This window comes from Triturus cristatus, chromosome 2_2, assembly GCF_964204655.1.
Source record: "Triturus cristatus chromosome 2_2, aTriCri1.1, whole genome shotgun sequence".
Classification (NCBI taxonomy): Eukaryota; Metazoa; Chordata; class Amphibia; order Caudata; family Salamandridae; genus Triturus; species Triturus cristatus.
In genome coordinates, this window is record NC_140582.1 from 997,998,841 (window position 1) to 998,143,019 (window position 144,179).

Here is a 144,179-nt window from a genome sequence, read left to right on the forward strand (position 1 = left end):
TGACACACACGTGCAACTTTGAACGGCCCTTTACATTTAGACAGACCTCTTATGATTATGCCCATTTTGATCTTGACCCAATCACCCACAGCAATCACACCTTTAAACTTCAAATCTTTCTTCTTATCACTAGCTTTCCAGTCTCCACCACGTGCCACCCAATCCGTCATCCAAGAAGGCACCAACTTAGTACCCGGAATACATCCCCTCATCAATTCAAAAGGTGCTTTCTGAATGGCCTCCTGCTAGTGGTGCAATTAAGTCACACCATCTCCTCCACTGCTCTTCCTACATACTGTCCTAACACAACAGTCATTTGGATCACACCCTTCATCAATCTGTTAGATCTTTAAACAATGCCATGTCCCTATAGAGAGGTGCAATTGTACGTGACACCTTTTTTCTTGCAGGATCTTCCTCGTTTCATGATAAACCAATTGTGTGCCGTTGTCAGTCAAAAGTATAGACAACACCCCTTCTTCCAAAAACATTTTCCTCAAAATATGAATAGTGACTTAAGTGGTGATCTTGTTCATAAACTCCACACACAACCGGCTAGAGTAAACACCAACACCCACCAAAGAAATCCTACACTCACTGTGTAACTCAGATACAGGGCCTATAAAAATTAATGCACACACTATGCCAAGCTTTCTCAGGATTCATAGTATGTCCCATGACTGATTGTGCACCTTCACCCTCTTTACAAATATCACACTTCTCAACCCATGCAGTTAGTTTCATCCATACCCGGCCACCACCATTGTGCTTTGAGAAGACACTTTGTCAAACTTTGGCCTAAGTGACCCTCATGAGCCATACCTTTAAGTTTAGATCTCAAACCCAATTATGGCACAAATGTATCAACTATATACAACATTTTATCTCCACACAAGGACATCTCCTCCAAAATTGTTAAAAAAGGCCAGACCAACACTGGTACACAACTCTCTCTCCCCTTGCCTGAGACCACCATGCATACAACCTCCTTAAGTGTATCATCTGCATCCATTTCCACATTTCACTCATCCTTTGAGAAAGCACCAGCCCCTTCCAGCACGACATCTTGAAATAAGCAACTGCCCCTTCATCATCAACAAACACCGCACGACTCTCAACCAATTGTCAATCAATTGACATCCTGGACAAACAGTCAGCCTGGATATTTTTTCAGCCCTGAATATGCTCAACATTGAAACGATATTCCTGGAGTCTGGCAGCCAATCTCGCCAACCTTTCTGATCCCTAACCAGCCCCTCCAGGGAGAAGTATTTTGACAAGTGGTTTGTGATCAGATCTCAGGATCAATTGTGTACCCCAGACATACGTCCGGCAATACTCCACACCCCAGGCAGCAGACAATGCTTCTCAATCAATGACAGAGTAATTTCTTTCTGCACTCAATTAAGTCCTTGAGGCAAAAGCTACAGTTTTCTCACTTCAATCATATTTCTGAGAGAGAATGGCACCCACACCCTTTGCACTTGCATCAACAGTTATAATTGACTTGAGCGGATTTCAAAAGGTACTAAGATCCCTTCTTCACAAATCTCTTTATCAAATTAAAACTTCTCTCCTGTTCTCGTGCCCACCAAAACCTCCGCCCCTTTCTCAACAACAATCTCAAATTTGTTGTGTTGTCCGCAAACCTCTGTACAAACTTAGCATAGTACATAAAGGATCTTAACTGTTCCTTGTTGTGGGGTATAGGAGCCAATTCTATTGCCTCCAACAAATACCCTAAGAATTCAATTGTCCTTTCGCAATCTAAGACCCACTTCAGCAAGTCTGTGTGAAGCCTGTTTCAAAACAATACTGTGTTGCTCAACGGTTTTGCCAAAAAACAATGTCGTTTTGAAAATACAAAATATTATCTAGACCTTTAAAAACATCAGAAATCATACTTTGAAAGATGCTCACTGCGGACGACAGTCCGAACGAAATACGAATGAACTGAAATGTACCTTCTGTAGTTATAAATGCTGTCAATGGCTTTGAATCCTTTTGGACCTTGATTTGATGGTATGAGCTTTTTAAGTCCAATTTGGAAAAATATTTCCCCCCTTCAACAGCACAACCAATTTGTCAATATTGGGCAAGAAAAATGTATCGGCCACAATGTTCTGGTTCAGAGATCTCAAGTCCACCAGAACCTTTAACACCCATCAGATTTTTAAATTATCACTAATGGTGACACTCAATTAGATGCTTCAACAGGTTCTATTATTCCTTCTTTCAACATTTCATAAAGAAGTTTCTTGACCTCTTCCCAAACAATAACTGGTTCCCTCCTCAGTCCATGTTGAATTGGAGCAGCTCCCTTTTTTTAGCACAATCTTGTGGACATCACACTTCAACAGACTGAGCTTGTCATCGAACACATGTTTAACAGTACCCAAAATATCACCAACACATTCATCCATTACCTGCAAAGGAGCTCTTGGATTAATAATAATATGGAGGTCGTACTGGTGTACCCACCTCAAAATTTCCCTTATATATCCCTTCCTTCAAATGTAATATGTGCATCTGTAAACCCCAAGATGTCGATGGTTTCCCCTTGATATCCAGCAGGGGAAATGTCCTTGCAGTGTAACACAGTGTCACCCCACTGTTGTCCAAACATCGATCTGGAAATAATGGTGTACATGGATCCTGTGTCCACCATTAACTGTACACTCTGCCCATTTATCCTAAAAGTTGCCTAGAGTCTATTCCTTCTTTTCTCTCCCCCATCCTCACCTCCTACAGTCAAAATCTTTCAGTGACATCTAATACACTAGGAACAGTTTCTTACACTATGGCTACCTTGCCGCGATTGGTGGCTTTGCACATCCTGGCAAAATGGCCTACGCAGCCACACTTCCTACACTCTTTGTTATTTGCAAATCAAAAATGTAGTCAGATGCATGATTCAAACTCCCACAATGTTTGCAGCACCTCGTATTGTGTTTTAGTGGCACAACATTTTTCAGTTTTACCATTGGGTTTCAACACAGCTACAGACTCACATTCAGATTTGCTCAATGCCCCTATCTCAGTAACTTAATTGCCCTGCTTTTTTTTTCCATTTCCTTCATACATGTATCTGACTTCTCAGAGACTTTGGCAAGATCAATTACACCCTTTAACGTGGTATTCTTTGCTACCCACATCCTCTTATGAATATTTTTGTTCCTACACTGTACATTGAGCTGGACCGTTAAGAGCTCATCCACCATATCTTCAAATCAACATTTGGTCAACAGTTCCCTCAACCTGAACACAAACTCAATGGACTCCTCACTTCTCTGATGCTGTGTATAAAACATTTACCTAGTCATAACCAAGTTCTCTTCCTTAACAAATCTAATCTCCAACCTACGCCTGGCCTCCATGAAAACATCTTGAAAAGGTTGCCCATTAGAATAAACAGCTTGCAGCACATATCAGAAAGCTCGCTGACCCTCTTTTCCCAGAGCACTTAATAATGCTTTCTTCCTAGCTGGACAAATGTCTTGAGGACCCAATCTTCCCAAGGAATTGGAGGTGCACCGGCTTGCACAAGAAGATAGAATGGTGAGATAACTGACACATGAGAAGACTGGACTATTAGTGATACTTCACTGTGAGGACTCTCTGAAGCCCCCATTGAAAAGAAAGCACACAACACAAGTAAAATCTGAAACAAACTGTTTGCAACGCAATACTGTAAGTAACTATTAATTTTAAACTATATTTACTTGAGTCTTAATCTGTATGGGCCCACATCACCCACGACAGTTTCAGAAGACTGTCCCAAATTCATATTGATGTGCATATCACCGTACGCAGTAAAGAAATATTAATATTAATACTATGTGGCAACTGAAGCAGAGTTCCGATTTAGGATGGTGTGCGTATCACCGTACTCTGTACCAATTCATAAGCTTATGGACCTTACTTTCAAGATTGACTGTGCCGTGTGCTGCTCTGCTCACAAATGATGTGCATATCATGCTACGCTGGGGCCTGATCGCTCCTACCCAATCCAATATGGCCACCTTGCGTGGTTTCGTGCACATGATAACGTATGCTTGGGCCCTATCACCTCTGCCCAATCTAATATGGCTGCCCTGCGTGGTTGCGTACATGTGATCCGCTTTACGCAGCTGTCTGCCTCAGAACGTTGGGAGAGGTGGGCTTTGCCTAAGCACATGCGCTCTCTCGCGCTCAATCCTTTGCACATCAAATTTTGGGAGAAACCTACCAACACCAACACAATACTTGCAGTTTGATGCAGTGATGACTAGCTGGCGTCACTACTCCTGATCCATCTGGAGGATGGTGTCGCAGAGTTGAGCAACACCTGCTGCGAGTGCGAACAGTTCTGGATTCTTCATGACCCACCCCCACCCTCCCCTCCAGGTACCGTAGCTCTGTACCTGGCTTGCCCGTCGCCAAATGTTGCTAAGCCGATTACAAACACTCTTCTTGAGGTGGTACAGGCAAGTTTTATTGGAGCGGCATTGACAGCGTGGTCGCTCCCTCGTCGGCCAGCAGCAAAAGACCAACAAAGAACATTCCCTCCAACTGCCCCTCTAGAACCCAGTAAGTATTCTAAAACATGCACAAGGGGAAAGGTCTTGTGCTGGAGACCTAGTGCATGAACCTTTCGATCTGGTCATGCGATAGTGACATTGGAGATTTTTCACTATCAGAACATGTAAATCATTAAATATACATTCTCTAGCTTTTAAATGTCATGCCCCTGCCCTATAGGCATTTAGAACTTGCCTTAGGGGCAACTTCCAAGCACTGAAAGGAAGGTTTAGTCTTGGAAAAAGGTTCGTTTTCCCAGGTCAAAATGGCACTTTTAAACTGCACACCCAGGCTAAATGGGCAGGCCTGGAGAAATGTATTAGATGGCCACTTAAGTGGGTGAAACAAAGAGTGCTGCAGTCTACTAGCATCATTTAATTTACAGGCCCTGGGTACATGTAGTACCATATACTAGGGGGCAGATTTACAATAAACTAACGCAGTGCAGTGCAGCAAGTCATTTTGTTGCACCCTGCTGGGTTGGTTTTGAAGCAGAGGGATGCAACATATTTACTACAACATGTCGCTTCTCTGTGCTCTCCCTGCACTGGCGCACAAACTGCTGCCATGTGCCGACACAGGCACTCTTGCACCATGGTGCAAGGATGCCTGTGTCACAGGGATGATTGTTTACGTGCAGGAAGGCTTCTCTTCCTGCACATAAACAATCAGAAATGGCCATTTACAACTTCTATGTGTGCTGCATTAGCACACATGGAACTTGTAAAATGTCTTTATTTAAAGGATTGTTTATGTGCAGGAAGGGACACCTTCCTGTACATAAACAATCATAAGAGGTTATATCCTCGTTCTACGTGTGCTTCAGAATGCAGCAGGAATAGAAAGAGGGAAAAAACAAGGAGAAATGAATACATTTCAACTTGTTGCGCCTCCCTACGCATCTCCTGGGGGGGCATAGCATTCAGACGCATTTCCTGAATTACGATTTCTTGTAAATCTGGAAATGTGTCTGGTTCCATGGGTGCTTCATGTAAACACCCACAGGAACACCCATGGTACGCCCCTTTCACACAAAGTGCTGCATGAAAAGGGGCCGTATTTACAAGGACAGGAAAAGCCATGCAGGGTGGCTTTTCCTGTCCTTGTAAATATGGGGCAGGAAAATGTGCTGCCGGTGCGTTACAAAAAGTGACGCACTCGCAGTGCAAGGGTCTTGTAAATCTGCCCCTAGGGACTTAATTGGAATGTGTGCTACTTAGGTGTATGGCAATTTTACCTTGATTAGGAGGGAGAGCACAAGATCTTTACAACTGATTGGCAGAAGCAAAGTGTGCAGAGTCCTATGGCCAACAAAAACGGGTTCAACAATAGAAGACACAAATCTGGGGGAATGCAAAGCAAAAGATAGCCATTTCCAACTCAGGGGCAAACTTACAAGCTCCTTGCGCCACTTTTCTGTCACTTTTCCCATGTTAAAAGTGACGCAAAAGTGGAGCAAGGGGCTTGTAAATCTGCCCCTCAGTGTTTTACTAAGAGTGCATCGATTCTAACTATTTCCTAATCTGGCCTATTTTTAAGGCATAATTAGGACAGTGCTCAGAGATTTAGAGTAAGCCATATAAGTGTTAACATTCAGTTCTCTTTTTGGAGATGTGGACTCCAAATGGGTAGTAAGGAAACTGCTTGGTACACTGCACTGGTTGGAAAATTGATACCAGCCAAATAACGTCTGCTGAGATGTCCATGGCTTTAAAGCACTTAGCTAGCAGTAAAAAGGACTCAGGTCCGCATTTTTGTTTTCAAGTAACTTTATTGAAGTTTGGAAGCATTAGAAAAAAGAAACCCTCAAACAACGGCACAGTGAAGTGGAAGAGACAGGTAGATATATAAAATATGAAGAGATATTTTATATTAACATACATCACATATCAGACCTTAACATCATTGACCAACCAATTGGTATACCATTTAAAATATGGTGTAGGTCGAATCGCAAGTCTTAAGCACACTACTGATTCGTGTACCATCATCATCATCATCAAATCTTTATTTCGGTCACTAAGGACCATAAAAGATACAGAAAAAAAAATGTAATATCAATTTAACAGTAAGACAAAGACAATAGTAAAATCATGAACCGATCTTAAAACATTTTAAAAGTGTGTTGTTTTCTAGACATAAAACGATTACGAATAAACCATGCTGCCGTTAGAAATTTGGCTACTGCACATTCAGTGGGGGCAGACAGATCAGATTTTAAAACTCTAAATGCAGGACGGTGTTCCCTAAAGCCTAGGTTCCTAAGAAGTGGGACAAGCCAATATTTACGTGGAGTGTTGTATGCAGGGCAGAAAAAAATCATATGTAAATCGTCTTCTCGCATAAGAGGGCATACTTGGCAATTAGGAGTGGTCACCGTTTTATGCCAATGCTTCGTATGGGCCCTCAAAGGGAGTGTTCCATAGCGCCACTGCAGATACAATTTCCGTGTTAGTGGTGGGCTAACATCATCAAGGACCAGTTCCAGATGGTAAAGATCCTTGATAGCAAGGAAGTGTCTAGACAGCGAATCTTGGCAGGGGGATTCGATTGCTGCCTGTAGCTTATACTCGCGGTATGCCTCCGCCAGCGATCTACGAGAGATCCTGGGACAAACACTCCGCGGGTCGTGCCACAGCTCCGGTTTCCCCATCCTTTCAAAAGTGCTCTTAATGTACTTAAACCAGGGTATTTGCAGCACCTTTGGAAGTCGCACGATTTCTTCTAATTCTGCTCTATAGCTAGATAGTTCTACAGAACTCCATATTCTACGCCAGTAGGTCAGGGGCTTGAGTCCCAGCTCTTCAGTGATTGGTCTTAGGCCGAGATCCAGTCTCAGCGGGAGCAGCGGGGTGCTTGATGGTAAAGCGGTCAATTTCCTGATAAAGTTGTTCTCGGTTATCTGCAACTTATGACACGCTGCATGTCCCCATATCTCACCCCCGTAAGTTACTGCACCTCTAGCCTGGGTTTTATAAATATGAAGAGGTGGGCCAAGTGGCTTGTAGGAGGACCTAGATATCATCCTAGATATGCCACCTGTAAGTTGGGCGAGTTTCAAGTTTGCTCTCATAATGTGAGTGTCCCAGGTCAAAGATTGGTTCAGGGTGATTCGTGTACCACCTTTGCACATAATGGAATTGCTGCAACTATCGAGGAGTCCGCACAATTTATTTGGGTAGAAAATAATGAACTGCGACTAAGTGAATAAAAGTTGTATTCCTTTTAATCAAGTCATACTGCTGACTACACATTCCAATGATTATGTGGCATCCATGAGTTGCTTGTAGCGAGTTGCTCGAACTACAACACCATTCAAATGACCTCACTGCTCCATGAAAAGCTAAGCATAAGATGGCACAAGGCTTCAGCGAGCTCAATGTTCCATTTGTTTCCTGAGGTCGAGGCACAAGGGGCAAAAGATGGGGCAACAGGAGTGGACACAACCCTTCTAAACAGATAAGGCTCACCTTGGGCAGAAACACTGTAATCTCCAGTCTTTCAGAGGACAGGAACTGTCTTTTTAAGGATTTTTGGGGGCTCTGGAAAGAAATATTTCAACTGTTAATGTGTGAAACCCATTTCTGACACTTTTTTTGGTATCACGCAGGCTTCAATTTGTAGCAAATTGGTAGTAAAATTACAAACAGGGGGGCCACAATTATGTCTTGCTGTGTCCCAAAAAATCCTTAAGACAACACTGGTGGCATATAGTTTACAGACAGATGTCCTAAGCAGGTGCTTAACTTACTGAGAAGAATGTATATGTGGGTGAATAAGCTAATATGTGAGTTTTGAAGGCATTCTGGAAAGTCCTGCTGTCACTCGGACACCTGCTGTCACTGCTGTAAATCCTAGTATCATATTCTGCACCCTTGCTGCTGTCACTTCCTTTAGATCAAACTGCTGACATTCACTTGCATATTTGTCAACTGACATTAGACTACAACTGTTGAGCCCTTGCTGTACCAATACAGAACGTTCTCTACTCATGGTGCGAAAGTGAATGGAGAAGGCGACTGATGGACTTGACCCATTCTGCAGGGTTATCCCTAAACCTTTTTGCCTTCAACCTCCCCTTTTCTGAGTCCGTTTTTGTGGGTTTTTTGGACTCTGTCCACTTTGCCACTCGTAACCCTTGCCAAAGTGCTTATGCTCTCTCCTTAAAACATGCTAGTAAAGTGGCACTACCTGTGCCCAGTGCCTGTAAATTACATACTACTAGTGGGGCTGCAGCACTGATTGTGTCATCCACTAAAGTAGCCCTTTAAACATGTCAGAGGCCTGCCATTGCAGCCTGTGTGCCCAGTTTTAAACTGCCGTTTTGACCTGCCAAAATAAACCTTTTGCCAGGCTGTTAGAATTAGCCCTTTCTGCAGGGTCACCCCCAAACTTGTTGCCTTCCTCCTTCCATTTTTGCTGAATTTGTTTTTGTTGTCTTTAGGACTCTGTGCACTTTACCTCTGCTAACCAGTGTTAAAGTGCTTGTACTAAGGTGCGCTAGAGAGTGCACGAGCAAGATGGCCGCACTTATGTGAGGCTGTTGCAGCCCAGAGTGAATAAACAGCATTATCCTGTCCCAGGAGAACCGAGTCGGTGCCCAAAGACTGATTCAGTGCTGTAACTTCACTGTTGGAGCGCCGTGGCTGATGAGCGGGCCGCGACGATGTGAATTTGGTACTGTGAACAGAGATTTCTGACTGGCGGTCGGCGAGTGTATCCCAAAATGGCGGATGGCTGGGGAACTGGAAGCCACTGACGAGCTGCAGCTGAGCGAGCTCCCTGCCTCTGAGCAAAGCGGTGGTAGTGGCTGTGACTGATGACGTGGTGGATCCATAGTCGCTCCCCTGCATGCTAGGCCTGTAGGTGGGCGCGTGGGGCCCGAGAGGCGACGGTGTGCGGCCCTACCAGAGGAATCGCCTCTCATTCGGCGCAAGTCAGTGCTCAGACGATACACCATGCTTGCCCTCTACCGAAGCCTCTCCCGGAGGTGAGGAGTGAATACAGAACTTGCCACAAACCAGAAAGAGGTGCCTACCACCTGGGAACTACTGAGTTGAAGGCCTGTGCTGCTCCGTGTGGGCGGTGGTGTGGGTGGCTATACATTAGGGGAGGACCCCGCTGTGAGGGGCGCTGGTCTACAGGCCACACACCGCAAGAAATCTGACATCCCTGCTTACTCACGGCGGACAGGACAGCGTTGCAGGGCTTGTGCGGGGAGCGAGTGGAGATCAGTGGCATCATTAAGACAATAAACTGTAAACAAAAAGTAAATAAATATAAAAAAGAGAACACCATAAAGAGAGAAGACGCACAGGAGTGTGCTGTCCCCCCCTTAAACACTAAGCTGAGGCGGGCCCTGTGCTATTGAATAACCACAGTCTCCCTGTGGTCCCTCTTGGTAGTGAGTAAGGCGGTAAAGAGGGCCAGGGAGAACACGGCGCCCGCCGCCTGAGAGTGCTGCTGACTGGGCTCAGTGCTGCACTGCAATTCTGGCAGTGACGGGGAGGGTACTGTGGCAACGGGCCTCGCAGTGAGGCGAAGACCTTGTGCTGTCCAAAGTGAACAACACACGGTGCGCTGTGACCAGCATGACACCCCCACTTGCTAATGGTAGGTGCATCGTCTACAGGGGACCTGAACGGGGCCCAGTTGGGAATAAGTAAAGGCATCAACGCGCATCATTGTAAAGATTGCTCTGATATCCCTAGTGGCGGCTCGTAAGCAGCGGGGGCTAATAAGAGACAACATACACTGTCGGCTGTAGCACACGGACCAGAAAGCGGAGACTCTTAATTGGGAAGGCGAACATCATCCCTATGAGTGAGAGAGAGGGCGCTGAACCGGCAAATCTACTATAGTAGCCCGATCCCATTGCCTGGAAGACTGGGCTGTAGGAGAGGTACCTCACCTCCACTCCTGATCTCCTTAGACGCTTGCAGAAGAAATGTGTGAATATATCATGCAGGACTGTGCGGAGACAGTCCACATTGTGGCAATACACAGCAATGGGCAAAAGTGACGCCAAGCAAACTAAGCTGCAATTTGAGGCCCGGAGGCGCACTCGAACTCAAAGCGGAGAACCAGGCGAAGATGTGGCGGATAACTAATCTGATGAAGCCCAACCCTCGACAAGCGATTTGAAAGACTTGCTCCTCACTGTGAAAAGCAGCCTTGTCTCTACTGAAACCAAGATGGATAGTATGAACGCACGGATGGACACAATCACTCGTAAAATTGAGCAGCATGATGAGAGATTAAAAGAAATGGAACATCGCATTTCTGCAATCTAAGCTATAGAAAACAGGTGGAAACTGCAACTCTCAGAGATGGACAAACTACTGAGAGTCATAGGAGCCGAAAATGAGGACCTCGAGGCGCTCGCGCAGCAATAACATCAGAATCCTAGGAGTGGCAGAATCTGTTAACACAGGGAAAATGGAGGAATATGTTGAGCGCCTACTAACGGCAGTCTTTAGCAAAACTGCGTTCTCTTCCATGCTCATAGAAGAATGGATGCATTGGTCGCTGGCTGCCCGCCTGCCACCTGGTACCCCACAGAGACCAATAATCGCCAGGATTTTAAATTATCGGGATCGTGACACTGCTTTAAGACTGGCTAGTGAGAAGAAAGAACAGATGTTCGAAGGGTCAACGATCGCAATATATCCTGATTTTACTATAGCCGTGCAAGAAGCCCGCAAGAAATGTTTACAGTTCAAAAAGAAACTGCAACAAGCAAATATAACTTATGCTATGCTGTACCCTGCGCGCCTTCGCATCACGCATCAGGGCAAGCAATTCTTCTGTACCAATGCTCAGCATGCTGCTGACTTCCTCAAGCAGCACGCCGGATGGCCCTCTCAACCTCAGATGCATGGCAGAAGATCACGATCCCCCTCATCTATGTCAGAACAAGATTGAGTAGGAAATATGGGTTGCTGAGGCAAAAAACTCTTAACATAACTGGTTGCATTGGTTTAAATATGTATGAACTCCTGGGACCACAACAGATGACTCTGGGCACCCTCGCTCTGGAGAGGTGGCGCCGATGGGCCCTCTTGCGAGACCCCTTGCAGGACATCCCTCGCTTCATTGGGTATTGTTAATCCAAGATGGTTTGGTTATGAAACAATTTTTGTTTAGTCCTAGTGCTGCTATACCTATTTGATTTGAGTTGCGTAAGAGATCTCGACAAAGCACGTATGGCCATGACAGTTCACCCTGAGCTGGCTACCACATGTATCCTTTCAAGAAACTTGGCCAGCTTATTGGGCCTTCGACTCTATGCCACCGTTATAGCCAGTTTGGTTCATTTTCTAGGGTAGGATGGGTGGGAAAAGGGTTCATGGCAAGTTTGGGATGCTGTTGTGGAAGGGGGAAGAACGGGGGGACTTCAGTTGAGAGCAGATATGTCACGACAGAACATTATAGAAGCACAGTCATTATACATCGAAATAAGTAATGTTAGAGATCCTGTTATCCATACTGAGCACATTGCATGACAATGACAGACAATCCGGGCTCGCCCCGATATAACTTCCTAACATGGAATCTTTGAGGACTGGGCAATCCGCACAAGTGTCGGTACATATTGACCTATTTAGACAGACATCACATACACTGCGCCATGTTGCAAGAGACTCACTTAAACCCCACTACCCCAACAACCTTTGCCTCAAGGTGGGTAGCACATTGAAACTTTGCGTTGTATTCCACATAGGTGTGGGGAACAGCCATCCTTGTTAATAAGGGATTCCCTTATATAGCCATAGGATCTATGCAAGATCCTCCAGGAAGATACTGTTTGATGTGGGGCACATTGGCCTCACAATCCATTACCCTGGCCTGCTGCTAAGGGCCAAACTCAGACGACCCTGAATTTTTCAGAACGCTGATAGGGAAAACCTTAGACTTAGGAACAAACCACATTATATGGGGGGGGAGATTTTAATGTAACATTGGATCCAATGGTGGACAGATCGCACCCTCAAGCACAACATTACACTAACGCCCAGTGACAACTTAACGACATAACGCATAGTCACAAGCTGTTTGATCCTTGGCGAGATCTACACAGGGGTAGAACGGAAGGTACATGTTACTCCTCAGCTAACTTCTCATTGTCCGCATTGATTATTGGCTTATTGCAAAAGGGATACAAGCATGGACATCACTGGCGAGTCACCTACCCCGTACATAATCCAACCACTCCCTGTTGATTATGACAATGGCCCCCCCCCGGTTTTAACCACACTGTATCAGAGTTGGAGGTTGCCCCCTCACGTCCTTCTTTCGGCTGGAACTGCAACAAGAAATTGCAGACTTCTTTGAACGGAATATAAGTACGGCCTATACACTCGCTATGGTGTGGGATGCTTTTAATGTAACTGTTCGAGGAATATGCATCGCAAAAGGTGGTGGAATACTGAGGGATATTAGCACAACACTACAAAAATTAGAAACGGACATCTGTTGCATGGTGGGGCAGGGAGATGCAATCCCGAGCGAGGACATGCGGGCCAAAATAAGAAATGCAGGGTCGGAGTATCAGGAGACAGCCGAGAAGGAGTGCCTGTTTCGCGGAAAATACCATTGGGCTAGACAATTTGGAGAGGGAAAACAACCGGGCAAAGCGCTAGCAGAGCTTCTTTGACTACCACGTTTTTCTAACACAAAACTGAAAGTGGTAGATCCTGATGGAAAAATAAGCAAAGATGCTTCAGATATACTGAAAACATTTCATACTTTTTATAAAACCTTATGTACTACACAACGGACACATCCCATAGAGTTTGAACCGTATTTTGAGGACACTGCACTAGCCTGGCTAGGGAACGGCCAAAGAGAGGTCTCCTCTGCTGAACTTGAGGAAGACGAAATCCGAGCTGCGATTATGCAGCTGAGGTCGGGTCACGAGCCTGTCATAGATGGGCTCACTGCAGAGTTTTATAAGACATACAGTGAAAATCTCATCCCAATTTTAAAGAAGTTATACGAGGAAGCCCTTGAAGTGGGGAGACTTCTAGAGACATTAAGAGAAGCACTTATAATATCTATACCTAAGCCGGGGAAGCCGGCTGAGCAATGTGACTCATACTGGCCTTTGTCGCTCATAAACTGCAACGAGAAAATACAAGCAAAAGTGCTAGCAACCAAATTGACCCTGCTCATGAACGTTTTGGTGCTGGACAATCAGTCGAGGTTCATACCTGGGAGGGCGACGTCCCATAATCTTCGTACATTATTTGCTGTGATGCAGGCCTAAATCCATCGTTTTTTTGCCACCATGCCGTTCCAGTTTGAACCCAGCCATATGCAAATCAGTCTTGACCCTCTGCCTCATGGGAACAGTCCAGCCCCAACTGCCAAGCCAGGTCCTCCCTGGACTGGAAACAAGCATCCTAGGACCGGTTTCAAGGTTTCACCCCTCTTCAGCTAGGATAGCTTGATTCCAGTGGCATGGAGAGCACGGGACCCATGTCTGGGCATACCCTTCCCACTCGGGTGACAAATGCAAAAACAACAGTTGATGGACAGAATGCAGAACAATGTCATACATTCACCCCAGTACAGAGATCTGGGTCTAAATCCATCGTTTTTTTGCTCACCATGCCGTTCCAGTTTGAACCCAGCCATATGCAAATCAGTCTTGACCCTGTGCCTCATGGGAACAGTCCAGCCCCATCTGCCAAGCCAGGTCCTCCCTGGACTGGAAACAAGCATCCTAGGACCGGTTTCGGGGTTTCACCCCTCTTCAGCCAGGATAGCTTGATTCCAGTGGCATGAAGAGCACGGGACCCACGTATGGGCATACCCTTCCCACTCGGGGTGACAAATGCAAAAACAACAGTTGATGGACAGAATGCAGAACAATGTCATACATTCACCCCAGTACAGAGATCTGGGCCTAAATCCATCGTTTTTTTGCTCACCATGCCGTTCCAGTTTGAATCCAGCCATATGCAAATCAGTCTTGACCCTGTGCCTCGTGGGAACAGTCCAGCCCGAACTGCCAAGCCAGGGCCTCCCTGGACTGGAAACAAGCATCCTAGGACTGGTTTCGGGGTTTCACCCCTCTTCAGCCAGGATAGCTTGATTCCAGTGGCATGGAGAGCATGGGACCCACGTCTGGGCATACCCTTCCCACTCGGGGTGACAAATGCAATAACAACAGATTGTGGACAGAATGCAGAACAATGTCATACATTCACCCCAGTACACAGATGTTTGCAGCATATTGGTTGAACCCACCACCTTACATGCCGCACTTGGTGGTGGAACAGGGTTATGTGGCTCATGTCCTGATCACGGCGTGTTGGGCTCCTCTTCCAGGCGTTATGGAGGTGCAAGCCCAACGACAGTAGATTGCACAAATAAAGCATGGCATAATCTCACAAAGCGCATATGGGCGCCAATGCTGTACTCCCCCAAACTATGCATGATACATCATCCAAATCAACCGGTTACACAGAAGGGGGGGTGTAAACAAATGTTTCACAGGGCTGGGAAATTAACATTGGGAGATCTATATGAAAATGGCAACTTCTGCACACAGGAGAAACTCTTTGGAGAACGCCAGCCAAACTCTATGATCTCTTTCAGCATGTTCGCTTGCAACAAGATGTAAGAACTGCCACGCCGGATTTTGCTGCTGAACCCGAAATAATGGCCCGCTCCATTAATTTTTACAAAGCACCACACCCACGCATGATGTATCCATGTTGTATCGCTCCACCCAAGCAAACAGCCCAGATGGGAGTCGGAGCTCGAGAGCTCGTGGGAAGCTGACTTGGGGTTCCCTATAAGTGATGATCAGTGGCTATACTGCTGCCAGCAAACTGGGAGAGTGTCGGCAAGAAGCAGATTACGCATCATCCACTTCAAATATTTGTATAGAATATATTACACCCCAACCACACTGCACCGCTTCCACCTTCGCGACACTGATTGCTGTGATTGATGCGGCAGGGGAGGAGAGGGGTTATTGCATCTGGCGTGGGGGGTGTGAGGCTGTTCAGCAATACTGGAAAGAAGTGCTGGAGGCTTTGTGGCAGATGATAGGTGCCCCTATCTCAGACACACCATTGGTAGAGGTGCTAGGCTACACAGCAGACATCGAGGTAGCCTATAGGAAATATGCGTCATTGGGACTGCTACTGGCCAAGCGTAAAATAGCCTGTAAATGGGGTAGAGGGAGAGCTCCTAAATTTAAGGATTGTTTGCAGGATCTTGTGTATTGTCAGGATCAGTTATCAGCATATGCTGAGTTGATGCCTCTTACTTCCCGGCCAAGAGATAAATGGGATCCCTTGCAAAACTCTTTGACTGCGCAGCGGCCCCACCCAGATACACCCGAGCGGGACAATCCAGAATGACCCTGTCTAGGATCCTTGGAGAACACTGTCACTGTGATCCAAAGCATGGTAATTGTAATTGGGTACAGGTAATGTTGTGCGCACTTATGTGATTGTATAAGATGGGAAAATATACACTGTTTAGAACTTGGCAAATGTACATGACGAACAGTATGGTGCAGACAATATTAGACGTTGATGATGCTCTTTTGTTGTTTGTGTATGTTCTACCTATTACTACTTGCATTAATGTTCTGGAATATTAAAAATCAATAAATAAAAATAAAAATGAAAAAAATGTGCTTGTGCTCTCTCCCTAAAACATGCTTAATTGGTTTGCATATTTGCTTGTAAGTACCTTGTAGAGTGCTATAGAATATACCCAAGGCCTGTAAACTAAATGCTACCAGTGGGCCTGCAGCACTTATTGTGCCTCACACCTTAGTAGTATTCTAAACCTTGTCCCAGGCCTGCCATTGCAGCCTGAATGCAGTGTTACACTGCCATGTTTACTTGGTATTTAAAACCACTTGCCAAGTCTTACATTCCCCTTTTATTACATATAAGACACTCCAAGGTAGGTCTTAGGTAGTCCATAGGGCAGGGTGCTGTATAATAAAAGGGAGGACATGTACTTTTGAGTTTTGCATGTCCTGGTAGTGAGAAAATCTCAAATGTGTTTCTCACTACTGTGAGACATACCCTTCTCATAGGATACCATTTGGGATTCCTTATTGCATTTAACAAACTGTAATTCCTGATGTCATGTTTAATACCCATGGAATTATAATGATAAATTCTCTTTATTGGAAAAGTTGGATTTATTGTTACAGTTTTGGAAATGCCACTTTTAGAAAGCTAGAAAAGAGCGAAGCACCTAGCTAACAAATTCAGACTGTGACCAAACACTGATTGCATTGGTCTTCATGGTTTATTTACTTATTTCTCAATATTTATTTTGAAAATACCATTTAATTTAGTCTTTTGAACCAGACACAAGGTAACACTATTCATTTTGACAATTGCACATGCAAACAAACTACAACAGTATAGCTAACATTACAAAAACACAAGAAATTAAACACAACAATAATTTGACTCCAACATTAATTACAGTTTTCAACCAGTCATTATTTTCGCTGCAACATTAAAGCCCAGTTTTTGTTAGTTTATGAATCCTCTGTACGTTGCTGACAAAAGAGAACAAATGTTCAGGCTCGTAGGGTATATGGACTTTCAATTTAGTTCCTTAAGTGGATCCTGTTTCCATACTAGTGTTTACCAAATGGTGAAAAGTGCCAACGCGTTTCAAATCCCAATATTATTCTTGGGATTTTCCTCAGGGCTATGACTGGATGATGTGACCTATGGATAAAGTAAAATGCAATTTATAGGTAATCTCTACACCTTCTCGAAATGCTTTGACACATATTTCATGTATTTTACAAATCCTATCTGTTGTGCTAAAACACATTAAATGCTATGACCTTCATCTGTATGTCTTTCTCTTATTGAATGAAAGTGCAACGCTCATGTCGTCGACCTTTCGGTCTATAACATAAATATAAAGAGTTCATTTAGCTAATGTTCATGACCTCTCAGTGAAATTTGAGATTTTCTGACAAGTCAATGGTTCTCGACAACTTATTTCCCAGTACGTTTGAAGGGAATTACAAAAGGAGAACTCCTCGTCTTCGTTAATTAACGCGGGTTTTTCCTCAACTCAGATCCACGTGAATGGAAGTTATAGTTGAAAATGGGCAAAAAGGGGGCTGCAGTAATTTCGCACAAAGTTCAAGTGAAGGTGGGATTCATGCAGCCACAGAATTACTCGGAACATGTGAACTTACCTCTTCAGCAGTGCTTCCTTCGGTGTTATTTTCGTGTCTCCTCCAACTGAGTCGATCTTAATGACTTCTGGTTTGACATTATGTAAGCCACACTCTGGGCTGATGCATTGTGGGCTTTTTAGTAAATGAATGATAATTGCAACCCATTGGGAATTGCTAAAATCAAAGGGATGGTGGCCTGCAGGGGCCAGCAGACCATCATATCTGTAATTACTTTTTAAATAAAGCAATCTTTTTTTTTTTTTAAATGCATGGGATGCATTTAAAAAGAAATATGAAAACTTTTCTTTTCATTTTTTAAGAGCAGGAAGTGGTCCTAAACAGTCACAAAGAGGAAGGGGTCCCTGTGGGCCCCTTTCCATTTGCGAATGGGCTACCACCTACTTGAAGTAGGTGGTAAAATGTGAATGTTTTGCGACCGCAAAACATTCACACATACCACTGTGATTAGGTATGTTAGAAATGGGTGGACAGAAACCACCATTCTAGTCAGGGCAAGGGAGTTACATGCCGAAGATAACCCCTGCTCACCCCCTTGGTAGCTTGGCACGAGCAGGCAGGCTTATCCCGGAGGCAATGTGGAAAGCGTTTGTGCAACACACACACAGCAGCAACACACTAGGCACACTACAAAAGAAATTCCATACAAGGTTATATAAAAAATAGCCTTTGTATTATCCAAAACACATTAGAATCATAATCACACAATTTACACTGTGCCAACTGGCACCAGGTAGAAATTCACAGGGGATTATATACATGACCGGGCCAATCGGGCCACGGTCAGAACCATCACAAAACACAAGTAGCAAATATAAAACAACCAGTAACTACTGGTACAATACTGTACTTAGCATTATCACCTGCAACATAAACGCATTATGTCTGCAACACTTTGGGCCAAAAACATCATAACATGACATTTACATTAGGCATCACCACATTAGGCAATGACATTAGGCATAAACACATTATGCAATCTCTGTAGGGCCTTACGCTCTACACACACTGACCCCTGGCCAACTGGCCTTCTGTGGGGCTCAAATGCCCTCTGTCCCCAATGTCAGGGGTCTAATGTATGGCCTTTCACTGGCCCTCTGGCTGCCAATCCAGCGAAAACCATGTGCGCCATGCACGGGGGCGGGGAGTGTATCTCACTCCTTCCTTTGCTTTTACAACAACCATGCCCCCATGTTACAGCTGCCCGCGCTCCTTTGGTGCAGCTGGGGAGAACAAGCACTGGCACCCGCAGTGCTTTCTCAGCTCCCCTCTCCAGGGCTCTATGGGGCCAGAAAGAAATCTGCCCTGGCATCCTCAATGCCCAATACTTCAGCTTCAGCCACACTCACTGGGGTGTCTCGCCGGAGGAACAATTGCCGCAACAGCAGGCACCAACAGTGCCCTGTGGCCCCCACTCACCAGGGCTCTTCTGTGACTCCTCCGGTCTCCTTACTGTGGCCGTTGTTCGTTGCAGGGCAGGCACGATGCTGACCACGTGGAGCACTCAAGGCTCCGTTCTCTTCCCGGGCTGCTAGCTGCACCGGTGAGACACCGTCCTGCTTTGAGACACTAGTCTCACTCTCCGTCGGCATTTACAGGGCTCTCTGCTTCCTCTTGCAGGAGGGGGGGACGCTCCACCCCTAGTCAGGCTGGTTTCACCTGGCTTCCGGCTCTTCGTTCGCCCGTATTGGTCCACGGACCTTGCAGGTGACCCCGCCCACAACCAGGCGGCCTGCCTGGCTTCCTGGCCGGCCGTGCTTCTCTTCTCCGGCTAAAACCTGCGAGTAGGCTCCCACTTCGTTCCACTCCGCTCTCGGACCACCACAATGCGGGGTGGACTCCTGCCTCGGTTCTAGAGGCACCCAAACATGCGGAGTAGGCTCCCACTGGACAAATGAGAGGCACCAGCTTGTGGGGCGAGATTCCGCTTCCTCTACAGCAGCACGGGAGAATCCCTATGCCGGGGATTCCCTCTGAACGATGTGCAGCTCAGTGCTGTGAAGCCCCAGCACTCTCCCTGTCCTGGGAAATAAAATTTAGCGCTTATGAGACGCTGAGTCCAAAATCATATGGGGCAGAGCTCTGCACTAGCAGACCAGCACGTAGGGACCCCCAGGAAGCAGCAGCTGGGTCCCACAGTGGTTCCTCCTGTTGCCCAACAGTCCTTCGCCCCAGAACCGGTACAAGCACCAAAAGCAGCACACAAACCGGGTGTCACGGCCCCAGTACATATAACACATTTCTTCTTTGTTCTGCCCTGGCACAGGGCTTGGGGGGAACCAGTTTTAACTGATTCTGGGGGTATTGGAGCACTTTGTGTACAGGGCTCCTCTTCCCCTTTGTCAGGTGGGGGCTCGGTCATCAGACACACCACAGGGGGGCAGAGCCAGCATTCACCTAGGCAGGCACAGACCTATTCAGGGTCAGGGGACTACACCTCCCACTACTTCAAATGCAGATCTCCTATTCAGCCTAGCGCTGACTCACCCTGCCCTCCCTGGAGCCACACACACCTCACCAGCCCCTGTCACTCCAGAGCCAGACATGCAATCCACATCAGGCAGTCAGACACATAGCACACAGAAATGCCAACTTTGGCATTTCACAAATAGTGATAATAAATCTGCGCACACCTTTGCTCAGCATTTATTATTACTATTCCAACCATACCAAACTTGACCATATCAGAAATTACCACGGAAACACTTATCAGGGAATCACCAATGCATTCCTATGAGAGGGCAGCCTCACAGCAGTGAGAAACAAAAATGGCTGTTTGTCACTACCAGGACGTGTAATTGTAATTGTAACTGTAAGTCGCATTTCTATAGCGCGGCTGCCACCCAACGGGTATCCTGGCGCTAGGAGAACCATTAGGGGACACTGTGTGTAACTGAAGGTTGGGTCAGGGGGATTTAAGAATTAATTATTCGGAAAGAGTCTGGTTTTCAGTTCCTTCCTAAACTGCAACAGAGTATTAATTTGTCTGACCTTGATAGGCAATGTATTCCAGAGTCTGGACGCTACAAGACTGAACGATCTGAACATGTCACACACTTGAGGTACATGTCCTTCCTTTTACCTACAATGCACCCTGCCCATAGGGCTAGCTAGAGCCTTCCTTATGGGTGACTGACATGCAGTAAAAGGGGGGTCACAGACATGGCACACGCTTTAGGTGTCACGTCACTGTGGCAGTACACTGCGTGCACAGGCCCTGAAAGGCTACTTTGGTGGGTGGCACAATCAGCGCTGCAAGCCCACCAGTAGCATTTAATTTACTGGCCCTGGGTATCTAAGATACCACTTTACAAGGGACTGACAGGTATTTTAAATATGTCAAACAGGTGTAGGCCAATCTCACCATGTTTACCACAGAGAGCACACGCACTTTTCACTGAACAGCAGTGCTAAAGTGCCCAGAGTCCTAGAACCACCAACAGCATGCCAGAAAAAAGGCTAGGAGGAAGGCAAAATGTTCAGGGATGACCCTGCAAAAAGGGCCTAGTCCAACAAGGTATTAGGAAGGGATGCCCTAAACACACCCCTTTCTAATACCGAATCGCTATCCCAATTTGGGATTCATTAATACGTTACTGAATTGCAAATAGGACTTTGTGCATGGTTAAAAAGCCTTTTTGTGTTCGTAAATAGGTCAATTCTGTGAATCAGGCCCATTTGCGGTCCTAAAATGCCTTTGTACACGTGGCCCTTATTCTCTTTCCCTACTACACTCCCATGGGCACCTCTGGCTCACATTTCTTCTGAAGAGGTGTGGTGCCGCGGCCAGGTTGACTTACTCCGGAATCTGGGGATCACGGTTCGATCCCTGGTGCCGGCAGCAGATTAGCCCAGCGCCATGTGACTCTGGGCAATAGCTTGCTTAATCATCCCGACGGCCCCCAGCGCCTAGAGACCCTTACGGGTGATTGTTTGCGCTTTACAAATGTGGATTATTATTTTTAGTCTCTTCTCATTTTCTCTCGCTTCACCTTCATTTATCTTTTCACATTTTTCCCTTACCTTCAACACCCTCATGATCTTTTTTTTAAAAACACTTTTTTTTGATAGAGGTTTTTAATAAGTATGGAACAAAGATTAGAAAAACAGGCAGTGCATACAAATTCAAAATTTATATATAGTGGTCCCAGATGTCCCATTCTTTTTGGTCTCATGATGGGTCTAGGGTTTGTGGGTTCAAAGTCCTCATCTAGAAATAGTACAGAAAAACTAGACCGTCAGGTTCTGTGGGGAGAGGGGGGTCGGAGGTGAACCTCTGGCATCAAGGAAATATTTCAGTCTTAGGGGTGGGGGATGGCCAAATTAAAAAGTGCGGCCATTGGTGTTATGTGCTAGTACTCACCTCAAGAGTGCGGGACTGCGGGAGTCCGAGGAAGACTCAGGCGGTAGATCAGTCTCAGAGGGTAGCACTTCCCAGCTTGGGACTAATGGGTGTCGACATAGTCCTCTAGTGTCCTCACCATGCAATGCCACTTCTTATGCATTTGCCTTTCGGGAAAACAGGGTCAATCATTCTTCAGGAGTTGGGATGGGTGATTTCCAGTGATTCATGATAATTTTCTTGGCCAGTATGAGGACCAGGTCAAGGAAACATGCAGCAGCTTTGCATTTACGCGGCCTAGAGTGTATGCCCAGGGTGCCTGCATCCCAGGTAGAGATGTTCGAAATGCCTGTGAGGTGTTCCAGCTGTGGATGAACAATGGACAAGTACGTTGTCAGTTGAATGCAGTCTCATAGGATGTGTTTTAGGTCAGCCCCCGGGGTGCTACTTCTGGCACATGTGTCGGAGATGCCAGGAAAAATATGTGCGATTTGTTTTGGGTGCTTTACAATCCTTCAAGACTAAGCCCGAAGGCTGCTCTCCACAGCTACCACTTGGATAGCTTTCTAAGGTTGTCTGAGACCTCTTAAATCACCATAAGGGTTGTCTGGACTGATGCAAGGTGCCCACTTACATTAGTGAACATCACGTACCAGACCGGCTTCTCACAATTATTATCACACATATTGCTTTCACATATTTTCTAGTCTAACTTTTTCATGCCCTTTTTTCAAATCCCCTCTTTTTCTGACCCACATACTCCTTTTACCAACCCATTTTCACTCAGGCTCTGTCACTCCCTCACCACTCAATGGCATGCTTACTTCTCTCACAAACACATGAACACATGCCATTCCATCTTTCAAATCCTTTCCCTCACAAACTTCACTTACCTGCCCTTCTCACACACACCATCTCCTAAACTGCCTATTCATGCTCATACCATTCTTTCTCAGCTCGTTTTTCACAAGCAATTTCACTTTTTTAATCTCTCTCTCACACAGATGCAGACTCTCAATGGTGTTTGTATTTTTATGTTTCTTACCACCAGCTTGAATGTTTAATGATTATTTTTTTTTTATTATTACAATGGTGAAAACAAAGCTGTGTCCCATAATTTGGTAACCTTGATTTTGAGGCCCTGCCGATCTAAGGACTGAAGAGAAAATCCTCTGCAGGATTATAGACTTCAATCGATACAGTGATGATTTCAAGACGAAACATGGATATTTAGTTGGGAAATTGGCCAACATTGAAACTTTCTTCCCATTTACAAAATGCTGGATTTGTATTGATTATTTGATTCTCCACTCATTGAGAAGTAGTTGTTACCTAGTAGGTCATTGTTGTTTGGAGCAGTGCAGCCGCAGCCTAAGTAACAATGTTCTAGACAGGCACAAAGGTGCTAACCTCTTCAAAAATGGTTTGACTGCAATGGATGGTGTTGGAGAGAGTAGTGGGAGACACGCATAGCGCTGAAGACATACAGATCAGGAAGGAGGCACATTTGATTTTTATGGAAAAGGTGGATCAAATAGGCTTGAACGATTGCATTGAGTGGAATAAGGTGGGCAGATAGGAACCTTTCTTGTTTGGGGCACACCTGAGACACTGGCATGTGACGGGCTAGGATTAGTTTGAATAGCTGTCCGTACCATTTAGGGCGTGCCTGAGAAGGACAGGATGTTGTCCCCATCAAGATTATAACAGAGGCTCTAATACATGGTGGACAGGGTGTGGTTGTACACCAATACAGTCTGCCGGTGTCTGTGTTAGTCTACACTCAGAGCTGAGTATCTAAACTATGACCATGGGGACATCGGCATGGACCTCTGAATTATGAGACACAGCACATTTGTGCATTTATGTCATTGCAGGTACTGCACTGGAGGGAGGATCAGGAAAGGAACCATGTGTGACGTTATACCCGACCACACCTTCTCTCTTGAGTTCTTGTTTGGGGCACACTACAAAGGACACCTAGGGACCTCTATGGGTGTCAGGGGGTGGTGGTCAATCTTATCCTTCTTAGTTATTGTCCGGTATATACAACTCAATAGAGGTATACATATTTCTCTCTTTATTAATATGTACAGGTATTTCAATGCCTGTATATTACATCATGCACTCACATAACTGCCCAAGTCGAGACACCTTATTTACGCAAATGCATCTACTTCCTTGTAAAATATGTAATGTGTACAACAGTCTTTTACAAGTTAAAAAGAGGGCTTTATGAAATATTGAAACCTTGAGAAAAAACGAGAAAGTAATCAAAATGTTACAATCCAGGCACTACCCCTCCAAGATGGCGCCCGTGTGTGAGCAGGATTCGCACCATCGTCCTGTCTTACACTACGGGTTGAATGTGAATGCTGACTGATGTCAGGGAGCGGTTTCCTGCTGTCCTTCTGGGACGCATTTCTCGCTCATTAAGGAGCGCACAAGGACTCTCAGCGTCCTGGATGAGTCTATGGCAGAGACGACCATTTGTGGGGCAGCCCGATAATGGTCACTTAATAGTGATGCTTTTATTGGTTGGCGAATGTATTGCGAGGCTGTGAGGTTTGGAACATTCCCTATCAGTACATGCTTACGGATGTGAGGTGGGCACACACGGATTATAGGGTCTTTACGGGTGACCCTCTGGAGACATTGTCAGCGCACATCAATTAAAATGCGTGTTGATGTATATATATGCATAGGTTGACAATCAGTGTTGGACTTGGCCCTTCTGGCAGGTTCACCTCTAAACTTTTTGCAATTATCCTAGCCTTTCCCTATGTCGTGTAAGTGGTTTTAGGCCTCTAGGCGCTTTAACACTGTGTCCCAGTGTAAAGTGCGTGCGCTCTGTGTTACATTGAATGAGACTGACCTGCCCTCCCATAGGAATGCATGGGGAATGTGTGTGTCCATGGTAGTTCCTGATGCGTGGGGAGTGCAGGGTCGAGTTTGGTATGTGCGAACTCGTGAGAGTGAATGCTGCACGATGATGTGTGCGGCGTTACTGTGTCTGGTGTAGAAGTGCCACTTCTGGATGCTGGCATGTCTGTGTAATAAATGTGAAGTGACTGTCTGGCTTGTGATTGGCTGGTGTGCTTGGCTCCAGGAGTCAGGATGGGTCTGCCCCAGTGGTGAATAGGGAGATTTACACCCAGATGGGTGGGAGGAGTACATCTGGGACCTGACAAGGGCTGGGCTTTCCCCACACAATGCTGGCTCCGCCCCCTGTGGTGCAGCTGATGTCCCTGGCCTGTTCTGTGAATAGGGAGAGGGGCTGAGCAACACAAAGTGATCAGGAACCAGTTGCATCTGGTTCGCCCCTTCCCTGCACCTTGAAACAAAGGAAACATGTGCATAAAAAGGGGATGTGACCCCAAGTAAAATGTTCTTCTTTTGATCCTAATTGGAGGGGGGGGGCCTGCTGCTGCTGCTGGACGCCAGGAGAGACCGCCACTGGGGACTGCCTCCCTGCCTGGAGGGCCCTGTGAGCTGTCCCCTGGGCCCAGCCCTTGCCCCCCTGCCTCCTGAAAGACTTTTCCTGGACTCTGTAACTCCAGCACCTGGGAAGCGATATGGCTTGGTGATCGCTTGACTTTTCAGCCTGGAAAGCGCTTTATTCCTGTCCTAAGGAGCGCCTTCGTGGGGAACAGCAGCGCTGAGCTGCGATAATTTCCGAGGGAATCCTGACGTAGGGATTCCTCCGATTTGTGCCTTTTGAGCCGGAGCCCACCCCGCGCTATTGCCACCTGGAAGATTTACCTATCGTAAAGCGGGTGCCCACCCCGCATTGCGGTGCTCTTGCGGGTGCCTACCCCGCTTATTTCATTATATTTTAATTAAACGAAGGCGGGAGCCCACCCCCGCGCTTCGGTGAAGGGAGAAGAGAGGATCACCGCCGCAGCCCGGACAGGAAGCCAGGCAACCTGTGTGAGGACGTGGGCGGGGCTTAACCAGGAAGCGGACAGGAGCCTACCCCGCTCTCCTGTGATCGCCGCCAAGAAGAAGCGCCGCGTCCAAAGACCCCCGGCGGGAGCCCACCTCACACGGGGACGTGCTGCAGCAGAGGTCTGGAGTTTTGCAGGCTCCACATCCAAGAGTGGCCCAGAAGAATCCAGGCGGGAGCCTACTCCGCCTGCCTGTGGCCTGGACATGCGGGAGGAAACAGCGCGGCGCACGCAGGGCTCCGGGTGGTCAGAGAGCCCTGCATGTTGAGGAGACCGACAGCGCTGAAGACACCAGCGAGAGGAGACCGCCGCAGACGGAGCGGAGTCCGCAGGAGCAAGCCCGGTGAGTCTAGAAGGGCTGGGGGGCTCCGTGGGGACTATTGTTGGCGCCAGATAAAGGCACAGTGTAGTACAGCCTTTAGAGCGGCCCCGGATGGCAGCGGGCCGCTCCAACCCCGGGGGCATGTGTTATTAAAAGCTCCAGTCCGGTCCAGCGGGGGCAGTATTCTTTTAGAGCCAGGGGGGCTCCACCGAAGGGGGCCTTATTCTTTTAGAGTCCAGAGGTGCTCCACCGAAGGGGGCCTTATTCTTTTAGAGTCCAGAGTGGCTCCACCGAAGGGGGCCTTATTCTTTTAGAGTCCAGAGGGGCTCCACCGAAGGGGGCATTTTTAGTCTAGAGCCCAGAGAGGCTCCAACGTTTGGGGGCCATAGCGTTTTCAGAGTGCCAGAGCAGGACTCCAACGTGCACCTGGTTGGTGCTGGCATTTCCCCCAGCTGCCCTGTGTGATAGAGGGCAGCTGCAAAGTGGCGCAGTTCTGTTAGAACGGGCACAGTGAATGCCCGGGCCCATCTTTGAGTCTACAGCTGCCCAGCAAGTAGTGGGCAGCTGCCACATTTAGGTCTGATCTTTTGCCCTGACATTTTGGACAAAGGGCGGTGACAAAGGGGTGAGCCCTGAGAGGTCAAGTTGGCCTGGGGACAGTTTTTCTGTGTTGTGCCCTCAGCTAGGGTACATGGTTATTTTTGCATATGTACTTTTGCACAATGTGCGTTGCCTTTACGCTTATTTCTATTTCTAAATGTGTCTATGCTTAGGAGATTGTTTTCTTAGTATAGGTTATGCTAGTGAGTTCATGGTTCCCTGCGTGATTTGCCTAAGGTGTTTAGGATTGCGTAGGGTGTACTTACCTTTCACCAGTGGTTACTAGTTGCGCGCTACATTTATTATTTGTTCTACATTTCTACATTTACAATTTGGTGATTTGTGATGATTCTGACAGTGGTCCATGTGGCCCTGTCTTGTGTAAATAGTCCCCTGTAAATTCCGCACAGTGCCAGTTGGCACAGTGTAAATTGTGTGAATATTATCTAATGTGTTTGGTATAATACAAAGGCAATTTTTAATATATAACCTTGTGTGGAGTTTCTTTTGTGGTGGGCCTAGGGTGTTGTTGCTGTGTGCGCGCGCAAACGCTTTACACATTGCCTCCGGGATAAGCCTGACTGCTCGTGCCACGCTACCAAGGGGGTGAGCAGGGGTTATCTTTGCCGTGTAACTCCCCAGCCCTGACTTAGAGTGGTGGTTTCTGCCTGGCTTTGGCGCAAGCCCTAGCCAACCAGAAATCCCATTTCTAACAATCAGCGACTGCTATTTGCAACTTTCTGCAGGGGTTGCTTGGTTAAAATTTGTGCTTGCTCCCCTAACTGTATGTTGCTGGTATGAGCTCTGTTAGCAGCCACTGGGTAATTATGGCATTATCTTGTACAGTTGCATGCATTAATGTCTTGGGAATATTGCCAGTAAACCATAATTTTAATATTTGTTTAAATGTTTGGCACCATATTTCTTTTATTTTTTGTCAATCACCACAGATTGTGCTTGAAGTATCGGTGAGGTGGAGACCGGTCCCCAAGCCCTGATGAAATTGGCGAAAATAAGTGGCAATGAAACATGTTGGCTTTCTAACTGAAATGGTCTAACACATGCCGTTCTTTTAACCTGGGTGTGATCACTGCGATCAATAAAGTATGTATAACTGCAAATGAGTCACAACTCATTTTAGCTTGGCGAAGCAATTTTGTTCTTTCACACCAAGGGGTCCGATTGGTTAAGAATGACATAGGCATCAACACTGCATTCTGTTTCCACTTTCCAGCTCCTTTGGTGGTGCTTATGTGAGGTACTTTCTGACCTCTCACACCTTTATCTGGTTTTGCTCCTGAGATAAGACAATATTTGGTGTATTGACAAACTTTTTAAGTTGAACACTGGAAACTGGGCATGACTGGCATTCTGGTGAAGCCAGTTTTCTGGCAGAGATAGTTTCAGACTGCCCCTGGTACTGTAAACAAGTATAGTGTTCCCTCATAATTAGGTCATTTGTTGTATGATTCAGTGAGTGGAGGGCGACCTGGTTATTTTTCCCTCTATTTCTCCCGTTTTGTTGATGAGGAAAAATAAGTACCGGTCCATTAAAATGAGTGCTGGTGTATTCATCCCGGCCCTCCCCCCAGCAAACACCGGCTCAAATTAAGCACCAAATTGCTTGCTATGAGAACTATTCAGTTTTCAAGACATTGTCTGTCCATGGACAACTAGCCAATGTGTTTTTAATGAAAAAGAAGAGAGGCTATTTTACTGTAAGTTAATTAATATTCACAATTTGTAATTGGCAAAGCGTGGTCCTTGGACATGTTACAGCTGATGGAACCATTCTCTTCAGAGGTTGATGGTAAAGCAGATTCGTTGGTCATGTAAATAAATGATAGCATGATGGAGGGCAATGTTCATTAATTCCAAACTGGGGGTGGTATGGGAGATGACGGAGCGACGCTTGTGCGATAAACAACGACTCTTCCGTGTAGATTGATAAAATTGATTTTTCGTCTGGGAGGAAATGGAAATAATCAAGATGTGAAAAAACATTACCAACTAGACTCCCTTAACACGGTATAAGAAACGTGAAATATAAGAGCCCGTAAAAAATTAAATGCTGCAGTAATTGCCTTCTTCCGATGACAGGTGGTGCATGCCACGTACAGGTCCTTCTACACTTGATCGGAACACAAGCACCGTCTACTGTGGAGGGGAGGACGGGGAGGAGGGGAGCTGAGGACAGCGGTGGCGCGCGCGCAGTCCCCGGGGAGCGTCCTTTGTGCTGCTGCTGCACGTGCCCGCGCGTGCCTCCTCCGTCCGTGCTCCCACGCCAGTATCCGAAGGAACTGCGGCTCTACCCAACCAACACCCACCGCTGCCGTACCAAGACAGTACGGCGACACACCACCGGCGGGTCATTTGCCATATCCATCAAAACAAAGCTTTTTCTATCTTCGGCGTATACTACCTGAACCACCCGGGGAAGTGAACCACCTCTTCGACGGGCTGCGGCAGAGCATCTCCCGAAGGGTAAGTGCAGCATCACCCTCCGCTGTAAGCTGCTAGAGAAAGCCCAAAGTCCCGCATCACCCCGCTGTAGGTTGCATGCCTAGTTGTCGGTTGCTACCAGCCGCCGCTCGCATCCGAAGTCACCAGAAGCTCTCACATCGCTACATTGCTCTCTTCATCACAGTGACGTCCTAATTGAAGGTGAGATGGATGGAGTGGGCTTTGTCGCGCCGCCTGTGCCTCTGATTGATGAAACGTGCTTTGACAGAGTTCTTGCTTTTCCAGGGGCTCGGCGTCGGCGCTGGCAGCAGGATGGTGAAGCTGGGTAATAATTTCAGTGAGAAGAGCGTGAAACCGCCGCTCTGTGAGGATGAATTCGACACCATCCCGCTGATGACCCCACTGGATGTCAACCAGCTGCAGTTTCCGCCTCCTGACAAGGTACTGTTTGTTAAGGGTTGTGTACAGTGATACGTTGTGTGTTTGACACATCCCATCCTCACCATGGCTTTAACAGTCTACGTTTATAACACCCCCCCCCCCCCCTTCCCATAACAATCTCCCTGATGCCCACTGTCATCCCCATGACACCCTCCCAGACGCTCAGTGGATATTCACATGGCACCCACCATCCATCTTAGAGGTGGGCGAGCCTAGAAATTAGCATGGAGAGGCGCTTCAGAGCCAGGCCAAGGGTTGGGCTTGGCTCTTAGGAGTGTGTGTCCCAGTAGAGCCATGGAAATGTTTGGCATGCACATCGTGCAACAAACATCATATCACAAGATAATAAAGTCATGAAGGTATATCAGATTATATCACTGCATTGAGAGGCATTTATTAAAAGTGATAGTTTTTAAATATGAACATAAAACCATTCATGCTCCACCCCCTCTGCCCTGACGACAATGGCATTAGTGAGCTAAGAGGCAAGTCAGTTGCCATGTGAGCCCTACAGATGGCCTTGTTTTTTTATTATTGAGCAACATTTTATGGGATAAATCATGTCTTGCAGGACATTATAAGGATACTGCAGGTGATTGAGGAGATCAGTGATGATATAGGTAATTGAACTCCAAGGTGACTTTCATTATCTTTTAATATACCGCAGAGGGTATTTTATTCCTTATAATACTTGGTTACACTATCACCTTTCCCATAACAGCTTAACCCCTTCCCCGCTCATGACGGAACCACTCCGTCATGAGCCACGGTTGCCGTGTGCTCATGACGGAGTGGTTCCGTCATGCCTCGACCGTTGGCGGCCGCTCCTCCCACGCGGCGCTGTTTACCCGCCTGTGCGGGGGGACAATGCAACTGGGCGGAGTCATGACGGAACCACTCCGTCATGAGCACAGCTCAACCGTGGCTCATGACGGAGTGGCTCCGTCATGAGCACAGCGCATCCGCGCTGCCCCCCCACACCCCCCAGCGCTGCGGCAGAATTCCCGCCGCAGCGAAGGGGTTAAATCCTTGGTGTCTTGCTCTTCAGGTTCATTGTAGATAATAATAATGAAAGCAAAATCTGTATTTGAGCACAGTAAAATGCAGTTAGTATTTAAAAATATATTAGAATAAGTTTGATGTAAATCAGGTTAAAATGTTGTGGCTCAGATTGTGTAGAAACATGCAGAGATTCTATCTTTCCTGCAATGACTTACAGTATGGAAAAATGAAGATTTTGTTATAAAATATCTCCTTTCTGCTGATCACTTTTTCTCTTTAGAGAAATGTATCAGAAGAATAAAAAACAGTTCCCAGTTTCCTTGTTTAAACCGTGGCTATAACTATGTTCTGTGACCTACCTTTTACAATGGCTTCTGGCTCTGGCATCAGGCACTGTGATGTCGGAACTCGACTGTAATAGCTCATCCCAGTAGAGCAGCTGTATCACAGAACGTCCCTAATAATATTAGAAACTGTCATTTGTACTGAGATTGTAGCTCTCCATGTATTATAGTCTAGTGAATCAAACACAAGAGGTTTTTGTACAGTGCACAGCCTGAACTAAGGTATTGCAAGGAGCCCTCATATGCATTGAGCAATTTAGCCACTAGATGGGTATCTCTTTATCTCTTCCGTTTTACTTCAAAGGTTAATTCTCTGTCTTTAATTTGTGGCGTATGAGGTTAGAGGGTAAGTGGCAGGCTAAAGCTACTTGAAAGCTTGGCTTGTTTTGGTCTCGCAGGTCCAAGAAGACCTTGCATTGCAACAGAGCAAGGCACAAGGCTCAAGCTTTCAGTGGCTCGCCCACCTCTATTCCATCGCCATATCATCCTACCAGACTTGAAGAGGAGTTCACTATGACATGCATCCACCATCTCCATAACCCAACCAAAATGTTGCAGTGTCTTTACATCCATTCTTTCTTTAGCACCCTCCTGTGTTCCATATGGCCTGGTCCTCTATCTCCAGGATACCCATTTGAAGTTTCCCTTGCAGAAACCTATCACATCCCTATGTTCATCACAACCACCTCCCATCTTTAGAAACACCCACTCAATCTCTAGATAGAATGTGCGCATCCTCTCCATCACACGGAAACACCATGTCCATGACTCTTTCCCAAACTCACCATAGCTCTCATGTACCCTTCTGACAGCAACTACCCAACCTACCCATGGCGCACACTCACAATATCCATGGCATATACCCACCTTCTCTGTGAGAAAAATGACCCAAAGTCTTCATTGCACCATACCACACACTCCATCTCTGGTACCCATCAATCATCTGCATGACGGTCATTTACTGTTTCCATGTCACCTCTTTAAAATCTCACTAGCCCAAATTCAGCCTCTGAAGTGCACCTACACAACATTTCGATAACATGCACACATATTTATCAGGGTACCCACATAACATTTCCATGTCACTCCTTCACCAACTCACCTAACACCCACATTCCCCTTAGCATCAAAATGTATTTCCATAAAATTCATCCCCTGCCCTCTATGTAGCACCCATTTATTATTTCTTGACACAAACACTTCATGACATCTGCTTCGCTTACCCCTCTATACAGCACTCACACACTGTCTCCGCTGCATCATCCTGACCATTCTGACATTGACAAGGAATCCATTTGACCTCTCTGTTGCAGAAACCCACCATCTCTGTGACACAGCCATCTCAGTGATACCTATCAATGACATTTATGATACCTGCCTGAGGATGTCATACCCCCTCATCATGCATGAAACAGTTTTCATGGAACCCCACCATCCTTCTCTGTGGCACATCTATCCTCTCTATGGCACCCACGTACAATCTTTCCAAAAATAACCATCGGAATGCTGCTGAACATTCCTATTATTCCAGTATGGAAACACAAAATGTACTTTCTGGAAACAATGAAGGAAAAGGCTTTCATGCTGTATATGTGTATAAGAAATCATCTATTAGGCGTTCTATCCAGATCCATTAATAGAAACGCTGGGAAATCACTTGCAATGACTAGCATTTAATGTCCTGGCTGGTATTTTTCCCCTTATCAATTCATACCTTTAATAGTTAATGGAAGAAGAAAACACTTCAAAATGTGTTTTCAGCTGCCCTTAAGGCCCCTGACTGACAACTTAAGTAAACAAAGACAGAAAGGCAATGTAAGTAAGTGTGTTAAAATGAATACAGATAATTTCATATAAAGTTCTACTTTAGAATGATGTGCAAGGTGGCAATCCTACCTCTGCTCCTGTCATTTCTGTGCCACCTCTTCCTGTCTAAGAGAAGCAGTGCTCTGTCGAAGATACTCTACTTCATGGGGCCTAACCTACTCATGTAAGGTGTCTGGCAGGCTCGGACTGAAGAGTAACAAATAAGCTATTGTGTTTCTTTTCATGTCCTGGATCTGCGCAGTGTCAGCTCATAGTATGCTGCACACTGCAGCTGCTTTAGAGAGGCATGCTGCACAGACATGCTGAGGGGGCCTCCTTCATATAGAGAAGACTGGGCTCTTAAACCCAACATGGGTTGCAAGGGTGTCCATTACTCCCCTGATATAGGGGCGTTCAGCCAACTGTCTTCATATATTGGTCTAACGGTGTGTCATTAACATTTGTACTACTCCCACCACAGCATACAGAATGGGGGACAAGGTCAACCCACTTCAGCCATTGGCTTTTCTCTCTGTAACTGATGGTATTCCACTCTTGTACAATGTGCCCTGACAAACAAAAAGTCGACTCAGTTTTGCAATAACCATTCACAAATGTAAGCAAAATCATGTCATCAGACAACACCAGCCCTAATGGCTTGCCCAACACTTGTTATAACATAGGAGACAAAACTATATATATGCCACCTCCTAGTATTCTCTATGGCAATCACTCACCATTTGCACCATACCCACCCAAGCTATCCTTAGAACACATTCTTTTTTCACATAACAGCTACTTGCCGCTTTCTGTGGCACCTGCCTCCCTTCTCTTTAACACCCGTTGGTCCTCTCCATTGCACCCACCTGCCACCTCCATGGCTTCATCCACTCATTCTGTGGCACCAATCTTCCATCTCCCCTGGACCGACCAAAGCTTCCATGGCCCTCAGGTTCTTTCCCAATGACACACCTCCCTACCTTGTCCATAACACTCACTCTCCCAAGACCCACACCCATCATCTCCATGGTAGTTTCCAACCCCCTCTATGGCTCCACTTTCTCCAGAGTAATGCTCACAGATCTTTTTGATTAAATCCATCCACTGTCTCCATTGAAAACTACACGCATTCTGAGAGACACACCCACCCTCAAATTGACAAACATACCTAGTCCCCACAAAGATCCTCCATCTAAACCCAATTGACATGAACCTTTCCTCAGATGAACTATTCTGTATAACAGGTACAGTTGCACCACAGGACAATGCATCTTCTCAAGACATTCAAAAACCCTGTTAGTTTTTTGGAGCAGTCTCATTGGCACAGCTTGTATCCTTGTTTTGCAGGACAGTAATAAATGGTCACGTGCTCAGGGCCATCTTTTCTAAGGTATAAATCCACTGTGCACCAAAGGTTTGGCTCTGCAGAGCTCAGATACACTGTTCCATGGGTCGTTACATAAACCACTTTCCCTTGAGTGACATTATGAGTCAGTCAATAAATTCTAATATTTGTGAGAACTCCTCGTACCACACTTATTGTAATTATGAGTGTTGCAATAAAAATTAAATCCCCCAGCTGAATCCTGGCATGTCAAACCAACTGATATTTTTCGGGAGGAAAATGGACAGTAAATTCAGGGACTTGTGGGTTTTGGTGCAGTAATCTCCAAAATGTGAATGTTATTGCCTATTATGGGGGATACCACATAATTAAGTGGCATTTATTGCACTCGATAAATTGTGAATAAGCGCTGACTAATTTTATCAGGTGCAATGTTATGCTATGTGAATTTGTAGAACAAGGCTAATCACCTGTGAGGGTATCTTGGGGCTGAGTAGGGCAGGCCTGAGGGTGGAGGAGGAGATCATTTCTGTTTCATCTAGAAGAGCCATGTCTTGAGGTTCCTTTGGAAGCCCATGTGGGAGGGAGAGGTTCTACGGTGTTAAGGGAGGTCGCTCCAAGTCTTGGCTGCAAGGTATGAGAAGGAGCGTCCTCTGTTTCTGGTCTTCTTGATGCTACAGAGTTGTGCTCTTGCCTGGGATGTAGATCGACGGTGTCTGCTAGCTTCATAAAAGTTGAGGAGGTGGTTGGGGTAAGCTGGGCCAGTGTTGTGGAGAGCTTTGTAGACATGGGCGAGTAGCTTGAACTTACATCTTTCGAGGACTGGAGCCACTGAAGATTGTTAAGGTGTGGAGAGATGTAGTTATTTTGCTGGATGTTCAGAATGAGTCTGGCGGCGGTGTTCTGGGAGGTTTGGAGTCGACATAGGACGTGGGCTGGGATTCTGATGTAGAGGGCGTTTCTGTAATCAATTCTACTTGTGACCATTTGTCTGGTGTTCAGTGGGATCCACTTGAAAATCTTGTGTATCATACTCAAAATGTGGAAGCATGATGAGCAAATGACATTGATTTGTCTGCTCATGGGGAGGTTGGTGCCCAGGATGATACTGAGGTTCTTGGCATGGTCCACAATGGTGGGTGAAGTTAAGAGGGTTACTAAGAGGCATCACGGGCTAGTGGTTGTTGCTGAAGATTAGGACTTTGGTTTTGTCTGTGTTGAGCTGGAGGCAGTTGTTTCTCCCCCAAGCAGCGATGGTGCTTATGCAGTTGTCAAAATTTGCTTTGTTGGAGCTGATTGAGTCAGAAAGGGAGAGGATGAGCTGTGTGCCATCAGCATAGGATACTATGTTGATGCTTTGTGCTCTGACGATATCTGCAAGGGGTGTCATGTAGACGAAAAGTGTTGAGTTGAGGGACGATCCTTGAGGGACTCCGCAGATAAGTGTCTTAGGTTCGGAGTTGTCAGGAGGAAGTCTAACTCATTCAGTTCTGTCCATAAGGAAGGAGGATATCCACTTGAGGGCCGGTCCACTGATACCCAAGAGCTGAAGATTTCTGATGAGTGACTCGTGGGAGACCATATCGGAAGCAAGGAGAGGTTGAGGAGGATGAGTGGGGCCATTTCTTCTCAGTCGAGAATGCTTCTGATGGTTGGTGGCCGCAATGAGGGATGTCTCTGTGCTGTGTTTGGTGCAAAAGCCTGATTGAGAGCAGTCTAGAAGTTGACGGAGTTCTAGATGGTCTGCGAGTTGGTTATTGATGGCTTTCTAAATATCTTTAGCTGGAAAAAGCAGGAGCGAGATGGGTCTGTAGCTGCTGCTGGTGTTGGAGTCCGATTTTGGTATCTTTGATAAGGTGTTGACTTTTGCATTTTTCCAGCAAGACGGGAAGGTGCCAGTGGTTATGAAGTGTAGATGATAGTGGTGAGTGTAGGGAAGATGATGGCTATTCCAAAGTTGAATATGAAGTAGAGTCAAGGGTCTGAGGGGGCACCTGAGTGGATGGTATTAATCAGGGCGGTGGTTTCTTTATTCAAGAGAGGTTTCCAGTTGCTTAGCTGCTGTTTGGAGATGATGGAGGTGCCCATCTGGTCAGGAGAGTTCGCATTGGTTTGCTGTGGGTTGAATGTGTTGCAGATCTTGACAATCTTCTGTTTGAAGTAGTTTGAGAGGTCATTGCAGAGTGCTTGAGATGGGATGATTTAGTTGTTGGCAGCTGCAGGATTGGAGAACTCCTTGAAGATGGTGAAGAGTTCTTTGTCGTTTTTGGAGCTGGCTTCGAGTCTGAGACTTAGGACCTTTTTCTTTGCAATAAATAGTGCACCAATTAGATGCCCACTAGTAATGAGAGCCCTTATAATCAGCTCACTTTAATGGGCCAAAATTGTAATGAGAACACTAGTAACCATCCCCCCATTAATGGGCCAGATCAATCTTCCACTTTCCTGGCACAGGCAAAATCCGTATCCTGATAAAACAAAAAAGGCTAATTTTTCTATGGCAGAGATCTGACTTGTTATGGGTAAGTTTATTTCTTATGTAGATGCCCCTATGATAGATACATGTAATTAGATTATTGCTATAAGCACAGTAAGCTTCCAGGTCCTCAGTAAGTGTCTAATCTCAATTCTAATGCCAGACTCACGTATATAATTATTTCCAAGATTTACAGGACACCAGAAGTCATCTCTGGATATCTGAATGCTGAATTTGCTCCTTGCGTTCTCTGCTTTTGCCCTTTTTTCTCAAAACCAAGCTCTAAATCCCTCATTCCTACAGTTTAGTCTCGAGGGTCAGACCCCTTAATCTTTTATACATACATACATCTAATAGAGCCCTATGTATGCCCATTGCTGGCTATATTGTGACTCACATCAGCCTCAACCACTATGAATCAACAGGTATCTACAGATCATAATAGACATACAGCAGCGCTGCTGAGGTATGCTACCTAATTGACTATACCCGCTTACAACCCTGACCTTATAGAAACAACATTAACAAACGCCTATAGAATACTTTAGACAGAATAGTTATTCTACATAGTTGGATATCACCATGGTCATGACATCCTTTGCGTCATAATATGCCACACACTAACACTCAACAAATTTGGAGGACATGTGGTCCAACAGCTAGAACAGTTGACTTTGAAATTGGGGAACCAACTTCGAGTACTGATCTGGCAAAGCATTAATCTCCCTGTGCCCACCAAAATGACCTTGTCATGACCTTGTAATCTGGTGCTGATGTAAAGCTTTTTAGTGTCCTCAATCCAAGTTTGCACTATAGAAAACTGCATAAATAAAAGCAAATGAGACACAACTCCTACAATACATCTTACTTGACCAAGATATGCCATATAGTTGGCTGTCAGTGCACTCAACAGCCCCTACCACCAAGCAACTCCACGTCCACATCCTCTCTGTGAGCAATGGGCATTCCTACTGACCTAAGAAATGTTGAAACAGTGAAAGTGCTGCCCTCTTAGCCATTAGCTACCAAAATCCAGTGCTCTGACCCATAACAAGAGAGAGCATGGCAGCAAAGGGGAAAAAAGGAGGAAGAGAAATACAGAACAAATATTGAAAATGGAGAAAACAAGTGAAAAAGAACCCACCAGATTGAGATAAAGGGACAGGGACAGTATACTGGTGGATAAAAGAGCTATGAGGTGGAATCAAGACTAGAAAACCTTGGTATTCAGAAAACCTGGCATTCGTCAGTGGTGCCATGAGGTTTCTAATCACTGACAAAACCTTATGCCTACAGCTTAATGAATACAATATAGACACATAATGAAGAATTGTATCAGTTATGCACTACCAATACACATCACACAAGCTTAGACTCTGGTTTACAGTGGTAGCCTCAGAAGCAGTTGGAAAGTTTCATGGCTCCCAATATCAGCGATAAGTGACTGTTATAGAGTGATTGTTATACAAATGCTAATAACATGACATAATGTAACACAGTGCACATAAAGGAGCAGGAAATTTATGGGCACCCTGGGATACCATGCAGTTAAAGTTCAGATGTTGTCTGTAGAGTGACTTTAAAATGTAATTTGCTGTCATGCAGAGGTGCCACATAACTACTTCCTAGGAACATTACTGGATGCCTTCAACTCAATGGTGTTGAAGTATCTTGTTACCTGCAGAATTCCGTACACTGAAATTAAAGTACACAGCGGTGGCCGGCAACATTACAAAATGGTCGGCGCAATGCCCAAAACACCCACCATATATGCTGGCCGCAGTACTCTCCTCCTGGCGCTCTTCTCCAAGGCGCTGCCTCGGGTGGAAAGGGCGGGACTTCCTCCCTTGTACAACCTAAAACCAACCAATCCTGGAGCAGCGATTGGTTGGAGCAGGCTCACCCAGCGCTCATTTTGAGGATGAGGGCCTGCGTCTGCAAAGCCTTGGCTGTTTTTCAGCCTTGGGATTGCAGGCTTTAAAGTATGCATGTGAGATTGTCAGGCTGCAGACAGCCAGCCAATCTCACGTGTGCACTGGCGGGGGCTGCATTAGTAGTGCAATTGCACTAATCAGCCTCGCCCCAAACCCTCGCGCTCATGGACGAGCACATACGCCTTCTCGCTAGTTGAGAACTATAAAGAAATAGACATTTACAGCAATCCCATCGTTTGTCACCTAAAATCGTTTGTCACCTAAATTGCACTGCATTTTCATTAGGTCTTGGCCAGTCTGCTGGAAAACGCTGAGTAGCCATGCTGAATAATCCGGCTATACTCATAGCGATCTTTTAATACACTACATTTTCCATCTTCGCTGCATCTGTCTGTAAGTGCATTTATATGAAAGTATTTATTATGCAATCATGAATCATGATATTTTTAGGCAGCACTATGACATTGTGTATTGTCACAATCTAATAGTTTACATAATATTTATATTAATACAGGCATAAATCATGCAAATACATGGATGACGAATTATGTACACAGAGCAACCGAAATATTAGTGGAAAATATAATTCAACATTAAAAAAATGTCTTTGTGTTATTAAAACCGACAAATTAAAAACAAAACAAATTGCTCCGCAATCGATCTGTGACCACTATTTATACATTTCATCTTCACTTATTTGGCAATAGGTTGTTGTGAAAACTAAAACGGAGTATGAGCGTGATCCCAAAAAAGGCAAGTTTAGAACCCCAAAAATTGCAGAATTTACAATCAACATAACTGAAGGTGTCTCTGAAAGATTTAAGGTAAGCTCCTCCATTTTTTTGCTTTGTAATACAATTACCACCTTGTTACATATAGTCTTAGGTTTTCCTGTTACAAATCATTGTTTTCAGGTGTACTAAATGGTTCAGTGGAAGTAAATTAAGACTACTTCTCCGAGAATGCATTTTATTGTGAAATAAAAGTCAAACTGGTAATTTGCTGTCCTGATGTCACAACGTCATGAAAGAATGTGGGTACCCGACAAATTGGAATAAGAAAAATCATGCTTCTGAAAAAAGAATTAAATGCTAATGTGCCTAAAGTAAAACGTTATACCCTTCAAGAGCCATTCAACAAGATTTACCTTACCTTCCAAATGTGCAATAAATACAAAGGTAAGAGTTTAATTTGCTAACTGCTACTCAGAAAAACACATTGAAGGTGATCAGTCTCGTTGAAAACAGCCATACTTCTTACTATTTCGTTGCTGTGTTAATAGTACACTGTGCCTCTTTTCTATTTTGTGTGGATATGTGTCTTGTCAATCGAATGGCACAAATCTGGTTGGGGATCAACAGTGTTCTATATATAGAGCTTTATTTGGAAGATGATTCGTGACTACATACATCGAGTGGAGATGGTAAGAAGTTATGGAGGTCTCTTCTGTGTTTAACCTCACTGTGGACTGTGGACTCATTATTGATGGCAGACGAGGTATTAACTGAAGAAATGTGTCTTTCACTCTTTTCTGAACTACAGGAGTGACAGGACATGCCTGGTATCTAGAGGGGATCTTTGCTTTTGGGAATCTGTTTGGGAAAGGACTGTATCTGGATGCATTTTGTTTCGAGAATCAACTTTCATAAATTGCGTCACTTTCAAGGCGGTGGGAGGTACTGTTTATTAGCAATTATTTCAGTAACTAAACATTTTTTAGGTGAACCTCGGGCTTTGAGAGGCATTTTCCAAATCTGAAAGGTCCAGTTTGATGTGAGGACAGTTTCTCCCCATAGGTAGTCTGGACTAGCACTCTGTCCCAACTGTGAAGAATTGTCTTACCAACCTGTAGACCTTGGTAGGGCACACCTTAGTTGGCAATCTAATCAACACAGACATTGGGTGATGTTTTGGATTTAGTAGTTCTATTTTTGTTCTGCGTACTTTTATTCATGAACTCTTTTATGGTCAAATCGCAGTGCATGTTAACTCTTCAGTTCCGCAGCAGGAGCTCAAAGGATCTAGAGTTTATCCCATGATTGTACAGACGCTGGACAACATTCACTGGGAATGCTCTTTTAGAAAACGTATTGAGTTCCTTGTCATTCCACCATGTCCTTGATCCCCCACATAGATCAGTCAGCGTTTACCAAAAACAGAGAGCTTTGGTACTTGATGTCACTGCCCCTCTGTAATTTTACCTTTCTATTAATAACAGAAACATGATTTATCACTGACATGTGGAAAATCAATCGACATCTGTATAAAAATGGCATTATAAACTGTAGTCCTGAAGTTCATTCATAAAAATGTAAAAAACATTCTTGACTTGCTAAGCAGGTTTGACCCTCCCCCAGCAACAGGGCATAGGGGTTAGAGGGATTTCACAATGTATTGTGCATTTGACACTTTTTCATATTTCTTTAAGTTTTCTTCACTTTTGTTTATATGTTATTTTCTTTCTCTCTGAAATTTGTCTTTCAAGTCCCTCTTTGTCTCTGAAAGGCTCATTTTCCCGTTTGGCCTCAATTCACTTTCTCTTTTACATAACCTCTCTTTTCAAATCACCTCTGCCTCTCTTTTGGTTTCTGTCTTTAGTGGTGTCACAGGTAGAGACAGACACACACCCTCTCTCTCTCTCCCTTTCTCTCCACTTCATCCAGTTCTTATTATATATTCAGGGAATGGGTTTCCTTCCATATATAAATGCTGCAGATAGCTCAAACGTTTTTATATTTACCTTGTACAATTCTCCGCTTTTTTCCACTATAGGGCATATACATTGAATGATGTCCAACATTCCTTGTGCCATATTTGGAACCAATTCCATTCTGTTGCCCCTTATTACATGGGTCACACTCTTTTCTTAAGCCCCAAGATGAAGTCATGTGCCTTTCGGAATATTGGAAGGACCGCCTCACCCACCTGAGAGGGGGCCTCGCCATCGCCCACAAGAACACCCTCCGCCTCACCACCTCCATCAAAACCTTCTACTCTGCCGAATACCTGCACTTCCAGATCCAGACCAGCCCCAATTCCACGCTCCGCGGAACCCTCGTCTACAGACACCCCGGCCCCCTTCACCACAACCATCAGTGACCTCATTGTACCCCAAGCCATAGCCTCAATGAACTACACACTCGTCGGCAACCTGAACTTCCACCTCGACAACCCCAGCAACCCCTACCCCCCACCCTGCTGGACAACCTCGCCAACATCAGACTTAAGCAACTCATCACCGCACTGACACACAGAGCAGGACACACCCTCGACCCCATCTTCACAGAAGGGAACAGTGTCCACTTCCGCCAGACTACGCAAACCCCTTGGACCGACCACCACTGCATACACTTCACCGTTTGAAAACCAAAAGCACCCAAACCAACCCCACCTCGAAGGAACTGGACCTTACCAGACAACTGGAAACGTACAGAAGTCAGGCCCTTGCTCAAGAAGCCCACAGCCAACCTCACCGACCTAAAGAACTACCAGCCCATCTCGCTCCTCCCCTTCGCAGCCAAAGTTGCAGAAAAGACAGTCAACAAGAAACTAACACGATTCATCGAAGACAACGCCGTCCTCGACCCGTCCCAATCCGGATTCCGGAGCAACCACAGCACTGAGACCGCCCTACTTGCCGCCACAGACGACATTCGCACCCTCCTGTACCAAGGACACTCCACCGCCCTCATCCTACTCGACCTATCAGCAGCCTTCAACACCGTCTCCCACCGTACACTCATCGCCAGACTACATGACGCCGGCATACAAGGAACAGCTCTAGACTGGATCCGATCATCCCTCACCGGAAGAAGCCAAAGAATCAGACTACCACCCTTCCTCTCCGACCCCATGATCATCACATGTGGAGTCCCACAGGGGTCGTCACTGAGCCCTACCCTCTTCAACGTCTACATGACCCCCCTCGCAGCCATCGTCCGAAAACACGGCCTCAACATCGTATCCTATGCCGACGACATCCAGCTCATCCTCTCCCTCACAAAAGACCCACCCACCGTCAGACTCAACTTCCAAAAAGGGATGCAGGAAGTAGCAATCTGGATGACCAACAGCTGCCTTAAGATCAACGCAGAGAAGAAAGAACTCCTCATCCTTGGAACCACCCCCTCGGCATGGGAGAACACCTGGTCGCCGTCCACCCTCGGAAGCCCATCGACCCCCTCACACCACGCCAAAAACCTCGGCATGGTACTCAACTCATTCCTCACCATGAACCGACAGGTCAGCGCCATCACCTCCAGCTGCTTCAACACCCTTCAAATTCTCCGCAAGACTTTCAAGTGGATCCCCCCTGAGTCAAGAAAGACAGTCACCCATGCACTCATCACGAGCAGACTGGACTATGGAAACACACTCTACGCCGGCATCAGCAAGTCACTACTCCTCAAACTCCAGATGATACAGAACACCGCCGCCAGACTCGTCCTCGACATTCCCCGGCACAAACACATCAGCCCACACCTACGTAGGCTCCACTGGCTCCCCGTGGAGAAAAGAGTCCCCTTCAAAATCCTAACCCATGCCTACAAATGCCTGCACAACACCAGACCTGAATACCTCAACAACAGAATCAACTTCCACGTACCCAAAAGGAACCTCCGATCCTCCAACCTCGCACTGGCCGAAACCCTGCGCATCCACAGAGCCAGAGCAGGCGGAAGATCTTTCTCCCACATCGCGGCCAAAACTTGTAACAAACCTCCGGCAGACATCAGTCACGCACCCTCCCTAAACACCTTCAGAAAGACTCTCAAAACCCGGCTCTTCGGCTAAACGGATGCTAGGTTCAAATGTATTAATTATGTCTGCAATGGATGGTTTGTTGGCTATCACAAAGTATAGTTTAGAATCCACTTTAGTTTGTTTAGTTACAGGATTTACGCATTCATTTGTTTTTCGGTCACTTTTACAAGAGATAGGTAACATTCACATGCTACTCCTAGGTGAACGGCTGCAGTAGTAGCATTGCAATTGTTTTGTTCTCTTTGTATTATTCCTAATAGCTGTGAGGGTTGATTTGGCCTCTTTACTGGTGGGAGTTTCATGTTTGCTAGGGAGGTCACATTTGAGCAGGGTGGAGGAGGATGCATCCTATTCTGAAGGATTCGTTGAGCAATCATGATGTCAGAAGGTAGTGGAAATTGGGGTCAAGGGTTAGGGGAGTGCCCTTGTCACGAGTTTTCATATTTTCAGCTATGAAATTTCATTATTAAATATATATATAATTACAAAGAGCATATTATGGCGTGGAATTTACCTGACTGCGCTTTAAGATCACCTATCTGTGCCAGAGCAGAACTGCAAGGGTTCTGAATCGTATCTTGTCTATTTCAGACACAGTTTGAGAAAAGGGTTTTCAGGTGTTTGCATCTGTGAATTTCTTAAGAAGGTTTGTCTTTTGAGTGCAAGTTGGCCGATTCCTGTGCTTTTTCGCCTGTGGCCAATCTCAGGCATCATTTCAAGTGTAAATGAATGTTCAGCAGGGCCGTTTCTAGGTGTTTTGCCGCACTAGGCGAGAATTGAAAAATGCCGCCCCCTCCCTTTTACTACCATCACTCTCTCCCTTTGTCATCCAGGCTAGAGAGGCACACCCTCTACTGCCGGACCCTTCTATGTTATTCTCATTTACTATCAGGAAACACGATCACAACAGTCAGTCCTGCAAACGACCTCAACGAAAGGCCCAGGCCAGACCATTACGGTAGCCATACACTCACAGAACTATGTACACAGATGCTCATTAGAGCCTTGTGTTTAAATACCACCGAGGCGTCAAGTGCACCTCGTTTTCAAAACCAGAAACAACAAAAATAGTAACTTGCACCATCTTCCAAGGCCAGACCTAGTGGTTTTGACAATGCTTGTTTTTTTCCACTGAAAACGAGAAGTGATTGCATGGCTATGTTGTGAGAGCATTAACAAATGGGCACAGGAATTAATAAATGGATGTGTGAATTAACAAGATAATGAATGCATGCGCGAAGGAATTCGATGGCACGCGCTGTGCACCATAGTCTGGTTGCTAAAGATGAGACCCTGTAGATTAAAAAACATTGTGCAAAGCTCTATCTCTAAACAAGACTACTCCATCCACCGCCAGCTGTAACCCGCTTAGCTAACGGCAGCACTCACCTGAGAGCTCATCCCTTGTGTTCTGATGCCAGTAGCCCTGGACGAGGGAGTAAGGGGCCACCCCCAAGTGCACACCCGTCGCAGGAGCACCACCAGGCGGCAAGGACTGCTGCTTCATATAAGCTCCAGCCCCCGAGGAGCTCCAGTGCGCCGGAGGGCTGGCATAAGGCGAGTGGCAGTCTATTGCCCTGGCCAGGGCAGGTGAGGAGGGCAGGGGCCTGCTGCTGCCGCCTCTCTCTGGCAGGTAGTCCCCACCGGAGGGGCAGCTGGCCATGTAGCTGGAACCAGGGCTAGGAGGCATGTGGTGGGCGCCGACGAGCCCCTCCAGGCCCATGGAGCTGTAGCCCCCCTAGTGGCAGCCCAGCGTGGATGGGGGCGCCTGGAAGTCAAAGGCCCCGAAACCCAGGCAGTTGACCATGCGGTACATGGCGGGCTTCAGCGCCTGGCACTTGTGCCGGAAGCCGCAGGGCTGCCGCCGAAAGGAACCTTCCTCGAACATGAACTCGGAGGCCGGGTCGATGGTCCAGTAGTGGCCCTTGCCAACCGGCCCAGGCCCTTGGGCAGCTTATTGAAGCACTCGTTGAGGGAGAGGTTGTGGCGCACAGAGTTCTTCCAGCCCTGGTAATGTCCCGCGAATAAAGGGGAAGTGCACCTGCAGGAACTGGTAGATCTCGCTCAGCGTCAGGCACCGCGCCGGCGCGCTCTGGATGGCCATAACGAGCAGTGCGATGTAGGAGTAGGGTGGCTTCTCAGGCCGCCGCAGGCCGGCGCAAGCCTTCTTGGGGTTTGATGAGGCCGGCAGCTCCATGGGGAGGGTGGCGGGCTCAGCAGGCCCTGCTGCGCTGCTCTGCCGGGGCTGCAGTGCCGCAGAGGGGTCCGCGGGGGCAGGTGCTGCTGGTGCGCAGGGCCGTTTCTACCATTAGGCAAGACTTGGCGGCCACCTAGCTTTACTTTTGTAGGTTTCAAATTAAAAGGAAATTCCCCCTTTTGCCGCCCTAGGCGGCCGCCTAGTCTTGCCTAATGGTAGAAACGGCCCTGATGTTCAGACAATGGAAGTGGGTAGCGTGCAAGTTAGCTAGGTGTGGTAGAACAAGTATTGTAACTTTACTGGTACAATCGTTGCTACGCCTCATCAAGCTTTTAGTCTATTTGAAAGTGGATACATTTTGATTGGTTTCTGAGGTAGTGTGATGGATATTAGAAGTCTTATTTCTGAGTGAGTCAGGAATACTCTGGAGAAAATGTGCACATTGATGGAAGAAAATTGCACCATTATTTTGTTAATTTGCTGATGGGTTGCATGGCCTAAGTTTGAGAGTTTATGGCCTCCCGGTACTCTGGTAATTGTAATCAGTGGGAAGAATTCAAGAGAGTAGGTATTTACTGTTGAGGTGTAAGAAAGGTCTGTTGGTTTTGTGAATCAAGCTACAATTATTTCTTTGAATCCTGACAATTCCACTCCCTGAGCGCTCCCACACTTCTTCCCCGTCCATTTCTATGTCCCTCCCTTTGAACCATATGTGTGCTATTCTTGGCCTCACTCTGCCCTCTGGTATGCTGCTCCATGGGTGACAAGCATTGGCAAAGCCTGTAAACCCGGATTTTTAATCTGGAAACAGGATTTGTATGTCTGTATTTACATGTTTCGCTCAGGAAAGCCAGACCTACTGGCTATGTCAAAGTTTATTTTTGTGTCAAAACATAAATAAGGAAGGGCAGTGGATAAAAGATAAATCGAGAAAATAATGGGAAAATTAATAAATTGAAAATCTATGGCAAGTAAGCATACATGGAAAGCTAATCAGAAAGGGAAAGGGTGTGGCTTAACGGCTAAGGCAGCTGACTTTGAAGATGGGGAACCAGGCTCGAGTCTGGTGGGGTTCAAAGATCCTGTGATTCTGGGCAGATCACTTAATCTCCCTGTGTGCGTCTGTAATGCAACTGGTACTCATCTAAAGCGCTCTGATACCTTCGGGTCAAGTTCATGCTATATAAAAAAAAAAAAAAAAAAAAACAAACACAGAGGGGAAAGGACGACGGGGAATGCAAGTAAATATATCCCACACCCACCTTCACTCCCCTCCACACTTCCACCCTGAACTAAAGCAATAAAAAGCTGCAGTGAGAAAAAAAATAGAAAAATAAGGATTGCTTTTTGATTTCAATACTTGTATAGGATGACAAATGTAATGTGTAATGATTTACAAACAAAACTTTTATTCATAATCTTCAGAGTAAACAAATAAAATAAAATGTGCCCCCAACTGTTGAAGTAATGCGAGCAAGCCTATATCAATCATCGCACAAAGCTTCCCATAGTATGGGTGGATCACGTCATGCTGCAATGGCTCAGAGCTCCTACCTCCTAATGTGTGATGACTGAATACATTTTTCAGATGTAAATACGTCCCTCGGTTATTGCAATACAAGCACGCTTTAGGAAGTAGAATCATACACCAAAGAGCCAAAAGAATAAGGTGAGAGGGAAATAGTCCTCTGGGCAGAGCATACCCACTCAATGTATATTTTTTAAACTGTGCTGTCAAGCCAGATATAAAAATGAATGCACTGACTGTTAGAGTAACTGTTTTAAATATATATTTCTAAATAACACAATGCAGTACACCATTGGTGTAATTTCCTTTGAAATAGTCACATAAAGCAGACCTGGACTCACCTGAGAAAAGGTCTGCCTGTAGAATACAAGAAGCCACCCACTCAAGCAACAAAACTCAGCATCCAGCATTCATACCACTCCAGGGCCAACTCACTGCTCGGAGTCTTCAAAATGGTGGATTATTGTAATTTTAAAAATAATCGACCACCTACAATGCAGATCCCAACTCTCTTTAGTTGTTCACACATTTTTAATTCAGCTTTGTAAAGTTAAATCATCAAATGCCATGCTATGCTGAAGAAGATGCCCTGGAGGGAGGCAGATGGCAGCCTAACGGTTTTCAATAGTTAAAAAAAAATTATGATTGCATAAATATTGTCTCGTTTCCGTTTAAACGTTAAAATATGCAAAATATCTGCGACTTTCACCAAAAATTATTGCTTCAGCTCATCCTGCTTAATAAAAATGCAATTTCCTTGCAAGCTGTAACACAACCCATCCCCCTCTTAAAATACAGCCTGTTGTACTTTTCTTTTTCCTTGTTACATTAATGACTCATAATTGATGTTTGTAGCAATGCATTATCAATATTAAATCAGCAGGACATCCTTGATTTCAATTTATTTTCTTTTTTAAATTTCTCTATGGAGACATCAGAATATCGGCAAAAACCTAGGTGCAATTGTTTTGTGTGCTTTAAAATATTCATATTTCACTGCCTCCCTCTGTTCTACTCAGGGCCCTTTCTTGACGCAGCTCTACGATAACACAACAATTCTTATTGGTAATAGTCGACACGAGTTTAAAGGCAGTCCTGAAACCTTTTCTGTAAGATTCCATAGTGAAACCTTGGAAAAACTGTCTGTATTTTCGATTAAACTTATGCTACAACTGCGCGTTATGTAAATACCGTATATAGCGCTATTTAACTAATACAACACAATACAATTTACAATGTAAAAAAGAGAAACCTGAAGGCAGTAACATTAAACATGTTTATTTGTCATTGTATTGTATTGTGTCTGCTGTTCGACCTAAAATGAGTAAGTCTTTTTTAGTATTTCATATACCTGATTAGTCAAGAAGAGAGTGGTTTAAGTGGCACACTGCTTGAGTCTTTTGGAGACCCATTTCAAACCCTATCTTTTAAATATCTTTACCACTCTGGGATTAAGCGGCGCCGCGCGTTGCTAGGATGTGCTGCTAGGTAACTGCTGCATCATAGCGGTTTTTGTAAGATTTTGTCTCTCTTGGGCATTTAAAGATGAATCACTCTGTCGCCATGTGCCTCGCTGAAAGTAGGAAGCTTTTTTTTTTTTTTAGATGACACAAAGCCTTTGCTTTAACATTGTTAAAATATTTACAATGGTGAGTCAGTTTCTTTAAAGGTGTAATGGTGTGAGCACATTTTGAAATACGCTTTTTTTTTTTTACTGCTACTAACATTTAATGGGGAAGGTATTCCGTATCCAGAAGGCTCTTGTCACAGCCAGCAGCCCCAGCAGTGAGAGTGGCATGAATGTTTGATGCTCCTTCATAAATATGTAGATTAAAGGCGGTGGTTGTCTGCCGGTTTCCCAGGGGCCCTTATTAATTGGGAGCCATTATGTTTACCGCTTCTGTTGATGCCAGGATGACTGCCGGAAAGTTAATATTGGCCCTCATTATGAAATGCATTAGATAACTGGCAGGATGTGGGCCATCGTCAGAGTGACTAAGATGTGATGGATCCGCTTAATGCTCGTGGAAACCTGAAATATAGCGCATAAAATGCCCCCTTCAATGCAGGTTACGTTTTGATTATTATTAGTCTTGTATGTGTTTATAAGAGATGACTTAACTGCAAGGAAATATGGGCGACTCACTGCAATAACTTCAGCAGCCTCTTCAGGAAAGCAGATTTATGGATATGATTGCTCTTAAGAATGAATTATTACACATAGGGCCATATTGAACTAGGCCAGCAGTTGGATGGCCATCCAGGCCCAAATTGTACATCCAATAAATTCCCATTGCACGGGTGTCTGTATTTTCCGTTTGTCTGTATTTTCCGTTTGAGAATTTGCAACCCATTCTGGTCTACCCGCATCGAAATAAGGTAGGCCGAGCTAATGGCACACGTTATTCCCCATTCTGTGGTTTGCAAACAGTCCAAGCTCACTAATTGCCAGCCCGGTTTGTACCAGCATTGTAAAAAGAGACAGTGTTTTCAGTTTCACCCGGTTGTAATATTGAGTTAGACGCACACAGTAGTTTGCACCTGATTTGAGATTTGCAAACCAGTTGGCCCGTTAGATTGAAGACAGGGACCCCAGTTTACATTTCTGTTCTGATCTTCCAAACTGGGAGAAAGGGGCCTGAGCTGAGGAAAGTAGACATCCTCTCCGCACATGACTTTTGGTGGACATTCTCTGCTACACATCTTTTGGAGTGGACACACTGTACTTTGTTCCATCAGAGCCCCTGGTAGCCAACGACATGCATGCCTTCTGTACTGAAATGTGGTGGTACATAGGATCCGAGAACATATGGCAATTTTCTCAGACCAGCCACTGGGAAGCACTGCCTAGCCTCGGGAGGCTGGAAACGCTTGCTTGCTGCTTTTGTTACTGCGGTCCGATATTGCAGCACCACTGCAAAACCAGCCCGCAGTAAAAAACGGCCCCCAGTGCTGCAAAACCGGCCCCCACCCTTCCAGGCTCCCAGGGAACGCCCGATGCCTGGTATGGCCAGTCCAGCCCAGCTTGACCCCCAAAGAAGTAAAGAGGCAATGGAAGTTGTTAGATAAGGAAAAAGGGGGATAAGAATCCCCGGTTATGACCCATAGGCAGTGTAGTGACCATGCTACGTTTGATCCTTTTATTTAAGAACAGGTTACAAGAACAGCCTTCTCACCGCTCAACTCCTCTCTCAACCACCGTAACGGACTCCCCACAGCATGCCACCATTCCAGATTCCAGCAAATATAACATTCTCCTTACACTGCACTGCCCCCTTCATTATTTAAAACAATAAAGATACAAATGTACTTTATTTTACAGAAGGAAAACAAAAATTAAGCAAAATTGTACATGCACAATACACAGAATAACAATCCTAGGCTTATTTTGAATTTTTAAACAATTATAATCACATTCAAAATCGCCAAGCCCCACCGTATCTTGCAGCGTGGAAGAAGGGGTTGGATCATTGTATGGGGCTGGAAATTGCGATGTACCTGGTCAGGGGATGCCCTCAGAAGCACTACAAAATCTGGCAAAATGGGCTGACTATAGAAGGATTCTTTTGATACCCATTAACACAGTAAGCTCATTTCTTGAGACAGAAATTCGGGGGTATGGGATGGGTGAACAGGGGAATGCTACACTTGATTGAAACATGATTGATGCCGGACTTGAGGGATATTTGCATTGTCGCTTGGTGCTTGGTGGCATAGGGGGCAACTGTGCAGGCTTCTTGTTCATGTTTATGGGTATACAAAATTCCTGATCCTGTGTGCACTTATCAGCTGGTGCAGCCCTGCTGTTCTGCAAAAACCCAATACAATGTGTAAATAAAAAAAAGAAAAATTGGCCAAGACCTTGGGACGTCTTGTTTTTCTCTTGCGATGTTTAACAACTATACCCGACTCATCTGCAGATGACCTTTGGGACATAGGAAGAAGAACTTCAGTGGTGGAATCAGTCACTTGTAAATCTGCTAGAGGTACACATTCCTCAAAAGACTCTGATCAGTGGCGTAACAGAGGCCCCCGCAGACCCCGCGGTGCGGCGGCCCCCGAGCTGCAGGTGATCTCCTCAGTACAGTACTCTGGCCTGACAGCTCCAGATTATATCCAAAGCAGGGGCCCCTCCATGTACCTTGCAGTGGGGCCCTCTCAAGTTTCGTTACGCCACTGACTGATGTATCCTGCTCAAAACGTAATTCTGCACTACAGTAATCGTCACCTTCAACGTTACCATAACTCTGGGTTTCTTCAGCATCATCATAACTATGGAACTCTTCATTTATTTATTTTATTATTTATAGTATTTATAGAGCGCACTGTCACCATTCAGGTATCCTTACACTAAAGCCTCAATTCAGAACAAAGAAAGCTGCAGTTGCGAGGGCAAGATCAGGGATAAAAGTTTCTTTAATCCACAAAGTAGTGAGAAACAGGTACCTGCGACTTTGTTTATGTGACTCTCCATGGATAGTTTACTGTCAAATGTGACCCCCAGATTGCGCACTGTTTCTGAGTGTTTCAACTCTTCACTCGCTGTTAGTGGGCAAAAGTTAGAGGGAAGTTTCATGGGAATTTTGTTCGCTGGGCAGCACAAAAACTCTTTTTAATCTCCATTTAATTTCAATGAGTTTGTGTCCAGCCATTTAACAATGTTGCTTATGCAGTTGTGGAAGGAGTCCAGAGCATTCTGCCTATTGCGTTCAGTAGATAGGATCAATTGTGTGTCAGCGGCATAATTGACAAGTTTAGTGTTATGGGATTTGAAGAGTATTATAGCCGATCCCTTCATCCTCAAACAGTTGTGGTTAGTTCCCAGTACTTCTTACATTGCTATTAATACATTGTGCTACTTTACTTAAATGCTGGAACCTGCTATCTTCCACTCTTACAGAATTGTTTTTAACTTGGGGGTAAAAAATTGGGTTACTGGTTGAGGGAGGTGAAACCCTACTCAAGCAGCAACCACAATCCTTGTCAGGAAGTAACTACTTGTCACAAGCAAACTAAATTAACCTGTGCTCAGCTCTCAGAAGCTTGGCACAGTCTCACTGTCTGAGAGCAATACCCAAGAACCAACCGCCAACTACACATAGTAATGCGACTCAGGGACAGGCTGCAGGCACTAAATGGCTAGGACAAGAAAATCACAACTTTCTAAAAGTGGCATTTTCAGAATTGTGACCTAAAATTTGACTTTACCATTAAAGAGGGCTTTATATTACAAATCTTTAGACACCAGACTTGATCTGTCCACATGCTCCCAATTAAAAGTGATCACTTATTAAATGTATTAAGGAAACCAAATGTTATCCTAAAGAAAAGGTAGGCATTGCAGTAGTGAACAACTAATTTAGGAGTTTTTCACTACTAGGACATGTAAAACTAAAAAGTACATGTTCAACTTTTTAAATACACTGCATCCTGCCTTCTGGGCCATTCAGGGCCTACCTTGGGTATTATACTCTACAAGTATTACAAAAGAAGATTTGGGGCTGGTAAAAGGTTTATTTTTTAGGCTAAAATGGCATTTTAAACTGCTCACACAGGCTACAGTGGCACGCCTGAAACATTTTAAAAGGTTACTTCAGTGCATGGCACAACTACTACTGCAGGCCCAGTAGTATCTTTTAATTTACAGGCCCTGGATACATGGGGTACCACTTGACTGGGGACTTTCAAGTAAATTTAATATACCAGTTGGGTGCAAGCCAATTCTACCATGTGTAGAAGAGAAAGCACAAGCACGTTAGCACTGGTTAGCAGTAGTATAATGCACAGAGTCCTAAGGCCAACAAAAACGAGATCAGCAAAAATAGGTGGGGTGAAGGCAAAACGTTTGGGGGAAAACCACCCTGAGACTGACAGATTTAAGATTGTGTTACCTTTTGAGGATCATAGAGTCTACCTACACCTTTGGGAGCTTTACAAAGTTTCACGATTTTGATCCACTGTCCCACCTTTATTTCATAAGATTTAACATTATATTTCCTGTCATAGTGACTTTTATATTCATCCTGGTCTTTCCAGAGATTGTTTTGAACTTCCTCAAATGACCAATGAACTCCCTTAGACCCAATAAACCATCCAGGTTAAAACTTCGATATGGGTTTCCCCCCTCCCTTAATCTCACAAGGGGAGTAACCCGTGACAGCCCCCTCAGTGGTTCTGGAGGATCATACAGTTTTCATAACTTGTTGCTCTAAATTCAAACTATTCTTAAAATCAATTTGAATGACACCCTTCAGCACTCTATTATGGCGCTCCAACATACCATTACCACTGGGATTATAGAGGGACACAGACCTGTTAGAAATACCACACATTTTCATGTAATTCTGAACAGAATGCAATGTTCCCTTAACAAATATATTGGTAACCCTCACCTTGAAACAATTTATCTAAGAAACTCAAAACACAATCTGTGTCCCTTTTGTCAAGATATTAACATAATGCCACCTGGAAAACATATAGATGAACACAATGATGTATTTACTCTGATCCCCAATAGGTCCCATAATATCCACACAAATGCATTATCAAGGCACCTCTGGATAGGCATACTGTGCCTTAGGTAGCCTCAAAATTGTAAGTGATTGATTAACTGCCATACAATCATCACACTCTCTAACAACTCTCTCAACAATATTATCCACTCCAAGCTACCAAAATGCTTCACTTATAGCACTTTTGTTTCATTTGGTGCCCAAAAGGCCTTCATGACACTTTGCCATGATATTGTTTCTTAATGAACTAGGAGGAACATGTCTACCAGCTCTAGAGAGGGATAGCTATCCCCAGACATTTCACTAGAAACGTTCCAAAATGTTTTTAAGTTCCACTAATCCTTCTTGTTCAGCCAACCTACCTCTACACATTGAAGACGTCTTTGTAACAGACTATCTTTATTACACTCTTCTACCTATAACTTTTAACAAAACATTGTATGCCATTATTCCAAACCAAAGCAAATGTTTACTTCCTAAAAGAGTTTATCCTGATTTTCGGTTAGAGCAGTACATATTCTAGAAAGGAAATCTGCTGCTGCATTTTTCTTGCAGTATAAATAACTTTATACACAAACCCAACATGTGCATAAATATAAGGGTCAGCCATGGAGAAGCTTTTGCCAATACATTTGAAGTTAACACCTTCATTAATGGCTTATGATCACATCTTAGGATAACTTATTTTACCCATATAAGCAAAGGACAATACGACAATAAGACAATAAGAACATATTTCTCTTCCTCTTGATTAGCAGCTTATGATCGTATCATAGGATAACTTCTTTTTCCCACACCAATGAACAGAATTACTCCAATGCCCAAGCACAACCTAGAGCATCCCTTTCAATACAGCATATTTCTCTTCCACTAGTGTCAATGCCCTAGAAGCAAACACCACAACAACTTCCTTTCTTCCCTTATTGTATTTTGACAGAATGGCACCAAGACCCTTGCTATTAGAATCAGTGGTAATATAGCTTGTACATTGGCGATCAAAACCATGCATGGCGGGTGTAAAAACAATGGCATGCTTAATCGCAGAAAAACCCCTTCCACACTTTGATGACCATACAAATATGAACTTATATGTCACCAAGTTTCTTACTGCGCATGTTTTCATAGAGAAATTTGGCAAGCTTTGTGTAGAACTCTACTAATCCTAAGAAAGACCTACGGTCTTCCTTGTTCTGAGCTTACTTTCTTGATGGCGCTTAATCAGCAGCTTTTTGATCTAATTTCCTGATCATTGATCTCATGCCTCAAATAAGTGGTAGACTTTTTGAAAATTAGCATTTTGAACATTACACTGTTAACCCATGGACTTTCAAAATATTGAGTACTTTTTCCAATTTACTATTATGATCAGTTTTATTTTTGCCCATGACCAGAATGTTGTCCTAAAGCAACATATTTTTCACCTTACCAAAAGTGTTTATCATGAGCCTCTGAAAAACACTGCCGCAGAAGCCAAGCGAAAGGGAAGTTTTCCTTAATTGAAAATGCCCTTCCTGAGTGATGAACTCAGTGTGTTACTTACTGTCTTCATGAAGAGGCACTTTTGACATAGATATCATCTAATGTTTCCTGGGCAGAGGAAATCGATGAATAGCAATATTTTTATTTAGGATCTAAAAATCAATGCAAGGCCTGATTCTTCCATTATGCCTTTCGTCCCACTACCAAATGGGCCAACCTTTCAGTTTATTCAATTGGTTTGATTATTTGATTATTCCTGCTTCCAACAACTACAACAATTCTCTGGACACTTCATCCTAAGCAACATGGGTACATTCCTAGCTTTAGGAATAGCATTTTCCTTTAACAAAATTGTGTGCTATAAAAACTATTAAGCAACTCAATCATACCATTAAAATATCCAGGAAATATGTCCTACATACTTTTCCAGTAATGTCAGAATCATTTAAAATTATGACTTGTCCCTTACTATTAGGATCCAAAATTATGTGTACATCCTACTGGTCTAAACAACCTAACACGTAAGGATCCCTTTTCCCCCAGGTCCAGCTCTCCCCGTGCTCGTTTTCACTGCTGTCTTCTTGCCTTTCTTCTTGCTTTTCCCCCTGTTTTTGAGTGCCTTTCCTTGCTTGTCCCTTGTTTTCACTGCTTTCTCCTTGCTTCTTCCCTTGTTTTTTGAGTGCTTATCCGTAGTTTTAACTGATTGCTCCTACATTTCCCCCTCATTTTTTGAGAGCCTTCTCCTTTCTTTTCCCTCATTTTCCCTCCCATTTTTTTAATGCCTTCTTGATTTTATCTCCGTTTTCACTGTATTCTCCTTGCTTTCTTGTCAAGACCTGGCTGTTTTCGAATGAGCCTCCAGGACCTGCAAGCGCCTGAATACTCTGGCCCAGCCCTCCCAGTGCAGCTGCAACGCTCTTGCTTTTGTCTTCTCCTTGCTGTTCCCCTCATTTTTTAGTGCCTTCGCCTTGCTTTTTCCTAATTTTCACTGGTATCTCCTTGCTTATTCCCCCTATTTTTTGCGTGCCTTCTCCTTACCTTCCCCTCGTTTTCACTGCCTTCGCCTTTCTTTTTCCCCATTTTTTTAGTGCTTTTTCCTTACTTATCCCTTGTTGTCACTGCTTTCTCCTTGCTTTCCCCCAGTTTTTTAGAGCCTTCTTCTAGCTTTTCCCTCCTTTTCACTGCTTTCTCTGTGCTTTCTCCCCTTTTTTTGAGTGCTTTCTCCTTGCCTTTTCCTCGCTTTCACTGCCTTCTCCTTGCTCCCCTCCTTTTCGAGTGCCTTCTCTTCCTTTCCCTAGTTTTTACTGCATTCATATTGCTATGTTATGTTATGTTATGTTATGTTAATTTAATTTCTTAAGCGCAACGGTTACCCTAGGGTGTCCTGGCGCTGATCACTGCCTATCGATTGCTGAGGTGTATGGTCTTACAGAGTGAAATGCCAAGTTTTCTGACATTTCCTGAAAGGGATGAGCTCGGTAGTGTTCCTAAGATGGAATGGAAGTTCATTCCAGGCCCTTGTGGCACTTGTGATAAAACTTCTACCACCCCAGTTAACTTTTTTGGCTGGGGGTATGATCACTCCTTTTGCTCCCATGGAGGGAAGGGCCCTTCTGGGAACGTACCATTAAACACGCTGTTTCAAATGGTCAGGGCCAGCTCCCTGGAGGGCCTTAAAACCTTGCAGAGGGCTTTGAATTAAATCTGTTGCTTGACTGGGAGCCAATGTAACTGTTTTAATTCTTTTTTAACATAGACCTGACTGTTCAAATGAGCCTTCAGGACCTGCAAGCACCTGGCTACCCTGTTGGGTAAAATGCCTACAGAATTCCTATTATTCAACCTAAAAACAAAGTTAACTGTGCCCCAAAATATCAATTGCTCCCCCACTGTAACTTTCTGGGGCAATATCTGGCCCAATAAGTTTGGACCTAGTTTTTTCTCAAAATAATTTCTCCATACAAGCTCATTTACGATAGTAAATGGAGAGCCAGAATCTGCAACAATATGGATACCCACTCTTCCCATTTTCATAAAACAAATGAGTTCATATATTGAGTGTGCTAGAGACTTGTACCCACTTAGCTACTAGACTGTCGTCTATGTATTATGCTGACATACACCGGCGCCATCTTACTTTTTCATTCCGGGTGCCCCCATGTAGAATGAAGTACCCCCTTCACTCAAGAGGTCCCCATGCTTGCCAATCATAGGAGTATACATGTCACCAATCAGGGAAAGCTAAAAGAGCGTAGGATATGAGTCTTTTGCACTATCAAGCCGCTTTGTGTTACTGTTTTGCCACTTGTACGGCTGTATTTTAATGAGGGATTGATTGAAGCATCATGTGTTTAATCCAGGATCATTATATGTCCGTTTGGTGCATACAGTAGTTGGAATGTATGTATAGTCATGCCCGACAATCTCACAACCACTATACTAAGGTGCAAGGATTAGGGCTGCCCGTCTATAAACCTATACTCCCATAGCACCAATTCTTGCAATGGTACAGTATTTCCACCTATGTGCGGGGTCATTTATACAGGAACATCAGCTTAATTCTCCCCTATATGGGATGGATTTTATACCTTTAGTCTATCCCATTCCTCTTTATTATTCAAGCTACAACGTTTGGTGTTGAAAAGAGATATAAACCATTGCTCTCTTAGTTGCCTGTGGTCATCTACATTACCACCTTGCCTCTTCATTATTACCTTCTCCAAGATGAAGCACTTGTATGTGCTTGTGTGTACTTTTTCAAGAAAATGTTCAACTAAAGGGGCATTTATCTTCTTACTGCCGATTTGTGTTCACAGACTCTATCTCAATTTCCCTGTGTAGCCTAAGCCACATGGGCACATCAGAAAGTAGATGATGTTACTGCTAGGGCAGTTATTCATAGAATTAGTAGTGAATTTTGCCCCTTGGAACTCAATAGTTTTTGCACCCATACACTGGTCACAGATACTGCAGTTCCCGCATCTGTAGTTACCCATGACCCTATTCATTTCAAGGCATACCTGCACTTGTGGTTTCTCTTCTCTATATGTGTGCACAAAAGTACTCTTTAAGTTGTAATTCTGTCTAAAGGTGAATAATGGTTTTGCCAATTTGATGGCCTCATTATCATTTAAGATGTTCCAATTCCGGCGGACCACATTCTTGATCCGATTACTGATGTTGGAAAAGTTACTCACAAATCAAATCTTATCTGTATTCTGTTTTTTGTGAGTCCTGTTGAACATGATCTCCCGGTCGTAAAAATGGGATCTTTTGAAGGAGTGGTTGATGAGCCTCTATGGGTATCCCCTATCTCTAAGTTTCTTTTTCAAGTTTTCAAAATGTTTGTAGCAGTCATTAAAGGAGGAGCAATTCCTTTAGAGATGAAGGAATTGTACAAGGGGTATATTGTCTTTCTGTGATTTTGGGTGATAACTAGAGTAGTTGAGAAGAGTGTTCTAGTCAGTCAGTTACGTGAAGAGCTCCAACTTTAAGTAGCCCTCCGCTCCTTAGATGGTGATGTCAAGGAAATCAACCTTAAAGTTTCTGTAAATTCAGGTTTTTATCACACAGGTTTAGCCATAGTAAATACTCATTCAATTCCTCCCTATTACTATCCCACACAGAAAGGATGTCATCGATAAATCGATGCCAACACTTGAATGTTTTAAAAAAAATTGAGCCACCTCATTGTATATGTGCCTGTTCTCCAGATCGCCCACATACACATACAAACAGGCTAAACTCGGCACACAAGTGACTACCATGCTGGTCCCTTTGAATTGGAGGAACAGGTCGTTTTTGAACAGAAAAAGGTTATTCTTAAGTACCAGGGTAACACATCTTACAATGAAGTCCCTGTTCCCCCCTGTTAGGTCTAAATCCTGTAGGACTTTCTTGATTACCCCAATTGTATAATTTTGGGGGATATTAGTGTACAACGTGTCAATGTTTAGCGTCACAAGGAATTTGGTCTCCTTATTGAACTATACACCTTCTACCAGGGAGATCATGTGGGCAGAGTACCTTAAATATGATGGCATTTTAGCCACTAAATGTTTTGGATAATGATCAGCATATTTACTCAGTGGTTCTAGTAGAGAGCCCAAGCACGAGACAATGGGCCTGAGTGAGGAATCCAGTATATTTGTGGATTTTGGGTAATCCATAAAACAGAGGTATGATTGGGTTATCGTTTTCTAGGAATCAAAAATCTTCCTCGCAGATCCACTCCTCGTCTCTGGCTTCTTCTAGTAAAGCATCCACCTCTGTCTTCAGTCCTGCCAGTCTAGTACTGGTAACCTTCTGATAATGTTCCTGAACACATAAAAGTTTCAAAGTTTTGGTATCAAAGTCTGTTGTGTCAAAAATACCCACTCCTCCACCCTTATCTGCATGCTTTATCATGATTTTAGTATCTTGTTTAAGGGTATGTATGGCCTCTCTCTGCACCTTTGACAGATTATTTGTTTGAAATATGGTTCCTCAAATATTTTATGGATGTTGTCCTCCACTGCTTTCTCAAAAATTTCTATATTCCTGCCCACCTGAGCTAGCGACGGGGTGAAGGAATATTTGGGCTTCAAACCTGAGTATTTTCTGTCTGTCTCTCATTCCCACCCTAAAAAAAATCTATTTAGTCTAATCTTCCTAAAAAAAGACTTTGAGATCCCTCTCTATTCCAAACTTGATAAACCTTGTGGTGGGGACAAAGCTAAACCCTTTTCCCAAAACTTCCATCTCTATTGGGCTTAAACTCTGCTAGATACATTTATGTTTGGAGCTTTGTTTATCTCCAGTACCTTTGACTCCGCTTGCGGTTGTATTCTTGAGGAGGTTGGTTTCTCACGAATTGGCCCCTGCCTCTGTTCATGTTGTTGCTCTGACCACTTTTCTTTCTTTGATCTAAACAAATCCTGTATTCACCATCTGTAGGGTGAAACCTCTCACCATCTTGCAATGAGCCCTCATTTTCACTGCTGGACCCAGACGACTCCAAGAAATGTACCTGTTTCCTTCCTCCTTTTGAGTATATGGGTCATGCTTTAAGTATTTTCTCCCAATTTTGGTCTTTTCTCTCCTGGCAGTAATCTTTACGGAGGTATGGGTAAGTGAGTTCATCACTGAACCTACCCACATCTTTCTTTAATTTTAGAGTTTTTTTTATATATGAGGTATTCTCTATAGCCATTCACCTCCTGGTTTATATCGTCCTATTTTTTCTTGGCTTCATCTAGCGCTGTATTCTCTCTCATACTCATCTCTAACTGCTCAATCTGCTGTTTCTCAATAAGAACTATTTCTTGGGCTATTGAAGCATCCAGTCTCTTTGAGAGGTTGACAAAGCTACCTTGAGATCCCCAGTTTGGGGTGCGTAGAACTTTATACACAACTTGAAGTAGAGAGAATCAGGATCAATGGGTTTAGATGTGTTAGCACTGCCCATAAACTAAGTTATGTCTTTTCATGCTTAGGACGTATCCTTGATGCTGTGGAACTATTGTGACTGGAGAGCCTGGTTGGAACATTAGCAAAATAAATGGGTCCCATCGAGGCTTTACACCCCCACCATTAGATGGTGAGTGAATCGTGGTGAAGGAATTGGGATGCTTTGAGTAGAAAGAGAAAATGTGGAAGAGCTTTTAAGTAGCGAGAGAGTCAGCACAATATGCTACTGTGGTATTTCAGAATGTATGGGTTTGGCGAAGAGGTGTCAGGAGGTCGGCTGAATGTGAGTCTGATGTGAAGTACCACTTTAATATAGGAAGACCTAGAGAGAGGCCCATTGGCCTTGTTGCTTTGTGTTAGAATAATTGTTAGTATTATTGTGTGCAATATAATAAAAAGGATAATATGTGAACTGTTTCTCAACAGGTCCTTAGATTTTTATTTTTAAACACTTTGTTCATACTTTCTGTGGGAAAACTTATTCTGATGTCTTGAAAAAGGTTGTAAAAATTACAGAAACCCACTGAAACATGTCGACGAGGTCAAATAGAGACTGAATCTGTAACAAGCCTGATAGAATGACTGACCAATTCTTATGCGAGTATCGTGGATAATGTTGGCACAGAACAGTGACAGAGAATAGATCATTATTGTTGTGTCTGGCCCAGCATTATATATCCAACAGTGTTTTCATGGTTTATATTAATTTGATTATGTTGCGCCGTATATGTAAAAACTGGGACACAGTGGTTATGCTGTCAAATTTCTTATTTTGGGCTGCATTGGCTCAACATCTCCTTCATTTCCTGTGTGTGTGTTTCTTTGGTTAGGCGTATCAGCCATCGTCCAGCTCCTGTGTGCCTTGGTTTGCAACACAGTTTAATGCTCTGCTTAAATTAGACTCTCTTTTTGCTTTTGGCTTTGCAATTTTAAGTTATTTATACTTTTAACGAGATTAAACTTTCTTTCTTTTTCCGGATCCATACTGGGTTTACCTGGTAATGCACTTTACTGTCTTCTTTTAGACTCACTGAGATGTCGTTTTTCTTCCTGTTTGTGTTCACTCCTTCCAGATCAACTATCTACCTTGGGTATAACTTAAATATACCATTGGCATTCAGTGCATCACAACTTTTCCTGCTCTTCAGCTAGTAGCTCACTTTGGATGATATCCGAAACTTGCCTGTTTGAAACTTCTTGTAGTTCTTCACAGATCCTGATTGCATTCTTACTACTTCTCTGCCCGATTACCTATTTTGACCAGTAACCAATACTATTGCTCAAATGTGTTGCTGATGCATTGCCTATAAAGAGGTTTTTTCCTCCCGGATTCCCAGTATTTTCCTCTGGGATTCAAGTATTTAACCTTGTTTTTGACCTGAATGAATTCAGGAATTCAAGGTGGTGAATAAAAACAAAAGCTAATTTCTCCTCAAGAAGAAGATAAATACTCTTCAAACAAATCAAGTCATTGATTTAGGGAAACTTGAACATTCCTAGTTGTGCCTGATGTGTCTGATGTTGTTCTCTGCTTGGAGCATTGGGGCCTGCTGTGGTGGGGCATGGTGCAGAGGAAACATGGAATCTTTAGGAAGTCTAGGCAGTAAGCACTATTCTCAGTCAAGAAGGTTATGTTGACAGGATATGAAGGCATATAACTGGTTATCAATTTGATCTAGCAAACAGCATGAGAGTAACAAACATGAGGACTCTCTCTACCCACCAAACTAAAAGCTGTTTGCAAACTAGGACATAGGAGGATATGTCTTATAGTTCGAACACTGATAGTATGAACAGCGTGCTTCTCCAACAAGTACCTCGCGAGCTACTGGTAGCTCTCCAGCTATCCAAAAGTAGCTCTCCTGTGTGCAGCCCAGTCTACTAAATTAGAAGCTTTTGGGTGGTTAAACTAATATTTATGTACTAAAATTGCAATTTGTGTGTATTTTTAAAACTCTTATGCTGATGTTTGGAAAAAAATTGTTGAATTTCCAACATATATTTAGAGTTGATATTTGAAGGATAAATCATGCGTTTTGTGTAGATTTATTACTAATGTTGTTAATGTTCTTAACTTGGTGCCAGGGGCCTGCTCATATGGCTGGTATGTATTACCCATGCAGAGTCATTCTACCTTGACAAAGCATTTTTTTAAATATATTACTGCTGACAACTATGCCTTATCTAGCGAAAGGAGGAACATGCACACTGTTAGAACCAAAACCATCAACATAAGCTAGTGTGCCTATGTGAGTTGCTTGGTTTTGAAGAAGCACACTTCATACAAACTGTAAGTATTGACAACATCCTTCCAGTTGACCAGTTAGATCACCACATTATTCTGATCCTACTTAATAAAGCGGAAATTACCCCTATTCTCAGACTGACAACTTTGGAATGGTCGGGCAACATTACTCAGACTCCCCTGGCTGATCTGGAAGATAGAATGAAGGCACTACTTTCCCCCACAACAGATAACCTCACAACACATGAACTTACGACACACTATAAGGCAACATCAGCCATCCATTAGCTCTTCTGAAACAAAAAAAAATGAAACACTCCCTCGAGATCCTGGTTCAGCAAAGACCTTAACGCTGAAAGAAGACAGCTTAGAGCTACAGAATGATTTTGGAGAACAAAACTGTCCATAACCCATCGACAACAGCTGGGAGCTGAACGCAGGAATTTAAAAAACCACATAGTAAAAGAAAAAGCCACCTTCTTCGGCAGAGAACTAATTATAGCAAAGAATCGCCCAAAGAACCTTTCAACATCATTAAACAACAAACCACAAAACAAGCAAGAGAAATCCCTCTTGTCTACAAAGAACACTGTGACAAATTAGCAAAATTCTTCAATGATAAATCACAAAGATTGAACTCCCTCTGGATCACCGCACTTGGCCTTTCACCGGAATCTCCCCCATCACGAAGGAGAGAATCTACCCTCCTTGTATCTCTCTGAACCCCTTAGGGACGACCACTCTTCATGCACCCTCTGATTTCAACCAAATCCCAGTACCCATCAGAAGCTGGAAGATGTTTAACTTGTTTACTGAGGAGCACATCTCACTGATGATTGCAAAATCCAAGCCCTCCTCCTATCGAGCAGATCCTCTTCTGGCCTCCCTAGCGAAAAATCTCAACCACGTCCTAACACTTCTATAAACCAGGATAATAGACAGCTCCCGAAGCAATGGGGTTGTGCCTTATTTCCTCAAACTTAGTCAAGTCACCCCCCTGCTTAAAAAAACGCACCGCTGGCAGGTTTTGTAAACATATAAATAAAAGGCATTATCATTTACAATACCAATAGCTCAAACTCTCGCAAATGCGAGACCTATTGCATTGCAAATGCTTGTTTTGCATCTGTCAGCAAATTAATTACGTAAAAAAGTACACAGGATCTTATCGACAACTGATAGTATCTTCTATTGAATAGCCATGATCCTAAGTCATGTGAGTGGAAAGTTATGACATTTGATGAACTGCACAATGGTCTAAAGATTCAAAATGTGTCAAACAATACTTGGATAATATGAGAACCGAGTTTCACTTTAATCATTATTGCCCCACTAGTCTACTATTGGGGAATGAGAGGCCCACATCCTATGAGCCCAAAACAGTCTGGGGCAGATTTACAAGCCCTTTGCGCCACTTTTGCATCACTTTTCCCATGTTAAAAGTGACGCAAAAGTGGCGCAAGGGGCGTGTAAATCTGCCCCCCTGTTTGGTGGTTGGAGCAGGATAGTGTAAGCAGTAATTGCCAGGATAATTAAAAGGTGTTGACTTTACTAGCAGAATTTGTATATTGAACTTAAATGACGAGCTCTCAGGTTACTCAGACCTAACTGACGGAACTCAACTGCACATTTGTCTCCAGTTTGGCTTTTTGTGCAGTGCAAGCGCACATACAAATAAAGCTGATCATTTTAATTGACCAAACTATCCATGTAGTTTAGGGAAAGAGATATTTTCTCAAGGTCATACACCTTTTCCAAAGTTCTACACCAGAAAATCATTGAAATGTTTGCATTTGGTTCATGCTTGCAGTTTTGTGAAACTGCTTGGAGTCGTTATGGGACTACCTATTTCAACTGGGTTATATAATTAGGGAGCTAGAATTCCTCTAATTAATCACCCCAACTGAATCAAACTAGTCATATTCAATTAATGAGTCGGTGTTACAAATCGCTGAACAAAGCAAATATAATTGTCTCTGGCATTGGCAATGAACGTGTCTTAACTAAGACGGTGATATACATTCGGAAAATTTCATTTGATGAAGCAGTATCTTCAAAAAACAGCAGTAAAGGCTGTTTTAAAGACAAAAAGCAGACAAATATACTTGATTTGAAAAAGACTGACAAATGAAGACACCGTACTGGCACAAAATCAGACGACTACTACTACTACTTCTATTACATATTCTGCTTCCGCTTCTAATACCACTACTATTCCTACTACTACTGCTTTTAGGACATTTAGATGGTTCCTTTCTGCTGTTACACACATGCTTGTTTTATATGCTCTGATCAGACAGCTCATTCATATTTTCATCAGAAGAACTATTACAAAACAAATCCTTGTTTTCATGTTTGTTTAGTTGGTAGAAAATTATTTATTACAGTGAAAATAAAAGGGGGAGCTCTGGACACCTTTTTGAAGTCTTAATATTTCTGGAAAGCCACAGCGATTAAGCACACTGGGCCTATTTCTTTCCTTTCCACTGAAAACAAATTAATCTGCATTGTCAAGACAAGGAGATATCTTGCTTTTTTCTTTGTTAGCTATGCTACAAGAGACACCACCAAGATGTAGTGGAGAGTACCAGCCAGATGATTTCTCGTGACTGCTGTGAGAGATCTAGAGCAGGAATGTAATTCTGCATTTCCAATTGAAAACCAAGGCCACTGGGACAACAAAGTGAAGATGTCACCATGCTCTTGGCCTCCTTCAACTGGGCCTGATATACCACTCCTGGACAAGAGGACATGATCCATACAGCATCTCTAAGAAAGGTAACACTTTCTGGGGACCTCAAAGAGACAGGGTGAAGTGTAGCAGTTTCTCTTCAATTCTAGCAGAGGACCCCATATGCTGGAATCCCAAAGACCGATAAATACCACATTCATGCCCTCTGTCAGCTGTTTTCTGGTGTGGCCACAAAAGAAGAAAACTGGTTCAAATAAGGTCTGTCCATGTCTGTCAGATTCCAAAGCATACAGGAATTCTAGTTTTCCTTGGCTTCTTTCTTCATTGGGAAGGTTGAAAAATCTGTAATAACATAACCAACTGCTTCTCCTTTCCGTCAGACCCCCAAATCTTTATGTATTTAGCTCACCTTTCTCAGCCTTTCCATTTCACTAACACCCACAATGACCTAATAACGTATGTAATCAAAAATCTCAAAGCCAAATAATAATCTAGGCAATTCTTCATCAGCAAAAACTATTGCTTATTGCTCTCCTTCCATCTCCCCCACCTTGATTGCTTTCATCAGCGTAAGCCTACATTCCGGATTAGTCACACGTATTTAGCTCACCTTTCTCAGCCTTTCCATTTCACTAACACCAACAATGACCTAATTACTTATGTAATCAAAAATCTCAAAGCCAAATAATAATCTAGGCAATTCTTCATCAGCGAAAACTATTGCTTATTGCTCTCCTTCCATCTTCCCCACCTTGATTGCTTTCATCAGCGTAAGCCTACATTCCGGATTAGTCACAACCAAGTTATAACATTCTTTAGTCACCCCCCCTCACCACCCCACCTTGAAAAAAACCTTCTCCCAACCTAGCAGACTGTAACATCTATTGCCCAATAGCAGGCTTGCCTTCATTTGCAAAATTAAGCAAACTGTTTTCTAATCTTAATTCCAAACCTGTCTTGAATCCAACAACATACCGACCTTCACTAGCCGGGTTTCTGACCTAAGCAGTGTATTGAAAGTACCCTCCGGAATGTTTGGGAAACCATCTTCCAAACATCTAACAAGGCATCACTCTTTATGTTGTTCCTTGTTGACCTGTTGCTGGCTTGGAAACAGTGGCCCATGATATCCATTTGCACTGTCTTGGGTCAGTAGCCCATGTCATGACCACTCCCTCTCTGATTCATTCCCTTCCTAAGAACCGTTCACAAGCTGTCATACTAGATGAGTTCCCTTCTCCTCACAGCACGGATTGCAGTGTCACCCAGGGCTCCAACAGCTTAAACAGCTCAAAAAGACTCTGCCTTACATTTCTAACACATAGCATGCTGCTGTGATAGGATCACTTTTTAATTCATACCTGGGTTTCTGCAACTTTCTATACTGTTGTCTGCCAGCCTACCAATTAAGCACATCCTGAAAGGCACAGAATGCTGGAGTCGTACCCAATGGACTGAATAAAGGCCATCCCACCACAGAAATCTCAACTGGCTACTTGTCAAAGACAGAATTTCCTTTAGAATTCTCTGTCTCACATGAAATGCACCAGCTTCCTTGCAAGACAAAATAAAAATATTCTCCTACCTGGCCTCTCCATTCCACCAACTGCTGCCTCCTCCACACTACCAAATCTAACTGCAAATCCTGAGGAGACAGAAGCATCTTCTGGCTGGGACTCACTTGTAGAACGGCTTCCACTGTTACATGTGGAACCACAACAACCTCATGTCTTTCATGAAACTAGATTGGTCACTTCCCTCCTGTACTCCAACTTATTTATCTACACCTAGAAGCAATTCAGGTATGCAGTATTCATAATTCACACACAGTTAAATACAAAAAAGGAAAATAATGAGATCAGACCTGTGGTATGTAACTTAGCTTTACCCAAGTAACCAGAGAGGCCTATAACTTTTATCATAGGCTCCTCACCATAGCCAGAAAAAACTACTATTTTGAACATATGCTTTCCACAAGATCACCATCAGGCATACAGTAATAACATTATCTTTGAATGACATCATTTGGTTTGTGTACACTGTTCATAACCACCATAAAAATATTCTGCTTCAGTGCCAGGCACAGACGCCCCTGTATTCGCTTTTCACTGGCTGTGGTCTTAGTACAAGAGCAGAGACAATGAACCCTGTAGATCCTTGTTTGGCCGCTTTAAATAGACTGCTGTCTCAGTCTGAGACAGGAGACTAAGAAACTTGTGGACCCATTCTGGGTAACTTTTGATAATCCTCAGTCTTGGTACCAAGTTGAAAGTATATGGGCGGCCTTTCGGATATTGTCTATTGGATATAAGTCTGTAAACTATCAATGCATTTGGTCACTGTTTAAAACTTAAAAACTGAATTATTTACTCATAAAATTGTTGGTTAAGTAGTGGATTGGGCTGAGATTGAGTTTTGGAAGTTTTCATATTGAACTCACGCAGCTTCAGCCTGCACTAGGACTCAATACTCGGTTGAATTGCCAGGAGCCGAAGTGGATGAAATGTCCTAAAGTGGAGATTCAACCTCTCTTACTATATCCACACTTTTCCTCCCAGACTTATCTCCAACTGATCGTTTAGCTTTTCCAGGATTGAGCATCACTTATGACATACTGTCCACCTATACCAATAACAACAGACCTTATTGATTTTATTTAAGGAGCCTTGAAAAAAGGCACAGACCTGCATATCAGTGAGGGCCAAAACACATTTTGGCTGTCCACTCATCAGTGTGTTTCTGAAGTAGACAATGTAATCAAGAAACCATAGAACAAGGAAAACTGATGGGAACACCGAAAGTATTAAATGTACTCTATAAGTATGAAATGAGTCTGTTGTATGGCTGGTATCTGTATCTTCATTAACTTTGATCAATCAATTAGCAAGCTCGTGCCCTAAAATTCAGGTGGTCACATTCCAGTTTGCCCATTTACTTTACAGTGGGACAGTGAACCCCACCCATAAACTAGGAATGCACTAATGTACCACCTGTATTTTATAAACAGACCACAAAGCTGACATTCTAGTATAACACCGAGTCTTGCATGGCCTTCTCCTGAATTGATTGCCTCTCTCTGCTGACGTTGCTGGCTTTTAAGATATGTAAACTGACAGGTCTGCAGAAATAGTAACTTTAGGCCTACAGGTGAGTTACATGAGATCCATTTTGTTTGAAATAATTTATTGTTTCGATTAAAGTGGCAATAAGATCATAATTGACAATAAGCTTCAAAGAATAGTGTAAAATTTAAATAATGATACCAATGGTGGGTACCAAACCCATCAAACCCCCCAAACAGCAAACTCATTAAAAGTGCTAAACTGGATCAAGTAGCTCATTCCTAGCATAGGGATAATAGCTTCCTTCTCCCTTCTGGATTCCTCAAGCATAGTCTTTCCCAACAGAATTTAAAAAAAACATCATCTGCACCCTAATCAGGATAAGAACAAATTCCACCTAAGGGGCAGGCTATACTGGCCATTTTGCCGGTTGGCAACAGTGGACCCTAAACCATCTCAAAATGTTTATATTAACCCTTTACCACCTTCAGCAAGTGTCCCATTTCTAGGTTGTTCCAGAAGGGAGTTCTTCACACTTCCATAAAACTGTCCAAGTAAATTTCCCTTTCCTTGCCGATTCCACATTAATCGTCTATCCATGTTTATCTGGTTCTTCAGGACCAGGACATAAACCCCAGTAGTATAGAACAAATGTCGGAGGTGATGGAGTACCTAAGGATGTCTATCACTGCAGCCAGAATGTCATCCCAACATGGCCTGATATGTGAACAGTCCAACCAAACATAATGGAACGCCCTGAGAAATGGACAATGTCGCCAGCATTGGACACTAGTGCTAAGTCTTTCTTCCAGAGTCATTCATAGCAAACAATATCTAGCATGCTATTGATAGGAGATGTTAATTCGATCGCTTGATTTAGTGTAGTGCAACATAGATAATGGAAACGGACATAGAACTACATACAGTAGAAAATCCAACATAGGTGAGGACAGCCTTGTGACTAATGAGCCTTGTCTTGCTTTCCATCATAGCCCTTCTCCTGCTTCGCTGTAATGCTTGAGTCTCCCTGAGGCTCTGGCTGACAGATGGCTTAGGCTGAATTATTAATTGGCATAAGGTGCTCTAGTGACAAGCCTGACATCAGGCGCACAATGTTCCATAATCTCACGTTGTGCATAAAGAAGTACGATAAGTATGTGTAGAGTTCATTGTTGTAAGTCAATTCAGAATTCAAGTTTGACAATATATACTGCCACAGTTTTAGGGATTCAAATTAAGAACTACTTAATATTTATTCTTGTGCAACCATGCTGCAGCATATCTTTCTGTGCCCAGCACTGCTTTCTAAACTGCATGATACCGTTTTTGAATTGTGAAAAATATCCAGATTTTCAATACCCTGACTGATGCTGATTGCACAGTGCGGGTGGTTTGCACTTTTACTGTTTCCTTATAATGCCATGGTTATTAATATTTTAGTTTTGCCATTTTCAGCTTGAGATCCTGACAGCAATTCTGGCCAGACACACCAGGGCATGGGTGCACTAAGATGATAAAGAAACACCATTTAACAGGACAGGTTTGACTCAACCTTGTTCACAGTAAAGTATAAAAAATCCTAAAGTCCAAAACAAAAGGAACAGGAAGAAACACATTAGGTCATTTTCGTTTATTTACTTGGCATGAAAATGCACCTAGTTAGACTTGTATCTCAGTGAATGAGAGGTTCTTTCAGGACCCAAGCAAGCCTCCACATTAACAGAAATTCAAAGCATTATTTACAAATAGACAAGGGACTCTAATCTATTTTTCCATAAGGACTCTTGCAGTTTGTCTGTATTGACACTCTCTGAGGGGATTTAGATTCACTAGTGAAATGACTGCTGTTTCCATCTAATTATTTGAGGCGATTAACGTTTCAGCATTTAGAATTAAATTAAGGTAAATAAACTACATTATACTAGTGGTCTCTTTGCCTAAAATATGAATATTTTGTTTTAAGTGAAAATCACTTGAAACCTTTATTGTAATGCCATCCACCAGGCTGAAATTCCACAGTCTTTGAGGAGAATCTGGGATGTAGGAGGCAGGGTCGAAAAACAATCCAAAGATACTGAATATTTAAACATCATAATCTAGCAGGAACAAAAGCAGGGTTCAAAGAGAAGGTTAAATCTCCAGGGGGCATATCGTGAGCATTGTTTGCCTTAATAAGCATAATGATCAGTTTGTGCACCCGAAATGTCAACATTCCATTAGCTCAGCTGTGCTTGCTATATTTTCTAATCAGTTCCCTACCTCTAAGTCCAAAAGATCAGGAAACCGCCCATCAAAACCGGATCAAAATCTGATCTTGTAGCAATAGGTGTGTTGTTTGGCCACAGGAATTGGGCCTGGTATAGCCTAGTGAAAATCATACATAAAAACACCAATGGGGTGACTTATCAGCGCTCCTTTAACAGTCATTATCTAGGTGCCAACAAGAGTTTTCACCAAATTGGGATTTTCCTGCATGTTGGAAAGATGGCTTATATGCTGATTCTAATGGCAAATGTGTTCTCTATTTTGCATTACAATAGATGCCAGTGCCGTCCTCCTAACAGTGATATGATAAACCAATTTACAAGTTTCATTATGCACTGGCATAGGCAGATGAACACCTTAGGATAGGATTGTGTGCTTAAAGTTGCAATGACCCTAAGTAGGGCTAACTTCTATAAAGAATGTCAGTGCTTCCCTTATTTCCTCATAAGATAGTATGACCTGCAAAATGCACCTTGACTAAAGCTGCAGGTAGCAGTACTGAGACTCTGTGATGTCAACTCCCCTCTTGCCACACCATTATGGCTGCTGCCTGCCTTTGGCTCATAACATGTTTAAGAAATTTCTAGACCAGCTGACCTCTTTTATCCTTTATTCATATTCATAAAAATTATTGGATGTAAAGGACTCTAATGAATACTTTTCTAGTTTAACTTGCACCTAAATAAAAAACTCTGATTAGGCCTGGCCTAGAAACAGCTTTAGCATTTGACTAGCATCATATAATGCTATAAATTAATGAATACACACACTCCAGCTTTTTGTCAACACTCTTCATCCATTCTTTTGTTGAATTGGCATTTACATTTTGCCTGTACAAGCCACAACATACAACATGGGGAAAAGGGTCAGCCCACTTCTGCTATTGACCCTCTGTTAGTGAAGGCATACGCCATAATCACATGTGTAAATCCTCTTAAAAAGAAGTGCCAATGTTTTTTTTAGAAATCTATTCTTCATCTCTTTTCTCCATTTTTGTATTTTAAACTATGATTTGAGGTTAGAGTGTATCAAATATAATGGCATAATTTCTTTGTGCCAATAAAAATCTAATTTTTCTGTGATGCGCATAAAATCAGAAGGTTTTCTATAGCTATCAAAGTATATTTGCATGATGGAAACCAACCGAACTGTTCTATTAAGGGGTGATTAATATTTTTATAATTTTAAATTGATATAGCAAGCCTTTATCTACCATGTTTCGGTGGCAGCATGCTTTGTTTCATTTTTTAGGTTTGGCCTGCACAACTCTTACACTGTGCTTGTACAATCTATGGTATTAAATACATTTTAAAAGGGGCTTACATCCTACCTTCACTTCTTATTGGTCCGTGTGCTTGCCACTTTACTTTTCTTCTGTTGCTATTGGCAATAGGGTTATATTTCCTGTTGTTTCTTGTGTGTTTCTCTTATCAGTGTCCAGTGGCCCAGGTACTCATTCTCCTCCGCTTTGGTGCGTGGAACTTCTTTTATTAGGATAAGGCTGCATGCAATTCAAACCTACTTGTTTTACTTTCAGACACATACTTTCTAATAGTGTAGTTGTCTGCAGTCCGTCCGCCCTCCCCACTGTCTGTGCTTTTCTGGTCTGCCTCCTAACATCCATGGTCTTGCCCAAACCTTCCTCCCCACCCACCTGTGTTGCTTGTGGCCATTTTCCTCTTGTCTTTTATCGTTGGGCACTCTCAACATTTACGTCAATGAACCATGGGCCCGCCCTTCTGTCATTTACATCTCTCATACCCTCTGTGCATTTCCTGTTGGTAGCTCTTTCAGCTGTTTGTCAGCAGGCTCTGTGCATTATCCACACCGCCTACTACTCCCATAGACCTACTTCAAGCACTAATCTTAATTCACTAGCAGCCGAAACTAAACATATTTAGACACACCCTTTTTCCGAGCCTCTCATACACAGCACCCATTGTTAAAGAAGAAGGACAAACATTTAACCCACACCATCTGTGCCCGTGCCCTCCTCCCACTCCTTGGCCGGTCTAGTCGCCCTTCTTAAATAAACCAGCGCTGTTCATTTGCTAAGATGATATTCTTGGCTCATATGCTCCTTTGTTTATTTAATCCTAGCCGCACTCTATAATAGCATGGTATCTGGTGGTTATACCCCTTTACTCGACCAGTGCTGACCACTTCATAGGGCTTTTAATTTTAACTTTAAGCCAAAACAGCTTGCACTGTATAACTCACCAACAGCCGCTCCATTACTCTTTTATTTAATCTTAGCCTCGCTCCATCATAGAATGGTGTCTGGTGGTTTTAACCCTGCGCTTATTACTTCGATAACGTGAAAGATGTGGCAGTGATTCACTGCGGGCACAGCTTTCAACATTGCTGGTAAGTGAGAGCCAGTATTTTCTGGGATAGATGAGCATGTTTAACATGAGTGATGGCTACTTCCAGTTATTAAGGGTTACTTACCAAGGGTGGGGCCCTCACCTATGATTGCTGGTGAACAAGAACACTCTGCAGTGGGAGTATCCCTTTCATCAAAAGTGGTGAGCATCATTTTACCATTTGTGGTCAACATGTTTCTTGACGTTGTTAGTAGTAATGTCTTACCTTCTGTCTGCAGTGGTAACTTGGCACCTTTCACCAGTAATGATTGTAAGAACTTTTCTGGAATTGAGGGAACAATCAGTGGTCACTGACCACCACAGTACCTGTAGTGCAGACAGTTGTTTACCACTTCCATCTGCCTAGTATATCAGTGCATGCTTGGCGCACGTCTGTCATCATAGGGGACACAGACTCCCCTACGATGGGCTTCTACACAGACCCCCAATACAGAAAAGGCATTTAGGGAGATCTAAAGCACTCACATGTACCCCCGTACATCTCTCCCCCAAGATACAACGCATTCAGTTATGGTTATTCAGAGTATACTTATATGTGAAGCAACAGTATTATTGTGTTATGCACCCTATATACAGCTAATTCCAGGTGGTGAGATGCGGGGGTGTTATATTGCACAGTGAAGACTGTGCTGTTTGCTCTGCCAAAGAATGCCAAAGGCACAACTTTGGTACTCCGTGGGTGGGTGTATAAAAATAATCACTTGTATATGCTATGTTGTTCTGAGTACTTATAGAGCTTACTCTCCCCTTCCCTTGAAAATACACCTAAAATGAATGTGTCCTTACGTGATGTAATTGATGCTCTTGTAAAGAACTCCAACACATGCGGGTCAAGTTTACACTATCTGGAACTGTCTCCGGGACACTTCATTTGGTCTCAATCAGCCTAAATACATTGATGTCGGCTCACCAAGCTAAAATGTACAACAACAAAAAAAATAATAATAATTTTATTGGCAACGCCTATTTCATTTACAAGTGTTTGTTATAATTGTGGTATGTGCTTGTAATAAAAAATAACTATCACACCACCTTGGCTTTAACTATTGACTTTACCTTTGCTTTTCATTTTACAACTAAAAGGAGTGTAAAATAGGAGACACAGCTAGGATACCTATGGATGAGGAAGAGAGTTGATCTAAAGCAAAAGAGGATGGGATGATCAAGCATATGGGGTGAGACAGAGGACAGCTTGGAGTAGATGGGTGATTTGGTGGAGAAGGTGTCTGTGTGTGTGTTGGAAGGTGAGCAGTAGATCCGATTTCAAAGTGGAGGGAGTGACAATGTAGATAAGGAAATTAGTTGAGCAGACTGCAAGTGAATGCAACAAATCAGCAAGACTGCTTCTGCTTTCTGATTCATAAAAATAATTTTCTTGCAGTTTATATTTAACTTTCTTTAAATTGAAGACAATAGTCGCTCCTAAATGTTTGGAGTATTGCCTGCAATGTTTGTATTTTGAGTAATTAGCAGACTTGGGACAGATCTGCATGAAGACTTTCTTTGATATTTTATCAGAAGGGGTTCAATACATGTTCATATATGGTACAACTGCATCAAGTGATGTTAAGTAATGATGTCGAAGGATAGTGACCAATTATGCATTCCCAGGATCTCATGGATGTTCCAACGGTGACTTGCATGTTGTACATGTCCCTTCCAAATACCAAAACTGCATGGCTTACTTGTAACAGACACAATGCCCATTTGTTGGTTCTTTGTAGCTAGAAGACTTTCCAGGCCATGATTCCAAACATGCAATAATGTGTGGTATCTATCATGTGAAAGGAAATGCAGCCCACACATTTACAAGCAGTAATAATTCAGGATAGAGTTTGAGAAACACTTCTACCTACAAACAACGATCTAATATGAAGTAATGTCTATTTAGGACTTTGGGGCCAATTCAAAGAAACATTTTAAAGTACAGGAAGTATGTGTTTAAATACCCTAGCATGCCTTTATGAATTTGCCCAGAAACATCCAACTAGATATTGGTAAAAGTGCCAAGAGGGCACAGCCCTTTTTAATTTTAACAAATGTACATTAATATTCCTTAAATATTCCCATTCAATTGTTATTTTAGGCATTTTGGGGCCCATTTTCTGAAGCCCTTACATGGACATGAAAGAGTTCTACAGAAGTACTACTTGATGCACTGCAAAACACCTTTGTGAAGCGGCCTTTTTACTGTGATTTGATTTGGACTATAGCCTAATGGTGAAGTGAAGGGCCCGGCAACACATGGCAGTAGCCATGAAAGTTACTAGCCCTTTCCAGGGATTATTCAACCATGATCCTTCTGAAAATATAATTATAGGAGATAAGCAGAACTATGACCCTGTTATTCGAGACATATGTTTTCTTAATTGTGACTAGATCTGAGAAAATTTGATTCACCTAAACGTGAAGCTGGCAACATGTAGCACTGTTTCTGACTCACCCTTCTGCCACATAATGGTCAGTTAGTGCAGTGGGCTTAACTTTTCAACAACATGCGTCTTTTGCAACACTGAGTATGTGTAGAAAGAGAACGTGGCATCATAGTGCTTCAGAGCTTGTGGTTCTACAGAGTAACTGCAGTGTTTTCGTTTTTGATAGGTTCTTATGACATCTGGTTGCAGTTGAAGAGTAGAGAAAGAGTTGCACTCATTAGTATAAACTCTGCACTCATGGGTATAACCCACAAGTGTGAAAGAAACCTTTGCACAAGCTGACAAAATTTCACACACAAAACTGTAGGTGTTTATAGAAAGAGAACACTACTTTTGCTATGTATGTGGTATAAATGGCCAATCCTGCACCATGAGTATGAGGAAAAAGAACTTTAGGTTTTCCAACTAGCATGTCTGACCACGTTCTGGCTCCTAGTTGGGGCTCTTCGAAGGATTAAAGAAGTTATGATCTACTCTTTGTGCATACAAACTAAAGGATGTCCAACTTAAGCAAGCCATATGGCTAAAATATCCATGGTTCAATAGTATCTGTAAAATATTGTTTTGTTGAATAAGTATTGAGTGGCTTTTCATGCCACTTTATTTCTCATGAACCACATCTTTTCAAATTGTTCTTCCTTAACCCCTCACTTCCTATAACATGTGTGTCCCCTTGCTACCACTGAAACTGCTTTACCTTGTATTTTTGGTGACTTCTGTATTGTTATGACTATACATCTAGTGTTACAATGCACTTTGGAAAATATGTCATTTATGCAACTATATCATCTGTTTGACTCACCACTCAAGTCCTTGGCAAGTTATTCTAAGTTTGTCAAGGACATAGAAACAATTAGATTAGATAACGTGTGCTATTCAAGCACATACAAATGAACATAAACATCCATGCCTCAGTCATTCCACACCTTTGCCTCACTCATCCCTACTCCTGTGCATTCAAATATATATTTTATGCATGAAAGTAAGCATTGGGATTTATACAGCATGAACCCAGATACAAAGGTATACATTGGTGTTTATTGAAAAAGGCACATATTTAATGATGTCAGATACAGAATATGTGGCCCATGTAATCTGCATGTTTACTGCAATGCTAGAATATCATGGATTCTCAGACAGCTCCTCTCTCTTTTTCTTTACAATGTTGTTATTTACATGTGTCTGTCATTTGCTCAGAGGAGCTCCCGAGCCATTCAAAAAACACAATTACTCCCACATATCAAACCAGAGGATTCCACTATCCTTTATAATACTTGTGAGGTATCGGGTTGTTGATTAAGGGGGATGTGAGCCCTCCTCGAATAAAAGCCACCTTGTCAGGGCGAACCACAAAAGTCACTAAACTAACCTATGATTAATTCTCTTGTAGCTTGTCACAAACGCAGTCATGATTTACTTAGAGGCAGTGTGTAAAGTAGTTATGCTGCACACAAGCAACAATAAAGTAAGAACACAAGAAAAATCCCACACCAATCTAGAAAATTGGAGTAAAAGTTAATACATTGTTTGACACCAAAACTACAAAAATCCAATCATTAGAACTGGTGATATGCCATTTCAAAGGTTTAAGGAACATATAGAGCTTAAAAGCACAAAGCGACACTTGCGGTTATCTGATCGGGTGAGACCGGGTACAAGTCACAAGTTCAGGCTTTCCACAATGGAGCATAGAGCGGATACAGGGACCAGGTTAGTCCTGCTGAAAAGTTATCTTCTAAAGTCCAGCGCAATGAGTTCACAGTGTACAAGGCCATGAGGAGTGGGAAGAGCATTGTGGATGGATGTAACTGTAGCATGAAGAGCAGGTCGGACATTGTGGACATTTAGCACTGTAGCACAATGATCCAGTCGGATGTCGCGTAACTTTGTTGCTGGTGCTTTGCATTGTCGGTCACCATAAGCTGTAAATGCTGTTGCATGAAGTGCAGATCTTCCATTGCCTGTCATTGCTGGTGGTCGCTGTAGTGCTAAGAGTCGGTTTCACCGGAGATTTGCATTGGTGGTTGACGAGTGCTGCAAGACTTTAGCGCAAACTTGTCCATTTGCAAAGAGCCCATTAGGATTTTTCCTTTTCTTTTATGAGGAACTCAACTGATGCCACACCAAGGGTCAAGGGCCTGGGAGGCACCTCTTTGGGATCAGTAACTCAGTCCAGAAGAGGCCAGCGGGGCTCAGGCAGGTCCAGTTGCAGGTTCAGTCCAGTAATAGGCAGCAGGTCAGCTCAGCAGTTGCAGGAGCTTGTTGTGTCTCCGTAGCCCCAAACAGGAGGTCAGTCAGCTGACCCTTGGGGTCACTTCAGTCTGGTATAAAGGATGCAGGTCCAGTCTTCCTCCTCAGACAGCAGAGCTAGCCGCAAGCAGTAGGGTAGTCCCCTAGCAGCAGGGCATGCACGGATCCAGGAAGGTACTGAAGAGTGGATCTGAGGGTCTTCTTTTCATACCTTTTGCCCACTTTAAAGTGGAAGAAACTTCTGAAATCGTTCCCCTGTAAAAGTGCCTGGAATAGCCTTCCTCACTACCCAGGTCCTAGTCTATCTGCAGGCACAACAGTCTACTATGAAGTCCTTTGTGTGTGAGCTGAGGCAGTGTCTCTGAAGTGCAAGTATGACAGGTGACAGCACCTCCCTCTTGTAAAATCAAGATGGCACATCCTGCCACTACCCAAACCCTCTATTGTGTGGCTGTCTGGAAAGAGTAAACAAAAACCAACAGCTATCTACTAATAGTCATGGTACCCAGGAAACAGGCTGCAGTGACCAAATGGGTTGGACAAGAAAATTCCAACTGTCTAAAAGTGGCATTTTCAGTCCTTGTGACTTAAAATCTAACTTTACCATTAAAGAGGGTTTTAAATTACAAATCACCAGACACCAAACATAACATTCCTACCTTTTCCGCAAAAAAGGTTATCACTTATTAAATGTAATAAGCTAACCCAATGTTATGCCATAAGAGAGGTAAACCTTGCCATACTGAAAAACGAATTTGACATTTTTTCACATTCAGGACATGTAAAACTTGAAGCAAAATACCAACTTTTTAAATACAACACATATTCCCCAAAAGGCTGTATAGGGCCTACACTTGGGGTGACTTATATGTGTTAAAAAGTTTTACTTTGCCAGGTCGAAATGGCAGTTTAAAACTGCACATAAACTGCAGTGTCAGTCCTGAGACATGTTTTAAAGGGCTGCTTAATTGGGTGGCACAAGAAGTGCTACAGGCCCTCTAGTAGCATTTCACTTCCCAGCCCTGTGCATATGGTAACCACATTACTAAGGCCATACTAGTACATTACATATTTCAATTGGGTGTAAGCCAATTTTTCAATTTTTACAGGAGTGATCACTAGCACTTTAGCACTGGTTCACAATGGTAAAGTGCACAACCAAAACAAATTCACAAAACAGGAGGAGTGAAGGCAAAAGGCTTGGGGGACTACAAACCCAAGGGTGTCAGGTCTAACAATACTGTGAGCCAAATGTGAGACAGAAGATCAGTAGGCATGCACTCTAGCATTTGCAGAATCTCCTTTCAGTGTTGGTGTCCTGCCACTACTATAAAATGTCACCCCCTGAGCTATAGCTTCACTAAGGCAGTGAAATAGACAGACTGTTAGCCATACTCCAGTGGCAATGACTGTAGTTAACATAGTACTCATGCACATAATGTTGTTTCTTTCAACTAGCTTACATTCTCAAATTGCATGCTATCTCAAAACCTGTCCTCTATATTCCTAAAAGCTGGCAAGAAAAACCTGATCTTTACACCTCACCTTTTCTCCTTTAGTTCTCTCCTTTCTTTCCATCCTCTGCATGCTCCCTCTGTCGGATCACAGCCTTCTCTAAGTCACATACATGTTTGCCTTGCTTAAATATATTTGTTCAAATTGCCCTCAAATCATTTAAAGGATTATAATCTTTCCTTTGATAACCCTGCAGCTTAACACTACCTTATCTCCTATGGCCGATCTATTAAGCCTACCAACCATCTGCATGAAATCACATACACCTTCCTTACTAATGATCCCACCACACTCCTATTACTTTGATCTACCACAAAGAAGCAAGTGAACAATGGATATTTGCTTGAGTGCAAAAGACTTATCTTAATAACAAACAATGACCAATAATCCTGGCATGACCACTAACCTTGGGGTTCGGAGCAGGGTGCTGAACGGTATCAGGGGAAGTAAACTCAACATAAACGCAGTTACAGTACAATTACAGTACATGTGGCAAAGATCTCTAGGGCCTGCTGATATGACGACCAAAGACTACACAAAGAGGAAAATACCGCTAGAGTTTTCAGAGAACACCTATGACCATGTTCTGACTCCCAGGTAGAGATCATTCGAGCCTGCCCTATATCAGCCCAGAGTGAAAACAGTGGAATGCACAGCTAATTGGAGGAGAGCAGTCATTGAGCTTTGCTTTTTTTATTTTTCCCATTCTGTAGTATTTACTAGGAATTGTATACTAGCCGAGGATTTCTTGAGGTAGGGTAGAGGAGCTTCTTTTACATTTCAATTACAGCTACAGGGCACCTGACATTGTCTGGGAAATTAGTTTAAAATGTGGGAGACCCTACCTTGGTCATTTTATTTTATGAATAGATCTGAAAAAGAATATCAAGGCTATGGGAAGGTTTAAGATCCGGCTTGTGTGGTCCAGTCAAATTCAACTGCATATTTTGCTCCTGCCCACATGCATGAAGACACATATATTTACAGCAATTACTTGTGATGTTTAATTGTCTTTTAACATAGATATTATTTATCTTATGTTTACAGGTAACTGTTTTGGTGCTGTTTGCCCTGGCATTCCTGACGTGTGTGGTGTTCCTTGTAGTCTACAAAGTTTACAAATATGACCACACCTGCCCAGAGGGGTTTGTATTCAAGGTAAATATGAATGTTGGACACTGTGGTATGTTAGTTTTTTATATGTGAATTTGGATAGGTCTAAACCCACATCTATCCAAACATAACTTCTCACTGAAGCAAGTAGGTCCTAATAAAGGTAAGGATTTCCAGTGAACTATCGCACTGAGTACAAGAATGTTTATTTGTGTTAGATATAGTCTTACTATGTCCCTACCTTCTGTTAGAAAATCCAACAAAAGGCAAAACCATTCACTTTGTTTATCGAGCATGAAATTACAAGACAGGCTCCAACAGTTATTATTTAGTCTCTTATTTTCCCTTTCTTTCAACATAGTTAGTCACATTGTTGGCAGAATTTCTATATGCAAACAAGGTGATAAATTGTTTTTCTGCTAGAGGTCACCTTTTGTATCTAAATGTCAATGACTGAGCAATAAAATGCATGAATCTGGGGTATTTAAATATCTGACCAAATAGCCCATATGATACCTAAAGTCAAAACAATTACTCAAGAGCGGGCAGGGCTGGTGTTTTATTCTATCGGGCATTTCCTCATGGGCTAGACCCATTGAATGCTGCGGTGGGTGCCACTTCCCCCAGCTCCCCATGGTTAATTTCAACAGGCAAATGGGACTTTAAGAGAGTGAAAGCGAGCGAGGAAAAAAGAGAAATGGAGAGAAAGTGCTCAAAGATAGAGAAGAGTGATAAGGATGTAGAATGAATGGGTGGAAAGAGAGAGGAGAGGAAGGGAACAGGGCTCATTTGAGCATCTTTGCCAAAGCTTCTTTTGGTACCTTTGCCCATCCCTGCATGTAGTCCCTCAGCTTCTCTTAATTAGTCACCAAACCCACTCACATCGGAGGACCAAATTTGGTTTTCTGGTCTCCCTTTTACCTGAGTTCTATATCCAAGGATTCCAACAGCTCTCCCTCACTGATTATTATTTAATCAAATTCTACATTGTCAGGGAGCTTGAAAGTCAACTCAAAAGCTTTCCGGAAATTGGCTATCACAAGTTATTGATAACTTTGAACAAAATACAGGTCAGTGCTTTCACTCAGCTATTCAGAAATGTGTGAACCATACCTTGAATCCGCTGCTGACATTCTTGACCACCTGGAAACCAAACTGATTAAGGCTCTCGATACTTTATTCTTCCGATTGAAGTCTAATAAATAGTACACTGTTAACCTCTGCCAATTGAAATATAGAACGCTTGCAAGATGCTAGTATGAAGCCGAATTTCCATATGGTCTTATGTCCTTTCGGTAACACTCTACATGCTACTAATCAACTTTGTCTTATACAAAGCAGGGTTACTTTCAGTCTTGTATATTTGATTCATTAAGCTGGACCAAAGAACGGTTTCAGATCTTTCAGAAAACGGTGCCTTTCAGCTCATCTTCTAGCAGACCAGTCCCTTCAATAGAACTTTGTGACAATCTATCGTTCTCCATCAGCAAAATTGGAAACCTCAACGTTCATATCACCACTGCCACCCCACTAGCTGCAGAACCTAATCCTTTTTTTTTATCCTCAACTGTGCCTCCCTGCTATTTGTCTTCACACTAGTCTCTGAAAGTGACATTAGCAATATCTTGTCTTACTTCAGAAAATCCTCACAGCTCTGACACCGATCATCATCAGTCTAGGAAATTCCTCCCTCATCTGAGATGTCATTCCTCATGCCCTAAAACATATAGACAATAATCCTACTTGAAGAAGCCCACTCTGGACCCTCATGAACTTTCCAACTACACCGATCATCATCAGTCTAGGAAATTCCTCCCTCATCTGAGATGTCATTCCTCATACCCTAAAACATATAGACAATAATCCTACTTGAAGAAGCCCACTCTGGACCCTCATGAACTTTCCAACTACATGCCCATCCCTGCCCTACATGTGTGGCAAAGGGGCTCAAAACTGTTGTCACCCACAACTGTTATCTCATTTGGAAGCAAATTACCTTTTGAGTGGCTTCCAGTCAGGGTTCAGATGGTACTGGGGCAAAGAGGCCATTCTACACCTTTTATCGTATAAATTATTGTTCGTATCAGCTCATGGCTCAGGAACTGGAAAGTCGTCATTCCTCAAAACTACTCCCATGAACTTAATTTGGAGCTATTCCTCTCAGGAGTAGCAACCATCAAATATGTTGTTTCCATGAGATTTGCATTGTCACTATTGGTGTTTATTGCCTACATGGTCCTTTTGCTGTTATCTTAGATTCCTTCAGGTTAGTTTACCACAAGTAAGAGACTGACACACAGTTTCAGTAATGCTTGATGATGCATCTGGCAACCTCCTAAAACTGTTGCAATATTCTATGTGGGTCCATCATTGAATGCTGAATAGCTGGCTCTGCATCAAAAGTGGTAAAACTGAAATCCTGCTCGTAGTCCATTTCAGTCATTTCTCTTTCCCCTTTTTCTTAGTCTTAGGAATTGGGCTATTTGCCTGTCCCCTTACTTGTAATTTTAGACTAATCTTTGAGCTATAATTTACCCTCTGTTGCTCAGTCTTATGCACATTTTACACTTTTGAGCATGTTCAGAAATAAAATATTGTGGTGGCAGCTATTCAGATATAGTGCCTATGTAAAGCAGCCTAACACTGATTCATTTTCAAGTAGGTGAACATGACTGTTTTCTTCAAGAGAGGGGAGAAAGGCCCCTATCCCTTACTCGCCAGGTATTAAGCGTTGGTCGAGAGGTACTGGTTCTTGCCCGATGACAGGGGGAAACCCCTATCCCCCTAATTTTAGAAAAAGTTCTGATGGGTTGTCTAGGCAAGATTGGTATATTTTAATTCTTGGAGGAACAAATTCCAATTCAAAACAAGTTGATCCAGAGGTGAACAAGTCCTTTATTTGCACTCACACATAGGAGTGGGTATGAAGGATGAGAAAAGGGGTGGCACAGCCAACACGTGTTTCGCCCCCTACATGGCCTATAGGCCTGGGGCTTCTTCAGGGCGGGTATTTCTGTAATAGGAAGTTTCAACGATGTGCTAGGTAAATAACGTAGGATTCTCAAGTCTTGGCTAATGCCTGATACGAGCGTTCTGTTCGGTTCGGTAACCGAACCGAACAGAACGCTCGTATCAGGCATTAGCCAAGACTTGAGAATCCTACGTTATTTACCTAGCACATCGTTGAAACTTCCTATTACAGAAATACCCGCCCTGAAGAAGCCCCAGGCCTATAGGCCATGTAGGGGGCGAAACACGTGTTGGCTGTGCCACCCCTTTTCTCATACTTCATACCCACTCCTATGTGTGAGTGCAAATAAAGGACTTGTTCACCTCTGGATCAACTTGTTTTGAATTGGAATTTGTTCCTCCAAGAATTAAAATATACCAATCTTGCCTAGACAACCCATCAGAACATGACTGTTTTATCTGCTACTACAGCTAGTTACACACCTTTCCGATGGTAACATAATCATAGGTTGGGGAGTGCAGAAATAGTAGCATAACTACTTCACTCACTTGCATAATCCACAAGTGTGAAGAAACCCTTGGACACCAATCAGTGATATAAATAAAAAATCTTTAGGCCCAGTGCTGTCAATGTTTTTGGGCAGCGGTCACTAGATCTGCTCTTTATGTTGAATAGAAAACAGCAGCCCAATACATAATGTGGTCCACATGTATACAAATCTGTAACTGCCTCCGTGGAGTCCCCATACTTACAGGTTGGACAAATTAATTATCTATTCATCATCAAAATACTTTATTTTGGCCTAAAAGACCATGAAGGTAAAAAACAATAAAATACAAAACATGCATCAAAAGATTTTTAAAATACATTCATCCGTTGCTCGCTTTATCAAATCTATATACATTTAGTCTATTGCAGTTCGTTTTGAATCTGGTTGAGGTCCGCCAGTTGGTCTTGACAACCTGGGGATTACACTGCTGTCTTATTCGTTTAAAAAGTGCCTATGCAATATAATAGCAGCAAAATACTATTTATTCTGTACTAATAGAATCAATTTCCTTAGAAGGTGCGTGTGCAATAAATGCAAATGGTGCCAAATCTTGTAATATACCGTTCTACAAGAACGTTGGCATGGATTAATTTATATCCAAACTGATAGGAAGACTGGTAAGATTTAAGTATTCATGAAAAGTTCCATAAAATGGCAATTAAACTAAAGCTATCAGTTCTTAAAATCATCATATTATTACTAAAAACATGGAAGATAATAAATACACAACAGTTTTAAAAATAGTTACGTTTTTACACAGAAGCATGATTATTTCAATTTCATGTGGTCTTAACCAGAATGTATGGTCCCCTTTGATTTTTGTCATAATAGTTCCTGCCAGATTGTACAGCATTACCTCTAGGTGTCTTCAATTAACAGCCATCGTTAAAAGATTATAATTTTTGCCCTCTCTTTTTCCTCGTGAAGTTAACAGCCAATAGAAATCGGCTGAGGGCAAAAACTTTAAGCGTGAGTTGTCAGTTTTTAATATTCTTAACATATCGTTCATTCTCCTGACACCAAGGCACCTAGCTATCGGTCTTATCCACTTCCTTCTACCTTGTCTATATACTGAGCAAAAAAACAAAACGTGGAATATCTTCATCAACCCCCATTCGACATAAGGTGCAATGGGACTCCCCCTCCTTGGCTTGTGACGTTGATTGTTTGGCAACAAAAGTGTTTAGATGTAATATAACATATCTAAATTTCAGGTATAAACACTTTGCCAATAACGGTTCTATTTCATCTAAGAACGTCTCGAAATGGGGTGTCGTTTTAAACTGGAAGAATTGCAAGGTAAGTCTTCCATGGGAACTGCTTGAAATTACGTTATCTCTGACAAATTCCCAGAATAAAAATTTGATCTCGCGTTTTGACATAGGAGTTAGCAGAGTTGGATTCAACCAATATCTGCTCAATCCTAATTCCAAAAGCCATGATCTAATGTGAGACAACCAAGGAAAAGAAACTTGGGTGTCAAGTGCCAGGAGTTCGATAAGTGATTCTCTATACACTGATAGTTCCGGTGTTCTCCAGATTGCTAGGTACTCCAAGCGTTTAATACCCAGATTGTAAGTCAGGGGGCTCAGTGGAGTATGTTGGGGAAGGGCAACAAACATTCTCAAAATTGTATTTTTGGCAATAGTTAAGGATTTAAGAGTACCACTTCCCCAAATCTCCGCACCATATAGGGCTGCAGTTTGAGCTCTGGCCTTATATACTTCCAGAGCAGGAGTGATGGCTTTAGAGGATGTTGCTGATTATTGTTTTACAATGGGGATAGAATTTTGTGTTAGAATAGCCTTCGACTTCTCTATCTGTGCGGCCCAGGAAAGTTTAGAGTATAAAGTGACCCCCAAGTATACGAAATTTGATACTCGTTCCAGTTCTATGCCATTCAAATATAATTGGTTCTTAAAACTTCTATGTGGCCTTATAGCCATATATTTCGTTTTTTTAGGGTTCACCTCAAGACCTTTTACTTTACAATATTCATTAAGGCTGTTAAGCAGATTCTTCAAGCCACTGGGTGTTTGAGACAGCAAGATGGTATTGTCTGCAAATGTTAGGGCGCAGATGTGATTACCTCCCAATTTTGGTGAATCATGCACACAGTTTTGGAGATGTTTAACCAAATAATTTACATACAAGAGAAAGAGGGTCGGTGCCAGGACACAACCCTGGCGCACTCCCCTCTAAACTGGTATCACATCAGTAAGCTCACCTCCTTTGCCCCATCGTACTTTGGCGTAGTGGTCTTGGTGTAACCTGATAATTTGAATTAAGATCTCATCAGGTACACCCTGCTGGTGTAAGGATTCCCACAACTGGGCCCTTGGAATGGAGTCAGATGTCACCATTGGGTCAATGAAGGCGACATATAGGTGGCTGGATCTTAATCTTGTATATTTCCAATTTATGATCATCAATCTAAATATCTGGTCTATTGTGCTTGTTTTTTGTCTGAAACCAGCCTGACATGATGATAGTATGTTTTCTTCTGTCATCCAGTCAGTGAACCTAGTTAAGATTTGTTTGACATAAACCTTCTGTAGGACATCTATCAGGCTTATGGGCCTATAATTTGCAGGCTCTTCCCTGTTGCCTTTTTTATAGATGGGGACTATCTCGGCTCCCTTCCAGGATGGTGGCACCGGCTGCCTCCTGGCTATTGCATTTGTCAGTTCGTTTATGTACAGTTATTCACACTTCCTGGCAGTGTTTAAATAGGTATTCTATTAGGGCCTGGAGCCTTTGATGACTTGATGGCTGCTACTGCAAGTGCAGTTTCCTCCATGCTGAACTGTAAAGATGTTATTTGATTAATAGACAAGAACCCCCAAGGATTAAATACAGAGTGGCTAACTAATTCAGTGTCAGACGTGATATTATAGAGGTTTGTAAAATGCCTCTGCCAGGTGGTAGGGTTTAAATAATAGTCAGAAGCTGTCACATCGTTTCTAGATCCATGGGTCATCAGTTTCCAAAACATGGATTGGTCCCCATGTTTTGCCGCAGTTATAAGCTCCTCCCAGATGCTGTCTTCCCAATTTCTTTGGGTTACCTTTTTTATTTTCTTATATTTAGTTCTTTCTACTCGAATCTCAATTGCGTTTTTATTTTTGAGGGCACTAATAACCCTAGTTTTGGCCAACCTGCATTTTTGTCATACCATGGATTAGAAGGCTGAATCCCTTTCCTTGCAAGTTTCTTTTTTGTCCCAGGCTTTGTTAGGTTTGTTTGTATTTTTTCTACCAATCTTTGGTGGATGTAGGTTATCTTGGTGATTTCATGATCTTGTTCCAGATAAGGACCCACCAAGGCAATAAAAATGTTATAAATATTAGTTACGGGTTCCACTTGGTCCAACACAGTGGGCCATCTGACTGACCTTCGGTTGTTAGTTACCAGGGGCATTCTTAGCTCTACTGTTGGGTCAGGTTCTAATGTCTCATGGAATGGGAAATGTTGCCCGTCTAAATCTAAGCATAGCGGGAGATGGTCGCTCTCTGATCTCTTATCGACCTTAAAGTCCTGTATGTATGCCCAGTGTGGTGTACTGATAAGTATATAATCTATTCTCGACCGTAAGGGTTTCCTCTAATAAAATTATTTTCGCAAGCGAAATCTCAGGGAAGGAGACCATTCCATGCTCTAAAACCTTTTTCAATGGTAAAGTGAAACATTTGGATGGCCGAGGTCGTACATCTCACTGTATTTTTTGTCTGAAGACTAGGGATGCCTCTAAGTTGGTCTTCCTCTTTGGACACTACTTCAAGACCCACCATAGGTTCATAACAGCAATTAAAGTCACCCCGTATGATGATGGCATCTTTGAGATCCATAGGTCCCAAGACCTCCTTAGAATGCTCTAATAAAGGCGCTTCTTTTGACGATTCCCTGGGTCTTACATAGATGTTAAAAGGATACAATTGTGTGGTGTTAAAAAACCTAAGTTTCAGGCCCAAGATATCCAATGAGTCTGTTACTACAGTTTCTATGTTGACATTTAGGTTAATTTTACCCATATGATCAGTTCCCCTGATGCCCTCCCTTTTTTTGATTGTACTGCCTCTATAATAAAAGTTCTGTACCCTAATTTGTGCTGCGATTACCTGGCCCATTTCTCCTGGAAGAGACAGAGGTCAAAGCCCTCTATATAATTCTGCCAATCTGGTTTCTTGAGTTTTTGTTTTAGCCGGCTAAGTTCCAAGAAATTATTTTTAACCGTTTAGTGATCGGGAGTGTGTGTGTGTGATCAGCGTATCTCTAAGTGGGAGACAGTTGTCTTCACTATCTAAATGAATAGCGTGACAAGTAACCTCAAGGCTTGGTTCAGGACCAAAAAGAATATTGGGATTAACAGGGTTCGTATCTTGTTGGGGGAAGACTCCCTTTGCCTTCCTGTTCCCTCTATAATTCCTTGCCAGTCAATCTACAGCATCTAAATTCAATGTCTCCTGCATAGCTTGTTGTGAGTTGGTGCTAGTGGCCAGCTCAAAAATATTTTCATTAGTGCTAATCGATGAATCTGTAGAACCTAGATTCAATGTCTCCTGTGTTGCTTGATGTAAGTTAGTAATAGTAGCTAACTCAGGAATGTTCTGCTTAGTACTAGGCAATGAATCAAAAGAGTCAAGATACATTGTCTTCTTTATTTCTTGATGTTGGTTGGTTCTAGTTGCTGAATATTTAACCTAATGCTTATCTTTTCTCTTTCATTTGTATTTGGATGTAAATAAGCTTTCATATGAGAAAATTATCAATATATGAAGCCTTAGAAAGTTTTAAAGAAGATATCCTGGATCTCTAGTTAACAGACACTCTAATTGAAGTTATGCAATTGTACTTTTCAGCCACTGATGTGATATGGTCAGACTGTAGTTCCTAAGTGCTAATCAACAAATAGTTTATACCAGGTTTGTTATTACTATTACCATAAATGTTATTATTTGTAGAGGCATAAATATGACAGTTTGTATACAACTGCTTAAAGAAATGGTATCAGAATCTGTAACACTATTGTTTAAACAAAGTGGATACACTGTATTTCTACAACAGACTTCATAATACAGTAGCACCTTCAAAATATTGTATTTAAGTTTCAGCTGTCTTTATTCATTTTTGAAAAAGATAAGCAATACAATATCAGATGGTCATAGTCTCCTCTATGATCTACCTGCACCCCATTTATATTCCCCCCTCCCCTTTTTCACCACCCTACTGTCTAAAAGACTTCTTAATAGTAATGAATTGTGAAACCCAAGAACAGAGTAAGAGAGGATCATCCCCATTGCAAATACTATGCCCATAACTCTTGTGCAATTTTAGAAACAAATTGGGAGAATCCCCCACCTCTGGCCATACCTTTGGTTGCATAGGTGATTGCATCAAACATGTAAAAGTTGATTGGAGAAATTCTTGCAAATAACCTAAACCACTGTCACTTTTTCTGGATAGCATTCCAACATATGTTTGAATGTGTTGATGGAGTACCTCCATAAACAGTTATATGAGAAAATACTGGGGGCAAAATTATTGAAAAACATAAAAAGCCCCAAAGAATATTGAGAACAAAAATATTATCTTTCCATACTGTATGTAAAGTACAGAATATTGACTACAAAAATATGGAAGATCAAAATATTGTCACAAAATTGATAAGCACATAAAACCTTTACTCTTAACCATTATATTATCTTTACAAATATTGCATTATAAGTAGATATGCTATAACAAACATAAAATGTAATTGTATAAATTGCACACATAAAATAAAAATGTATACTTTAAATGATAGAAAGAGTGAGCATAATATAAAAATACATAACATGAAATACACTTGAAATTTAAAATTCTAATAACTAACTGATTCACGGGATGTACAACTTGTATTATTGGAAGTAGAGAATGGCCCGGGTATTGCTCTGATAAATGTCTACTCAAGACCTACTAAGAGGGGCCTTGAATCAGAAGCTATTACCGCACTGTCTAAATTACTACAGTCACTTGGCTCCTCTACTGTGCTAATTTTGGGCGGGGATTTCAACTGCCATTTTGAGCCTCTACTGGATCCAAATACGGGAGACCGTGATGACGTGGATCTATTATGGAACATTCCTGATCCACTTACCCCTTTAGTAAAGGTATGGACTCCCCTTGTCTTGCAATTACAGTCTCTTTCTTTAGCTGCATCACTGCGAGCATGTAATGGTAGGGTGATGCCAGATAGACCCGGGAAAGCAACGTCCAATAGAGCAAACTATGCTTCAATAATTGATTACATCTTTATTGAAGCTAAACATTGGGATAGGCTTTATGATTTTGTGGTCATGGAGAGGCTGGATAGTGACCACAATGCTTTAGTCCTGACCCTTAAACCAGGAAGCTTTGGACTTAAAAATCCGGTCCCGGGTGTAAACCTTGCGACCGATCCATTGATAATTAGAAATTGTAGAAGGAGAGTAAAGTGGCCAGTACTCCAAATGTCCAACAGTAAGCTGGCGGAACTGTATGGAACAATAATTCCATTTATCGAAGAGATGGGGGGAGCTGGACCTTTGGGTAGCCCCACTGATATCCACGGCAAATTGGTTATTGCATTACGGGATATCTTGTATCCAGTAAAAAGGGCCACACAGCCAAGGGCTGCAACAGCTCGGTGGTTCAATAAAACGTGCCGTTTAGCCAAAAAGGCCCTGTTGTCGGTAATAAAAACCAAGGATAGAGAAGCAATTAGAATAAATCGTTCCCTATATAAAAAAGCAACTAGTGACGCTAAGAAAGAAGGGGAGGTTGAACTGTGGGAACAGTTGGGCCATGCGCTCTGTTGTAAGGATGCTAAATTATTTTGGTCTATTGTTGCAACTGGAGTCAGTGGGTATTCTGCTGTCCCTGCCCCAAATATCCCAGCCTCAACTTGGGAAAGACACTTCTGTGACTTGTATGGCACACATGACCTTGATAGATTCCCTGTTGATATCCTAGACTTCTCCCTAGTCCCAGTGGATCATGCCCCTACCGAACCCTTTACTCTGATTGAGGTGGAATCAGCAATTGGGAAAATGCTTTCAAATAAAGCACCAGGCTTGGACAAACTGCCTGGAGATCTATTTAGGGCCCAACCAAAGATTTGGGCTCCCTACCTGGTTGTTTTATTTAATAGCATTCTACAGGGGGGTGAAGTACCCTATACCTGGCTCGGGGCTGAAATAGTACCCGATTTCAAAAAGGGCTGCCCACTGATTCCCTCCAACTATAGACCTATTAGTCTAATAGACACTTCACAAAAATTAATGGGGAGAGTCCTTCTGGACAGGGTCTTTGGCTGGATTGAGGAGAATGGGATTTTGACCACTTTTCAGGGAGGCTTTAGGGCTGGTACTCCGTTGATCCCCCTTAGGTTTGATCTTGGCTTGGTCCCAATAGAGGAGATCATCAGTGCAAGACCTATTTTGTACTGGAAAAGGCTGTGGTCAATGCCCAAATTGTCCTCGTTTAAATTAGAATTTGCTGAGATCTGGCCTGCACTTAAATCTAAAAAGATCCCTTGGCTTCTGCACATTAATAAAGCTTGTACCCAACTAGGACTTTCGGAAATGTGGGCAAACCCGGAGGCAAGTTGCCTTGCGATACCAAGGAAGGAAATCCTTTCTTTGGTGTCCTTGAAAAACTTTTCTTTACATTCTAGTTCTTCAACTACGGGTAGGCTAACCCTAGAATTCCTCATGGTTAAACAAGATCCTAAACTTGAGGAATTCATGGATAAAATAGAACCTCCACTTGCTCGCAAATTGTACATACAGCTAAGGTATGGTACTTTACCGGTTAGGTCTTTTTCCTCCAAGTGGCAGGCACGAAATTTGGAAAGCTGTCCTGCTTGTAACTACAAAACAGAGCCTGTTGTACATGCTCTGTTCTTTTGTCCCACTTACCACTTAATTAGGAAAAGTTGGCTGATCCCCATTTGTAGGAACTTGGGTTTTCGCCACTTTAAGCAGGCTTGCAGGACTCTAGTCTATGATACTGATCCAAATATTGTTTTTGCTGTATCCCGCTATCTCTACAGTATGTGGCGAAGGAGACAAACGTTCTTAACTTAATTATTCTCATATTGATGACTTAAAGTTTAATCTCTTTTTTTAAAAGAATTCTTAACTTTAAATGTTATTTATTGTTTTATTTGTGCCTATGTAATTGAGGATGTATGTATGTACACTTTTATGGTCTTTTGACCGAAATAAAGTTATCAAATGAAATGAATGAATAATTAACACAAATTAAAAACTAAAAATATAATATTTTAAAAACACTGCAATAACATTATTTTTTTTGATAAACAATTTTTTTATTTTCAAATAGGCATCAAGATCAGAAGGGACATACAGCAAATTGAGCAATTTGATAGTAGTCAGACCCATCACAGAGTAATTAGAAAACAGCAGCCCAAGCAATCTCCACCACCCCTCTCCCTCCGTTCCCGCCCCACGCATACCCCCCTTAAACTAGGCCCCCGAGCCATTTCCCCCATACTTTACGGAACTTTTTGGGGCAACCCCTCGCAGCGTACAGTGTCCGTTCCTGTGCAGCACACCAATCCACCCCTCTGCGCCATTTGCCTCCCTTGGGTGGGTCAACCTGCTTCCAGGCGGCCGCTATATCTCTCTTGGCCACCACCAGGGCCGTGGTTAGGAAATAGTGCTCGTTACGGGAGCCATCCAGCCCATCCGTTATGCCCAGCAGCGCTAATCGAGGGTCATGGGGGACCTCCCAACCCAGAACGTCAGTTAAGTCAGTTTTAATCTCCCTCCAGAAGCCGGCCCCGCACCGCCCGCACGAGGCTCCCTGGCACAGGCCTGCGCGAAACAGACGCTCCGGGGTCAGGTATGCGGTGTGAAGGTAATAAACCTGGACAAGCCACAATCGAGCCGATGCGGTGATTGTCCTGGGCGCCATGAGGGCATCCCTCCAATCATTGTCGTCCAGAGGACCCACCCAGGCCTCCCACCGCTGCTTCAGCCCACTCCAGTCCATCGGGGTATTATTAACCAAGGATCGGTAAATGCGGGAGATGCCCCCCTTCCCAAGATATCCCAGCATCACCTGGGCTTCAGGCGGGCTATGGTCAGGGAGTTTGGAATCTAGAGGGACGTAAGATTGGAGCGCGTGGCGCAACTGGAGATAACGATAAAACTGCGAGGGATGCAGAGAAAACCGACTCCGGAGCTCTTGAAAGGAGCACATGTGGCTTCCCCGCCAGACGTCGCCCAGGCAGGAGATCCCCAGGAGGTCCCAGCTACGAAAGCCACCGAGCCCCGCCACCTCCCGCATCCAAGTGCCATGCCATAGCGGTGTCACCCGGGTTAGCACCCTCGACCACCGAGTGTGCCGTAGAGACGCTCGCCGCGCCAGAAAGGGGGCCCGCACGACCTCTGGAAGCGATCCAGGGACCGTCGCGCCATAGAGCATATTCTGAATAGAGGAGAATCCGATGAGCCGCACCTCCAGTCTATAAGCCGGATCCACCCGAAAACCAGTCGTGGACCACCAGCAGCCGCGCAGCAAGATAGTATAGGTAAAGATTCGTCATGCTCAGGCCACCGTCATAGGAAGGAACGCGACAGCGGTCCAAGGCCAACCGGGATCTACCTCCGCCCCAAAGAAATTTAGTCGCGGTCTTGTCCAGGTCCCGAAACCAGGAGCGGGGGAAGGAGCAGGGCGTGTTCTGGAGCATATATAAAAACCGAGGGAGGATCATCATCTTATAAAGAGCGATCCTTCCCAACGGATTCAATGGGAGAGATTGCCACTTCGCCATATCTGATCTGGCCTTGTTAGCCACGGGGGCCACGTTAAGAGCCCAGCACAGTTCCGGGAGAAGGGCAACCCAAATCCCCAGGTATTTAAAGGACAGCCGTCGAAGGGGAATGTCAGACTGCCAATCAAAACACTCCCGTGAAGGGTGGAGCGGAACCAGGACAGACTTCCCGGAGTTCAAACGGAGACCAGATGCCTGCCCAAATCGATGAAGGATTCGGCGCACCCGAGACAGCCGGATCTGAGAGATAAATAAGAACGTCGTCCGCAAACAATGCAATTTTATCAGGGACCATACCCGGCCAGTCCCAGCCACGGAGGACAGGATCCGCCCGGAGGAGCACAGCCAGGGGCTCCATCGCCAGGGCGAAGAGGAGGGGCGAGAGCGGGCAGCCCTGCCGCGTCCCCCGCCCTATGGAAAACGCGCAGGACAAGGTCCCATTGACCAGCACCCGAGCTCGCGGGTCCGCGTAAAGAACCCGAACCATGGCATGAAACTGGGGGCGAACCCCATGAGTTCTAAGGTGTCCCCAAGATATTCCCACCCCACCGAATCGAAAGCTTTCTCGAAGTCCACCAGGAGAAGGGCCAGATAAGGAGAGAGGCGCTCTCGGTGGGCCAGAGCAAGATGCAGGCGCCGCAGGCAGTGTCTGGTACCTCGGTTTGGCATAAATCCGCATTGGTCCGGGTGAACCAGCACAGCCAGAAACGGGCGCAGTCGTTGCGCAAGGATGGTAGCGTAGACTTTGAGCTCGGTATTGATAAGAGAGATCGGCCGGTAATCGGAGCAGGACTGCGATGGGGGTTGAGTTTTCGGCAAGACGACTATAGTGGCGGTATCTGTTTCTCGCGGGAAGGAACCCTTCTCCACCGCCTCTGCAAAGAGATCCCGAAGCCGCGGGGCAAGCAATAACATTATTTAAATTGAAACAAACAATTATCAAAAATAACATTACTTCACAAAATAACAATGCAAAATTAAAAAAACTTAAATTACAATATATTTTTCATAAAATTAGATCTTATAAAATTAAAAAAGAAATTCATAGAACAAGTAGACTTGTAGGCATCAGATTTTCTATTTCCACTCCAATATAAGCAAAAGTAGGGAAAGTATTGGCCTTAAAACGGGTCAAGTGTATTATTCCCAGTCAATCATAAACAACAGTAAGGAATGTGTTGACCATTGGAGACGTCAAGCTTACTACTGATACTTCAACATAAGGGAGCATGTTGCTGATTGAACAACATAAATGTACTAATTTCCCACAAAACATATTTACATAAATTATATTTTAAGAAATATATTTAAAAAAATTATATTTGTTTACATTACATAATTCATAAAAATAATTATACATTAAGATTAATACATTAACAATCAATAATACAACAATCATAAACATATTCACCAAATACAAATATTCCAAAAACATGCATATTTAAAAACACTGCCTAACCTACTACTCTAAAAATCCAATACCCACAAAATGAAATTAAAATAATACTTGAAAATAATTAACAATACAAATTAATTTAACAAATAGCACTAAAAATAAATATTGAAGAAATAGCACTAAAAATAAATAATGTAAAGATACAATCATTTATTATACAAATTGTTAAAAACAATGAAATAATTTGCAACATCAATAAACTGATTAATACATTATCAATTACAGCAACTAATTACCATTTTATCTAACAGTATATATTATATACTTTTCAAAATTAATAATCAATTTAACAAATTAAAAATTAAAAAACAAAATATAAGCATTTATATATAGATTTTAAGAGAAAATTCAATCAATTCTCCTACAAACCCAGCAAACCTCCAATAACTTCACATGAAATGAAAATAATTCTTTAAATATAGTAGCAATCAATAAACTATACTAAAATAATATAAACTCATCATTAAAATGATAACTTACAAATAAAAACAAATACAACTCATCAAAATAATTAAAAACACTTTATTACATACAACTATCTTTTTAAAATGAAACAAATTAATAAAAAACGATGTTCTTACCTTCTATATTCTGTCCTACAGTATATTTGCCATCGCAATAGGCCTGACACTATATTTATGTCAAACAAAATGTTTGAACCAATATCTTGACATTTACCCAGTTCTGACTTTGCTGCTCATTGGAACAGACCATCTTGATATGTGAGGCTGGGGCCCCTGCCAGATTGGAACGCAAACAGTCACCGTCAAAAATAATATTTGAGAGGAAGCAGGGAACATGAATACAACATTTGGCAGTAGAGAGGATAGCTTAATTCATGACAATTCTCAAATGTGCCATCAGAATCTCTGCTTTTAGTTCCAGGTTTGAAAAATAGCTTGTTGAATTACACATAGATATAGCCTGCCTCCTTTTATTATTAAGATTTACATTCTATGCTTGATCTCTCTGATAACCCTTGAGCTTCCTGATAAAATTGTAGTTTAATCATGGACATAAGCTAAGGGTACTCGGTTGCTGGTGGAGATCCAAGTAAATAACTGTGTGAGTGTAGAACAACTCTCCCAACAGTTAAGAATTGGATTACTGTAAGCAAGACGATTCCTAATAGTTGCTTATTATTATTACTAACACTTGAATCGTAATAATTACAAACCTGAAATGTTTCCAAGTGATCCACTGTGGCACAGCTCAGGCCATAAGGGCTGTACGAATGCTCATAAATCCATGAAGAAATACAGTTCTGAGGTCATAACTTATTAAAAGTGACAGCAATTACTTAGAATTTTTCCACATAAAGTCATCTGAAACACACAAATCAGAACACTGATGTCATCTTATGTTTTTGAATAAATGGACTTACTATTTCATTTCAAAAGCCTATGTGGAGCAAAAGAATGAAGGTGGGTGATAGAAATGTATTTGCCTCTGCCGGAAACTTGGGAATGCACCTTTTTTTTCTGGTTTCTGACCGTTTGAATTTTTATTGCACTACTTAGGCAAGGAACTTTTTTACTTTTTGAGATATTTTATGATTCAATAGAAGAAGTAAAGGAGCGAGTTCTTCCTTAGAAAGGATGCCCTCCGCTATGTAATGTTTCCTAAAAAATCACAAGACTCTGAGACCACAGATTGGGAAAAGATGGAAGATGGAAAATTAGGTTTGGGAGCTCATGTAGGTTTTGGCAATTGTCTGTTGTCAATGACATAATACAATTCTTCCTTGAATACTCTAACAAACTCCTTTTCTTGATGCTCAGTACTTAAAGATGCTCAGAATAGGAAATTACTCATGCACCTGTGCAGGAAATAAATGTGATACTGCGCAAACCTTCAACCTTTATTCTTCTTCTGTAAAGGGCCCGTTGGAGCACTATAAACAGATAACTCACTGGCCTGGACTGCATGGACACAAAGGGCTGAGGGGCTTATTTATGAGAGCAATGTGTCACTTTTGCACCACGTAAAGTGGAACATGCTTGACGCAGGGCTCTCATAAAGATTTCTGAAGCCATGCAAGGCCACCCTGTGTATTTTTGAGTGGCCTCATATATCATAAATAAGGTGACGCAGGGCAAATCACTGCGCCACATTACTCTGCACCTGGGAGGTGTTCTGCGGGCATTGTGGTGGGTTTTCCCACGCAATAACCACAGAATTTGACACTGCCCCAGATTAGGAAAATGATGTAAACCTGGGGAAGCCTCATAAACATACGCCTCCTGAGGTGAGGCGTAACAAGGAGAAATATGTTTATTTCTCTGCACACATAGACAGCACACATAAAAAGAGGAAAACGCCTCCTTCCTGCACCAAAACAACCCTTCCTGAAACGGAGATACCTTTGCATCATGACGCAAGGGTGCCTACGATGGCACTAGACTTCCAAAAATGGCGCCGCTGCAGGCAGAAAGGACAGGAATGCACCTTGTTGCTTAAATTCAATGCATTCCTACCCTTTCAATTTGGCGTAGGGCAGCACAGAAATGTGCCTTGTTGTGCTGCCCTATGCCAAAATACCATAAATGAGGCCCTGAGTCTACTGTGGGCAGTCTGCTAGCACTGCTGGGAATTTGTCTCCTGGAAAGTGTTTGGCTGGAGAAGGACTTGTGATCCTAGAGGCAGCTGCTGACCTTTAGTTGATTCCTGGTAATCTGGAAGTGTTCAGAACATTGAGTGGACTGTACCTATTTTTGTATTGGGAATTGATCTTGTATGGAATTCTGGGTTGTACTATGGGAGTTTATTTTCTAATGCCTGGCGTGGGGAACAACCTTTACAACGCGGTTATTACACCGCGATGCGGTTACATCGCAATCGTTACAACGAACGCGATGTAACCACGCTATGCCATTACAACGCAAGTCTTTACATCGACTTGCGCTAGATGGCGTGCTAACATTAAAAATAGTGTCGTTTACGATCCCAACACCTTCCCTACTGTTAAGTGGACTGGAGTTGGAATAGTAAATTTCACTTTTGTAATGTTAGCACGCCATCTAGTGCAAGTCGATGTAAAGACTTGCGCTGTAATGGGATAGCGTGGTAACATCACAGGCGTTGTAACGACCGCGATGTAACAGCACGCGTTGCAATAACTCGCGTTGTTACGTCATACATCCGCCTGGCGTGCTGAAAATTATAGCCAGAAACCAAAGTTACCTGTGACCACTGGAAACATTTCCCAGATCTCTTGCTCAAAGCTCAGAATGAACTCCCAAACAACTTTTCATTCAACAGGATTTGGTAGCTAGAGATTTGGAGCCCTATTTAGAGTTTAACAGATGGGGCACTCCATCAAAACATGGTGGATATCCTGTCTGCTATGTTACAAGTCCAATATGCTATAATCGCACTTAAGTACTGATGGAGGTGGGGCTGGTATGCTTGTGTAAATGTAACAACTATTTTTCGGCTGTTGCTTGGACTTTATTTTTGTACAGGTAGAATTACTTTCAAGTCAGTTATTATGTAATTGCATGGACATTCAGACTTGTTCACTGTTGGTCAATTATCATAGTATTATTCTACTATGTAATTTTCCAATGTCAATAAAACCATTATAAAGCAATTGAAAGCATTATTTATAGTGAAACAATATGCAAGAGCCATTATATTTTTTTTAAAGGGGTGATCTCTACTAAAATACATCAAAGCGACTCCTATGGACTGGTTATTTAACAATTATCGGTGTCCTCACATAATAGTGCCATAGAGTATTATTGTCCATTAATTAAAATGCTCCTTAAGCACATGTGGTCTCTGCAGTGTGACCAGGTATTTACAAGCCTGGCCCTAGGTTTTTTTAACAAATAATACAGATAACCAATAAACAGTATTTTGTGGCTCACATATATATATTCATTATATTTACAGCTCCTGTACTGTTTTTAACTATGCATGCAGATTTTATTCCACATCCTGATATTTGGACATCTGCTGATGGCAGAAAACAGTCCCTTTTCCTTATTTCCTATCTGAACTTTGTTGTTTGTCTATTTTCCTTCCTGTTCTTAAGGCATTCACTTGGTAAGCACTGGAGTTGTTGCTGTTTTTGAATTATATTTATCTCCCAGCTCTTGTGCTCACCAAAGGTGTAAATGAGAACACCTCACATTTAGTGTCCCAAAGGTATTTCTCTTGACCAGTGAAGAAAACCAACGTACACCCACCTGGCTGTTCTGATTGTATGTTTGGACAGATGTATGAATCAAAAGGGAGAAAGAGGAGAATTATTAGAGTAATCTCACAAACTCACCAAGGCCATAACAACCCTCATAGTAAGATAAGATATCCCAGAAACTTCAAATCAAATTATATGTGTCAAAACTGCAGATCCTGCACCTGAGAAACACATTGGGGCTATGATAGGGGCACTCAGCCACAATTTCATAGTAGCATGCTTCATCAAAGGACACCTCTCCCTTAGAGATAATACTTTTGGGTAGGCTCAACCAGAGATCTAGAAGCTCTTGATACTGTAGGAAAAAAAGAGTAATAATTACAATTATCTAGGATGTCATCTCAGTTGACTACTTTTTTACTAGTCAACCTGATAAGGTTAAAAACAGAAAGTAGAGTACGAGTATTGTGTAGGATGCTCTAGGCTATCTAAATCCTGTGCGTAACAGATCTGGTCTATATATTATGGCAACATGTAACGCTTTAATGGGGCAGGCTTCCTTCGTCAGGACCAAATATTCTTAAATAATATATACTGAATCATATTGTGATTCATAGTTTGATATTAAAACATAAACATGCACACACTCATGCAGCCTTACACCAGCAGTAATACCAGCAGGAACACACGCTGGTCGCCTAAAAGCAGGATATAACAGAGCATTAGGTAAGTAATTGATCATGGTACATTTTGTTTAGGCAATCTATTTGTGAAGCAGATTATTATGAAAAGCCTTTTGCCGTTCAAAGACTTTAGTCGATCTCCAAGGATTATGAAGGCACACATACAATATCATATTTAGACCCATCCAATCAAAATTCATAGATACTGTACAAATTAAAAACCTCAAAAGTACTCACTTTATACTCATGGACCCGCTATAATTAATATAATACTTAATGGAAGTTCCCAAATTCTCCCAACCACGAGTTGCCAGACCAGTGTGATTATTGAAGGAGCTGTACTTACAACACTTACGGTCAGCGTACAGTTATGAGAACACAGTAGCTACATAGTGTCTTCATGCAACAAATGCCAGTAAATTGCTTTTAAACACAAGTAAAATACAGAATTTTAAATCAATAAAAGTGCAATCACAAAAGCACAAATGAGTATAAAATGTGAAATTCATAGTGACTCAATTATTAGGGACTATAGTAGCATATAATACAAAATATGAGAAGTAAATCCCGCACCAGGCCCTCCCACATCATTAACCTAATAATTGCTGGTCAGTAGCATGAATACATTTTGAGTGCCAAATCCAAGCGCCCATAAGAAATCTTGAAACTTCAAAAACCACCAACCTAGAGCCATCAGTCCTTAAGATCCTAAAGGCCTCCATATTCTTTCTGATCCCCTAGGTCCTACACAGGGGCGATAGCCAGTTTTTCTTCTGATGGTCATAGGCAGAGCAGAAGAACAAGATGTGGGGGACAGTCTCTGAGCATCCTCTACACGCTGGACACTCGTCACCCTTATTTGGTATGTCAGCTCACTTTGTGCAGAATACTCAGGTGGGAAGGGACTGGTACCTAAACTGCAGGAACAGTTTCCGAGGTAGTTTTAAAAGCCATTTTAGAGACAGAATTGGATTCCTCTGGCCATGGTAGTTTGTAAGCACCTGGGTAGCCAAAGATCCCTAAAGGTTTCCCTAATAGCTTCTAGAGCGGGCGAGTTCTAGAGTGTATGACAATAAAGCAAAGGCCTGGACTTGGCCTTCCAGGAGATCTGTCTAATTGCCAAATCAATAAACAGTGGACTCAGGGGCTTACTTGGGGGGGCAAAAAGGGAACTCATAAAACAGTTTTCTACCAATGTTAGCATGTTACAGTTTGCATGGCCCAAAAACTCAGAGCAATACAAAGCGGCACCAGGAGCCTTTACATTATATATCTCAATTGCTGGGGGGACTCTCTTTGAGCAGGTTTTACTAAAACTCTTTGTCAATCGTGACGTATAATGTAGCAGTGAGCATTGGGATTTTTGGACCTGCATAGACCAGTCTAGGTTTCATGAAAGCCATATCCCTAGATAGTTAGTCAAAGTGGGAATCCTGTTCTATGGGGTCATTCTTAGCCTACAGTTTACAATCATAACCTTTACTCTTTGTGGGATTAAAGGTCATAAACTTTGTTTTTGGTGTTATTGAGCTCCAACCCTCACTTAATAGAAAATTTTATAAAATCGTTCAATCAATCAATCAATCAATCAATCAAAGCATTTGTAGAGCGCACTACTCACCCGTAGGGTCTCAAGGCGCTTGGGGGGGGGGGGGGTGCCGTTACTGCTCGAACAGCCAGGTCTTCAGCTTCTTCCTGAAGGAGAGGTGGTCCTGGGTCAGGCGCAGGTCGGTCGGGAGGGAGTTCCAGGTCTTGGCGGCCAGGTAGGAGAAGGACCTCCCTCCTTTTGTCGCTCTTCGGATGCGCGGGACGGCGGCGAGGGCGTGGCTGGCTGATCGGAGGTGGCGTTTGGGAGCGTAGAAGTTGATTCGGTTGTTGAGGTAGATCGGGCCTTGGTCGTGGAGGGCTTTGTGTGCGTGGGTGAAGAGACGGAAGGTGATTCTTTTGTTGATGGGGAGCCAATGCAGGTCCCTCAGGTGTCCGGAGATGTGGCAGTTACGTGGGATGTCGAGGATGAGTCTGGCTGAGGTGTTCTGGATCCGCTGGAGTCTCTTCTGGAGCTTGGCGGTGGTACCGGCGTAGAGGGCGTTGCCGTAGTCCAGTCGGCTGGTGACGAGGGCCTGGGTGACGGTCTTCCTGGTCTCGGTGGGGATCCACCAGAAGATCTTCCGTAGCATGCGTAGGATGTTGAAGCATGCCGAGGAGACGGCGTTGACTTGCCTGGTCATGGAGAGGGAGGAGTCCAGGATGAAGCCAAGGTTGCGTGCGTGGTCCGTCGGTTTGGGTGCGGTGCCCAGGGCGGGGGGCCACCAGGAGTCGTCCCAGGCGGAGGGCGAGGGGCCCAGGATGAGGACCTCCGTGTTGTCTGAGTTCAGTTTCAGGCGGCTGGTCGTCATCCACTCGGCTACGTCTTTCATCCCTTCGTGCAGATCGGCTCTGGCGGCGGCGGGGTCGTTGGTCAGGGAGAGGATCAGCTGGGTGTCGTCGGCGTAGGAGATTATGTTGAGGTTGTGTTGGCGTGCGATGGCCGCGAGGGGGCTCATGTAGACGTTGAAGAGGGTGGGGCTCAGCGAGGATCCTTGAGGGACGCCGCAGATGACTTTGGTGGCCTCTGACTTGTACGGTGGTAGGCGGACTCTCTGTGTCCTTCCGTCGAGGAAGGAGATGATCCAATCCAGAGCCTTCTCCTGGATTCTGACGTTGCTGAGGCGCTGTACTAGGGTGCGGTGGCAGACCGTGTCGAATGCCGCGGAGAGGTCTAGGAGGATGAGGGCCGCAGTGTCTCCGTTGTCCATCAGGGCTCTGATGTCGTCGGTGGCAGCGATGAGGGCGGTCTCGGAGCTGTGGTTGGCTCGGAAGCCAGACTGTGAGGGGTCGAGGGATCCATTTGTCTCGAGGAAGGCGGCCAGCTGCTTGTTGACGGTCTTCTCGATGACTTTGGCTGGAAACGGGAGGAGCGAGATGGGGTGGTAATTCTTGAGTTCGGTGGGGTCCGCAGTGGGTTTCTTGAGTAGAGCGCTGAGTTCTGCGTGCTTCCAGCTCTCGGGGAAGGTGGCGGTGTCGAAGGAGGTGTTGATTATGTCCCGCAGGTGGGGTGCGATGACAGCGTCTGCCTTGTTGAAGACGTGGTGAGGGCAGGGGTCGGTCGGAGATCCGGAGTGGACGGAATTCATCATGTGGACGGTGTCTTCGGTGCTGATCGTAGTCCAGGCGCGGAGGGTGGTGGTGGGCGGCGTTGCTGTGGTCGTGGCGTGTGTCGGATGAATGCTGAAGCTGTTGTGTATGTCTGCGATCTTGTTGTGGAAGTAGGAGGCGAGGGAGTTGCAGAGGTCTTGCGATGGGGTGATGTCGTTGTTTCCTGCGCTGGGGTTGGAGAGCTCTTGCACGATGTTAAAGAGTTCTTTGCAGTTGTGTGCATTGTTGTCCAGCCGGTCTTTGAATGCAGTTTTCTTGGCGGCGCGGATCAGTTGGTGGTGCTTCCGGGTGGCGAGCTTGAGGGTGGACATGTTGTCCGGTGTTGGTTCCCTTCTCCAGACTTTCTTGAGGGCTCGGCAGTTCTTCTTGGAGCTCTTGAGTTCGTCGGTGAACCATGGGGCCTTCTTGCTGCCAGGTCTGCTGGGCGGGGTCCTCAGAGGGGCGAGTTCGTCCGCGCAGTTGCTGATCCACTTCGTGAGGTTTTCGGCGGCCTGGCTGGGGTTCGCTGAGCTGGCAGGAGGGTGCTGGCGCAGGGAGGCGGCGAGCTGGTCAGCTGTGATCTTGTTCCAGCTTCTACGGGCAACCTGAGGCTGGTGGTGGTGGGTCGCCGTTCTTTTGAAGGTGAAGTGGACACAGCTGTGGTCCGTCCAGTGAAGTTCTGTGGCGTGGCTGAAGGCGATGTCTGTGCTGGATGAGAAGACGGCGTCGAGTGTGTGTCCGGAGGGGAGGGCATGCGGGCTGACGAAGTCGGCGATATCCTCGCTGAATTGGGTGCGTGGTCCCGGGGGTCGGTAGATCAGGGTGCCTCTGAGGGTGGTCTTCGGGTCGGTGTGGATCTGGAAGTGCAGGTGTTCGGCGGTGGTTAGGGAGTTGTCGGTGCTGGTCGTGATACGGATGGTGTTCCTGTGGATGATGGCGATGCCTCCTCCCATCTGGTTGGCGGTGCGGTCCCTCCGGGTGATCTTGTAGCCCTCAGGGATGGCGATGTCGGGCGCTGAAGAGCCGTTCATCCAGGTCTCTGTGAGGAAGGCAACGTCCGGGGCTGTGGTGTCGAGGAGGTTCCAGAGTTCGATGGCGTGTCTGTGGACGGAGCGGGTGTTGAGGAGGATGCACTTGAGGTGGTTGCTGCTGGTGTTCGGCTTGCCAGGTGCTGGTGGCGGGCAGGTCCGGATGCAGGTGAACTTGCAGGTGAGGCAGCTGAAGGGTCCGTGGGTGCGTCTCGGGGTGGCTTGGTGGCATCCCGGGGTTCGGCCGGTGTTGAGTGCGATGAGGGTGGCGGCGTCGTACGTCTGGCGGGTGGGCTGGGGTCCTCGGGGGCCAGGGGTACGGGTGCTGGGCGCGGGCCAGGCACGGACGGGCGCAGATGGGCTTACCTTTGGCGCACCTTCGGCGCACAATCGGCGCGCCCGCTGCACGTCAACGCTGCGCGTTTGCACGGTCGCCATATATGGCGAAGTGCGCGGGGGGGCGGAGCAGCTGGGAGGTGGGAGCGGGTAGGGTACAGAAGGAAAAAAGGGGCGGGGTCAGCGGTGGTTGCGGGAAGCGGGGAGCGGGGAGGGAAGACGGAGGGCAGCTACACGGACCGCAGACAGAGAGACAGGCAATACAGAAGTAAAACTGCACAATTTACAGCAAATACAACAAATCTACCAACGATGACACCAGGGAGAGAGCGGCGAGCACGGACCACGCCGCTCGAAGGAGGGGGCGTGGTCACGCGGCAGCCGGGCAGCGAGGCAGTTAGGCAGGGAGGCACACGCGGCAGCTGGTGGCCGTGCGGCGCGGGGGTGTCCTAGAACTAGGTCACACTCACCTGCGTCGCACGGTCACCATATATGGGCAAGTGCGCGGGGGGGGCGGAGCAGCTGGGAGGCGGGAGCGGGGAGGGTACAGAAGGAAAAAAGGGGCGGGGTCAGCGGTGGTGGCGGGAAGCGGGGAGCGGGGAGGGAAGACGGAGGGCAGCTACACGGACCGCAGACAGAGAGACAGACAATACAGAAGTAAAACTGCACAATTTACAGCAAATACAACAAATCTACCAACGATGACACCAGGGAGAGAGCGGCGAGCACGGACCACGCCGCTCGAAGGAGGGGGCTTGGTCACGCGGCAGCCGGGCAGCGAGGCAGTTAGGCAGGGAGGCACACGTGGCAGCTGGTGGCCGTGCGGCGCGGGGGTGTCCTAGAACTAGGTCACACTCACCTGCGTCGCACGGTCGCCATATATGGCCAAATGCGCGGGGGGGCGGAGCAGCTGGGAGGCGGGAGCGGGGAGGGTACAGAAGGAAAAAAGGGGCGGGGTCAGCGGTGGTGGCGGGAAGCGGGGAGCGGGGAGGGAAGACGGAGGGCAGCTACACGGACCGCAGACAGAGAGACAGGCAATACAGAAGTAAAACTGCACAATTTACAGCAAATACAACAAATCTACCAACGATGACACCAGGGAGAGAGCGGCGAGCACGGACCACGCCGCTCGAAGGAGGGGGCGTGGTCACGCGGCAGCCGGGCAGCGAGGTAGTTAGGCAGGGAGGCACACGCGGCAGCTGGTGGCCGTGCGGCGCGGGGGTGTCCTAGAACTAGGTCACACTCACCTGCATCGCACGGTCGCCATATATGGCCAAGTGCGCGGGGGGTGGAGCAGCTGGGAGGCGGGAGCAGGGAGGGTACAGAAGGAAAAAAGGGGCGGGGTCAGCGGTGGTGGCGGGAAGCGGGGAGCGTGGAGGGAAGACGGAGGGCAGCTACACAGACCGCAGACAGAGAGACAGGCAATACAGAAGTAAAACTGCACAATTTACAGCAAATACAACAAATCTACCAACGATGACACCAGGGAGAGAGCGGCGAGCACGGACCACGCCGCTCGAAGGAGGGGGCGTGGTCACGCGGCAGCCAGGCAGCGAGGCAGTTAGGCAGGGAGGCACACGCGGCAGCTGGTGGCCGTGCGGCGCGGGAGTGTCCTAGAACTAGGTCACACTCACCTGCGTCGCACGGTCGCCATATATGGCCCAGTGCGCGGGGGGGCGGAGCAGCTGGGAGGCGGGAGCGGGTAGGGTACAGAAGGAAAAAAGGAGCGGGGTCAGCGGTTGTGGCGGGAAGCGGGGAGCGGGGAGGGAAGACGGAGGGCAGCTACACGGACCGCAGACAGAGAGACAGGCAATACAGAAGTAAAACTGCACAATTTACATCAAATACAACAAATCTACCAACGATGACACCAGGGAGAGAGCAGCGAGCACGGACCACGCCGCTCGAAGGAGGGGGCGTGGTCACGCGGCAGCCGGGCAGCGAGGCAGTTAGGCAGGGAGGCACACGCGGCAGCTGGTGGCCGTGCGGCGCGGGGGTGTCCTAGAACTAGGTCACACTCACCTGCGTCGCACGGTCGCCATATATGGCCAAGTGTGCGGGGGGGCGGAGCAGCTGGGAGGCGGGAGCGGGGAGGGTACAGAAGGAAAAAAGGGGCGGGGTCAGCGGTGGTGGCGGGAAGCGGGGAGCGGGGAGGGAAGACGGAGGGCAGCTACACGGACCGCAGACAGAGAGACAGGCAATACAGAAGTAAAACTGCACAATTTACAGCAAATACAACAAATCTACCAACGATGACACCAGGGAGAGAGCGGCGAGCACGGACCACGCCGCTCGAAGGAGGGGGCGTGGTCACGCAGCAGCCGGGCAGCGAGGCAGTTAGGCAGGGAGGCACACGCGGCAGCTGGTGGCCGTGCGGCGCGGGGGTGTCCTAGAACTAGGTCAACTAGGTCAGAAGCTGTTGCAAGCCTCCGAGCGAATTCGAGATCAGCAGAGCGGGCACTTTCTTACCTGCCACTTTAGGTGAGTCACAGCCATCCCTGTCAAGCCTGATCACTACATCATTTATATACAGTAAAAACAATGTGGGAGCCAGGACACAACCCTGCCTCACCACTGCAATATCGTTATAAGATCGGTGAGTTGCCCCAGCATCCCCCACCTAACCCTTGCATTGTTGTTTCATGCAACTGGCCAAGTATAGCCAGTAGTTTTTGTAGGCCTTCCATTTTGTCCAAGGCTAGCCAAAGCATTGCCCTAGGGATGAGGTTGAAGGCTGCACTCAAGTCAACAAAGGTGGCAAGGAGTCGACTCCTGTTGACTGCTGCAGTCTTCCAATAAAGACAATTAAATTGGAAGATCTGATTGATCGTGCTAGTGCCACTTCTGTAACGCGCCCGGAATTCGGTTATTACATTGTTGTCCTCAATCCAGTCCCAAAGGTGAACCAGGACTTGCCTACAGAAGATCTTTTGTGAGGCATTGACCAAACTATTCGGGTTGATAGTTGCCTGGGGTATTATGCTGTCCGTTCTTGTGGATTGGAATAATCTTGCCAGGTGGTAGAAATCTTTGTCCCTCTTAAAATGGAATTTGAGAGATGATTCATGTATGGACCCCAGACTTCCTTGATCGGGGCCTGTAGCTTTGGCTTGGGGACTGGACCTAAGTGCCTCAACTGTCTCTCCAACAGTGAAAGCCAGACTGTTTTGTTTTCTTAGCCTGAATGTCCTACACAGGATCAATACCCACCTCAGTATCATCATCACTGCGGGAATATAGGTTACTAAAATGAAGAACCCAATCGTGAGGCTGCACAAAGTATTCTACTGTCTTTTTAGCCATATTGTCCCTTGTTGCAAGGATATTCCAAAACCTTGTGTTATCCTTGGTACTTATAGTACGGGATAGCTCATCCCAAAGAGTATTTTCATAGGTACTCTTGGCGGTTGACAGTTCTTTTTTGTAGTTTGCCCTACTCAGAAGAAGCTGGAACCGATCTTTGGATTAAGCTGCTACCAAGAGCCCTGTTTTGGCCACCCTGCAAGCTTTTGTGTACCATGGAGCTGCCTTCTGCTTTGTGGGGGTGCGCTTGCTGACCTGGGATAGTAGCTCTCTTATGAAGGTAAACAACGCATCTTCGGTCTTTTCCGTGATCAAGCATCTCTCCTCCGGGATCAGGCTATTTAAAATCTTTACCTGATTTATTGCTTTGTTCGTCACTAGCCCCAAGACCTTAGGGAACTTGTCAAACCATCCACACCTGATAGCTTTCCCATTGCTTGTGATCTTCAAGTCCCCAACTTGGGCGTTGCTTTGACTAGGAGGCGATTTGGCTAGGGTGCTCAACAGCAACAAACTAAGGGCAGTATGGTTGCTGTCATCTCTTTCAACCACCTTTATATTATACACAAATGACCATTAAAATTATGTCTGCCATCTGACAAAGTTTTCCATTTGCCACTTTAAGATCAAATTTTAGGGTTTGAGCAAGTAGTTGAGCTGCCTTCGGTGACCATCTCACTAGGGAAAGGTCCAAAGGGGGACTAGTCCATTTTGCATTCTGCTCAGCAATTAGATTTGCGTCCAAGGACACAAGAGGTTCAAAGGGGGAGTTTAGATCACCCGCAACTATAAAATCCCCGTTACCCCTATAATCTGAGAGGAAATCCTCTATAGTACGTATCCCTTTGGTTTCCTTTTTCTGGCTACCAACCCAATTATACACGTTGAGTAGCACCAGGGAAGAGTCACTATGAAAGTTCACCCTTACAATCAATACATCCATGGAATCAACTGGTAGGACTCTTATTGAATATTGAGCATTGCAGTGCTACCTTTACCCATATCACCAGTCCCCTTCCAGGGACGCCTCCTTGGGGACTGGGACGCATGAACACACTAAGAGGAGTACTCATTTCTAAAGACTGATGTAGTGCTCCAAGTCTCCTGAAAAAGGCAAATGTTGTGCATGTTGATAAACAACCCCTATCTACCTCCCGCCATGTTCCAAGACAGGATTTTAATTTGCTCCTTGGAGCACTCCTGTGTTACCTGAGTGACAAGGGGACAAACTCTCCTCCAAAGTACTAGGCCTGACTGAAGCAACAAGAGTGGAATTAATAGATCTTAGGCATTCTGCATTTAATCTTTCCCTAGGTATTGGAGGACTCAATCTGACCCTGGCCTTTGTTAGTGTGCATTTGTGCCCAATGGACTGGCTAACTGCGAATACACCCCAGGTGGCAGATTTGACCAGTCAGTCCACATCACCCAGCTTGCTTAGGCATTGGGAACCCTGGGGTAAGGATCTTAACTCACACAGGGAAGCTACAGCACCTTGATATTTGATCTGAATTTGTGTGTTGGGACAACTAATCCTACGAGCATCCATGGATGGGAGTTTGTCAACCAATCCCTGGTTCTTCAGGACCACTCTCACCAGATCACAGGGGTTATCCAGGGTCTCAATTTTCTCCTCTCTCATTATATCACTCCTTACAACTGAACTGCACTTCTCTGTGTTCCTGAGTCAATAGATGACTTTATTGTTTATGGAGTCTGGGTATTTCCTGCCACCCTGAGTAACTTTAGGTACTTGGGGAAGGAAAATCTGGCCCTGATTTTGGGATGATGAACTAAGAGGCTTTGCCTAGACGCCTTTCGGCACCATCCCGCTCCCTTGATATTGGAAAGAGTAAGGCTACTTGCCATCCCCCCTTGACACCCCACCATTTAGGTGTGTATTCCTTAGGCTATCCCAGTCTTTGTCACAGCTGTCCATCCATCCATTGTGCGGCCTACCTTCTGGGAAGACCATTTGTAAATATGGTGCCTCTGCTGGTCCTCTTATAATGAGGGACTATAAAGGGGGGGGTCTGTCTGAGCCAACGGGCCCTCGGGTGGGTGGGGAATGAGGGGACTTGTGGATTTAGCTACCTAGGCTACAGGAGGGGGAGGAGGAGCAGGAGGAGGAGGAGGAAGAGGAGGAGGAGGAGGAGGCGGCTAGCCTAGTGCTTTCCCTTCTTGAACTTTGATAACTGGCCTTAGGTCACAAACTTCATCCCTCAACCCCACAATCACCTCCATCATTGTATCTATCCTTATGGATACACAGGGGTCGTAAGCATGATCACCAGTTAGCCCCTCTGCTTCCCACTCTCACCCTCACCCTGTTAATTTAGGACAGCAAACCTATTTTCACAAGTTCCCTCAGAATTAACCAAGTTCAGGGCATTGTGTCCAGTGTTCTGGACAACAATACATGTGTTGGTATTTGAAATGGATCTTGGAACAGATCTAAAGGGGGTGGATACAGCATTCTTGAGCTTAGTGAATATATCTGAAACCCTCTTCTTTAATATTTTCTTCTTTGTAGGGCAGAGATGAGGTTTGAGGGAGACAGTCAGATCAGAATCAGTGGCGGGCTTTAACATCACATCTACTTCCTCCAAAAAACCATCAATGTCCATAACGCAATTTTCGCCCTCTGATTTGGGACCTTTTTTAGCGATAGGGGGTGGACATTGACCGCATCTGCTGCTTTCCTTGTACCCATTTGGTGTTGTGCAGGTAGGATGCAAGTAAAAGCAGGCAGGGGAAGCAAAAATGCACTTGAATGCTGGTACAAAACCTCCTAAACCAACAAGAATGGACTTGTTTGGTGAACAATTAACTTAACAGTACCTTTCAAATGAAGTGACAGAAGGGTGGCCCAGCCTAGCCTCCTCCGGACTCCAACGGGCATGGAAGGCCCAAACCTTGGCCTGGGCTTTGCCTGGCCCTGGGCCGCTTGTGTCTAGCAATATGGGATTGCAGGTAGCGCTTTTAGCATGATGCTGAGGCCTGGCCTCCTTCAAGGACCAATTGGCAGTGGCACCTTCCAGTGCAGGGCAAGGTGGAGGATGGAGTCCCCTAAAGTCAGCGTGGTCGCGGGGGGCCACAAATCCCCCTTCCTTTTGAGCCAATGTCCTGTGCTGCGGGAATGCAGGGAGCGCTTTAAGTTCGATCCCATGGCCCCGCCCCCTTCAAGGACCAATTGGCTCATGGCACAGGGCACGGTGGGGGATGGAGTCCACTGAAGTCAGCATGGTCACAGAGGGCTACAAACCCCTCTTCCTGCTGATCAGATGTGTTGTGAAAAGCACTGCACACACGTGTCAGGGATTATCGTGTATCATGCCCCTTGGATAGTGCATGGGTTGTACTGAGAACTACAAACAATTAAAAGCATACAAACAAGCTGTAGTTATTTTGCTCAAGTTTTTAAATAATCACTCTGCATGGGGGTAAAGTAAGCCCTATACGGAGCACTGGGGGAACCATCTCTGTAGTCAAACCTTTGTTAAGAGGTCTTGCAAGATCTCTGGTTGAGCCCACCCAGAAGTATCATCTCTCAGGGTAAGGCGAGCTATGATGAAGCAGGCTACAATGAAATCGTGGGTGAAGACCCCTTTATAACCTCAAAGGGTTGCCCAGGTGCAGGATCTACATTTTTTATGCATATAGTTTGTTTTGGCGTTTCTGGGTTTCCTTACCATAGTTTGATGGTTGTTTGGATAGATGAGCATCCTGAGCGATTGGAAGGATTAAAAAAATATTCTTTCTTCCTTGGTTGGAAAACTGTGCTACTTTTGTCATAATGATCACACAATATAATAGTTGCAGATGTTTCTGGATTACACCCTAGAATGATATACTCCGTGGCAACATCCTTATACTGATCTGAGATGTTTCAATCACCTTGTATGCAGCAGGGTTCAGTCTCAGTGTTTTCTGTCCACTGGGATTGCTGCTGCATTGTTGCTGTATTCGGATGCTGGCAGTCATTGAGCAGACCCATTGCTTCCGAGACAGCAAAGAGAGAGAGAGAGAGAGAGAGAGAGAGAGAGAGAGAAATCGGAAGTTGCAGGGTTGGACATTTGTGTTAGATGCAGAGATCCCTTTTGACTTTCCTCCCAGTGCGTCTGGTCTTTTTCATCCATTTCACTGCTATGCCAGATGGTCAGTGGTTGTGCTTGGATCCGTTGCCCTTCTTTTTGTTAGCAGTTACTTAGGTTAGTCCTGGGTGGGGTGGGGGTGGGAGGGGGTAGTCTGTGGGTTCTTGCTGGAAGCTCATGAGGTTCCTAAGTGTGTTAGCTCACTCCTCCCCTTAACCTTTGTATGTAAACAAGATACAAATTAAATGAGGCTCACCTTCTGGAAATCTGATACTTTTGTGTAAATATCCGCATATGGCTAGGTCTGTACATGTGTGCATTTGACCCTGATTGTTAGCCAGCAAACATGCCCAGATTCATCTGAAAGACGTCCTAGTCATGTTCCGTCTGTACCTTCTTGTGCTCATGAATTGCATTAGTAACAGCATACTTATGCTCATTTTTTTCCAGAACAACCGGTGCATCCCAGCCGGGTTAGAAAGCTATTATTCGGAACAAGACTCCAGTGCTCGAGGGAAGTTTTACACCGTTATAAACCACTACAACCTGGCCAAGCAAACCATTACCCGCTCCGTGTCCCCCTGGATGACGGTCCTGTCTGAAGAAAAACTCACAGAGCAGGAAACGGAAGCTTCTCAGAAAACCGCTTAGGAGGGGGTGATATGTGCTGACTTTAGAAGTGTCACGTGACGGTAACCAAGAGACTTCCTTCAGCAGGAACCTGACTTGAAATGTGCTTAACGATAAAATAGGTTCCTTGTATTTATGGTAAAATCGCTTCTGTTCGCTGATACGTCTGTGCAAATGCAGGTAATTTATGAGTATAAAACTGGGTGCATATCAGAAAATACCGTATATTAGACCTCGGTTAGAGCAGATTCCAAACGTCAGAGGAACTAATTTAGATTTTTCGAGGATGAGTGGCAGGCGTGGTGTCCATTGTTAGACTCTTTATCGGACTACTACAGATTGTCAGTGTTTTAGGACCTGGAATATGCTACGTTATTTTGATTTCCTATCATTAAATTATTGTTAGCAGCCAGTGGGCTGTAGTGCAAAGTGATTCTTTTAGCCATGCCTATTGTATTGCGATCTCTCACTTAGTGATAGGCAGTTAACTTTTTCAGTCTGTTGCAAGTAGCGGTTAGACTGTACCTTCTATACATTTGAATCTATGAATCCCCACAACCAGGTGTAAAGAATAAACAATATTTGCTGAAAGAAAGAAAACCAGTGTCAGAGGCTATATATTTTTAAATGTAACTCCTTTGCTCATGTTCACACTCTAATAAATAATATTAAAGCTCATTAGCCCTCATTTTGAGCAGACCAGTCACTTGAGATATTATGCAATATTTACCATAAAGTGGATTTGGGTGGGATAAGAACCAAAACCCACATGTTATTCCCCAAAACATCTAATTGGTTGGTATTTATTGCACCCAATACATTCGGACGAGTCAGAACAACACCATGTACCAGGTCGACTCATAATGAAGGCGTTTGTGTCCAGGCATGCTCAATCGACCCTAAATATTTCCGAGCAAACTTGCACTACATTTCCACTGTGGCTTAAAAATTTCCACTATGAACATGCACAGAAATACAAAGTAGGTAGACACAGCTGATACAAATCTCTGTAAAATATGATTGTGTGAGAAATCCACTTTGACATGCATGATGACTGATGAGTTGAAGAATCATCACGTTTATGGATATAATAAAAAGAAAGAGCAATTATGAATTCTTATAACCATGTTATGTCTATAGATATTCAGATCAATATTCATTGACTCCTCCTTTATACACTTTTAATTTAATCCAATTGACCGTTTATTTAGGAACTGTGAATGAGGTGGTAAAGGCTGTCTGTGTAATATAGAAATAGTATATCAAAAACAAAAAGCAAACCTGCTGTTGAAAAGGAGGAGAAATGAATTAGTGCAGACTCCTCGCCATCAAGAACATTTCATGAAATGATATGATCTTAACATGTGTTGCTATGTAGATACACATGCTCTGCATACACCTGCAATCTAGTGTTGGGCTTGGATATTTCAACTTTTTATCATTGAAGAAAGTCTTTCAAATCACAGGATTCATCATGACTCCATCCTTAGTTGGCAATGTGCATGGCCACGAACTCCATGTTAGTTTGTTTTGTTCTGCCTTTGGGTTCAGATGTATACCAACGAGGCTCTGAGTCTCAACATGTCCACCATGTTTCTTTGGGCCCGCACAGTTAATTTTGACACCCAGAATTGGGAACAATCTTTGTCACCTTTGCACTTCTTTTGATGACACTATCTGGAGGCTGACACCCACTGATGGAGCCATGAATGCCATGGAGCTTCCAAACTGGAATGCACTCAGTGGCATGTGAAGAAACCCATGGATAGACGACCACAGGCTTTGTAACCCCTGCCTCCCCCCACCTCGACAATGCTTTGTGTGAAGCTTGCTTCACTTTCTGGTAGAAGAAAACTCTTCATACAACAGGGAGAGGTATTGGGTGTGCTCGAAATGCACCATCATTTCCCTGCCCCTACAGCTGTCCCCCAGCCCAGAGGTTGTCTTTTCCAGCGGCTTTAACCTGAAGGAAAAAAAAGGAGGCTCCCTCGACATCCAAGACCAGCAGCCCTCCATTGATCTCCTCCAGGGTCGTAAGTATGGTCAACTCCTACACCCACTCCAAATCTCCCAAGAAGCCTCATGCTGTACATGTTAAATGCACTCTCCTGTTATACATTGACAGGACAAAGCCCTTCAGAAGGACCAATCACCTATTTGTAGCCTTTGAGAAAATTGCTGGAGGTATAGTCAAGTGCATCCAAACCTGCTACCATAAAGTTAAAATAGCCCTCTCTGTTACCCACAGGGTGCACTCTACACACAAGAAGGCAGCTACTGTGACCTGCCTTGGTAACATTCCAATGGCTGACTTATGTAAGGCAGTCACTTGGTCAACCTCACACTCTTTTACTAATCACTATTGTGTTGGTATGTTTGCCCTCCTGCAGGACCTGGTTGGCCACACAGTCTTAAAAACGTTATTTGAGACATCTGCATCATCCACAAACTAGCCTTGACTTCTAGGGGGTACTGCTTTACAGTCTCTGCAGAACATGTGTATCTTCAGCAACACATGATATGATCAGAAAATGTTACTTACCCTGTGAGCATCTGTTCTTAGAATGTAGTGCTGTAGAATCACATTCCCTCACCCTCCTCTCCGGGAGTGTGTGACTCTTCTTGCAGATCTTTCAATTTATTATTGAACTTACTTCCACAGTACACATGGGGCACCATACTGCATTCACTCTTGCCCATTGTGTGGAAAATATTCTAACATAAAGTCAGTGCCCATTCACATTGTCTAATGCGGGAGGAGTATCCGTGTATCCTGTGACTCAAAATCCTTTCTTTGAAGAAAAACAAGGTGCAAACATACACGACCAACACTAGATGGCAGGAGTTTGCAGCAGATGTGAATCTACAGCACTACATGCTACAAAAATTTGTTTACAGGGTAAGTAATATTTTCCCTATTATTTATTATCTGGGGCAGGTGCTCATAATGTTGTGCATTGAAGTTATTTATATTTACATTAAACATGCTCATGTATTTTCTGTTTTGCTGAACTTTTGTAAGAGAGTTTTCTCATTCATGTATTAAGTGGTATTATTCTAATGAGTATAAGAAGTTCATTTTTTGTTATATGAATAATAAAGAAGCTAAACATTATAGATGTGCTTATTAGCTGGAAAGCGCAACTCTGAGCATCCCTATTCTTGGTAATTTATATTTGTCTTCGGCTAGAAATAAACACATTAAGGTCCATGCAATAGAAAAATGTCAGAGCATTAAATGGAAATCACCTTTGCACTTCATCTTCTGAAATCTCATCTGAGACACTACCATAGTTTTACACTGCTATGTCATTTTGTAGTGTGAGAGTGCATACAAAAGCAATAAATATGTGCCAAAACCTTTTTTCTTGTTTTTGCATTCTCACATATTTGCGGTGTTTTTTATTTGAGTAGGTATGTACTTTATTCAATGTAAATTAAGACCTGTCATTTTTTCCACCATAAAAATAAAGAACTGTATGGATGAGGTGTTGTATACGTTTTGTGGATACATGTTTTTACTTTTCCTAACTAATTGAGATAAGCAGTGAAAAAGCAACATATAGTAATATATTTGCGTGTAACAATGCTAAGGGCCTTATTCCAAAGGACCACTGTACTCATGGTGACGGTCTGACCACCGCCACACTGCGTGCCCTCCCACAGTATTTTGAGTGGGGTGGTCAGACTGCCACGAGACCGCTGGCTCCGCCAGGATCAAAGATCACTTTGTGCAGGCAGTCTGGAAATGGGTAGTAATATGCTGGCGGTGTTGCTGCGAGCATACTATCAGTTGCCTGTCCACCACCCGTTTTATGGCAGTGAGCCCGCCATGAAAAGATTGGCAGAGAGGCAACTAAGGGGGCCCTAAAGAGCTCCCTGCTGCTCTTGTGCCTGGGAGTGGATGCCGCAGTGCACATGTTGTGCCCCCCCTGTAATTGCACCACGGTTCCTGCACGGTGTGGCATGTACTGTGGCGGGCTGCATTTTAGGTTCTCCAATTAGTCTACCAGCCTACCACCACGAGACTGCTGCAGCACCACCCGCCTGCCGGTGATACTGCTCTGAATCTGGCGGGCAGGCGCACCACGGCCCTGGCGGCCCTCCTGTGGACGGAGTAGTGGCGGTGCTGCATAAGGACCGGTAAAGTTATAATACATCCCTAAAATTGATCTCTGACCAAAAATTATTGGATTTTTGTTAAGGAAAAAGGCAGGAAGGATAACCTTTCTAAACCTAAACTAGGATAGCGTGCTGTGCTGCATTTGCTAATCTACAACATGTAAATATAATGTGCATTTCCCAACCAAATGATTGCTTGAGTGTACATTGCATAATAAAATGGTAAAGGTATCCTTTTCTTGTACCAAGTCTCATGTCAGAGTGTTTTAAGCGTGTTTCTAAAGCCAGGCAGAATTTTAAAAGCTTATCTAGCATTGTGGTGTACCAAAGTAAGGATGAGTGTGGATCAGCCATGTGTTGAAATGCCAACAGAATCATTGCTTCGTATGTTTTGGATTCATTGCCACTTTCTTTTTACAGGGAGCACACCACCTCAAAAAGAGGGAAACACATAAAACAAATCCATGAAATCTACTACCACCATTTTCCTGAACACAACATTTTATTTTACTTACTTGGAGTAAACTGAGGAAGAAAAAGTCTCTTTTAAGGTTTTTACACAAATGTTAGCTATACCGGGAATAATCAGGACTGGAAGAAGAATGGGAGGAGCTCACCTTAGCAGTCAATGTGCACTGTGTGGAAAGTGACTGGATTCAAGCAAGATGATTTGACTGAAGCCTGATAGTCTGTCTTGTATGATTGGCCAATGTATGATCAGTCTCTGGGTACCCCTCTGTCATTCAGCAGTTTAGAATGGGCAAAAAAATGTGATATACTGCTTGGAAAATGGGGATGCAACTTGGTGTGTACACCTTTTAGTAAATGTTCCATCCTCATAAAACTCTTCACGTCCACTCTCAATGTCGACACATGGCTCAAAACTGAGGGTGCAGTAAATAGTACAAACAGGGATACAGGGGAAGCAGATATCACAGACGAACTGGGTGGCAGGATGTAGTAATTTCACTGGACACAGTAAAGGTAATAACCAAGTTCCTTTTATTCTGTAAAGAGAATACCCCTTTGCTCATTCCCAAGCCAGGCACAGCAAACAACTGCCTTTGTACACTTCACACCACCCTAATCCCATGGTGTCATAGCGACTTCACATGGCAAACATTCTATCAGCCCAGGGGCTGAGCAGTGCAGAGCTCAGAAGATAATAACAAACTACACACTATAACACACCCCTTTCCTCCACAGAACAACTCTATGACACATAACATATATCCATTTTGCTCAATTGCAGTCCTTGACACCAACCCCAACAGTCACACAACACGCACAACATAACAAAAAACAGGATACTACAAGCACCTACAAATAAACACCAACAAATTAACAAATACATTTTCACAGACACAAGGCATAAAAATTGCACTCCCAAGACAAAATTCCTTAGAACTCACAACACTACTGATGGCCAGGATCAACCACAGAGATAATCCCACAGATAACCAGGTGGTCCCCTTAACCTCACTGTCCTTGCAACTGACAGGCCCACATCACCATTACCTGCACAAACCAGTTCACTGTTATCCTCACCTCTCTCAAACTCACAATCATTCCTAAGTAACTATCCAGAGCTTTTGTGTTCCACTCCAGGGGATCATTTCAAGGTGCCCCCTCTAATACAATGCAACCCTTCTCAGGTTCCACGTTTGACAATTCTCCAACCTGACCCATTTACTTCCCACCTCCAACATTTTAAATAGGCCACGAAATCGGGACAAGCCTCTACCAACTCCTTCATGTTTGACTTTCACCCAATCCCCTTATTAATGAGCCTATATTGTTCGGCCGGTGACACCCCCACAGCCACCTTGCAGCTATCTACCATCCGCATCCAAGCGGAAACCAAATTTGTACCAGGCTGTCTCCCCCACATCATTTCAAAATATGTTTTACCTGTGCTAGCATTTACCTGGATGCGATGAACCCACAGCATCTTTTTAATTGCAACCTGAATTGCTAATCCTGCACTCTATGGCACCGCCACAGTTACCTTCACCAGCCTGTTGACCCTTTCCATCAAACCGGTACTTTGTGGATTGTACAAGAACATACACACGTGCTTAACACCCAGATTATCCAGAAATAACCTAATTTCCAATGAGGTGAGTTGGGTACCTTTGTTTGCAAGTAAGACTGTAGGGATACTTTCCCTTCTGAAGACTTCACCTAAGGCAGCTATTGTGGATCCAATGCTGATGGACATCATAAAAACAACCTCAAACCATCTGGATTTGGTGTCCACTAAGGTTGCGGCCAGCTTTTCTTGATCAGGTAGGTAAACAAAAAGATCAAAGAAATACAAACATATCTTCTCACAGAACTCTTGCACTTCAGCTACATGTTGTTCCTGAGGAGAGACCCCTATGCCCTTTCTCGAATGCTACTCTGATTCTTTACAAACACCACAGTCCGGCACCCACTTTTTCTCCTGGGCATCCATGAGTGTCCACAAACCTTTTTCTCTCAGCCCGTTAGGCGTGAATGTCTGACCCAGATGACCCTCATGTGCTAAATGTACCAACATTGGTCGCACTAAACCAGGGGGCACACATTTACTACCTCTCATAACAATGCCCTAACCTTGCAAAGATAACTCCTCCATGACCTTGTGGAAAGGCCTGACCATCACAGGCAAGGTGATATCCCTCCTCATACCTCCTTTGACCAACTCAGTTACTGCCTTCAGTGAGCTATCACTCACAATAGCCCCCATCCACTCAATCTTGGAGACACAACTCTCCAACCCCTCAGTGGCATCCATCACACTAGCCACCAACTCCTCTGTGTATAAGTCTCCTACTTCTGCAGCTTTATCGTGTAGTCTCAACAAACAATCAGCCACATTGTTCTTCCATTCTGGAATGCATTACACTTGACAATCAAAGTCCTGCAACCTCACAGCCAACCTGGACAATCTGCCTGAGCATTTCTTTGTCCCCCCCCCCCCGACTCAGAACCTTGTGTACAGGCTTGTGATGTGTCCTCATGACTAGTTTGCTTCCCCAGATAAAGGTGAAATATATGATGTAGCCCAAGCCATGGCCAATGCCTTCCACTTTATGATGGAATAATTCCTCTCAGCCCCCGACAAAGAGCATGAGGCATATGCCATGGTCTTCTCCACTCGCCTATACACCTGCAACAGCACTGCACCAATACCAACTTCTCTGGCATCCACCGTAATAATAGTTTTCAAGCTGGTTTGGAATGGCACAAGGACTCCTGCATTGGCAATGTCATTCTTGATTTTTATGAAAGCAGTTTGCTGTTCCTCACCCCAAGAAAGTTTTCTCCCTTTCCTCAACAGCACTCTCTACGTTGTGGTCTTGTGGGCGAAGTCATGGACAAACTTAGAGTAATACTCTACCAAGTCCATGAAAGATCTTAGTTTGTGTTTGTCATTGGGTACCTCTGCATTCACTATCGCATCTACTAAATCAATTTTGTGCTTCACTCCTTCTCTGGTTATCAAATATCCTAGGTACTCCACCTCCTGCAATAAAAACGTACACTTTTCCCTTTGCAATGTTAACCCTGCCTTACCAACCCGAGATGACACTTCACCGAGAACCCTGTTATGTATATAAATGCATTTTCCAAACACCAAAATGTCGTCTTGAAAAAACGCAACATTTGGAACTTAAGGCAACAAATTCAAAATATTTAGTTGGAAAACACTTGTCGCAGAACATAGGCCAAAAGGCAGTTTCTTAAATTGAAAAGAGCTTTCTGATGCTATAAACGCAGTAAAGTGCCTGGAATCTGGGTGAAGTTGCATCTGGTGATATGCACTTCTCAGGTCTAATTCTGAAATGTATTTACCCCGTTTCAACATCAGGATCAGTTAATTGATATTCAAGAGGGGAAACAAGATCATCACTACATTTTTATTAAGGCTACATAAGTGCACACAGAACCTCAGAGAATCATCTGATTTCTTCATGATTCCACTGGTGAAAGCCTTTCAGTGGCCTCCACAGCCTCTATAACATCCTCCTTGATCTTTTACTGCAGTATGTTCTTTACTTGCCAGGTGCTTCATTGGCCCTGCATTTTTCTTGACTTTAATTTCATGCCTGTACTGCTTAGCGATCCCCACCCTGTTCTCAAATACGTCATCATGTTGTTTCAAAATCTTGTCCAAGTCTTTGTCATCCACTACCATCACCTGGTTGTCTGCTCTGGGGCAGACCACTATATGCAAACCATATTGGTGTGTCCACCCAAGGATGGGTGGCCCCTCAGTCTCCACATACACCTACTCTTTGGTTCATCATGCCCCCAAACTTGATGACCACAGTAATGTATACTACCACCCCAGTGCTTGCTCCTTGATAACCTTTTAAGACCACACTGGTGGTTTGCAACAACTCCTTCGGCCACACCATGTCATACAGCTGATTATGGTGTATAATGACCCAGAATCCTCTATCAAGGATGTCGCTTCACCATTTCTGGTAAAGTCAGCCTTTGGGTGTGTTTTGCACTTCAACTCTTTGCTCTCTTCCTCAGGTTCATTGTCTATGACCAGTACTCTGTGTTCCGAGTCATCATCCTCCACAGATTCAATCTTCTTGATATAGGCTTGACACATCCGTGCAAAGTGCCCTTTGTTTCGGCACTTATAACAGTCCTTGCCTACTGCAAAGGAGTCTTTTGAATCTTCCAAGTTATATGTCCTTCGGCTTCTGTAACACACTATGAGACCAGCCTTTTACGGGATAACCCATTGTGCCTCACATTCTCCCACCAGTAGTTTTGCTGCTATTCAAAATGGTGGCAAATGACGTCTTCCTCACTATATTGACCGAAAACAGAATCATCTTTTACCTCTGCCACCTCAAAAGCTAATTTGTTACCTCGTCATTTCTCGTCATTTCTCTTATACATCTCTCTAATTCCTCAACAACTTTAGCTATTGCTATAGAATCTTTTAAAGAGGGATTGCTGGCCACCCATAATCGTTCTTGCATTATATTGCTGCTGCAATGTATGATTAACTAATCTCTAATGAACTTTTTAGTCATTTGAACGAATTGACTCTTGGCAGCTAGTTCACGTAACCTGACCACAAAATCATCCAGTGACTCTGCTGGACACTGAGGTTGAGTATAAAACGTATGTTATCTCATAATATTGGCAGTGTTGGCAAAACTCATTTGGAGTCATAATTTGGCCTCCTGGGGGCATATGTATCAAACTCCCGTTTAGCGAATCCCAATTTGCGATTAGCAAATTGAGATTCGCAAAACGGGATGTAAAAAATAAATCGCAAATATTTTGCGATTTCTTAAAAATCGCAAAATATTCTCAGAAACCCCATTTGTGATTTCTTAATAGCGAAATTCGCTAATTAAGAAATCGCAAAAACGGGAATCTGCAATCCAGGTGCAGCCTGATGACATCACAAACAGGAAACTGGAGTGATTTCCTGCACCTGCTCACCTGAACCACACCCAGAGGCTGCTTGGAGAGTGTGAGGAAGCCTCCCAGGAGAGAGCAACCAGCAATGGCTTCCCACAAACAACAGGAGGGCAAGGATGCAAAGAAGAGGAAGAGGAAGCATAAGTTCTCAGAAAAGGAGCAGGAGGTCCTCATTGAGGTGATGGTGTGCAGCCATGAGCTCCTTTTTGGCAAGAAGGCACTGCGTGTCCCAGAGGTGAGGAAAAGGAAAATTTGGCTGGACATCCAAAATAAGGTGAATGCAGTGGGGGTGACCAATCATACCATTGAAGAACTGCGCAAGCGGTGGTACGACATGCGCCAGAGGTCGAAGGAGAGGGTGGCAGCCAGACTGAAGGACGCAAATCAGACTGGAGGAGGACCATCCACAGCAGAAGAGCCAACACCCCACGAGGAGCTTGTGGAGTCAACTCTCCTGCCTGAGAGCGTTAGTGGTGTGGCTGACAGAGACAGCTCCGACCCTGCATCCAGCAGCCAAGGTAAGATGCATGCAAAATCAATCTGTACTCATCCCCATCCCATGCACACTTCCCCAAATGCGCATAGTAACCTCCCAAAATGTCATTCCAGTCCAAGTCTTACAGCACACCCAGCAATGCATCATGGGACTCGTAGTACTATGTCTGACAGTGTGTCCATGAGACAAAGGAAATTTAATGCAACATGTGGGTTGGGGATAAGTGAATGATACAGTGTCAGAGGTTAGCCAAAACAAACTGTAGGAACTTTATTGATTGCCAAATGCAGACAAAGACACAAACTCATGTAGTCCCCTTTACATCCACAGCACAATCCAGAGCACGGGAAGACAGCGCAGAGGGAGAGGAGCCTGCACAGCCTGAGGAAACCAGTGAAGAGACTGAGCGGAATCCAATCCAGCGCAGGAAGCGTGCACATGTGCCCCCACTGCCTCCATTTGAGGACGAATTACCTGCCACAGGGGATGACAGTGACAGGAGAGAGGGGAGTCAGGGTGTGTCACACATGCCCATTCAGGACACAGAAAGGCCAAGGAGTAGACCACAGGACACACGCAGGTCAAGGCCCAGGAGCAGCACTGCGACTGAAGCCGAAGGATCCGTCTTCTCAGGCCTGGAACATAGCATGCTGCAGGAACAGCGCCTGCAAAGCAAAGCACTGAGGTCAATCAATAGGCAGCTATGCCGTATACACAAGGACCAGAAGAACATGGGGGAGGGCGTCATGGTCATGGCAGGGGCGATCCGTGAGCTATGTGACACTTTGAGGCACAACCAAGCCGCCAGTGATAGGGCTGGCCGACGTGCCAATGCACGCCTCAACAACTATACAAAGGCCGTGAACCGCCTCTGCACCACCACCAGCACCCTCACACGCAGAAGCGTCACTATGCAGGTCGAAATGGCACACTGCTGCCAGGATATAGCCCGAGGACTTGCACAGGTAACCACTGCTGTGGAGCAGCTGCAGACGGCCAACGCAGGTGGCAGCACACTCATGGCCTCTGCCGAGAGTGAAGACACCTCCAGTAGGAGCAGCATCACTCCTACATTGCCAGGGGACAGACGACGCAGTGCCAGACAGGGTGCAGGACAAGGGAACACCATGGGGGGCACTCAGCCTGGACGTCACCGAAGGAGGTGAACATCTGCGGTGACACTAACTGCAACACGGGTGAATGAACCCTACAATGCTGTTTGCACACTTACTTGTGCCTTACCTGCACTGTGTGCATAACATGTGCTGGGGACAGCTACAATTTTCTTTATTGTGAAGTGTGAATAAACACTGCACACATTATCAAGCTTTTTTGTCTCATTTCATCATTACTCACCTAGAAGTAGTTTCGTGTGGTCTCAGTCCGTCTCTGGCGTCCAGCAGCTGCCCCAACTCCTGATGCAGGTCTGGCAGGGGGAGCAGGGCGCTCGTCATCCGATGTGTCTGTATCGGTCACATCAATTGTGGTGCCTTTCCTCATTGCCATGTTATGTAGCATTGCACAGCTTGCCACGATTTTACAGCAGGTCTCAGGGCTGTATTGCAGTGCGCCTCCACTTTTATGCAGGCACCTGAAGCGGCTCTTCAGGATTCCAAAGGTACGCTCAATGGCGCAGCGTGTAGATCTGTGTGCCCTGTTGTAGCTCCTCTCACTTGCATTTGCAGGATCCAGATATCGGGTCAGGATGAAGTCCCGCACTGCATAGGCACTGTCACCTGCAGGGATAGACACAATAGGTAAGTCAATGTCCCCCCCTCAAGTGGATGTATTGATGTGTGCCATGTATTTACCTAGCAGGTATCCCTCCCCAAACTCTCCAGCACTCAGACGTCTGTGTATTCCACTGTGTCTGAAGATGAAGGAGTCATGTGCACTGCCGGGGTATTTGGGTACAATGTCAGTGATGATATACTTTGCGTTGCACACAATCTGTATATTGAGGGAATGGTAGCATTTCCGATTTCTGTAGATATATTCAGTTGCTGATGGGGGTGTGATGGCCACATGGGTCCCATCGATGCAGCCAATGACGTGGGGGAAACGTGCAATCTGGTAGAAGTCCAGTTTTGTTTGCTGTAATGCCTGTTGGGTGGTGGGGAAGTATATGTGATGTGAGAGCCTCTGTAGCATTGCATCTAGAAATGGCATGGAAAAAGCACGAAAGTGCACTCTCTGACACCCCACCAACCTCTGCTATTACCCGTTGAAAACTCCCTGACGCCAGGAGGTGCAGGGAGCACAGGACCTGCACATGTGTGGGAATTGATTGTGTCCTGCGTGTAGGGTGTTCCAAGTAGGGTGTCAGCTCCTCAATCAGGTCCATTATGGTCTGTTGGTGCAGTCTGTACTTGTCATAGATGTCCTCTTCAGTGTGCTGGAACAAAGTGATGCGCAGCCTGAATATACGTTCCTGTCTCATTCTCCTCTGTGCAAGAGCCTGAATACGCAGCCTCCTGGCTATCACGAACAATGCTGCCATTGTGGTTGGGTCTGTTGCATTGTGGGGTGGTTTAAGTACCTTGCACCAGTTTACCATCTGCATGCAATTGGTGTTAATAGCGATTTCTTAAATTGCGAATTTCGTGAAATCGTAATTAGCGACTTTTACATACATGTGTTAGCGAATTCTTATTTTGCGATATCCTTTTTGCGATTTTCGCAATGTTAAGAAATCGCAATTTAAGAAATCGCATGGAAAATCGCAATTTTCTTGTTTCGCAGCCTAAGAAATCGCTAATTTAGCGATTTCTTAGTTTTCACTGGGAATGTGTGTCATACATATGAAATTGCGAAAAAATCAGTCGCAAATGCTGTTTTTTGCGATTCGCAGCGTTTGCGACTAATTTTTGCTTTCATACATATGCCCCCTGGTATATATTTAAATACATGTTAGCCTTCCTTACTCAGAGAACCTAACAAAAGTGTTATTTTTCTTTCTGCAGAAAAATCAGTGCCTACCAAAGCTAAAATATAATATTTAAAAGTATTTATTCAATCCTCCCATTCGATAGGGGGAAAGCCAGCAAGACTTACAAATCATGGCGGTGTGATTATGGAATGACTTATATTCATGTAATGGCTGGTGTCACTGTCCTGATAGACGGGGTCGCAGATGTATCCTGAATAATGAACGTTTTACCACTGTATCTATTTAAATTGAAAGTTGTGGCAAAGTTGTGGCACAAAATGTGAGACTTTGTGACGGCCAAGAGAAGATTTCGTAGAACACTCTTCAGTTGATTCAATTCTTCTGAATGGTGTTCTATTCAGAGTAATATTGGTATTTCTTGCAACAGTGAGTCCGTTTTGCCTAACAGTATGCATCTAGATCTCAGAGGCTGAGGAATAAAATCAGATACTCCCCTTGCCTAGGGCCTGGCTCCAGAATACAAAGCTCATTCTTACTTTCATGAAATTTGATTGTGAAGAATAAGCAATAGGTGCAGAGCTCCAGCAACTATTTGATGTGGCAAAGCTCCGGAAATGTAACTGATGTAGTTGAAATGTTGAAAACGAGCGGAGTGGGGACGCCAGTGAAGTCTATGTAAGTAATTGTCTAAATAGTTTGTTCTTCACTGCAATGAGGCTGAGGGTGTGGGTTGCTCAGGAAATGGGTTGCTCGGTACAGAGCTCGGTGCAGTGGGCTCAAATCTTTAAGAGCACAGCTTTAATAGCGGTCCTGGCATCACTGTGGTTATTGCGTGGGAATATTGCTTCAGCAGCATGGACCGACTACTATTTTAATTAACTGCCCTGTCCCTTTACATGCGCACAGGTCGAGTAAAACGGAGCTCTGCGCAGGGTCGGCTCAGCAACCAGGGCACAGCGCAGCCTACTGTAATGAAGTCCTAGCAGCTGATCATAAGCTTTACACTGGCAGCAACAACACACTATATCGGCATGGCAAATGAGGCAGTCTCTGCTGGGTTCTTCTGGGGTTCTCCTTATGGTCTGGCTGGTGCCCTACCAAGTCGTCACCAAAGAAATGTAGTAGGTTCATTAGACACAGTGGACTTATTGACCAACTTCTTTTATTCCATCAGGATAAACCCCCTGCATACCATTCCAAGCTAGGCACTACCAACAACTGCCTTGGCACATTTCAAACCACTCAGAACCCCATGATGTCATAAAGACTCCACATGGCAAACATTCGATCGGCCCAGGTGCTAAGCTGCACAGAGCTCCGAAGATGATACGAGCCACACACTATAACACAGGACAAAAGGAGACGGGCATGTTTGGGAGATGTTGAATACAACCTGCTATCCAGGAGGATATTATGCTACAGAAAATTCAAAGCTGTGCAGTGACTGTCACTCAGCATATCTAGACGTCTCCATTCTCGGATATCCCAAAGATCGCTTTCTGAATCCTTCCTACTTCTTGATAGCACCTGCACAAAATGGTGGTGTGATGATGGCTGAAGTGTCCCTTTACTGTTAGTGTTCTTCTGGCCGGGCACTGGGAGGACAAGCACATAATGTCCTGGACCTTGATTCAGTGATAAAGGTCCTCCCAGTGCTAGGGGCAGACCGTACGTCGGCAGGTGTGGACACCTGCTGCACAGCAGATTGTGGTTATGTTGCACCATATTTGGGCCCATGGTGCGTGACACAGCTGAGTCTCTGGATTCCCTTAAAGCAAGAGTACCTTGGACGATCATCTCACAAATTGGCAGGATGGGCCTCTCTGGGTTGACGAGAGGGAGAAACTGTTACCTATCACACTTGCACATCACAAAGGCCATGCCTCAGCACTCTCACAAAGGTGTTTGACACTAGTCTTTTGTGGCCCATGACAATCTGGGGCCAGGGCAGGGAGGTGGGAAACTCCAAGCACCTCTGGGTGTGGAGTCCTCTAGAAGCCTCACCTACTTCAAAGTGGCACCAGGTATAAATATTGAATCTCAGACCTCAGCTCTTCAGTACAGTTCTGGACCTGTGTATGCTATAGAAGAAGGGCTGCTATGCTGCTTAGCCGCCAGAAAGATTGCCACTCTGCTGCCCTGCTACTCTGCTGGTCTGCTGCTTGCTGTCCTGCCTACTGAGCAGGAAGACTAGACCTGCACCCTTCATCCCAGGCTGAAGTAACTTTTATGGTCAGTCAGCTGACCTCCTATTCGGTGCTACAGGACATAACAAGCTCCAGAGGCTTCCGACAACTGCCCTCTTGACCTGCTGTCTGAACCTGTTGCGTGGTCCTGCAACTGGACCTGCCTGAGACCTGCTGGCCTGTGCTGGAGTGAGTGTGTGACCACCAACTGGTAGTTCTCAGGTCCTGGACCCTTGGTGTGGCCATACGAGCTCCCCTAAAGTTGCTGGCCTTCTCAGGAACGGGACTGTTCGTACCAAGATCTTGCTACACAGGCTGCCTGCCAATTACGGGGGAAACTGACTCTTCGTGCGACTGCCAACAATGTCGGCAGTGCAAAAGCGACACTTTGTGCTACAGCATCAATAGTTCACATGGACTACCAACGCGAAGCTACAGCCACAACGTGAAGCCCCAGCCACTTCTGTGGCGCCCAACCTGCTCTTTGTGCTACTTCGATGGTCATCCACGAAATCTCCCTGCTCCTTGTGGCCCCACTGCGAACAGAACTCTTTGTGCTAGAATGTGAAGGTAACTCTTTCAGTAGGGCTAATCTGGTACCTGTATACGGCCAAACTCCATTGTGGTCGGCCTGAACTTGTAACTTTAACCCGGTTTCGCGCAAACAGATAGCTGTGAGTGGAGCTTCTTGCTTTTTGGCGCTGTTTTCACTTAAATATTTAAAATTGCATAGCTCCAGTTCTTCTGATTGGATTTTTGTAGTTTTGGTCCTACATTTTTTAATACACTTATTTTTCTAAATTGGTGTGAGGTTTTTCTTGTGCTGTCTTTCATTTTATTACTGTTTTGTAACTACTGCATGGATGCATTGCACATTGCCTCTAAGTTAAGACTGCCTGCTTTTGAGCCAAACTACTAGAAGGTTAAGCACAGTTTAATTTGGGGTTTGCTTGTGACTTCACATTGACAAGAATTGTGGTTGCCACTTAACAAGAGTTCTACCCCGCTGAACAAGTAACACAATTTCTTACAATACATATTTCCATTCTCTAAAACTGTCAAGGTTTCAGTCACTTTAACAATGTAAGATCTGCTGGGACTTACCAGGAACATACTTATCACAGCATCACTTCCCACATAAATCATTAAATCACCCGATATAGACAGGGAATGGAAGGGTAATACTGGAACACCGGGCAATTGCCTTTGGAAACCATTTGACTGCTAACAATTGCAGGTGTGGGAACATAATAGCTTGGGATTTCGCTGCTGGGTCTGTAGTGGGAGAGCATATTTAACTACAATGTACTCATGTCTCCTTGCCTGGAAATGCTTTGTAGTTGTACTGGCTATCAGTCCCAGTACAGTTTGCCCATCTGACCATGCGTCTTAGACCTTACTTATTTTTTCCCTTGCCATTCATTTCCGTTTAAGGTGAGACTGTGCCATTGTGCACTCTAGACTTTGACCTTGTTGTTTATGTGCTGATTATCTACCATCGGACTACTGCTACTTGCAGAGTTCCCTTTGGCATCCTGTGAATCAGTGCTGGTAGCCAGGTTCACATCTAGTCACATCACCGGCTCTCCCTGGAACAGATAAGAACCTCAACCTGATAGTGAGTGATATAGAAGATAAAGAAGATACCACAGGCGGATAGATTATCTTACCAGGATGTCAATGTGGCATGGACCATCAAGTTCAATCTGATGCCAAACGTTGACTATGAAAGGTACAGCTTCAATCAGGAAAGACAGATGGTGAAACGATAGAAGAATTTGTTGAAAGACTTGAAATGCTCACCAAGCGCTGTATCTTCAATGAATTCAATGATGAAGAAGCCATTCGTCTCAGAGTCATAGATGTTTGCCTGTCTGATTCCTTCAGATGCTGAATGCTGAGAGAAATGCTTAGTATGGGACGTGTGCTCATGGCAGCCAGAGCTAAAGAACGTCCTGACAAACAAGCTGCTGACATGGAGGCCAGAGGAACCCAGAGTGAATTGGTCTTGTGTATGAAAAACGAGAAAAACACAAGGTAGAAGGCTGCAAAGTGATGTCGCTGAAGAAAAGAAGCTGTGTTTTTGATGTCGATTTACCTTTCCACATGAAGGTAAATGTCCCACCATTAGGCAGATATGTAAAGGCTGCAGGGCAAAGAACCATTTTGTAACTGTTTGCAAAGCGATAGAAAAAGTGAGCGTGTCACATCGTGAAGACAAAATGGCTGACAGTGGAGCCTGTCGTGAAGACAAAATGGCTGCCAGAAAGTTACAGAAGATATCCAGCCATGCCCACCGAAGTAAACAGCATCATCAGTTGAGGCAAGTACAAACTGAAAGAGACTGGTTATCATCAAATTTTTAATTGAGAGGTTCTTCGGTGTCACTGTCAAGTGACAGTGAAGGAGATGGGTGTGCGATGTCAATGCTGAGTTGAATGACGTGCGCATGTAGGTTTGGTTTCTTGCAAGGAAGAGTACCAGTCACAATAGGATCGACAAGTAAACTCACAAAATTCATTAGGACATTGTATCAAAATAAAATTGAAGGTTAATGGTTGCTATATACCATTTATCATAAGACAGTGGTGCATGGATAAATATCATGCCAGCTAAAAAGTACCATAAACTATCTCCAGTGCTCAGTCTCACACCATCCAAAGCGTATACATATTGGCAGCCTCAATGCCATTACAATGTCAAGTTTCATTTATGGCAACCATGAAACAGAAAAAGACGAAGATACAAGCCCCAATCCATGTCCTTTACTTCACTTCATCGAGCTCATGTTTGTTCGGCTTAAGCACTGCTGCTGAAATGGGACTAATTTTTGTAAATTGCAATATTAATGCTCATCATGACGAGATGGTGAATCCGTTTCCATCATTGTTTTATGGATTAAGAAAACTTAAGACTATGAAAGTGCAGCTCCACATTAATGAGGACATTTGTCCTGTTGCTCAATAACATTGTTGAATTGCATTTCATCTACAAAAGGCTGTTGAAAAAGACATTGAGTAGAAATAAAATTCCCGTGGTGAAATGTAGACGATATGTTCTTTACATAGGAAAACTAGATTGTTATATTCAAAAACACAAACATAAGCTCATGTGATAGAATATATACAATATAAGAATAAGTTAGACCAATTTAAAATTAGTGAAAAGATCGTATTTTATTAAAAAAAGCAATTAAAAACAAACATGGACCATCTATGATCATACCACAAGTGCATCTGTTACTAAAACATCAAAAGATCATATAGGCTTATTACAGACCCTATTTCATTCAGAAGAGCAGCTTATACACCAAAAAGCTTTGTTCTTAAAAAAGGAGACCACAGCAGCTACACCTGGCTCCTATATTACAACAAACATTAACCCCTTCAGTGCCCATGACGAGCTGGACTCGTCATGGGCCGCGGTGGCGCTGTGCCCATGACGAGTCCAGCTCGTCATAGACCCCGCCCGCTAATGCAACGGCCGGCACTGGGCGGGGAAAGGGGCGGGCACTGAAGGGGTTAAACAGAGAGACAAAGACAGACAATATAATTTGTCATTAGATAACACATCCGTTTGTAAATTTCAAAAGGCTTTTCCTACATACAATCTATTCATTCTGTATCTATAAGAAAAGCTGTTCCCACAGATTGTGTTTTAATGCAGCATCGACGCGTTTCGATGGTTTAGTCTAATAGTCCATCTTTTTCAAGACACAAAGATCATCTCTCTTATTGTGGGCACTGATTGGTTGCCGTTGTGATACACTCCTTATATCATTGCTTGGTATCCCCAAGTTGGTTGGTTTTCTATTTCTTCCTCGCTATATAAATCCAGTTTGATTTGATTTGATGAACGCCACCCTCACTGCAATAGTTGTGACTTTTTTGCTATATTTTGTGATGTGATATTACTACATCTTCCGGTACCTGACACTATCACTAATATGAAGATGATTACACATAGATGACCAATATTAAGTCACTGTACCCAATTTTTCACTTTGAAATAGCTAATATGTTACTATTAAGGATTTATCAATGAGAATTTCCATACATTCATATGCAATATAAAAACATATGAAAACGAGCCAGTATAATGGGATTCCATTGCACCTATCATTGACATGACGTGCTTTTACCTGCAGTGAGGCGGACGGCATAGCTACACTCCTTATCGCCGTGAGGGGAACAGCTTTCCTGACACTGATACTGTCGTGAGGGGAACGGTTTTCACCACACCCAGGAGACTACATTACCCAGCAGCCCCGGGCTGGTGCACCAACGTCACCTCAGCGCCTGCAGCCCCCACATAAGCGCTGTTGCCATCCCAAGGCCCATCCTTGCCCGTCATTGCCAGGAAGAGGCAGGGCAGGGCCACCCCCTTTCAAGTTGGATTGAGTGTTTGCCATCACGGCCATATTCCATCTGCATAAGGTACTGTGTTAAACTCCACCCTGATCATGGGGTACTTGAACTCACTGTAATTTGCTTAGTCCTATTGCGCTGGAACTTTACGCCTTGAATTTGTTTTTATCTTCCGTCATTGTCCTTGGTTACTGGTGACTCTTTTTATCCCCCTGTTGCAGGGTTATTATCCAGGAACTGCCTATCTTTATCTTTGTTGGACCATGGGGAAACGGAAAACTATGGAAGGCATAGAGGCGGGTAGTAATTTTAATAGTGGGCAGGTAAGGGAAAAAAGGCTAGGAAAAACCAGAAGCACGCAGCTGGTAACTGTGTCATTGATAGAATTGACACTCTTATCAGTGAGTGCGAGGATATCCTAGCCTCAGAACCCTCATTACCACATAGTTATCCATCCCCTACCCACGTTAGTCCGCCACGCCCAGTAACCATCCCCAGAATGTTTCAGAAAATTCTAGAAAGGGAGATTTTGATAATGGCAGTATCACACCAGTTGTTTTAACAAAAGGTCTACAGGATGAGGCTACTAAAAATCCAGTTTCTTCCACCAGTACGGATGAGTGTTTATCCTATCCCACAGTCCCTTGTTCAAACAGGTTTGCTGTGTTAGCTATGCCTGATACTAACCCAAATATAGATATACATCTAACAAGTACAGTACAAGTACAACCACATGTGCGAGGCAGTGTAGATCTACGGTCTCCCGTTCTGCAGGATATCTACATGACTATTGATTCACTCAAGGGGGAAATAACAACTATGCGACAGATGATTGAAGATCTCACTGTATTGGTTAAAACCTTATTACCCTTGGTTACACTTCTTCCGCAGCAACCAAGCAACCTGTCTCATCTTAATCAAAAAAAGGAATCATTGGATAAGATACTTCCAAGTGAAAGGGTTAAATCAAGCGTACTCGCTACTTCTTGTGCTTCACCTCCTACAAACTCAGTCTCTAAAAGTCAGAAACCAAACAATAATAGAAATACTATTGTACCAAGAATGCGACTAGAGCAAGTAGCCTCTAGTAGTATAACCTTGGGAAGAAACACTTTTGCTAACTCACATCAGCAGACTCGCTACCCATTCGCTGCCCCGCAGCTATCGGGCCAAACGATGCTGTTCGCGAAAGTCCTGACTCCCTAACAAATAAAGTGACACATTGGATTCGACACACATGGGGCTGTCGTTCATTGATACGAGAGGATATCATTTGCACTTGCAGATGTTCATCCCCAGCGCAATCACACGATTACATTGAACTTACACTGTGTTCTACGGATCTGGCAGAGAATCTTCTTGCCTTAGAATTTAGAACCTGTCCCCCATCTGCTTCATCCATACAATTTAGGAGCATTCATTCGCACATTAGGGGTGGGACAATTGGCACTCTGGAGCAAGGGACATCCTTAGAAGCAGTCGACTGACCAGAGGCCACCCATTCTTCTAATATGGCTTCAAATACCATTACCTGAAGCTCCAAGTATAACCCACAAATATCTTTACTAAATTCAGACATGCAAGATAATGCATTGGGTAATTATGGGAACAGGGGCCTAAGTGACTACACTGAAATTTATTGGAGTTTTTTTGAGACGGGGTTAGGTAAACCTCTAGCTTACCCTGAAGTGTCTGGCTCGCATGCGCAGCCAAACCTGCTTCAATTGATAAATGATAAATTGACTGTGATTTCCACTTCCACTAAACTTGGGATTATATCGTGGAATGTTGCAGGTTTACAAAATAAACTTCTACTCCCTCACTTTAATGAACTTATTGAGGGATTTGATATTTGTATCTTCCAAGAGACTTAGAGTCTGGTGTCACTACACAAAACAGGTTATGCTTGTTATTGTATTCCAGCTACTACTGTGGGGAGAGGGTGTCCCTCAGGAGGCTTGATTGTTTGGGTAAATATTGCCCTAGGTTGTCGTGTTCTCATGCACCCGTTACTAAGTCATGATATCATGATACTGACTATCAGGGGCCCAAAAGGGGGGGGTCACTTTAGACCTGTTTAATGTCAATAGCAGAGGAACTAAGGGGGTAACCAATCATCCACCATCACGCTTTTAGAGCAGGCAATATGCAGCTGTCCGCCTGGTAATCGTATTATGATTGCCGGCGATTTTAATTGCACTTTTGAGCCCTTCAGCTCAGATTATCGGGCTGATGTTAAATGGGCAGTCCCTCGACTTAATTTACCCCCCATCAAAAAATGGACCAGTTTAGCCACTCAACTCAACGCACTGGCCATAGAGTTTGATCTTAGGGCAACCAACAGAAGAACTCCCTCGAACATACAGGGGGCAAACACCTTTAATAGAGTTGGCTGTCCTTCATGAATCGATTATATTCTACTGGATGTAAATTTGTGGGACGAGAAGACTGACATGTTTGTAGGTTCTACGACTGACAGTGACCACAATCCTTTATGTATGACCATGACAAATCCGTGGGTTCTTCCACCACATCCCATGACCAGTAGGGCAGCAGCCTGCATTACCAATACCATCCCCTTTAATTGTAAAAGGCATCTCAAGTGGGACAAAGTCTCTTTGCATGAAATAAATCTATTGGCTATTCACAAAACCTTGTCCAAGAAAACAGCAGAACTTTGTGTTGTGGCTACAGATAAATTTAAGTGTGATATGATTTCTGTAGTCCATTTCAGCACTGTAGAGACACTAAGCTCGTTTTTCCAGGCTCCATGCAAGGATAAGACTATGCCTGTTCACCAAAAAAGACAACATCCATGGTACACCTTAGATTTCAAGCTCAAAAGACAATCTCTGACCCTAGCAATTAGAACTAAAACCTGCTCTAGGGTTAAAATGACTAGGAAAGACTACAAGGTAGCTTTACATAAAGCGAATAACGATACTGGTTAGAGCTGAAGGATGCAAGTCTGGGAAAGAAAAAGAATCTCTTCTGGTCCCTAGTGAGTCGGGGAAATAATAGGGACTTAAATATCATACCCAATCATATCACCTGCCATGAATAGCACAAACACTTTATGAAGCTATATTCCTCTGTTGAGGATGGATGTCTGGAGGAGCTATGCGGCACCCCAGACATTCCTCCTATAGGGAATGATAGTGATCCTTTTTCGCGGGCTGAAATAAGAGTCTGCGATTTTGAAAGTAGTCCCCGCTAAAGCACCAGGGCCAGACGGTTTGCCAGGAGATTTATTTTTGTTTGATTCTAGAGGGTGGTTGTGCTATTTTTACTTATTGTTTAATGCCATAGCTGCAGGATGCCCAGTTCCAGACTCTTGAAAAGGAGCAGAAGTAGTTCCCATCTACAAAAAAGGTAACAAGGAAGACCCCTCAAATTATAGGCCCATAAGTTTGACTGATGTAATGCAAAAGGTGTTAGGTAGGGCCCTCCTGCAGAGAATTCAATCATGGTCTGAAGAGGAGGACATCCTCTCACAATACCAGGTGGGCTTTAGGGCCAATACCGGGACGATTGATCAGGTTTTTAGGTTAATGCTTATATATTGGAAAGTTATTTTATTCGGGAAAGGTAGCCTCTATATGGCATTTATTGATCTAAAAACAGCGTTTGATCTGGTACCCAGGGCCAAATTGTGGCAGATTTTAAATGATATGGGCATTCCACTGTTAATTCTTAACCTACTAATCCGTCTTCATGAGGGTAATTATGCTCAGGTGAGATGGGGTGCCCAAGGTCAGCTGACGGAGCAGATTCCTGTTGGCAAGGGAGTGCGCCAGGGTTGTGTGATGGCTCCCACCCTGTTCTCCTTGTATGTGAACGGGGTGGTGAAGTTTCTGCAAGAAGACCCAGCTGACGACCCTATTTTAGTGGGTGACAAAGTGCCAATGCTTCTGTTCGCTGTCGACACCTTGTTGGCTTCAAAAATTGTTGTATAGATACCAATCTTTCTGTGATGCACAGGGCTTAGTTATTAATACCACGAAGACAAAGCTTATGGCTTTTAACCCCCCCAAATCCTTTAGGATCAACTTTACAATAAAAGGTACTCCCCTGGAGAGAGTCGGGAACTTCGATTACCTTGGCATACGACTCTCCGATAAAATGCTCTAGAGGCCCCATATATCTAAAATGCATTTGAACCATAAACACGTGACCGGGGCACTAAGCAAAGAAGATCGCTCCTCATGTAGTAGGCCAGTTGCCCCAGCGCTCGTAATTTATGAAGCAAAGGCAGTAAGCTCGGCTTTGTACGGAGCTGAGTTATGGGTGTTTGAAAACGTGGATGAACTAAGTAGGTCTGAGCACAAATTTCGGAGGAATTTGGTGATGCTTCCCCGCAACACCCCATTAACACCTTTAATGTATGACATGGGTAGGCATCCCTTTAGAGCAATTGCTAGGTTACGACCACTGCTTTTTTGGGCTCGCCTGCGGCGTACTGAAGAGCTTACCAACTACGCCTCAGCTCTAACGGTGGTAATGAATCTGGATGTGAACCATAAGGTCAAGTGGCTATCATATGTGAAGAAAACTATGATGCAACTTAGCCTTAAAGATTTATGGGATACCCAGACTCCCCCTAGTAAAGTGGAACTCAAGTGATATTATGGAGATTGGATTGACAGGCAAGAACTCTGTAAGCCAATGTTGGGTAGATTGACAGAGGAGTTCTTCTTGTTTAAGCAAACTAGAAGCTTGGAGCCCTACCTAGATGTGATCCATGTCCCACGAGATAGGACTCTGTATATTCAGTTTAGGTTCGGCACGATCCCTGTTAATAACCAAATGGCAAAGTGGCATACAGCCGAGAGCATGACAGAGAGTTGCCCGTGCTGTGGAGCTCCGGTGGAGTGTGTAGCTCATGTCCTGTTTGCTTGCCCTGCTTATAATAAAACTAGGAGCAAATGGCTAAAACCAATATGCAGTGACATGGGCACCCGCAATTACCGGTTTGCTCTGTGCATTTTAAAATCTGATCCCAGTGTTCTGTTTTCATGTGGAGTGGCCAAGTTTTCAGGCCAAGCATGGTTAATTAGAATTAGAGCCCTACGAGGTGTGACCCCAATGTAGATATTTACGACTCATTATATGTGATTAGACCATATATTATATTGGCCTGCTCTATAACTTCTGAACACTGTTTATGATAGAGATAGCACTAGCACTTTGTGCATTGTTTACCGTGATGGATTATGCCCTTTTATGTATATAGTGTCCTAGACTTAAGTCTTTTATGAAATTTGTTTTATGTTTTTTATTCAAACATGCTGCTACTAATTTTATGTCAAGATACGTTTAAACGACTTTCTGTAGTGTAAGATCTTTTTTATCACTGAACAGATACTGTTTTATTGTATAGATGTCAATTGATGCTTTTATGATACATGTTGTCGAATAAAGCTATTTGAACTGAACTGAACTGAATAGTTTTCCAGTAATACCTCACGCAGTCCTACGCCTTGACGTAGAATCTGCAAATAGTCCGGTTAAGAACACAGAAATAACCTTGTGAGCATTAAAATTGTCATCAAGAACCACCTCTAAATTGTCGCATCTCCACTATGAGATTGTTTCATAAGCTACATACAAATAAGATGGCAACCATCACTTATACTTGGCACCTCTTGAGAGTGAGTGCACTAAAGGTGGACTGTACATTGGGCACACACTAAGATAACTACCTGTGAAATATTGTTCATATTATTTTTATCGCAATTGATCTCTTTGTTTCTCCAGGGTATAGACAACAAATGTCAGTAAAGAAGATCCATTAGTGAATGTACTTACTCTAAAACTTGAATAGCATCAGAAGGCATTGTCATTTACACTGAAGAAGGGATCTGATCTTCTAAAGTCCTGATGAAAGTCAACTGACCCAATAGAACACCAAAAGCTGAAACATGCAGACCATCATCCTAGGATGTGAATGAATAGTAGTGGATCCTAATAACATCTCTCAGTTTTTTAACCTTACCCCTAAACCGTTTCATATTAAAGTTACAGGCACTGGTATGGGAGGTAATTTAACTTTCTTCACATATCCCACCTTAATTCTACACCCAGATACTCTCCCTCCTGGTAGAGGCGTGACTTACCTGGACTACCCCATGCCCAGGTAGGGGACCCAATGATGAAGCTGTCCACTATACTACACAAGTGGAGATTATATACACCACTGGCTGGATCTAGTGGCTGAGGGTCTCCAAGAAACTCCTTGTGAGACTCTATAATTAGAATGGTGAGGTTTCCGTCTCCTTCTCCTTTGATCTATTCTATATTTCACATGGAAGCGGAGTGAACCCAGACTGCTTCTACCTCCCCCATTCTGATTTATAAACAGCCATTGTTCCCCAGCACCATCCTTTTGAGACCATGTATCCTCCATCCTGAGTCTATTCCAATCTGGAACTGTAGAACTGCATCCCTTAATCATTTATCCAGGAGTTGATCCAAGTAAGAGCTGGACATGCCACTCCAATATATCCTAAGTTATGGCTAACAGAAATATTTGAAGTGAGATATCATTCAGAATTGGAAATACTGGGCCCGATTCACAGAACTAACTTAAGACAAAATCCTAAACTTACTACCATTTTCGTATTCACAGAAGGCACTTACTCATTTTGGTATTCACAGAAGACACTTACTCACTTCGGTATTCACAGAAGTTAGGAGTCCTAACTTTAGGACTCCTAAATACCTTCTGTGAATACCGAAAGTCTTAAAATTAGGATTTTTCTCAGTTTAGGAGTCCTAAAGTTAGGAGTCCTAACTTTACTACTACTAAACTGAGAAAAATCCTAATTTTAAGGCTATCGGTATTCATAGAAGGCCTTTAGGAGTCCTAAAGTTAGGAGTCCTAACTTTACTACTACTAAATTGAGAAAAATCCTAATTTTAAGACTTTCGGTATTCACAGAAGGCATTTAGGAGTCCTAAAGTTAGGAGTCCTAACTTTACTACTACTAAATTTAGAAAAATCCTAATTTTAAGACTTTCGGTATTCACAGAAGGCATTTAGGAGTCCTAAAGTTAGGACTCCTAACTTCTGTGAATACCGAAATTTGTAAGTGCCTTCTGTGAATACCAAAATGAGTAAGTGCATTCTGTGAATACCAAAATGGTAGTAACTTTAGGATTTTGTCTTAAGTTAGTTCTGTGAATCGGGCCCACTGTTTCCAAATAGTGATTCACAAATTATCTATTCAAAGTATTTGCAGTTGTTTAATCATTTTAGAACGTGTGTTTTGTACATGTAATTTACCACCAAGTGGAAGGAAGTGGTAACTAGGTTGAAATGATAAAATGCAGCATACTTTTTAAGAATGCCATCTGCTAATGCAGAAGTGTGGAGAGGGCACTTTTTTGGATTCCTTCAAAGGATGAGGAAGGAAAGAATATAGAGACTGGATGTGTCACTGTTTGGTTAAAGTGACTAAGTAAGTATAGATAAGCAGATGGGTCATATTAAAACTAATAAATGGTTGGAATCCAGTTGTAAGTCAAACACCCACCACAGTCAGCAAGACCTACCCATGCCCAGGTCTTATGCTCTCTACATTTGCTGACATTAGGAAGTTACCAGGGCATTGTTGCAGTGGCAGGTGGAATTTCTCAGCGTACACTTTCCTGGGGTTTTCCAAACCTTTTTAGATGCTCTGCTAAGTAAGATAAATCAACATATTTGCTTTCCAAACCCACAGAAGGAGTTACAAGATACAATGGTGTAATTTTGTTGGGTAAGCACAATTACTTGTAATCAATTTTTAAAGATTTTTGTTGGATAGCACACAAATATGTAGGTGGTGTCCACTTACTGGTATGTTATCAATCATGTGGTATTGTCTTTGATTATAATCACAAAGTGCGTTCACTGTCTGATGTACAGAGTACCTGTATCATAAAAGAAAAAATACACAACAATCACTGAATATACAAGTTGTGCGCAATTCTGACTGCATGATCACAGAGTTTGTTGCAGGATATCCTGGCAACAACAGTGATTCCTTCATGTTCCGCCATTGTGGTTTGTATGTTTACCAAGAGGGGAGTTAGGAAATGGGTACCGCTTATGAACATTTATGTGCGTTATTCCATGATATAGGGCCACATGCATCAATAGAAAAACCGGTCACAAACGGGAGGATTTGCAGAATCTGCCCCTTTGTGACCGGTATTTTTGCATTTGGGATGCATCATCCCAAATGCAAAAATCGCAATTTAAGAAATTGCGAAATTTGCGATTACTTAAATTGCGATTGCATTTAAAGAATCGCATATTGCGATTCCTTAAATGCAATGCATTAAACAAAAAAAATTTGCAATTGCAAATATGAATCACAAGTTACAGCCAATCTAAAGTTGATGGTAATTTGCGATTTCTTTGAAAAAGTCCCATGTTACACACACACATGCCCTTGGAGCATGTGTGTGCGCAACATGTGGATAAATTGTAATTTTAGTGGTGCAACAGGCGGTCATTTTGGCACCCTTGAAATTGCATGCGCAATTTGGGAAGTATCTATTGGGTACTCGCAAATTGCTCATGCAATTCCCATTCATTCTTATGGACCTCTAGGCCCATAGGAATGAATGGCAATCAATTCCTTAAATGTGACTCGCAATTTGCGAATCGCAAGTAAGCAATGTGTATGAATCACATTTCTTTTAGCGATTCCTACCTGCATAGGCAATAGCGTTTCTTTAATTGCGATTCTTTAAAAATTAATTTTGATGCATGTGCACCTAAATGTTTTAAAACAAACATTCTAAATGCCAATAGGTCTGGCTTTAAACAAATATTGTATGGTAATGTAAAGCATTGCAAGTAAATAATATGGGAATGGATTTGTATATCCGTGGAAGTAAGACACTGTACAATAATATTGGTGTAGGTTAAAAGGTCAGATGATAGTTAAACTGTCAAGCCAGACCTGAAAATCCATGTAGGTTAGTGACTGTACTACTCCCATCTGTGCTGCTACCAGAGAAAAGCAAATCAATTATTAATGTTGTTAGACCGGCATCATTGGCGTAGTGTTCCCTGACTTTTTGCCTCTACCGCCTGTGTTTTTGATGCTGTGCTGGATTTCGTATTTGCTGGCTTTGATGCTTTGGGCAGTTTGCCACTGCTGATCAATGTCAAACTGCAAGTACTCCCTGTGTAAATTGGTATTGTGATTGGTTCTCTCTAATTGGCATATTTGATTTACCAGTAGGTCCCTAGTAAAGTGCACTGAGTGTGCCAGGGCTGGTAAATCAAATGCTACTGGTGGGCCTGCAGCACTTATTGTGCCACCCACCTGAGTAGCTCTGAAAAGATGTCTCAGGCCTGCCACCACGGTGCCTCTGCAACCACTAGCCAGGCCCTACCCTTCCCTTTTCTTACACATAGGACACCCCTATGGTAGACCCAAGGTACCCCCCTGGGCAGGGTGCAGTGTATGTGAAACGTAGGACATGTACTGGTGTCCTGATAGTGAAATAATGCCAATTTTGTTTTTCACTATTGAAAGGCTATCTTACTCCATAAAACAGAATGGGGAATGCTTTGTGACATTTTAAAAGCATATTTTCCCATAGGGATGAGATGTAAAAATGGAGTTTGGTATCCGTGAAATCAGGATTTAATTACACATCTTTTAGTAAAGATGGTTTTTAAATTTTGTGTTTGAAAGTAGCACATTTTAGAAAGTGGCTATTTTCTTGTTCAACCATCCTTTTTGCCTCTGGCTGTTTGTGGATTGACTGTGTGGTTTCAGTGTAACAGAGACAGAGGATGTGCTTTCCTTCTAGACAGCCTCTGAGGGGTTGAGGTGTGCCTAGCCCTTTTTGGATGACCCAGCCCTGAGCTGAATAGACACTGGCTACATATTGAGTGGTGGGAGGATATTTACCTTGCACCTGAATGGAGCCTGTCTCCCTTGCACAATGCTGTCCCCACCCCCTGTGGTCATGCTGCACCAGTGAATGTAGAACTAGTTTGAACTGGGTTCAGAGACCCTTGCTACAAAGACATCAAAGACATTTTGGGGTATATGTATGTGAGCTAAACCCCTAGTTAATTAGACTACTTCATGAAACAAGATGACCCTTTGCCAAGGAGAAGAGCTGGAGAGACTGGAGGAAGAGCACTGCCCCTTTGCTGTGTGCTGTCTGGAGTTGTCTTGCAGTAGCTGATTTTGCCAAGGAAAGGAAAAGGACTTTCTTGTGTGCTGTGTCCACCCCCTGCTATAGAGGAGCCTCCAAGGGCGTGTGCGTGCTGGCCTCCTGTTGTAGGAAACTCAGGGACATCAAAGTTTCCAAATTTTAGTACACCCATCTGCACTGTGGCTGCATTGGTGCAATGCACTGAGTTTGTGTCCCACCGTGGGCTGAGAGGCACTGGGAGCCTGGTTGCGCCCCTTGTGAGGAAGAGGCCATCAGAAGGATTCAGCCCGATCACCGCCTTTGGCCCAAGTCCGGGATTCCAGCTCCCCTGGTGTGCAGAACAAGTGACCCAACCGGTTGCGAGGCATTGCCTGGCAATAATCCCCCCATCGTTGAGAGCCGCCCAGCAAGACGCCAATCCAGGCCGCCGGGTAGCGAGAGTATGCTTTTACGAAAACAACTGGCAAATGCAGGGGTATAGCTTCATGAGGGTGGGGGTTATACCCTCCTAATAAATGTATTTTCTAATAACTAGTTGGGTGCAGGTGCTTTAAATCAGGTATGGTGAGATGTCTGTTGGATTTCCCCAGGCATTTTTACTTACACACAGACAAACATGCAAACACATTCTCTCCCTCTCTGTTACTGGATATTCCACAAAATAGTGGGGCATATTCTCAAGGACTCATTGCCGATTTATCGGCACTTTAGCGCCGCAAAAGTGGCAATAGATTTTTTGCCCTATTCTCAAGCTGGTGCAAACTGCCGATATCGCCAGTTTTCCAGCGATAGATGCCGCAAAAAACATCGCCACGGATGAGAGCGACAACTAGCGCTAATGATAAGCAGAGTAGTCGTTCCAGTGCAAAAACACACGAAAACACCACTTCGCGATGTTCTCAATGACCAGCCAGATCGGCGAAGCGATCCAAAAACGATGGGGCATTAGCAGCAGGGATTTAACACCTGCCTTTTACTGGTGTTAAGCAGGACGACAACCTGCAGTATGAAAGGGAGTCCAGCCCAGAGCCACATCTGAAGACCAACACATGTCATGGAGCTACTGATCATGCAGCTCTGAGACCCAAGAGGGCAACAACACCCACTGCCACCACCCCCCGGCACTCCCCAGACCACCTAGGCAGCACAGAACAAGACAGCGGACGTTCCTAAAATGCACCAGCCTCAGAGACTCGACGCCAGAGGATGCCATTGCCCACTACAGGCTCAAAAGGACAACCATCCTCCGCATTCTGACCCACATTGCCCACCGGCTGACGGTACCAACACAGCGGAGAACCAACATGCCTCCGCAGACAAAGCTGCTGGCTGTGCTGCACATGTTGGCCTCTGGTACCTTCCAACCAACAACTGCCAGAGTCGGAGGAGTCTCACAGCCAGTCCTATCAAACTTCCTCACACATGTCTTGGATGCATGTCCACAAAATCAACGCTGGGCCCCTGTATACGCACCACACGCCAGTTCCAATTCGTAGTGTTCCTGCGCAACCAACCCCATCTCCAGCCGTTTCTTGACACCTCTGTGCCTTAGATCCAAGATTGTAGTCACTGAAATGGGGGTGCGCCAGGTCATGAAGTCCAGTAGTCAACACTAGTGTACAAACAGTTCTTTATT

At 44.0% G+C, this 144,179-nt stretch overlaps 1 protein-coding gene and 1 pseudogene across 2 annotated transcripts; one reads left to right on the plus strand and one right to left on the minus strand.

Annotated features, from left to right (window-relative positions):
• Positions 1-29,194: 29,194 nt before the first annotated feature.
• Positions 29,195-113,039, plus strand: NSG1 (neuronal vesicle trafficking associated 1). Of its 2 annotated transcripts, none has more exons than XM_085642431.1 (5): positions 29,195-29,462; positions 29,727-29,882; positions 39,497-39,613; positions 80,616-80,726; positions 112,691-113,039. In XM_085642431.1, exons 2-5 carry the CDS (start codon positions 29,754-29,756, stop codon positions 112,889-112,891), a joined length of 558 nt encoding a protein of 185 aa, XP_085498557.1. In that variant the 5' UTR covers positions 29,195-29,462; positions 29,727-29,753; the 3' UTR covers positions 112,892-113,039. The 2 variants fall into 2 exon arrangements, with proteins under 2 accessions (XP_085498557.1, XP_085498556.1); XM_085642430.1 differs by lacking the exon at positions 29,195-29,462 and adding an exon at positions 29,537-29,642.
• Positions 44,926-56,349, minus strand: LOC146863054 (forkhead box protein F2 pseudogene; annotated as a pseudogene).
• Positions 113,040-144,179: the final 31,140 nt, after the last annotated feature.

Coding starts and splice junctions, on each gene's coding strand:
- NSG1 (XM_085642431.1), top strand. CDS start 29,754: ATGGTGAAGCTGGGTAATAATTTCAGTGAGAAGAGCGTGAAACCGCCG. Junction 29,883..39,496: donor AGTTTCCGCCTCCTGACAAG/GTACTGTTTGTT, acceptor ATTTGGCAATAG/GTTGTTGTGAAAACTAAAAC. Junction 39,614..80,615: donor GTGTCTCTGAAAGATTTAAG/GTAAGCTCCTCC, acceptor TTATGTTTACAG/GTAACTGTTTTGGTGCTGTT.